Raw genomic sequence first — 121,489 nt, forward strand, 5'->3', positions numbered from 1 at the left:
CTTGCAGTAATTTACAGTTAATGTAGAGATGTAATATTTCATAAAATTAGTATCTGTGTTACATTATAAAATTTGAACGCTGCTGCAGCTACACTTCTCTTGACGTAGAACAGTCACCGTTTGACTCACTCAGTCAAGACACAGTTGTTATTCTCAGCTTCAGTGTTCCTGAACTGTAACCCATATGTGAGAGTTTTCTTTCTGAGTTAATCATCTCCAAGTTAGCTGTTCAGAGACTTGGAAATCTTGTTTAAATTCAGCTTTTTTTGTCACTGCCCACATCAGTCCTAGCTGTAGGAGGAAAGTTACATTCGAATTTATGTGTTGTTCTTAGTAGAATTCTGCTGAGAGCCTCACATATGCAGTTACGGTATTTTACCTTTGCCAGTTCTTCAATATTTCGTCTTCCCAAATAATAGACTATGTGCAATGCTGCCAGAATCCTGTCATATAGAAGGGGCTTTGATCATGTTACACTATTTTTGTCAGGCTTGCTCACAGTCAGTCAAGGAATCTATTGACTGCACAGCCTTAGCCTTCATATGCAAAGAGCATCAAAACTAAGCTCCCGTTTGCAGTCAGGGGTTGCCCTGCAAAGTTAGACCCATCTGGGAACTACCTGATAAAGTCTTGTTGAGTTTTTAACTTCCAAAACAGGTAGGAGGACTTTTCTGAATAGACTGACTAACTTTAAATTCAGCTCAGTTGAACAGTTTCACCGTTCCGTGATGAAACACAGATCTGCTCCATTTCTATTAAGCAACTTCATTCACATTGACCTCAGCTTTTGGATTCTTCTCTTAAATACAACAAATTAATTACCTAGTTTTCCAGTGTTGCATTTCAGTATTGCAGGACTATAAACAACATGTTCCCGGATCTAATCAAAACATGACTTTCAATGCAATGACTTTCACAAAACAAAACCCTCTAATAGTGAAATAGACACAAATTCAAAAGGGAATGATACTGAAATAAAAGCGTGCTGCACATTCAAATAAAAACCTAGATGCAACTGCATCAGGTTATCCATAGACAGTAGTGTTGTAAATAAGTATTGCTCTTTGGCAATATTTATTAATATAAATTATTAATTTAACCATAAGACTTTACAGTCAGTGCAAATAAACATAAAATTAGACAGTTCTGTTAAATAAAAGCAAAAGAAGTACCGAAGATGAATTATAAGAGATATTGATTTTTAAGCACTGTGATTTGTTCCTGAGGTTTATTTAGTGTTCTGGCAAAAATATCTCTATATCATGACACCAAGAAAAATGGCTTGCCTCATCACCAATCAAAATTCCTCAGTGTTCTATTAAATGAAATAAAAGCACTTCACAATCTTAAGGAAACACAAGCAACTGACTGTCAGGGAAATGCTTTATTATAAAAAGTAAAAGACTGATTATTTATCAAGTAAACTGCAACATTAATGTAGTTTAATTTGTATTTTAAGTCTTTCTGCCTGAAAGTGTCCAGGAACTCATTTAAATGCAACCTAAATTACAATGAGAATAGAAGTACCACCAAAATTACATTTGTCTTGGCTAACTATAATCCAAAAGCTCATTTGGAAGCACCTGCAGGCAGCATTTGTTGCCAAATAGAGAAGGCAAGATTATGTTTCATTTGACACAATAAATTTTCTAAAGTACAGAATTTAAAACGTTTGCAGAACAAAGAACTTCTTGTAACCATGGCTGATTATAATTACGAGTAGTTCGGCACTGCTGAGGTACCTTGGAATGCTCATTGTTTAACCTGGAAACAATCTGAACTAAAACATAGTGTTAGTATTGCCTGTGAATACGCACAAAATAAAGAGTCTCACTGGCTTAATCACTAGAATTTCACCTTTAGGAATAAGTAAAAGTATTATGATCCAAAAGTTGCCATGCTAAAACAGTTTGAAGAAAAATAAATAAATAAGCAAATCAAAATAAAAACCCAACAAGAAAAAAAATAGTAAATCATATCCAGTAAACCAAACCAAAACACTGAAAAATACTCACTTTCTCTCAGAAATAACATGGACTGGCTATCTTTTGTGAATAAATAACTCATGAATCATGAATTGTAGACTTAAAGTAAATAGGCGCAAGGTGGCAATACCTTCCCTTCTTTTATATGCTGATTACTGGACTTTTCTTTTTTTTTTTTTTTTAAAGAAAAAAAAACTTCAAGTAAAATATAAGACACAGAAAAAGTAGTGTCATTGTACCAAAATACTAAAGAATATTCAAAGTTTCAAAATAGACTTATTTTTCCAAGGTTATATGTCTGTAACTAACCCTGGCAGTCTTTATTAGCATCACCTGTTCTCTCTGAAAAACACAAACAAAAAGCTTATGTGTGTTTCTGCAAAAATTTTATATCCAGAAACTTCTATGCCCGTCTTTCAACATCACAATTCTTGTATCCACAGCAAAATCTAGACAAATACAACAGCTAATTTTAATGCCGCCATCAAAATTTGAAAAAACTATCTGCGGAACAATTTAGTTAATTCACTAGGAAATAATGCCAGTAAGTTTGCACCGATCACAATCCTTTGCAGACTTGACTTTGTGAGGGCAGATATGGTCTGCTCTTCCTTATAACCTTGTAATACTACCTGCAAGAAGGTGTTCATGTTGCCAGATCGATTTCCTCACCGTATGAAGTTTGCTGTATCTATGTATTCTGAAAAGTGAGGGGAGTCTGGGTTCTACACTGTAGTCACAGTCCAGAAGAATCGCTACTGTAGAGTGAGTCATTTTTGACTCTTCACATGTGTGCCAGTTTGGATCCCATCAAATCTGAATGGCAAGTAGCATTCCCTCAGATTGAGGTTTTCTGCTGAATCAGTCACAACTGAAAGCACTCTTCTTCCAGATCTGGCCTCTGATTCAGCAGGTGATTGTGTATCCATGAATTATGCCCTGGATGGTGACAGAGTTGTGACTGCCGTCTTTTTCCTGACCATATTAAAGCCACCAGCTCAATACTGGGAGAATATGATACCAGTTAGATGCAGAAGCCTCCTGCTTATCTAATGCTTAGCAGAGTCAGAACTGTGAGGGATTTTAAGCAGTGTCATCCAGAGATATAGGCCTCATCAAATAAATCCAGCCAAGAACAGTACTATCTTACTCAGTAACAATCAAAGTCAAAGGAATCTGTCCTCACTGCTTGTTGCTATCATGGCATCTATCTTGATCACCTCTGGTTACTAGAGAAAACACAAAGATTAATTGAGGTTTACGAAGAAGCCTGATTGACACTTCTTAGGACTGTCCTGTTATGATCAGCCAATTGTCTATATATGAATTGACAGACAAGATTTTAGTTAAGATCTCCGCGGGCAGTTCTGTGTATTAGTAAGATCAGCTCAGCTGTGAATCTCAGGTACACTGATCATAGCTCAGATGGATAGCAATATGATGTAAGCAACCTCTAATTCAAAAACATCACTCTGAAATGGTAGAAATTAGTATTGCCATTCAGAAGCCGTGGTAACATAGAGTGTTCAGTTTCCTCTGATCTAGGATATTATGAAGTTTCCTCTTCTTCAGAAAAAGGAAATAAGAATTTTGTCTTACACTTCTGCTTGATCTCTTCTACAACTCCAAAGTAAATCAAAGCAACCACTTCTTTTTGTAAGAGTTGCTGAAGAGCAAGGTGCAAAACTTGCCGTATGAGCATAAAATGAGATGTCTGACATTGCTGACAATGTCTACTGTTCAAGTATCAACTGTAGTCTCTGACCATGTCCAGTGGAACTTGGGTTTCTGAAAGTCAGCTCCCGGATGGTTTTAATGTGATTCATGCTCGTGTCATGAAACTGCAGACTAGACAATCAATTCTTTTAAGAACAGACAGATAAGATACTGGCGTCCGCTGGAATCCCAGACACCTTTAAATAGGTGTCTGGATTGTGACTCCTGCGGGCATGGATCAAGCATGCTAAAAACTCTTTCATTACACAGATGATCTGTATGAACACTAAAGAGCAGATGATAAAGATACGAAAAACCTGGGTACATTCTCTTGGATCGTGGTCGCCTTAACTTTAAGCTCTAAATTATTTTCAAGAGCTGTTTTTAGAAGATCTGTGGGTTATCAGCAACCTGACACACTAATTTTCCTGAAAAGATGGGAAGCAATGAATTTTCTCCTGAGCCACACTTCTCTCCAGCAAGAGATTCCTCTAAATACAATAAAAACTATCTGAATAAACATCATCGGTAGGTGGTGGGAAACGTGTATTTTTTTTCCTAGATATATGTTAGAGCTTCAGTTCAGGACTTCAGAAAGCAAAATCTCAAGGATGTTCACAGTTACAGTAACCCACAAGAGGTCTGTTTGTCATCACTCATGTGTTGGACCTCACTATAGGATGCTTTCTGGATTTTAGTTTTGTGATTACTACTGCCATATCTGGTATGTCAAGATAAGCAGTGTATTCAAAGGCATATTTTGGTACTAGGAAGGACTTGCTTGTCTAGGCGGGTATACTTGGTTTCTGCAGTGAACCCTTTTTTGTTATTATCCCTGCCTTTTGTTATTGTTCCACAATGTTTTCATGAATTGGCTTTGCTTGACTTGTTATAAGCTGGATGCATTTGTACTAATTTGTAAATATGGCACTAAGCATGTGAAACTGAGAATGTAAGGTCTTGGTCACAGAGCTGATGCTGCTGAAATTAATGTCAAAGTCACAGGCTCCAAGTGCAGCTAATTATAAACATGCTGGTATCAATGGTCATAATGCTTTTTGTATTTCTTTCCTTCACAGCCAAAACCAGCATAAGATGCCTTCTTTGGAAGTAAGGGTAACTGTCAAAGCTTCTTAAACTTTGGCTGAAGGACAGTAATAGATAAGAATAGCTTAAGTGCTGTATCTTGGTATTCAGGTGTGGGATGAAAGCAAGCAAGAGCAAAATCTGTAGAATTTGTCAGGGATGTGTGCATGTGTGCTCTTCTTTTTGGGCAGATTTACCCGATACGTTTGTTGATTAACAATGTGACACAATTAAGACAGACTAATTTCAGTCATTATCAATAGCTGAAATTCAGGGTGGAAATATCTATGTGTCTGCCTGAGTGGTCTCTAACTTACTTGGGGGAGCAAGGGTCTAACACACTCAGAAAAAAAAATGTTTATGAAAGAAACAGTACTTTTTTTAAAAAAAAGACAGGATTTCAACTTACACTGATCTAGACTGTGACTTCTTGCGAAGAGCAGTAACAGGGAAAGTTTCAATGCCAACCGGACCTTTCCCTTGCACTAACATATGAGGTGTATATATAGCTCTAAGAAAAAGCTATTCAAGAGTTTATGAACTTGCATAGTTAAGGTACAAAGGTATGTACAGCAGAATCTACACTGAACCACATGCAAAACAGAAATTTCTTCCATGAAGTGGGACGGCATACTCAAGTGATAGATTTAATACTCAGTGTTAGATTTAAACCCACTGTACAGGTGTGCCCCTTTCTCCTAAGATTTCTCATCACCAGGACAATTTACCCTAAGTAGCAGGAAATGAGAAAGCAAGCCTGGGGAACACCAAGTAGGGAGGAGTTGGGTACATAGCCTCTGCTACCAGCAGTGTAACGCAGGAACAAAGGGGTATCAAAAAGCACCCTAAAGCACTTCTGCTATGTAGATCCCTATACTGCTCATTGCTCAGGGTAATTCATCTACGTGAAAATGTGTCCTAACAGATATGTCTATTGATATTATCCAGGGCAGGTCAGTATCATGTTTGGTAAACAACTGGATCTTCTATTTCCTTAATATATTCTATTTCCTTAATATCTACATCATAGGTATTTAAACTGTGAACCTATTTGTCTCAGGACATTCTGGGTATTAAAAAAAGTACATGGATTCAAATCATGATTACACAGATGCATAGGAATCTCAGCTAAGGACTTCACATGGGTGACTGTGAAGACTAGGTGCTCTTCCTGGCCCATGCAGCTGATGAAATGGTACACACAGGCTCAGTTTGAAAACTCAGCACCACACTGGATGCTAAGCACCTGTTAAGCTGTTCTAGTGCCATAGCTTTACCATGGGTAGGAAGCTCATCTCTCTTCTGTGATCCTTTGTGGCTTTTCACAATTCTGTGTTTCATAATTGTGTATTAATTTATACACTAGCAAATTTACTTGATGTACTTATCTAAAGAAAGTAAATGCAGGTTGCTCGTTGGTCCCTTGACTGGGACCATTCACAAAATTATTATTGTGAGACAGCGGGGTCCAGCTAACTGAACCTGTCAGTACCTCTCCTCCAAGAAAATTCCGATCGATGCTCACACTATCTACTAAAATGTTGCAATCAAAGAATGGATCACTGTGGGTTAGACCAAATTTTCATCTTACTCAGACTGGTAGCTCTGAATGTTCATTGAACTTCCTGGATTTTTTTAACATTAACTTTGCAGAGTCAAAAATTGACATTAAGCTAAACGAATCCTTATTTCACAGAACGTACATAGTTAGAGTACCAATATTAGCATTTACGGAAGTGTTAATTCCAGTGAAACAACTGTCACTTAGACATGCACAGAGAAAAAAAACGGAGAAGTTACCCTACTCTGTCTTTAGATGTACTCCCCAACTTTCCTGATTGTTGATATTACTGATGAAAGATCCTATTCCAAGCTTTTCTCGTAAGGAGTATCTGTTCTTCATTACTGCCTTGAAATTCTTTCATTTACTTGCCAGGATTTTTGTAGGAGCTACAGCTTCCAGCTAGCTCTGTTGCATCCTGAACCAGTTTCCCTTAAAAACTGATAACGCATTTTTAGGCCATGAGAAAAAATGGGTTACCTCTTTCTATAGCTTTTCTTTTGCTGTAGTAAGTGACTCAGTGGAATCTAAGGAAAAAGCTCTACACTGAAGTTTTGGGTTCTGAGCCTGTAGCAAGCCTAAGCAGAAAGGCCTTAGGGAATGCAGTAAGATACTGTGGAGCTGCAGAGCTGCAGGAGGGTCTCAAGGAATATCTATGTGTGTCTTTGCAGGGTCCAACAATTAGCAGAACAGGGATTTCTGAAACAGCTGACTAACAGTTTTCTTTAATAACCACTCGTGAATCTAAATTCTATAAACTTGCATTTTTGAAAAATTTGTACTTGACCTTTACAATAGATTTTATGGCAGAGGGTTCCATAATTTAATATAAAGCTTTATATGAAGCACTTTCTTTTAAATCTATTCTGATAATTTACTTGGATAAGATTTGATTTTGTGTTATGAAAAATCATGAATATTGCATCTTCTCTAGAGCTCTCGTTTATAGACTATCTTCTTCTCAGCGGTTTTAGGGTTTTCTCTGGGGGAGTGGTGTGGTTTGTTTTTTTTTATTTTTAAAACTAGAGAAGCTACTTAGTGTTCAACATTTTTTCTTCAACTTATCAATACCACCAGAGAAGCAGGCATCCAGGGTCAATGAAGTATTTGAGCTTTGTAATATTAGTAATAAGGTGAAAGGATAGCAGAATACAAAGTATTTAAAAACAAATGAAGAAAAAAATCTAACGAGACAATGCTAGAAAGAAAAGCCATGAAACTCAGCTATTTGAATAACTAACTAATAATACTATAACATAAATGTGTATAGTCAGACATTAGAGCTAGACTTTGAATTAATGGAGGGCAGTTGAGCAAGCAGTAGGAAACAAAAATGAGTCAATGTTCATGCACAACAGCACGCACCGGGACCTATACTCAAGCCTAATCACCAATTGTGTGGGTAAAATGAACCGTATTCACTCAAAAACACACAAGGTGTAATGATCTTCTTGCTTAACATTTAGTAGGGCTAAAAAAGGCAATTATGCTAGAACTTACATTAGATTGGTCTCCCCTTCCTCCCCCATGCATCTTTATATTATCTGGTAAAGTCGTCATGTGAAATACTCTGTTGAGTCCTGTTCAACACTTTCATAGTAATTTTTAGGAGCTGCAAGACCTAACTGCAAAAAATAGCCTGATTTCAGTCATTGCATTTAGGTTATTTATCTAGGAAGCTGAGGACAATTTCCTAGTTCAGGTGATGGAGAGCCTGGACTTGTTCCCCACAAACACGGATGAACTTAACAGAGAGGTCAAGTTTAGAGGTAGCCTGGGCTGCAGTGAATTCCTGGTGGAATTCTCAGTCTTGAGGGGCACAAGATGGGTAAAAATCAGAGCCAGGACCCTAAAATTCAGAAAAGTAAACTTTTGGCTGTTTACGGTGCTAATGTGTGGGATCCCTTGGGAAACTGCCCTCAGAGGCAAAGGAGTGAATGAGAGCTGGGAGATACTTAAAAATATTTTTCTTAAGGCACAAGAGCTCTCAATCCCAACGTGCAGGAAATTGGGAAGGGGAGGCAGGAGGCCAGCTTGGCTAAATCCAGACCTCTTAGCCAAACTAAAACACAAAACCAAAATGCATAGGCAGTGGAGGCAGGGGTATACATCCTGAGGAGATTATAGGAATGTGGCCCAAGAGTGCAGGAAAGGGAGGAGGAAAGCCAAGACTTAGCTGGAGCTGAATTTAGCTAGGCACATGAAAAATAGCCAGAGTTTCTTCAGGTACATGGCACGATAAAGGAAGATAAAAGAAACCATACCCCCTCAATGAGTAAAATGGCAGAGCTCACTTCAAAAGACATGAGGAAGGCTGAGGTAGTCAACAACTTTTTTGCCTCAGTCTTTGCTGGTAAGCACTCTAGCTGCACTGCCCAATTTGCAGAATCCAAAGGCAGGGACTGGGAGAATGAAGAATTGCTCGCTGCAGGAGAAGATGAGGTTCAAGACCATCTAAGGAACCTGAAGGTGCACAAGTCCGTGGTGATTCTCCCCTTCTACTTCACTCTCATGAGACCCCACCTCAAGGTCTTGCAAGCATTCAGCTCTGAGGCCCCCAGCATAAAGACAAAAGTAGGGCCACGAAGATCATCCAAGGGCTGAAGCACCTCTCCTATGAGGACAGGCTGAGAGAGTTCAGATTACTCAGTCTGAAGAAGAGAAGCCCCCAGGGAGACCTTGTAGCAGTCTTCCAGTACTTAAGGGAGGCCTACAGGAAAGATGTGGAGTGTCTCTAAAACTGTTACTGTATTCCTTGATAAAGTGAAAGAGGGTAGTTTCAGATTAGATACTGGGAAGAAATTATTTATTGCGAGGGTGGTGAGACATTGGAAGAGGTTGCACGGAGAAGTTGTGGACTCCTCTTTTCTGCAAGTGTTCAAGGCCAGGCTCGATGAGGCTTTGAGTAACCTGATCTGTGGCACAGGGGTTGGAACTAGACGATCTTCAAGGTCCCTTCCAACCCAAACCATTCTATGATTCTATACAACCCTTTATTTTTCTATGAACCGAAAAATTATTAAAGTCCCTACCCCACTAAACTGAAATTTGGTTAATAAAAGGCATGTTTCCCAAGGTTATAGTCACTATAGATATGCAAGAGTAGAATTCTGTGCACCCATGGACGACAGTAACAAGGACTACAGAAAAGCAGATTAGGATAATGTAAAATATCAGCATTTATTCAGAAGGTAACTGTCAATAGACATAAGGTAAACTGTGGAAATAAACTGAACAAAGAACTGTTACAAGCCTTGATAAACCAGATCTGAAAGAGCAAAGACCAACACTGTTAGGAAATACAGCATAAAACAATATGGGCCGATTAGGAAGCCTGCAGTAGTAGAGTTGCACACTCAACATCTGCAGCCTTTTCCAGAGAAAGATGTGTCAGCTTTCTTAAGTGTTTATCTTAAAGCCAATAAATTTGTTTGCAAAGGCTCTGGAAAAAAAAAAACAACCAAACAACACATTCTTAATATGATACTTCACTGTTCATTCCAAATGTTTGCCAGGCAACGTACAGGAGGAGCTGAGTTATTTAAAATTTTGCCTCTGCAGATGACAACAAAATATTAAAGAAAATTGAGAAGAGCTAAAACAATCTAAGAAATGAATATACAAGAGAAAAGTAATGTATACAAGTACGATTTTTAAAGTAAAAAAGACTGTTAAACATCTTTACTTTGTCTGTTACCTGAATTTGCATCTTAGAGCAGCTGAAAAAACCCTATACAATGCAAATCTTGGCATAAAACTGAAAGCCAACTTTAACTGTGAGCCGTTAAAGTAGAAATGTTTGTCTTTTTTCATATTTCACACTGACCCAATATATACTTTATTAAATAAAAAAATCAAATAATCCAACAAGAAGTTTCTGATATGAAAAAAGTTTGTAATAAAACACAGGTATATCTTGGCCCCCAGGTAATAGTACTGGTGGGTTTTTTTGTTTGTTTTAGAAGTAAACATGTAGGTCACGCTACATGTGAAATGCTTCCAGGCGCAGTCTGCTTGGATCCTCTGGATGTCTCAGGGCGATTCCGTATCGCAGCAGCAGCTCAATATAAGGTGGCCAAAATGAGTCATTGATTGTCACATAGGGTTCATGTGGTTTGCTCATTAATTTGTTTATAAGTATCTGGAAGACCAAAAGGATAAGATTTCAGAAATGAACAGAACAGCTAGACTTTTATCTCCTTTAACCAAATTTATACTAATCATTGTAATAAGACACTTACATAGGCAATATAAGAAATACAAGATCTGTTCAAGCTTGAAGTGAAATGAGGAATTTCCAATTAATTTCATTATGTCTTTTTTTGATGTAAAAATTAAAACCAGAATTCTCCTTTTATCCAGACTAAGTTTTTCACCGTCAGTCAAAAATTCTTAGTGGATTTTAGACAGTGTAACTGTAAATGCCTAAAAAATCTGAACATGAAGGTGGTAAATCCTTATATAATTAATCTTTAAATCAGTATCTGTTAATGTAAGATTAAAGGTGTTAACTAAGAGGGAAAGCTATATTTTTGGAAATCGCTTGCCTCAAAACCATAACGACGTACTGTCAAATTATATGTCTCCCTCACTCTTCCAGATTTTAGCAGAGAAGAATGTCCATCTTACATTTTTTCTAAAGTTCATCTCACTAATAAGCCAAAAATAAAAAATCTGTCTACTTAGATTGGGAAGAATTTTTTTCCTGTATTTTGTATCCTTCTGTAGGTAGTGTTAGAAATAAACAAGTTCGCATGTGTGAAAAGTTAAACATCATAATTCTACTTTAACTTCACTACTTTTGCACATGAGATCTTTTTGCTCATCTTATAAATGGATGATCCAAATTCTTAGTACCACTTCTTGTTCAGGCATGACAAGCACTTTAGAACAATTCACCTCCTCTTGATACTTCCTTACTTCTCCTTTGCTCCTTATCTAAATATAGAATTAGTCAATGGAATTAAAAACAAACATCAGTTTTGACATCCTTTTTCTGTTCTTGGCGACCATATTTATGCCCTCATAATATTGCTCATGAGGAATATTGCACGTGTTACAGATTAAATAATTTTACCCACCCCATAGTGCTCTCTCTATTCATCCCAGATATTTCATCTTTCTACTCAGAGCTTCTAAATGTTATCGCTTTCTCAGTTTCACAAGTAAAAAAAATATTGTGTCTGCATCTTTATTGCTAAAGAAAAACTCAAAATCCTCACTACCAGACTTAACTCTTTTTTCATCCATTACTATTTAAGAAAAAAAATAAATATTGCTCTTCTTTTTCAGAACATTCTGAAGAATTGTTCCAGTTTATGTCTTTTGTACTTATCTGCCCCAATTCTGAGTATTTACTCCAAATGCATTATTTTAGATGAATTGTTACTTAGTCTTTGCTGACATCTGATATACTAAATTAACCTTTATGGCTGTAACTTTACATACATTTGTATTGTAAACAGTCTTTCAAATCTTAAAGTAGTTCACGAAATTCTCAGTCAGAAAGCAATAATCCTCAAACTGTTTAAAACAAAAAGAATTACTGCATTTGTGAAAAATTACAGGTCATTACTGGAATAATAAGTAGTGTAACAAAAATTCTGAGGTTTGCATGAGAAAAGAGCTTACTGCTTGCTTATTACTTATGCTAATTTAATGAAGTAGGCACTGATATACCTAAATAATACAAATGCATACACCTAGTTTGTGAAAATAGATTTATTAAAAACGTATGCTTTCGTTACTTAACAAACAGATAAGAGATTGAAGAGACATGGTTGGGAACACATGCACTGAATGTAATTCTGTGAATGAATTACATTTGTACAACAGCAAATCCTAAATCTGTAATTATGATACAAAGATGACTTTGCATTTGTCTCTGAGAAACTATTATCTGTATCTAAGAAAACACTTTTGAAATTTAACAGACACTTGAAGCTAAAACCAAGTTGCTCAACAGCAACAACAAAAAGTCCCATAAAACAAAGATAAGGGGCATTGACAGTTTACGCCAAGATAGTTAAAATAAAAAATAAATCTGAAGTTTTGGAAGTAGTATGTTCTTCCAAATGGAAATCAGACATTACTTGGATGTGTTCACATTTTGAGGAGATTAACAATATCAGAAAAATATGAAGGACAATTTTAAAGCATTAGAAGAGCTTTAGAATTTTAATTCTACAGGGAACATAGCTATTTTAAATTCTGATCTGTTTTCAAGCTCTGCCTAATTTGGCATTGAAAGCTCTGCCTAATTTGGCTGAGATGCTTCAAGCAGCTAAAGTTATTTTGATGATGTAAGCCCAAAGTCTGGGCTTTAAACTAAAGTACAACAATGTCATAGTGACCAGATCATAGCATCTTAATATCAGAAAGTTGTTATTCATCAAGTATTCCCTCAGGAAAAATACTTGTCCCTCAGGGAGGTCTTACATATAAATGCTTACAACTGTCTGAAGAGTGAGGATGGAAGGGGAATAGGAAATTTCACTTCAAATGCTACACTTAAGACAAGAAGGAACAATGCTAGTGAAAAGATTTTTAAATGCTCCTTCTAAATTATGCTTTGCAATTTGAATCAATGAATTGCAGTGTTCTTAAAAATACATGCTAAGTAACACTGGCACACTTACAAAATTGATTAGAAATGCACAAATCAGATTCATTGATTTCCTCATATGAGAAGATAAGCCAGTTCATACACGAGACTACACTTTAAATGGTCCTTCTGTAACTGTTACTGTATTGTATTTCAGAAATACTGTTATCGAAGCAGTACAAAATATAGCATGAAATGGAACAATTCATTTTTTTGTTAGGCATAGCATTTGTCTCCCCTAACATGAGCCACTAAGGCTTATAACACTTTTTAAAATAATCATTATAACATTAAGAAATAAGAGATAATCATTCTCCAGCTTATACTGAAGCTTTATTTATCTAAATTATTGCCATATCTCCTGTAAGAAATTGAGATTTTAATTTGATAAGAATTAAAATAGAAAACTGATATAACATTCTTAAACATTCTACTTGCAATTAACTATCTTAACTGTATGCCATACACTGTTATTTATCTTCTTAATATATTATGATCAGATCTGAGCATTGGAAAATCCCCCAAATCTCTCCGTAACAAAACCATCTTACCTCTAAAATTTCATGAAGCGTTATCAGTTCCACAGCTGGCTCTTTAGAAGAATTCTGCAAAGATAACCACCACAGCCAAATTAACAAAACCCAAAACTAAACAGACAGGAAAAATGTTAACGGTGAAAGAGAAATAATCACACAATTATTTGATCACGCAGTACACAACAGATGAAGACTTTTACTTAGATTTAGCATGACAAATACAAGGTAGTATTTAAATCTACCAGTTCAATATCATATAATTTAAATGCAATATTTTTTAATGAATTATTAAAAAAGATTCATCTGAAGTGATCATAGTATATTTACCTGTGTTTACATTTAAATAAAATCAAGTACATCATACTTATAGTGTAGTACAGTGCAAAACATTTTATGAATATGATCTGTTTGGAAAAAATAATGGTTTTTGTGAACTTCAGAAAAGTGTTTACAATGCAAATTTGACTACTCAAGACTCCAGTTCATACTGCCTTGATATTTTTTCATGATTTGCTGATGATTTGTTTACTCTTACTCTGAATTAAATTTAAAACAATTGGCCAAGCTTAAGAAATAGAATCATTAAAAATTTGAAAAAAAGCACAAGTCCTTGATAAAATATCATTAGAAAATTACTTATTTTCATTTGCAACAAGCAGATCAAGCCATTTGCCTATAAACTGATATGGATTCCTTAGGCAGAAATGCCAACAAAACTGCTTGTGCTGATGCAAGGTGAACCTGATTCTTTAATCTTTCCGTTTTATCCTTTTCCCCCTCCACTTCTAATTCAACAAAATAAAGGAGATAATGCAGACTGGCGGCTGCTTACTCAGCACTGCTCTTGAATATGTCAACTTAAGTCCTAAGATATTAACAGCTGTGTAGCCCCTTACAGAAGAAGAATATAAGCAATAAAGAAGAATTCATGAAAGGCAAGTTCTGGCTCCTTTCTTCCAGTCAGTCACAGTTGTTCATATTCTGACCTTCAGAAAGCCACAAGGGGGACATACTGCCTGCTCCATGGAACTTAGCAAACCATGGAGCTAGGGCTCAATAATGCCTGCCTTTGCACCTTTACCTTGAAACTAGGCTGAGAAGATAGAATCTAAGCTAAGAAGCTGCAAAAGGATCCTTAGTGTGACTGTGAAGATAATTCGTAGCCTCAGCTGTTGTATTTCCCCCGCCAAAAATATTACTTTGTAACTTAGGTATTAGGTTCGATATTGGTGTTTCAAAGATGAAATTAGGTTCAGACTTCAGTAATTACTAAAACTGATATACAGGGAATAAAATATTAGAGGTTTGCACTCTCACAGAACTAGCAAATTTATTTTGCTAGTTTTATAATATACATTGCTTATATTGTTTTGTAGAATTATATTACTACATATTTTAAGTGTCACTAATATAACAAGTACTTCTAATTAATTAATGCTTATAAAGTCACTTTCAAGCAGGATGCTCAGCATTTATTTATTTAACCTGAAAGGCACCTTCTTCTCCCTTCCATGAGACAGACTGGCATAAAGAATACTCCTCAATATATGACTTTTCATATTTCTTATCTTGAAAAAATGGTGTCTTTTTTTATCCAAGATTTAAAGGACAAGTTAATTCTTACCTCAATCACTACCTATAGCAAAGGTGCTGGGCCACGGCAACAGAAGCTAACCTGGGCTGCTCTGATTCTTATTTCTTAATTTGCTGATCTGCATCACGCTCTGAGCTATGTAGTAGGAGCCAAGTCAAAACACTCTTCTTCAACAACTTTTGTTGGAATTTCTAACATTGTGTTTCTTTCTTACAAAAGGGAAGAGTAAGTAAAGTTGTTTGTGTTTTGTTTGCTACAAAGTGTCACAGCAAGCTGATGCATTCAGGAGAGGAAACAATGCTAAAAATGTATTCCAAGGTAAGACAGTGGTTTACTTTTTCTCTTCTTCACAAAATATTTAGTTCTCTGTAAAGATATGGTGTGTTTCCAAAAGAAGGAAACTAAATTATCTTCACTTACTCTCTAGAACTGACAGCTTTACTCTTACTAACTTTCAAGCTGCATTCTTATTGAAGCACAAGGGCAGCCCTGAAGCTCCCGGGCAGCCTTGGCTGCAGTGACAATGAAATGGTGGAGTTCAAGATCCTCAAGGGGGTTGAGGAGGGCGCTCAGCAAGCTCACTACCCTGGTCTTCAGGAGAGCAGATTTTGGCCTCTTCAGGGATAGGCTTGGTAGAGTAGGATGGGATGATGCCCTGAGGGGAAGAAAGGTCCAAGAAAGCTGGATAATATTCAAGGATCAACTCCTCCAAGTTAAGGAGCGGCACATCCCAACAAAAAGGAAGTGAGGCAGAAATGCCAGAAGGCCTGCATGGATAAACAAGGAGCTACTGGATCAACTCAAACACAAAAAGCAAGCCTACAGACGGTGGAAGCAAGGACAGGTGGTCTGGGAGGAATACAGAGAAATTGGCTGAAGATCAGGTTAGGAAAGCTAAAGCCCTGATAGAATTATAAGCATTAATTAATTAGAAGTTTTAACCTTTTTCTAGTACTAAAGTACTAGAACAAACCCCAATAGAAATAGTAGTAACAAAAATAATTAGTTTTAAAATGGAGCTCAATGGTAACCAAAAGAAATCATATCATGTGGTTGTCTGAAATAACAGGGAATTGGATTAAAGAAACCCTTTCTATTTCTGTATTCTTAACAGTGTCTGAAATTAAAAAAAAAATCAATTTCCACCTTTTTTGTAGCTTTTTGTAACTATTCTTTCAAATTGTAATGGTAAAAGCTTTATTTTTACTGCAGACTTTGAATTTATTATGCAAAATACTCCCTGACTGCCTATTTTCTGTAAAGTTTTAAGATAATTTTTGGCCCAGTTTGCCTGAACAGAAACTGATGTTTAACATTCCAAACTACACTGTAATTATAAACACTTGTCCTTATTATTGTTCCAAAAACATTGTTAGGCAATTAAAATTTGCTTTGCCAACGAAAATATGATCCCACTTGCCTAGTCCAGTAAAAAGAAAATGGAACAATTTAGAGTGAACCCCTCACCATTTCCAAATTTGGCACAGCTTGCAGTTCAGTAAGAAATACAATACATTGCTGTGCATCTCATTGGGTAAAGGATATATGCACTAAAAAAGAAAATATGCAGCTGGGAACAGCCTTAAATAACATAAACCAACTAAACCTAGACGATCATCTGTAACAACTAGACTTTTTTCAAAATACAACTGAAGATTCTGTGCTAATGACTGTAAAAAGATATTGCATCTAATTAGACAGAAACTGAACATTCCAAATTTAATAGTTAAGAAAATCTTACCTTCTTTTTAGCACTTCCACCTTCCTCTGGAAGGGCAAAATGTTCTTCTAGGAATTCACCCAGAGCGTTCAAGAGTTCTTCCTTATATACCTTTATTTTCGACATTTTATTGTTCAGTTCATGCAGTTCTCTAGTATTCGCACGAATAATAAAAACATATCAACAGAATATGAAATTCAATAAAATAATTAAAAGTTCTTCTTAATTAAAAAATCTCTTATTTTCTATTGTTCAACATCTTGAATCACAGGATATAAGCAAATAGTAGCAATATTTTCCATATTTCAAATACAAATTACTGTGTTTATTTGATCCACTTAACAAAACAAGGAGTATGTTTTAAGAGTTTGTTTGCTCATTTGCTCTTGTCAATATTTAAATTATTCAATATAAGAACTCAACACTGTAGAAATACCTTTTTCTGAAACATTGTTCAACTTGGGTTTTTGTCTCTTCTTCAACTCTATTAAGAACATGTAGTATCTGCTCCTGTTCGTCACACCACTGCTGTTCTCTTTGAAACATGAAAAGTAGGAAATGGCACAACAAGTAAGTAGGTTTCCTGGACAGTTAAAAAAAACAAAGCGTGGTAAAAAAGCTTACAGCGTTCATAAGTCTGAATTACTGTATTACCTCTTCAGATCTTCTTCCAGTTGTTTATCCCTTGACTGAATTGTTGACAGCACCATGTCAAGATCATTTGCTACATTCTGCAACTATAAAAAAGTAAAAGTAAACCTACATTTTGCAGATAACCCAGTCCATAGTATTTGTTCTGTGTAAGGTTACATCTGTAAATCTGGTAAAGGCGGCCAAAATTATCTGTAATTTCTTTAGAAATATGGCTATAGAGTAGCAGCCTATCTTAAAATCCAGTTGGAGCTATTTAAAATGTTACTGTCACCAGTTGCTTGTGTCTTATTTCAGCTCTGAAAAACAACATAGTTGATTTTACCTGAAGCAGAATATGGATCACACACATGAACTGCTCATCTGATGAAAGACTGAGGAGAAAACATCTAGAGCACCAGGGCTGTGTTGTCTAAATCATTTCAGCTGCTTGCAAGAATGAACTCATGCTAATTGCACCAACATGAAATGTATAGCATTCAGAAAACAAAGATGCTGCAAAGAAAGACTAATTACATCCATAAATAAAATGGTCCTCAGTGATATGGACATATTTGGGAGAGGAAAGAGGGAGAAATAAAACTGCTGCAGCCAGAAGCTGTATGTGCTGCTGAAGACGGGGAACAGTGAACTCTCAGTGGATTCAGTCTTTCATTAGTGCATTATGTTCTACAAAGTAGTATTTATAATAGTTTATGTATTTTTTTAATATAAACTTATGATTTGGATGTATTTTGTCTCTTTCCATACAAACTATGAAAACTTATATCTAGCTTAAAGAAATAAAAATTTTGAAAATATTCTACAGAAGCAAATATGGTCTATATATGCAACATCTGAAAAAAAATTTTGAATCCTCAACAAAATAGGCCACAAAATGGGATAGCAGATCAAACATGCCATAGCAACACAATCAAATGAAAGTGTGTAACCAAATAACAAGTTAATAGTGACTCTTAACAGCAGCTGGTTTCCCTGTTGTGACTGATACTAGAGGGAGGAAAGCTGCTAGGAAGAAAACAAGAATTATTTTTTTTTTTTAAAAAAGCCATAGCCACAGGAATATTCTCAAGCCATGTTGCATACCAAAGCCCAGTCAATATAATGTAACGCTGAGATAGTCTTGATTTGACTATGTGTAAATTATTGCCACAGAACTCCAGATCTAAGAATACCAACTTTTCTATGTAACATAAATTTATATTATTTTATAGCAAGTATGAAATGCAATATATAAAATCTTTTTGTTTGAAAGATCATTCACTACAACTAGGAAATCTTAGCAGTTGTAATAGATGGGAAGAAAACCACTAGAACAACAACAATGCCTGGAGAAATATACAGTTATCTTAGCAGTAATCCACCACGGGAGTAGTCATAGGAAAATGCTGCAATTGTATGGGTTTTTTTTCAAAAAAAATTTTTATCTCTTAACAAACAAAAAGACTTACCTCTTCTTTTCCTAATGCTAACAGTACATCTGGATTGGCAGAAATTACTGAAAAATAAAATGAATTGGTTTTTTTTTTTGCATCCCATGATATAGACTTTTTTATACTGAAAAGCAGCCTGGCTGGAGAGAAACTTGTGGAGCCTCTAGAAATCTAGCTTGGCTGTCAGCAGCAGTTCAACCCCATTTTGTGGTGTCCTGCTGGGCTAACCTACTGTCACCTTTCAGCAAGTTGATATAGGCTGAAAAAAGTATAGTGTTAATGCTTCTGTGTTATTTTTTATACCTGAACTAGCTCTGGTACATAATACGGAAATGTGAAGTACAGTCCTATTTCAAGATAAGCAAGCTTGACTTTTTTCAGTTGAAGGGATTCCATCAACATTACCCATGTGGGCAAATTCTTCCAGTCTTCCACTTCCTTGTTAAACAGCCTCCCAAATGCTTGATCAGGAATGTAAAACCTACCAGATTTAAAGGACTTAAGAAGCACGTCACCATCCTTACTGCTCACAAGAATAGCTTCATGTAAGGAGATGAAAGGCCCAACAAGGCCAATATCCCAACTCCAACCCTGAGCAACAGCAGTACTTAAGGGAATGTATAGTACTATTTAGGGATGTGGTAAAGCTTCCCCAGAATTCTCCTGCAAAACACAGCGATTTATGACTCATAGATTTTTCTGAATAAGAAGTGAATTGTTGTGTTTGCTAGCCTTCAATGGATTCAAATAAATTCCCAGTTCCACGTCAGCTTGCAGGATCTGCATAAATATATGACTTTTTCAAAAGCAAAGTATTTGTGTAATTGCAGATGACACTAAATTGGGAGGTAGTGTTGATCTGCCTGAGGGTCAGGAGGCTCTACAGAGGGACCTGGACAGACTGGGCCAATGGGCTGAGGCCAACTGTATGAAATTCAACAAGACCAAGTGCCGGGTCCTGCACTTGGGCCACAACAACCCCCTCCAGCCTTACAGGCTTGGGGAAGTGTGGCTGGAAAGCTGCACAGCAGAGAAGGACCTAGGGGCGCTGGTCGACAGACGATTGAACATGAGCCAGCAGTGTGCCCAAGCAGCCAAGAAAGCCAACAGAATCCTGGCATGTATCGGAAACAGTGTGGCCAGCAGGAGCAGGGAAGTGATTGTCCCCCTATACTCTTCTTTACAGAGAGGGTTGTGAAGTATTGGAACAGGCTGCCCAGGGAGGTGGTGGAGTCCCCATCCCTGGAGGTGTTTAAAAACCGTGTAGATATGGTGTTGAGCAATATGGTTTAGGGACCCTGACAGTGCAGGGCAAATGGTTGGACTTGATGATCTTGAAGGTCTCTTCCAACCAGACGATTCTATGATTCTATTATGAAGTTGCTAAGCCACTATCCATCATATTTCACAAGTTGTGGCAGTTCAGTGAAGTTCCCACTGACTGGAAAAGGGGAAACAGCCCCCATCTTTAAAAACGGAAAAAAAGTAAGACCCAGGGAACTACAGGCCAGTCAGTCTCACCTCTGTGCCCAGTAAGATCATGGAGCAGAGCCTCCTGGCAACTATGCTAACGCACATAGAAAATAAGGAGGTGATTGGTGACAGCCAACATGGTTTCACTAGGGGCAAATCCTGCCTGACTAATTTGGTGGTCTTCTATGATGAGGTTACAGTATTGATGGATAGGGGAAGAGCAACTGACATCATCTACCTGGACTTGTCCAAAGCATTTGATACTGTCCCACATGACATCCTTGTCTCTAAACTGGAAAGACATGATTTTGATGGATGGACCACTCGGTGGATAAGGAATTGGCTGGATGGTCACACTCAAAGAGTTGTGGTCAATGGTTCAATGTCCAAGTGGAGGCCAGTGACAAGTGGTGTTCCTCAGGGGTCAGTACTGGGGCCAGTGCTATTTAACATCTTTATTTGAGACATGGACAGTGGGATCGAGTGCACCCTCAGCAAGTTTGCAGATGACACCAAGTTGTGTGGTGTTGTGGACACGCTGGAGGGAAGGGATGCCATCCAGAGGGACCTTGACAGGCTGGAGAGGTGGGCCTGTGAGAACCTCGTGAAGTTCAACAAGGTCAAGTGCAAGGTCCTGCATGTGGGCTGGGGTAAGCTCAAGCACAAGTACAGGCTGGACGGAGAATGGATTGAGAGCAGCCCTGAGGAAAAGGACTTGGGAGTGCTGGTGGATGAGAAGCTCAACATGAGCCGGCAATGTGCACTGGCAGCCCAGAAAGCCAACTGCATCCTGGTCTGCATCCAAAGAAGCGTGGCCAGCAGGTCGAGGGAGGTGATTCTGCCCCTCTACTCAGCTCTCATGAGACCCCACCTGGAATACTGCATTCAGCTCTGGAGTCCCCAACACAAGAAGCACATGAAGCTGCTGGAGTGGGTCCAGAGGAGGGCCACGAAGATGATCCGAGGGCTGGAACACCTCTGCTATGAAGACAGGCTGAGAGAGTTGGGCTGTTCAGCCTGGAGAAGAGAAGGCTCTGGGGTGATCTTATTGCAGCCTTACAGTACTTCAAGGGGGCCTACAGGAAAGCTGGAGAGGGACTTTTTCCAAGGGCATGTAGTGAGAGGACAAGGGGCAATGGCTTTAAACTGAAAGAGGGGAGATTTAGATTAGATATAAGGAAGAAATTTTTCACTCAGAGGGTGGTGAGGCACTGGAACAGGTTGCCCAGAGAAGTTGTAGATGCCCCATCCCTGGAAGTGTTCAAGGCCAGGCTGGATGAGGCTTTGGGCAATGTGGTGTAGTGGAGGGTTTCCCTGCCCATGGCAGGTGGGTTGGAACTAGATGATCTTTCAGGTCCCTTCCAACCCGAACCATTCTATGATTCTCTGATAAAAATACTAAATATCTCCTAAATACAGTACACTTTATTTCATAAATTTGTAAGCACACTTTTTTTGTAATGTAATTTTATAGCTTTTTATCTCCACAAATTGTGAGACGCCTTAGATTAGCAGTTTTAAAAGCAGTGTTTATTCTGAAGTGAAAAATCAGCAAAACTACTGAGTTTGAAATGCATTAAATTACATATCCCAGTAAAATCCCTTTTATCTAGAGAATTACTGTCTCTAAACCTTGACAAAAAATTTGAGTAGAGTGCTCCCAAATTAAGCTTATGCTTAAGAGCTGTGGGAGGTAGTGGTCTGTGCTATTACTAGAGCAAGATTTCTTTAATGACATGAATATCCTACATGCCTATGATAAAATTCATTGGGGTGCTTTTATTCATGTTCACTGACGTATTTCAAGAAACCCAAACAACTCTTCCCCTGCCACACACTCCCCGCGGCCCCCCTAATAGCTAATCCTGAGTATGTGCTTCCCATTCAATATCTATATTGTGTGAGTATTAGAATAGAAGGCCACATCTTCCTAGGGAAGAAATCCATAACCCTAATTCAGTGAAGGAACAGTGTAGATCTAAGACACTGGGACAACACATTCATGGCGGCTACTGCTGTAAAGAACACAGGTTGCTCTACCTTCTAGCAGTTAAAGCTTTTTCCATTATGAATCACTACACTTGCAAAAAATCAAACGTCAAACAGAATCACCTAGTGATACATAGTACAATTACTAAGCAAAGTACTGCCAGATGCCAGGAATGTAAAAGCAACTACTATGCACATGTTTATACAGAGAATCCTATTAAAATAAGAGAATTTGGTAGAATATTGATATTTTGCAAAGAAAAACAGAAATTAGGCAGAGACCGCAACAGTTTTATATGGTTTAAAATATGGTTGCTTCCACTTCCTCATTTTGCAAAGGTAAAAGTTAAATTCTACTTTTATGAGCCAAATGCTTGTTAAAAAGCTTTAATTCAGCTGATTTAGCAGCTCTAGAGCTACATAAATAGCATCAGAAATTGTGAAAGAACAAGAGACTAAAGTAAAAGCTTTGCAAAAAATAAAATTTGCATTGTGGATTCAAGTCTGTTTGCCAACATTGTGCCCAAAGAAATGAAGAACTGCCAAGTTATAATCTCTGAAAATAAGGCTTAAAACTGAAATGCTGACAGGCCCTCATTTACAAGAAATGAACTGGGCATTACTAAAAGCAGAAACCAAAGTAACAAGACAGCCTGACATTCATGATCCATCAGTAAATTGTTTGAAATTAGTATTTCTGCTGTTCCTACTTACATAAATTCAGACAATGTTTTCAATTAAGTAATTCCTCCTTCAAAACAAACAGTAGGTAGAAAGGAGCCAAGATGGACAGAGATGTAAGCACAGTAGACTTCCCATTTTCATACAAGCACTATAATTGTATTCAAATCCTTAGCAGTGACTTTTTTCTTCCCTCAGAAAGGTAGCCAAAAGGCAAAGCTTTGGCTGCAAAATATTATTTGCATTATAATAGGCACAGATCATTTCTTTAGTACAAAATCAAGATTTCTAATAATAAATATTATCACCTGGGAACAAGAATGGTTGAGCAAAGCAAGTCAGCAAGCCAATAAAAACAAGTCAATCCCCAAGAATATTTTTAAGCAAATAGCTTGAAGTTTAAAATAATTACATATTTTAGTAAGGAAATCTGACATTTCGATTTACCCAGATAAAGACTGTAAGTGTTTTCAATTCATTTGCTTTAAGCCATCAGCTTATTCATGAGCAGCAGGTAAGAACCACTATTTCCCAAATTCACTCAGGGTCATACTTTTGGTCTACATACCTCTAAAAAGCATTTGAGGCTCACCATTCTTGGAGACATGCTTACAAAACATACGGACTATGAATTTATTCTAATAGAGCAACAAGATCTATTTTTAAGAAAGAAGAAATATTTTTTTCCAGCTCCTATTATTTGATCATGATACACAGCAAGTACATGAACTTTGAAAGAAGCTGGAGAAGTGACTGTAATGTTCATCTGAATACACACTCCAATTCAGCCAAATGACAAAGTATTGGAAATCACCATTTGCTGCCTAAAGCACATTCCTATCACTTTGTAAACACTAAATAGACTAAGCCTCTTCTGGCATAGAAATATTCACGTGAGTCAATGTATCCATCTAAAGATTAATTAAAAACTTCTACTGGGTTGAAAGGTGCTAATGGATCCTTGACAGAACAATAACCAGAGTACTAACCATAGTGTAGTGTGAACTGTTTTAGGAGTCTTCAAATCAGAGGTGAAAAACTGATTGCTTTACTCACACTTAAGATTCTGAATGGTTTTATTTTCAGTGACTGGCCACATCAGCCTAGCAACAGAGTGAAATCAGTCAGCACCAATGCTTATGTACAAAAAGAATTTTGAAGAACGGAGGAGTTTGTTATGAGTCTTGATTGATAATGCCTAACAAACAGGAGTGGTTTGTGCTTCTCAGGATCAATAAGTGATATGGATTCCTGTGTTGTTAAAAATAAACTGGAGTGCCTTTTACCACCTTTTCTTGACCTGAAGTCTCTGACCTCTATTCAGTTCAAACTAGGTATTTTATTACTGTGTAATGGGCTTACCGCTAAAGGTTTACTCCAGTTTCAGCAAGTACATCATAATACAACATGCTTTTGTCAAGTATTAATAAAAAAAACAACCAAAGGAAGTATAGTTACAAATATGTCTGGGTAAATTATTATTAGCTTATTAGCAATACTTGAAAAGATAAAAAAAAAATCAGCTTCTTTAAAGACAAAACTAGGACAAAATTATTTGCCAAAGTCCTTACAAATGAAAGATGGAGAAGAAACAAATCACATAACAGAGAAACCTGAAGGAAAGTAACAGCATAATGAACTTCTGTTGTTTTGTTAGAAGATGTGCTAACAGTTACTTTTCCATTTAACTTACTGATGAACGGTGATATGAATCATGGATTTATTTGTCCAGAACCATAAGATTAAGTTATAGCAGAATTCACTTTGAGTCTAGGTTTACTTAGCACTGAAGTGCAAAAAGAATACAGAAATGAAACACAGGCTACTTTGAGAAGTATTCAATTTAAGTAGTTATAGTATGAAAATACAATCAGCAGACATTTGATACATACACAGTTTAAGACGACCAGATGAGAGAGACTTTGCAGAAGTTTATATGAGTTTACATATGCTTACATGGAAGCACCTACTTACTTTCAGGACTTCTTTTTTGCCATTGACTACACTCTGCTGCTAAAGCTCGCACTTGCATCGTTAACATGGAAAGCTGCATAACAAGAAAAGAAGCATCTCTTTAAGTGTGTGAAAAGAAGCATCTCTAAGCGTGTTGAGTTGCATTGGAGTAAAATGAGAGAGAACAGGATAGAAATTCAATTATTAAGTTTATATAGCAGAAAGCAAAAGAGCATCTCTCCCAATAGACTACTTCTTCCTTCAAAAGATTAAACAACCCTACTCGTAGGTATCAAGAAACTTTTTTATTCTTTTTTCAAAAGGGGGAAATCAGAAGTAGTCAGAGTTGGTATTTTCCCCTAATTTCCGCTGTAACATCAGACAATGACCACAATTAAAGATAAGCCACTAGAAACAAATGATAATACTTCACATCTCCACTCCTCCTTAGATGCGTGGTTGGTATGCATTTAGGTTAAACGGACTGTTGATGTGTGATAACTAAACCAAAGACTGGCTTCCAGAAATCCAGTAATCGAATAAATCTTCTATGAAAATCCTGACTGTGGACTCAACAAGAAATGCTTTAGAACTAGTGCTCTAGCTCACTGCAATCACAGGAAGTATAGGAGCAATAAGAAAAAATACCAGTTCAGAAAAGTTTACTAAAAATCTCAGACTAAACAACCATATATGTTTTTAAAAATCACTTGTTTTAATATCTTATTGTGTTCTGGGGAAAAAATACATTATTACTATTCCGCTTTCTGAAACTGAGGACTACATCTGTATTTTTTCTTCAAATACATTGTAAATTACATATAAATAGCATATTACAAATAATCTGATAAGAAATAAAGTATACATTTAAATACAAAAGGTACTGCTGATACAGTCAAGCATTCCATAAAAAGCACTTCCACAGTGCATTTGGCTGTTCATCAACTGAAAAAGGAAAAATATGCTAAGAATTATCAGCCAAGTTCTTCTAATAAAAATAGGAAGAATCTACAACTAAACCTTAGCTTTTCACTACTAAAAATAACTTTGTAAAGTGTATCTTCAAAAGACAACCTTTTAGAATAAAGGAAAAGAAAACCCAAACCAAAAGAAATAATCAGCCCATAAACCCCACACTGGAGCAGAGTTGCCTGTGCCTAAGGGAGTTTGTAGAGAATTGTCTCCATGGGAAGGACGCCCCACACTGCTGGAGACTGAAAACAAAGCAGAGATGCATCTGAAGTCTGTGGAGGACCATAGCCTGGAGTGGGTGGCTGCATCCTAAGAAGCTGTGACTCTGTGTGAAAAGCCCACGCTGGAGCAATCCGAGGGGTAAGGATTGCATCTTGTGGGAAGGACTCATGTTGGAGAAGTCTGTGGGCTATTTTCGCATAAGGAAAATATAAGGAAGAAATTTTTTACAATGAGGGTGGTGAAACACTGTAACGGGTTGCCCAGAGGAGCTGTGGATGCTCCACTCCTGGAAGTGTTCAAGGTCAGGCTGGATGAGGCTTTAAGCAACCTGGTGTAGTGGCAGATGTCCCTGCCCATGGTTGGAGGGTTAGAACTAGATGATCTTTGAGGTCTCTTCCAACCCAAACCATTCTATGAGGAGAGGCCCGATGGAGCAGGGAAAGGGTGTGAGAAGTACTCCCATTTTAAGAAAGGAGTGGCAGAAACAATGTGGGAAGAAAGGACCTGCAACCCCCCCCATTCCACATCCCCCTGGGCTGCTGGGAGAAGGGGATAGAACCAGGAAGAAGGGAGGAGTGGTGTTTTTATGATCTGGCTTTGTTTGTCATTATTTTTTGTTTCTCTCTGAAGTAACTGATAACAAATTAAACTGATTTGTCCCCAAGCTGAGACCGTTTTGCCCGGGGCCATGGTTGGTGGGTGATCCCTCCCTGTTCTTATCTTGACCCTCAGGCCTTTTGTTACATTTTTCTCTTCTCCACCCCACCGAGGGGGAGGAGAAAGTGAGCAGCTGCATGTTTAGCTGCCAGCTGGGCTACACCACACCACGTATATACATTCCTAGCAAAATACACTGCCCAGTAAATAATTCATTACATCATAGACCAGAATCAGTCCCCAAACTTCATGGATAAAACCCCAGAAAGTACATTGCAAGATTAGAGTCTTGAGGTGATTAAGGAATGAACATTAGTGACAAAGTCAATGGCAAGGAAGAAAACTATAGCTTCTTTGCCAGCAACAATGAAAATAGAATTATTCCAGTTGGAATAGACCCACAATAATCATCTAGCCCAACTGCCTGAGCAATTTAAGGCTGAGCAAAATTTAAAACATATTGAGGGCATTGTTCAAACACCTCTTGAACACTGACAGGCTGGGGCATTGACTACCTCTCTAGAAAGCCTGTTCCAGTGTTTGATCACCCTCTTGGTAAACAAATGCTTCCTAGTATCAAGCCTGAATCTCCCTTGACGCAGCGTTGAACCATTCCCATGTGTCCTGTGACTGGGTCGCAAGTGAGAAGAAATCAGCACCTCCCTCTCCACTTCCCGTCCTCAGGAAGCCGTTGAGGTTGCCTTTCAACCTCCTTCTCTCCAAATTAGATAAGCCCAAACTCCTCAGCCACTCCTCATGCAAAATGCCTTCTAGCCCTTTCACCAGCTTTGTTGCTTCCTCTGGACGCATTCGAGTACCTCCACATCCTTCTTAAATTGTGCTTCAATAAGAATGCAGCTTGAAAGTAGTAAGAGTAAAGCTGTCAGTTCGAGAGAGTAAGTGAAGATAATTTAGTTTCCTTCTTTTGGAAACACACCATATCTTTACAGAGAACTAAATATTTTGTGAAGAACAGAAAAAGTAAAATGCTGTCTTACCTTGGAATCCGTTTTTAGCATTGTTTCCTCTCCTGAATGCATCAGCTTGCTGTGACACTTTGTAGAAAACAAAACACAATGTTACTTACTCTTCCCTTTTGTAAGGAAGAAACACAGCGTTAGAAATTCCAACAAAAGTTGTTGAAGAACAGTGTTTTGCCTTGGCTCCTACCATGTACCTCAGAGCATGACACAGAACAGCAAATCAACAAATATTTTTGAAATCATACCACAGCAAAAAAGTAGAACTTCAATGAATGGAAAAGTAGAAAAGTAGCAGATAACAAAAGATGTATGATATGAGGAAAAAGGCAAGTTATGAGGGGAAAGCTGATATGAGTAAGATACTGAACAGATGAATAACATAAGAAATTTGGAAGAGTGAGTCATGGACAAGGCTGAATAAAGTAGCTTCTGAGAAGTTAACACACTTGCTGCTACTATTCTGGCTCTCTGAACAGAGCAATCACATTATAACACACGTCTTTAGTTTTAACTCATTTAGGGCAATATGCTGTACTTTTCAGAAATGGTCTGATTTGAAGAAGTGCCCTACGTCAGCTCCCACGACTGCAATGGGATGTTTATCAAGTCTGAAATTCAGGCCACCACAGATACCCAAGGCTTCGTCAGGAGACACCTACTAAATTCCTTCTTGTTTTATAACTGCCAGCAATTTAACCTGCCCCACGACAGGGCAGGAAGTATTTTACTAAGCAGTAAAACTACTAACAAGTACTTTGGAAACCTTACTGTTAATGTTTTGGAACCAAAACACAATATAGGATTTCTCCAGTAAAAACTGCTAATGCTGACACACAATCATTAGAACATTACATCATAAACCATATAATCTAGGAGTTAATTCAATGACTATAAGTTAGTTTAAACTTTTTGCTGAAACATGCATGCATCCAGGATGCAACAATCACCAAGTAATAAAAATCGTACTGTTCTTATCAACCTCCAAAAATAACACACATTATCGCTTCCTGTATTGTTTTGGGGATGCTGGGAATGAGATACAAGATATCAAAGATTTTCAGTTAAATTCAAAATAATAAACATTCTAACTTCCATTCTAATCTGAATATTTCAAAGCTCACATCCTGTTAAGTGATGCCAAACAGAACTTCTTTTAATAACTTATTACAATCTTTCAGAAACCTAGACACAGAATTCCCTGCCACTTGTTCAATATTAAGATAAGTTTACATGTAACAGCAGAAAAAAAAAAAAAAAAAAAAAATCACACTAGTCTTAAAAATCTAATTCTGTAAAATTATTACACTGTGGGTTGTCTATACTTTGTTGTACTTGAAGTTTGGAAGTATTTTTACTTCTGTTTCTGACTCTCAATGATTTGAATCTACAACTCAGAACTCAAGCAAATAGCATACAAATACCACATGAAATTGAGTGAAGTAATTAAGACTTAAAAAATATAATTCAGAATACAAGTTTTCACACTTAGCAGAGTCTTACAGGATGCACAGCATTCCCTCAGAGCTGTTAAAAGCTCATCTTTCCGAGGATTTCCTGTAAACAAAAATAACTCACTCTAAAATGTTATTATTAGCATATTGGATCATACAGAGAGATGAATTTTATTCTTAAGGATGTAACTGTCAGTTTGCATGAGCATATGCTAACATCATTATCCTTCTAAGCCTCTTTCTCCTTCCGTTCTCTCTCTCTTTTAAGATCCAAAGTACTTGTGAACAGTGGTTGAATCCCATCTTGCAAGAGGCTAAAGAGAGAAGGATCTCAAGCCTACGTGTGCTGGTACTACCAGAACAGAAGTATATTGTTTAATTTTCCCTAGTTTTAACATACACTACCATTCTATTTAACGTAAATCATAACATCAGCACACTGAAAACAAAGTTTGACACTGCAAGGCATTCTTCACCCCTGCCAGCAATTCTACCTTTGGCCATTATGAAGATCTTTTCTTCCCTTTTCTTTTTCTTGCTTTCTTGCAGTGGTTTCTTTGGAAAGGGTGAGGTAAGCATGCAGTGAAGGATGAGGAGATGAACAAAACAAAAACGCTGAGGAAAGTTTACAACAAAGCTAGTTTATCACTTGCATACCTCTTCCATCTGCTTCCAAATACTCTCACATTCATCCAGGAGTTCTTCCTTGGCATCTACATGGTGACCTGCATCATTGTTGCTTTCTGATAAATATTCAGCCTAATAACAAGGAAACAGAACAGTTATCATGTTTATCTACAATAATTTTTAACAGGTTACTAAATCATACCTGCTACTTCAGGTCAAGTATGTAATAGAGCAATTCCTCTGAATCCAAAGCTTTCAGTTAACTCCACTGTGTTTCTAGATACCACCCAATCGTTCAGTAAAATCAGCTAACCATATTACTGTAGTAAAATCTGAAGATACTAATCATGTTTTTTAAAACTGAATAACAGTTTTAAGTTTTCAAAGTTGCTTTGATTACCTGCAATGGTGTGTTGTTGGTTTTTTTTTTTATTTTTATTTTTCTGACAACTTTAATACAGAAACAACAAGAAAATCTCACATCCACAAAGTCACGCCTTTCTTCCATATGTCTGCAAAGTTCTTAGGCATAGTTACTTCTGCTCTGCCTTCCAAAAAAAGTCCTAATCTATTTCTTCTTATGACAACTTGAATTCGGAATCTTTTTGATTAACAAATTAAGTGTCCTAGAGGTTACTAGAAAAACAAACAGAAGAACCTGAAAGATAGGCAGGTAACCAGGGAAAGAGGGCACTAGGACAGCCAAGAGAAAAATCAACCCAAGAAAGATTTTAAAGTTTCAGAAACTGTTGGGTCAGACAGAAACACATACAAATTCAGAAATTTAATCCTAGTTAAATCTGTAAAGAGATACACAAAAACCAACAGCAATTAAGAGGGAAAAAACAAGAAGGGTCAAAATGGCACTCAAAGGGAAATCTTTTTTTTAAGGTAAAACAACCAACAGGAATTTCCTGGATGTACAAGATGCAGGAAGCCTTTAAAAACACCTAAATGGATCACTAAACCCAGCAAATACTTTGGGATTAAAGAGAGGCATTAAAAAAGATAAAGATCTAAATAAGAAATAAACACCTTTGCCTTCTTAACGATGCACAAACTCCTAACTCAACCTTTTGTTCATTTTCAGAGCAAAAATTCAGTATCAGAGAAAATCATGCTGAAACCCTGAATAATTTAGAATGCGTGAAATATTCAATCAGTACTTCCAAAGTTCAAGCATGTCATAGCCGAGTGGCTAAGAAAAAAAATCAGAATGTGTCGCCGAACACTGGAAGTATTCTAGCAAACTGAAAGGTAGAGACACTTCTACTAGGCCTTCCTGGCAAATTTGTTGCATCAATAATTGAAAACAGAACACTAGGAAATCTGGATTGCCATGATCTGATAAGGTCTAACGAGCACGGTTTTCACAAACGAAATTCATTATCTTCTTAAGAGCCTTGGAACGTCTTCGTAACATAAAAGAACTAGTTCACATAATTCATTAAGACTTCTGAGATGCCTAGAGTGAAGTCCCCCACCGAAGGCTAATGAAGAAACTATGCAGTCTTCAGATGCAATATACTTTTTTTCCTCAGACCAAAAACTGTCAAGGAGACAAACAAACAACAACAAAAAAGCCTGAACAGATGATTTTCGTCATGGCAAACAGGCTCAGCAACAGAGCTAAGACAGCCTGAATAAAAAAAAAAAAAAAAAAGAAGAGACAAAAAGAGAAGATGTAACCTTTGGAAATTTGAAAGGGGTCTTGGGTCGGAACAAAAAGTCCTATCCCCGTGTGTCCCCCTGCAACAATTCAATCCGTCCACACGAAAACACGATATGAAAGAAATCTTTGAGTACATAGCTAAAACATCCTCCCAAAACGTTTAAATTATTATAATGACTTTATTATTGTCGACTTCCAAAACTTCCATTACTGATGTTGCACAACGTTCCACAATGTACGTTACTGTGAGGAGCGACTACAGGCCTCCGCAGCGCGAGCCAAACCGACCCGTGGTCCGTCACACTGCGCTGTTCATTACCTCATAAATTATATGCGTCAGAGCGTCACGTTCAGGCGTTTTTCTTTGTAACGTGCAGTTTTCCGTATTTCTGCATGGTACAGCTAGGTGCGTGTCTGCACGCCACGCCTGAAAACCGAAGGCTCTTTTTGCCTGCCGTTAGCACCAGTGCATTCCAGCTCCAGGAAGTTACTCTTTCCTGCCTCGTTTTTGAGCGGCATAACTAGGCAGCGCGGGCAAGCGCGCGTTGCAGGCTCTACGCCGGCCCAGCTTTACGGGAAACGTTTCACCTCCACAAATACAAAACGAGCGGCTACTGCTAGAAATTCAGAGATGAGAAAGGAAAGTAGGAGCAGCTCTGGGAAAGCTGATCGGCAAAAATAAAAATAATAATAATAAAAAAAAAAAGCAAGCAAGGCAGGAGTTCCCCTTAAGAAGGAGAATAATAAAACCAGGATGCAACTAACACCACACAGGAGAACAGACGGGGAGCCCGTCGGTTTTTCCCGACACAAAGCCCAGAACCACACCCCCGACAGACGGACGGACGCGGGGCAGGCGGCTGCTCCGCGCAGCCCCGCAGCGGGCGCGCAGTGGCCCCGCCGAGGCGCCGCGGCTGCCCCGGCTGGACAGCCGAGGGGCCGCCCCGTTCGCTCGCCAAACCCGCTCGCCCCCCTCGGCGCCCGGGATAGCCCCCGGGGCAGAAGCGAGCGGGCGGCCGCGCCCGCCCCGCCCCCGCCCGTTACCATGGCGGCTCCGCTCCGCTCCGCGCGGCTCCCTCCGATCCCGCCGGGTTCCGCGCGCGCTCCGCGCTCACTGGCTGCGCCCCGTGGCGTCACTTCTAGAGCGCCCCGCAGGGGGTGTGGCCAGGACCGGAAGCGTCGCGGAGAAGTGACATCGGTCAGCATGGCGTTGCTGGAGTCGGAGCGCAAGCGAAAACAGCTCGAGGCGACGGGCGGCAGCGAGGAGGAGAAGGAGGTAGCGGTGGCATCGGCGGCGGCAGACGAGGAGGATGAGGAGGAGCGCTGGGTCGGGCCGCTCCCGGGGGAGGCTGCGCAGGCGAAAAAACGGAGAGGTAACGGGAGGGTGAGGGCAGGGTTCGCCCGCTGCTCCTTCAGCGGGGAGCGCGTCGGGAAGCGTCCGCCGCGCTGTCCCGGGACGGGTCCGCAGCGGTGGGTCGGCTCCGGGCCGTGGGCCCTAGCGGGAGCGGGAGCGAGAGCATCCCCGGCGCCGGTGCGGGCGCCCCGCAACTGGGCCGCCCTCGGGCTGTTCCCCCGCGCACCGGGGGCGGGCGGGAAGCCCGCTGCTTGAAGCGGTGTCTCGTCGGTAAAATGGCCGGGTTGTGCAGGGGCCCCTGGAACGCAGGGTTACAGGCCGGGGACACCGTGTTTCTGCTCCCTGCGGAGGACACCCGGAGGCTGAGAGGTGGCGGGTTTGCCGCGGCGGCGTTGCCGACGCCTCGCTGCTTGTCGCTGCGGGGTGGCGCGTCCTCTGGATCGCCGCCCCAAGGCGACGGAGCAGGAGAAGCCGCCTTTGGGCCGTATTTTGACATGCGGTGTTTCCGCGTCCGGCAGCGCGCAGCTGTCCGGGCGTTGTTGTGATGTGCGTGTCAGTTTAACGGTGTTCAGCAGATGCAAACCTGCTGAACACCGTCGCACGGGTGTTAGCGGTCTGGGTGTAAAAATCAGAGACAAAAGTAGGAAATCAGATACCGGTGTGGGGACCTTGAATCGCTTAACAACAGGGATACGTTTGGTTTTGGAAGAAAATGAGGTGCAAATGATCTTCTGTTTTCTGGCGGTAACTGAAAAATTCTTGTGTTGCGTGTTTTTTGTTGTTGTTGTTGTTTGTTTGGGGTTTTTTTTTGTATACGTTCAGACAGCCAAGGTCATAGTCGCTTTAAAAGGGGGCATCTGTATGGGTTAAAGCAGCGTTCGAGTGGCATTAGTCTACCAAGAATCTGTAGGTCTGAGCACAAAGCCACAGTGGAAACATCTTTTGTTACGTTTGTACAAAATCCTAGCATAGTCGTGACTAAAATGGGACAAACCTATTCAGGCATAAGTAAGGGAGAAGAGAAGCTAGATGTACCTTTAAATATATATAAAAAATAATCTTGATTTTTCTTCTTTATTCTGTTCAGTTCTTGAATTTGAACACGTTTATCTGGAAAATCTACCATGTGCTTCGATGTATGAACGCAGTTACATGCACAGAGATGTCATTACACATGTAGCATGTACTAAGTAAGTGTCTTTTTTTTCTACTGTATCTCATTGTCAGAGATGTGTTTTTGTATATGGTAGGAAGTGTTCATTGTAGAACTTTAATAGTGGAAAGTTACTGTGTCCAGAGGTGGTATTTTAAACTTTTTTTGAAACCTAAGCGTAAAGGAAAGGACTTACTGAGAAGCAAGCTAAAAATTGTTTAAATAGACTAAAAGAGGATCTTAAAATCCTCATTGCAATGTGCAATATGTACAAGAATAAGAGCCACTGGCTGCATCTGGACAAAATGTGATTCAGCAGAACTGCACAGCTTGAGGAGATAGCGCACGCGTGTGTGTGTGTGTATATACGCACGCACTGCACCTCCTCAGTAAATAGTTACTACTGTGAAACCAGACCTGAAATAGGAGTAGAATTTACACTGTCAAAAGGGATAGTATTATATAATTCTTCAATTCAGGAAGCTGTGCATTCAAATACTTGTTTGCATTCAGACAGATTGTCACAGTCAGGAGTTTAAAGTTCGTTCTCTACACAGCGTTAATTAGAGTGCAGATTACTTCCCAGTGTGAAAGTGCATAATGCGTGTATCTTTCTTTTTCTTTTGTAATTGTAGGACAGATTTTATTATAACAGCCAGTCACGATGGACATGTAAAATTCTGGAAAAAAATAGAAGAAGGAATTGAGTTTGTTAAACACTTCCGGAGTCACCTAGGTAAGAAGTTGCTTTTTGTTCTGTAAAGGACCTCACTTTTTCCTCCTCCTTGCTCTTAGTCATTTGAAGAGGGGGTGCAAATAAAGAGGAGAAGGGTTCTGGGATTCATTTACTGCAGTCAGGGATTAAATGATATTTACCTATCTGTCTTCATCATTTTCCTGTCGTATTTCATTTTGATCCTAAACTGCAGGAAGCATAGGGTGAGAATAAAAGGTACGTAACAGGGTGCATAGAATCCAGAGAAGTTTAAAAACCAGTTTGATATGCAGACTGTTACAGTAAGAAAAATATGTAATAATAGAAGTACTGTTTCTTTTTACATTTTAGAGTTAGAAAAAAATGTTATGGGGAGTTCTTTATTTTAACTACGAGCTTCTCATTATATACAGAAACAAAATGTGAGAACAAAGCCTGCCAAGCAAAAATAAATATTGTCAAAAATTTATGGAAGGCCCAATTGCAGAGCAATTTTGAGTATTATTTGTGTAAATAGCAGGACTATAATAGTCTGTAGAGTTCTGCTGCTTTGAGAGATGCAAGCTGAAGAACACCTGATTTTTTTAGCGTATCAGTGTTGTTGTCAATTTTTTTAAATGAACAATTTAAATGAAAATAATTGGAATTACAATATTTCATTTATATGTATGGTAAGTAGTTCATCATCATATTCCTGATTCTACACAGTGATAGGACACAAAGTGTTGTTTTGTGTTTTTTTGTTTGTTTGTTTTGGTGTTTTTTTATTAAATTTAGGTAGTTTTATAAGTGAAAAAGGTGGAGAAACAGCTGAGAAACAGGTTTGGACCCTTGTGAGTTTTTTCCTGTGGAATATTGAAATGAAGAATGTCCCTTTCCTGTATCTTAATCGCATATTAACTTTCAAAACAGGTGTTATTGAGAGTATTGCTGTTAGTTCGGAGGGGGCGTTGTTCTGTTCAGTTGGAGATGACAAAGCAATGAAGGTGTTTGATGTAGTCAACTTCGATATGATCAACATGCTGAAACTTGGGTAAGTTACCTAGTTCTTGAGAACTTTTATTTGAGATTATAATTGGGGGTTATTTTGCTAAGAGGTAAGTCAATAATTTGTTTGGTTTTTTTTTTTCTGGGATTTTTTTCCCGTAGTCAGATGAAGCTGAGTAAATTGCATTATCTGAAGGGCATCCAGTGGCTGGAGACTGCCTGACTGAGTAGAAAAATTTATGACTCTGTATGCACAGTACATGAGTGGAGTAGGTCTGTGCCTTTCCTCAGTTTCAAATATTAGGTACAAAGATGTGGTGTTTCTCAAAATACTTAGCTAAGTGTTATTTTTTTCTGTTGTTTGGCACTGAATTTAAAAATTATAGCCAATTAGTAGTTCTAGTAGAGAAGGAATTTGGCCTGTATATATTGTCTTATTTGTTGTCGTAGAGACAGAAATTTCCTTTTTCTGTTAGAAAGAATGTTGCTATTTTCCTTAGTCTTGCTGTTGTAGGATTTCTGTAGTTATACAGCTAAAGAATCTGGGAGAAATAGGAATGAATGTTATTGGAATTATAACAGTACCAGAGGAAAAACAAGCCCCACGCTGTTACAAGTGTGGATTTGGAGGGCTGGAGCATGATTGAATGCTGTACCAAGAATGGTAGAAATACTGATGTTTCCACAAGCCTTTTAAAATTGGAAGACTTATTCCTCATAGTCTACTCTTTGTTGATTAGTTGTGAAACTGAATAGAGGTAAAAACTCAAAACCAAGACAGCTTTTCAGAATGCCTATATAAGAGCTTACGTTATCTGCTTTGCTGGTTATAGTTTTAGTATCATTCTTTGGATAACGTACTTAGCGTATTGACGTTGATTCCCTCTTGGCCATCTGCTGTGGAAAAATTCCAGTTAACCTTAGCCTTAGTCTTTTGGTTTTTGCTGGTCTTTTCTACTTAGCAGCCCTGTATTGTCATTACAAAATTGGTAAAATTCTAGGATGAAAAAAATGAATTTAATATCAAGAAAAACATAATCAGATGTTACAGTAGAAGGTTCTTTTTTTTCTGTTTGAGAATTCAGGGAAAACTGAGGTAGAATTGAAATTCATTTTCCTTCAGAGAAACCCTGGAAATGCTACCTGTAACATTTTCCTGTACTACGTTCCCTGTTTATCTTTGAATAGATTTTTTTCAGCCTCAGTAATCAAGACCCTCCTCTCCCTATGTATTTTTTTCGGAGATAGTTGGGTTTTACCTGAAGCAAACTGTTTAATGAGAAGAGAACAGTATACAGCTGTAATAATAAGCATTGTTCCAAATAGCCTTTTAAAACTCCATGGTTTTTGCTCTGTCTTCTGCATGACTGTTTATTGAGCAGGTTTCTGTTGACGTGCCTGAGGACTTTTTCATGGCTGTTTGCTCAGGTTTGCAATGCTTAGTGTAGAATCCTAAGTTCTGTATGGTCTTTTCAGCTCACATTACTTTACAGTGCCTTCTTTGAGGGATGCAAGCCAGTATATAGCAGGGTGCAAGCCAGTATATAGCAGGGTGGATTAGCTTTGTCTCATATTCTTCAGGTCCGTTCAGTTCTAACTAATCTATACAGTGTGGCTGGCTGAAAATCCCCATGCTTTATGCTTCCATCAATGGTCTGGAGAAGAGTGGCTGTTTCTGCAGAAAATTTGGATAATAATGTAGAGATCAGTGGGACATCATGTTTATTTATTTATGTGCTTATTTGATCCTTTTCTTTTTACTATACTAAACCTGAGACAAATTTCTGGCTGTTTCTCTTTATGACAGTCTTTACCAGACAGGCATTGAAAATCCAAATTACCAGTGTCTGTCATTTGTCAGTCCTTCAGTATCTGTTAGTTTGATTTGCGAAAGGATACTAAATACAAGTTCCTATGGAGACTGTATCATTTCTTTGTGGTCTGTCATTTAGTTTCTGAGTTCTGGTTCTCAAAATCTTTGCTTACAGACTTTTTTTTAAAAAAAACAGACGTAACTTTTATATTATCGACCATATCTCTGGCTTGTTTTATTTGTAGAATGTGTTTTTGGTAGTAGCAAATGGGTTCCTTCTTATAATGCATTCAGAACGCCTATTGAATTTTACTTACATTTTTTGGGGGTTTTTTTTTTTGGTTGGTTGTTTTTTTTGGCAAGACCTAGCTGAACTTTTCTGTAAGTATATGGCAAAGATGCAGTTGTCTTCATTTCCACTGAAGCATTAATCACTTGCAGTCAATCGCCAAAGGCAGCTGCTCCGGGGCTGGCCTGACCTGCTACAGAGGGGCAGATTATGGTGCACAGGGGCCTTTCCTGAAGCAGGGAAACACCAGGGGAGGAAAGAGATCCCCCCCCAGGAGCTGGCAGCTCTTGCAGGAGACACTGACGTGGCCTGGGTGTTGCGAGAGCAGCAGCAGCCACCTCCACACCTACAAAAATTGACCTAGGGAGTGCTGTTGACCAGGAGCACCAGCGACCAGAGCAGGCAAACAGCGTGGCGTGTCAGTCAGGGCATGGCACAGCAGTTTGCATGGCAGTTTGCACAGAAGGGCGCACTGGAAGGCCGCCGTCACCCTGCCAGCTCAAGAAGCGAGATTAGTTGGCGGCCATCACCCTCTCAGAAGGAGCTCAGCTGTGGTATCCACCCAGCAGAAGGCTATGCGCTCTGCACTCGGCAGAAGGGATGTGGCAGCACAGACAGAGCTCCCACGAAAACACACAGCTGCCCAGGTCTCAGGCTGCAGGGATTGACAGAGCCATTCACTGGTAGGGGACGGCAGTGGTGAGAACAGCTGTGTGAGGTGTGACCAGGTGAAAGATCTGCTCAGCATTGTGACTGAGCTGTGAGAGGAAGTAGAAAGGTTAAGAAGCATCAGGGAGTCTGAGAAAGAGCTAGACTGGTGGTGTCATGCTCTGCCCAACCTGAGACAGGAACAGCCATCAGAAAAAAGCCAAGATCAAGGGGATCCTGTTTCCTGTCTGCACCATATCCCGTCCACACCAGGCAGAAGGCAGTAGCTTGTGGGCAGCGATGAAGCCACAGCACATAGTCCAAGGGCAATCAAGAGAGACTTCATGGCCTTGGGATGGTTGGTAAAGGAGTCTGGAGCACAGGTTATCTTTTCTTTTCTCCTGCCAGTTGTGGGCAGTAACATTGGAAGAAACAGATGCAGACAGTCTATTAATATTATGACTCCATGGCTGGTGTCACCTCCACAGTTTTGGGTTTTGGGAAGGACAGGCAGGAGGGACAAGGAGGAGGTGTTGCCCTCTGTGTCAATGACCAGCTGGAGTGCATGGAGCTCTGCCTGGTGATGGATGAGGAGACAAGTGCAAGGTCCTGCATATGAGTTGGGGCAATCTCAAGCACAAGTACAGGCTTGGCAGAGAATGGATCAAGAACAACCTTGAGGTGAAGGACTTCGGGTGTTGGTTGATGAGCAACATGAGCCGGCAATGTGCGCTTGCAGCCCAGAAAGCCAACCACATCCTGCGCTGCATCAAAAGAAGCGTGGCCAGCAGGTTGAGGGAGGTGATTCTGCCCTTCTACTCTGCTCTCCTGAGACCCCACCTGGAGTACTATGTTCAGCTCTGGGACTCCCAACACAAGAAGGACATGGAGCTGCTGGAGCAGGTCCAGAGGAGGGCCACAAAGATGATCCGAGGGCTGGAGCCCCTTTCCTGTGAAAACAGGCTGAGAGAGCTGGAGTTGTTCAGCCTGGAGAAAAGGCGGCTCCCGGGGGGATCTTATAGCAGTCTTCCAGTACCTGAAGGGGGCCTATAAGAAAGCTGGAAAGGGATTTTTTAGAAGGGTGTGTAGTGATAGGACAAGGGGCAATGGCTTTAAACAGAAAGAGGGGAGATTTCGGTTAGATATGAGGAAGAAATTTTTACAATGAGGGTGGTGAGGCACTGGAACAGGTTGTCCAGAGGAGTTGTGGATGCCCCATCCCTGGAAGTGTTTAAGGCCAGGTTGGATGAGGTTTTGAGCAACCTGCTCTAGTGGAAGGTGTCCCTGCCAGTGGCAGAGGGGTTGAAACTAGATGATCTTTAAGGTCCTTTCCAACCCAAACCATTCTATGATTCTGTAACAGAAGTAAGAGAAATGCTATTGAGTCATAGAAGGTGAGTAGTAGTCATTAATGCCACTGGTGCTATTAAACTGGATTTCCGTCCTTATTCTTCTTACCCTCCTCCTACCTTTGCTTTTTATCACAGCCTCTTTATAAAACAATATGAAAGCAACAGAAATTGGCTGAGCCATCCACTGAATTGCGTTGCTTGGAAAAGCTTGGTTATAACACTGTTGAATATTAGCAAGACTAATAAAGTAAATAAAGTTCAAAATTTAGTTCTGATGTTTGATTTCAAGTTTATAGTATAACTTGATTCTTATCTAAGGAACACCAGTCTTTATTTCATTTTTTTTCTCCTTCTACTCTTTGTTGCAGCTACTACCCTGGCCAATGTGAATGGGTATATTGCCCTGGAGATGCCATATCTTCTGTTGCAACATCTGAGAAGAGCACAGGAAAAATATTCATATATGATGGACGAGGAAACAACCAGCCACTTCATGTTTTTGATAAACTCCATACATCCTCTCTTACTCAAATACGGTTGAACCCTGTCTACAAAGTAGTAGTGTCTTCAGACAAATCTGGAATGATCGAATACTGGACTGGTACTCCTCATGAGTATAAATTTCCCAGGAATGTGAACTGGGAGTATAAAACAGATACTGATCTATATGAATTTGCTAAATGCAAGGCTTACCCATCCAGTATAAGTTTTTCACCTGATGGCAAGAAAATGGCCACTCTTGGGTCTGACAGAAAAGTTAGAATTTTCCGTTTTCTGACGGGGAAGCTCATGAGAGTCTTCGATGAATCTCTGAGTGTAAGTTTGGTCTTGCTTCTGTACTTACTTGGATTTATTTACCAGCACATTCACCTAAGTTACCACCTGTTTCTAAAGCTGAGCTTCACTGCTCTGTTTTTCTTGCAGAAAAGGTTTTCCATGTTCTCTTCCTTGCCTCTTGTATTTCTTTGCTCCAGAATTGATTCTTACTGATTTATGTTAGGCAGTGAAACTGAGTTGTTGATTTTCATCTATGTTTTCATACAGCTAGATTTCTTTTTACTAGAAAGCAATCATGGAAAATGCCCGTTGCAAGTACATCAAAATAATGAATTAAATTTGTCATCTTCCAAGAACTTTGTTAGACAGCTGCACACTTCCCTTTCTTTTCTTAAGCCTAATACTACAACGTGCCTATTGGGTCATTAAAATAAAGAGAGTATTACTTGTATTTATTTTAGTTCTTCAGTTAAGTTCGAGTGGAGTAGTCTCACTTGAATTCTGTGTTTTCAAAGCACATAGATCAGTGTTTTGCTGGACCAAAATTTAAAATATGTTCATATAGTAGTTATTTTTTTTATTTTTTTTTCTGCAGATGTTTACTGAACTTCAGCAGATGAGACAGCAACTACCAGACATGGAGTTTGGCAGACGCATGGCAGTTGAGCGTGAGCTGGAGAAAGTGGATGCCGTAAGATTAATTAATATAATTTTCGATGAAACGGGACACTTCGTTCTCTATGGAACAATGTTGGGCATTAAGGTCATAAATGTAGAGACTAACAGGTAAGTTCCAGTGACACATATTGAGATAAATATGTTTGTTTCGAAGTCTATTTTCAGTCAAATTTATAGTATATTTAAAACTTAGTATGACTGTGGAGGTCTGTAACCTTTTTGTTGTTCTTGTTTGGGAGCCTTACTTTAGATACTCCCATGCTTAGTAATGAGTCATTGCAGTTAAAGCTTAGTAAAATGAGGAGAAAATATGGCAATCATATTTGTGTTTAAAATGGGTAAACAATTAATCTCTGGCTAACTGGATGTGATGACATAAAGTAATTGTGGATCATGCAGTTGGGATTTTATCACCTAGGAAGGCTGTCTACTAAACTACGTAGCAAGTTTTAATAGAGAAGTGGTATTAAAACAATGAGTAAATTATTTTGAGACGGTTTCGGAATTTTGCTTTTGAGTCTTGCAGTCAGAAAGGTGATATTCTCTGACTATGAGCAGCTAACAGTAATTAAAACCTTTTTACATCTGGTACTTCAGGTGTATTCGTATCTTGGGAAAACAAGAGAACATCAGAGTGATGCAACTAGCTTTGTTCCAAGGAGTAGCAAAGAAACATCGTGCTGCAATCACTATAGAGATGAAGGCATCTGAAAATCCTGTTCTCCAGAATATCCAGGCAGATCCGACAGTAATCTGCACGGCTTTTAAAAAAAATAGATTTTACATGGTGTGTACCTTTTTTATTTAAATAACTCAATTCTTGTATTGATCTTTTCTCTGCATTATTTTTTATTTTTCGTTTTTCTCTTCCACCTTTCCAGTGCTTTTTCTCTTCAGTATTTGCAAACACAACTCTTCCAGAGGAGTGTCTTTATATTGCAAGTATATCCTAGAACTTCTAGCTTGAGCTAGCTGTATAAGTTGACTAGAAACAGGTTTTTAGTCTTTAATTTTTCCGTTAGTGCTTAAGCAGTTAAATAAACTTGGATAGCATTGGCTGTCTAAATTATAGTTCTCCGAGAAGGGTATATACTTTTGTTCTAGTTGAAAAAAAACCCTTAAATGAGAACATATAAAAAACCTAACCAGATCTTATACTGATAAAGAAACAATAATTAACTATATAAAATATGTAATAAAAAATAATTAAATTCAGCGCAGCATCGGGACTTGGTAGCACCAAGTAACATTATGGGCAACTAATGAAGACAGGAGTCATCCTCCTGTTCACAATTTAGATTTTAGGTGAGATGCAGTGAATAAGCCCCCATATCCAAGTCTAAACAACAGCCCGCTGTTCTCTTGCCCAATGATCCCTCCCTACTCAAGAACGGGATTTGGGAAAAGGAAGGAAGACCCACGGATTGAGATAATAATTGAAACAAAATAAAACAAAAAATAATAATGATGATAACAATAATAATACATAGACATGAGTGATGTACGGTGCAGTTGCTCACCACTCCTTGACCAATGTCCAGCCTGTTCCCAGCTAGCAATCCTAGAGCAGGACAATCCCAAAACCGCAATCCCGGAAGAGAGAGAGAGAGTAGGCGTCGGGAGTAGAAGGATGGGCGAGAGCCTCCAGGGACAGTGACCATTGAGAAAGAGAGGCTGTTCCCAAGAAACTTTCCAATGTATAGTGAGCATGACGTTACATGGTATGGAATACCCATTTGTCAATTTAGGTGTCAGTCACCCTGGCCACGCTCCCCCCAAGTTCTTGGACATCTGGGTCATTCGCAAAAACAAGTTGAAAAGTCCTTGAGCACTATCCATATCCATAGTCCTTGATCACTATGAATACCATGGCTGGCTACAAACTAAAACAAGGCATCTTACCAGCTTTGTTCTCACTGAATTGGGTGCTGCAGTGTGCTTGAAAATACAACTTACTTTAGAAACGTAGCTTCTCTGAACAAAAAAATTGATTCTACAATTCTATTCCAGTGAAACCAGGACAAAGCCAAACAGACAGTTCCAGAGTAGTTAGTTGTTTGTCTGGGATGTGATCACCATAGAGGTTAGCGATCGGTCTGTCTGTTGTTACTTGTGCTTGAATTTGATCATATTTTCTCTTTGAGCAAGATAATACACTTTTGAAAGCTTTTTGTGGTGAGTGTCTAGTTTATAATGGAATGTACTACTCTGAAGGAGTCAACAAGTGAGGAGGAAAAGTTAGACAAAATCCGGAAACATTATTCGTTGTTAGAGAAAACATGACTATACGCATGCAGAAAGATTAGTGATGATCATTTGATATGTATGTGTATTACTCACTTAAGCAGATGCTCATGTGCTCGTGTATTTATTCCATGTTTTCCTATAAGTACTTTAAAAATTAAATTTCTGAGATTTCTCTTTGTTTGAGTTAAATTTGCTGGTTTCCTATAGTTTTGTATTAATGCAGTATTGTAATAAGAGGAGTTACTTTGACTTTGTAGTGAAACTAAGAGTTTTGTGACGAAACCTGCCAGTTTTGTCTGAATATAACAGAACACATTGATATTCTCCACTCTATTTTAAAAGAAGAGATGCTGAACTACATGGGCTTTCTTTTGAAAAAGGGAAGAAGTTTAAAGATAACAGACTACAAAAAGTTACTTGGATTTGCATGTAGTTGTACTGGAGTGGAAATGCTGGTAATGCACAACACCGAAATGCCAGGATAGATGGTCTGTGAATTCTCTTTCTGCATTTCAAATCTAGTTGGGTGTTTAGCAGGTTGAATAGTCGCGTTGATGTCTTGGGTAGCAGTATGTAAGATAAGGGGAAAAAAGTAAAATCAAACAGTTAACCTTCTGTTCTTTTGTTTTTCAGTTTACTAAACGTGAACCAGAAGATACGAAGAGTGCGGATTCTGACAGAGATGTGTTTAATGAAAAACCTTCTAAAGAAGAGGTCATGGCAGCCACTCAGGCAGAAGGTCCCAAAAGAGTTTCAGACAGTGCCATCATCCACACAAGCATGGGAGATATTCATATCAAGCTTTTTCCTGTTGAGTACGTATTTGTTAGCTTTTCTGTTATTTGGCTTTTCCTTTCTTCTGTGCTTTTTGGTGTCAGTATCCAACACTTACATTTCAAGCTAGGAATAATTCTTTTCTTCCCCTTTTTCTACTGTCCTTGTTTCCGGACAGTTTCTTAATACATCAAACTAGGAATGTGACTCTTGAAAAACACAAATAATGTAGAGTGAAAATAGGTCTAAATAACATTTGGAGGCACAGGTGGGGTTTTTTTTAATCATTTTTGCTTTTATTTAATTGTTGTTTCAGGGGTTTATTCATTTCCTAGCTTTTGTTCTTTCTCTAAACTACAGATGTGGATAGGTCACGATGCTCTTCTGTGTAAGCTACATATTGTTGTCAGGCGGTGTTGTTTGCTTCAGTCTTGAAAAAGAATGATGATGTTGGCAGCAGCAGTAGATTTGGCAGTAGGTCTGTGGAAGCCAGAGGAACAGGACAGTCTGCAACTTCCAAATGTGGCAATTGTACTACATTTTATGTTACTGCATCTCCTTCAAGAGCTACACAGAATTTACACCGGTAGATAGTATTAGCACCGTGTATGTCCAAAACCAGGCATATAATTGAAATAGAGTGTTATGCGTGACAATTGCTAAAGTTACTGTGTCAGCATCTCTCTTTTGCGATGCTCATACATTCCAAGATTTTCTTACGAAACAGTAAATTTATACAATGTGTTATATTGCTAGACATTGCAACTTAAACCATTTAAGTGTAGTCCATGCTTTTCCAAAAACAAGTTCATGTTTTGTCATAAGCACAGACGAGGCAACACAACCTCAGTTCTACCCTGTAGAGCTGCTAGTCTTTTATTGCTCTCTTCACCAGTGTCTCCTTCCATCAGGCTCTAGTTTCTGGAATTCATAATTGTAGCATATAGGTTGCAGTAATGGTTCAGCCCTTACCAGTGAGTGACAGGCTAAGCTACATTATTTCTGACTAGTATTACCAGGCTTGGGTGTTGTTAGGTTTGTCCTTTCTTGTTACAGTATTTCCTCCCAGCTGAGCTTTGAATTTAAAGTCTCTTTAAGATGAACGTGGTTCAAAAATTAAAGAACAACATATAGGATGTGGGTTTGTATGCTCTTTAAAATAATAAAGTAGAATAAAGTTATGAATGACTACATATGGTACAGCAGAAACTGGGACTAGAATCTTGTCTGTTCCATTAGTTATGCCACTGGCGCTCTGTTTCACGAGATGGTTTAGAATATCAGTAAGCCCAAGCTAATGTTCCTTGTCACAGCTAAAGTAACTCTACCGCTGTGGACTTGTCTGTTTTCTTATTTGCTGGGAAAATGTGTGTGACTGCATAAACCTGTCAATGTAGATGTACTCTGGCTACTAATCCATTTTATAAAACTAGTGGAAGAGCTATAGCAAAAAATTTTCACTCGTAGCAAATCTCTCCTAAGTAAAAAAATCAAGTCAGAAACGTGAAGGGGTTATTTCATTGTTTTTTTTCCCTTTTTTTGCATCAACAGTAATATTCCACCTCTTCACCCTGCTTCCAAACAATGTTTCTGAGTAGTTTTAAGGGAGAATAACTGACTGCTAACTGCATGTTCTATAATATTAAAACATTGTATTTTTAGATTTTTACTTCTTGTGTGCAACACTGGACACCTTACATATATAGCTTAACAGACTAATAGAGGTAAAAGAGTGAACAGCTTTCTGCTCATGAAGCATACACTTATTAATTGTTTTTTTCAAATAAAAAATATATAAGTAGAAAGCTAGGGAAGGAGCGTCTAGTCAGAGATGCCTTGAACTAGGCTTTGAGGAAATAGATCTGGTTCCTGACTGTCGTGGCTTAACCCCAGCAGGCAACTAAGCCCCACACAGCTGCTCCCTCACTCTTCTAAGATGGGATGGGAGAGAGAACCGGAAAGGTAAAAGTGAAAAACACTCGTGGGTTGAGGTACAAGCAGTTTAACAGGGAAAGCAAAAGCCGTGTGTGCAAGCAAAGCAAAGCAAGGAGTTCATTCACTATGTCCCATCAGTAGGCAGGTGTACAGTCACTTCCAGGGCTCCATCACGTGTCACTGTTACTTGAGAAGACAAATGCCATCACTGCGAACATCCCTCTCCTTCCTTTTTCTTCCATCAGCTTTGTATGTTGAGCATGATGTCACATGGTACAGAATATCCCTTTGGTCAGTTGGGGTCAGCTGTCCCAGCCGTGTCCCCTCTCAACTTCTGTGCACCCCCAGCCTGCTGGCTGGTGGGGTGAGAAGCAGAAAAGGCCATGAGCACTGCTCAGCAATAACGAAAACATCCCTGTGCTGTCAAGGCTGCTCTTGCCTTCCTGTGTAATCACGCAACTTCATACTCCTCAAGGTTTTTTGCTTCCAGCTCCAGGTTTGAGGAGGTGGGGATTTGTTTTGTTCCTTATTTGATGAAAGCACTTTCTACAGTGTGCTGAAACACTGCTCAGTACAACAGGACTTACTCTCAGCTGAAATCTTTATGGCCTTGCCACCGTACAATTGAATATTTATTGTTGCCTGTATTTTCTGTTGCATGATTCTAGGTGCCCCAAAACAGTGGAAAACTTCTGTGTGCACAGCAGAAATGGTTATTACAATGGACACATATTTCACCGTATCATCAAGGTAACTTGTAAAAAGTTAATTTTTTATAAGTTTAGATAATGTACCTTTGTGGCCAGGCCTCTGTTAAGCTTTTCGTTTCTCTTTTGCACAAAGGATTTCTGGAATGGCTTCAGAGTTCCCTGTAAAGTCTGAACAACTCTGAGGTTCTAAACAGCTTTATCACTGTTGCCCAATAGTTGTTCCGCAGCTGGCAAGGTGCAAGAAATCTGAAAATTGAGAGCAAGATCAATTCAGCAACCCTGCTTGAATTAAGACTTTGTTTCATGTCAGAAGGCATTTCTCATAAGGCTTCTTATTTCTGTTGCACCAGAATCAAGCTGATGCAGCCTAAGTGTTCACAGAAGGTACAGATAGTCAGGTTTCTGTCCTTCACTAGCAGGAACAGTGAGTAAGCTGCTTTTTTCACAAGTAGTCAATTATCACTTAAAGAAGCCTTGAATGCTTTGTCCCTTACCCACAGCATTGTAACACCTTTTATTGAAAGGTTTGAAGTAAGTTGAGAAAAAAACGTCACCTGGCATAAACCATTTTTGCTTATTTGTTCTATGTGGTGATGTAATAACATTTAATTTCTGTGCAGGGTTTCATGATTCAGACCGGTGACCCAACTGGTACAGGCATGGGAGGTGAAAGTATTTGGGGAGGAGAATTTGAAGATGAGTTTCATTCAACTTTACGACACGACAGACCATACACGCTCAGCATGGCTAACGCAGGACCAAATACCAATGGATCCCAGTTTTTTATAACAGTAGTGCCAACTGTAAGTCATAGTAAAAGCTCAATTTAAGGCCTGAGATGCTAACTACATAGTAAAAATATATTGTTTTTCTGATGGAAGAAGGAGCACAGTACTATCTGAATAGTCTTGTTATTTTGCAAGTAAATGTGGCACACAATGGTGTATACTGTGTAGGCTTCACTGAAACAGTCCTTTAAGAAACAGAGAAGTATTTTTGTCAGGTGTGATCAAGAGGCCTGTGGCCTTTAACTGGAGTAAAGCCGATACCAAATTCTTAGTAAATCAGATGTGTGCAACTGTGTATTACTAGAGTATTTTTTATTAATACACTGGTTTAAACTTGATGGAAATCTAGCTATTACTTAGATTTTGTGAAGGTTTTGGATGTGGTGCCAGGATGACTCCTTAATATTGCCTAATTATAGCTATACAAATAAGCCAGTATTCAGGTTTGAAGATTTCCTTTGATCAGTGTAAAATTTCAGAGCCAAAGAAAGCAATTTTGGTATGTGAATCTAACAGAAAACAAAATTCTTCAAGGTAATGCTTAGAGAAACTGCATTCTTACAGCACTTATTTCAAAATCATGCATCTTTTTTTAAAAAGCACCCATCTACCATAATTTTGAAGCTTATTAAGTTGCATCAGTGCCTATATTCAGATTGCTAATTCAGCATACTGTATGAATACGACTTTGAATCAAGTAGTATTCTGGACTGGCACTTAACAGTACAGCTGTGAAAATACCATGGAATAAGGAGACTGAAACAGCATTTCTGTTAACTGAGAATACACTTCAAAATAAACTGTGCAGTGCTACTGCATTGCTAGAACTTGACCTCGGTGGTACTTTAAGAAAACAATTGAAAAGGGAGTTTAAATGCATATGAGAATGTATTAGCCATGCTCTAATATTTACTTACATGCCAGTATTGACATGGTGTTATGTTTCATAGTCTGAACATATAAAATGTATCCATGTTCAGTTATTCCAGGTCAGCCTCTTTCTGGTTTGTTACCTAATCTACATGCTGCTCTTTATTTTAATATGCATTTTTTTCCTCCTCCTGTGCCCTCAAACAGCCGTGGCTAGACAACAAGCACAGCGTGTTTGGACGGGTGACTAAAGGAATGGAAGTTGTTCAAAGAATCTCAAATGTAAAAGTCAATCCCAAAACGGACAAACCCTATGAGGATATCAGCATCATTAATATCACTGTGAAGTAAGAGGAGTTGAAGGTTCCGGCTTAAGCAGAAAAAACGGAGCACGGTGGGACCCAAAAACAAGACCTGGAAAGAACAGAAAAATTTTTTATAATTCCTAGATGTAAGAAGTGCCAGGACAGAGCATTCATCATTTCTACATTTTTAATGTACATAAAGTGCCCTAAGTCTGTATTCCTGGTAACTTTGTATTTTAAAGTAAAAACGTGGGCATGTTTTTTACAAAGTCTACTGTTTTTCTTGCATCTCTTCTATCCAAAACTGAAGATAAAAACCCACACCATGTCTCCTGGATGGTGTTTATGAAATAGGATCAGTTTGTAACATTTCCATGTTTATTTGCATCTTTCATATCTAATTAATCCTTTTCACATTATTGAAATCTTTGACAGAGGTGTCGTGGTTTAGCCCAGCCAACTGCTAAGATACCACTCAGCTGCTCGCTCACTCCTCTCCTTTGGTGGGGTGGAGAGGAGAAAAATGGTATCAAAAGTGCTTGAGGGTCGAGACAAGAACAGGGAGGGACCCACCGACCATGGCCCCGGGCAAAACAGACTTAGCTTGGGGACAAATCAGTTTAATTGATTATCAGTTACTTGGGAAGATGACAAGAAACAAAGTCAGATCTTAAAAACACCTCCCCCCACTCCTGCCTTCTTCTGCGCTTTACCTCCTCCCACAGCAGTGCAGGGGGACAGGGAATGGGGGGGTTGCAGGTCAGTTTGTCACATGTTTCTGGCGCTTCTTCCTTAAAGGAGGAGGACTCTTTACACTCTTTTACCCTGCTCCAATGGATCCCCTCCTCATGGTACAGTCCACAGTCATCTCCATCGTAAGTCCTTCCCACAGGATGCAATCCTTACCCATCAGATTGCTCTGGTGTGGGATTTTTACACAAAGTCACTGCTTCTTAGGGAGATGCCACCTGCTCTGGCATGGGGTTTTCCACGACTTCAAATGCATATCTACTTCACTGTCAGTATCCAGCAGTCTACTAAGACAATTATTTATGGCCTACTTCAGGCACAGGCATCTCTGTTCCAGCATGGGGTTCTCCATGGGCTGCGGGTGGGTCTCTCTGCTCCACCATTAATCTCCACAGGCTGCAGGGGGGCTGTGGCCCTCTCTCATAGAATCATAGAATGGTTAGGGCTGGAAGGGACCTTCAAAGGTCATCTAGTCCAACCCCCCTGCAAGGAACAGGGATATCTCCAACTAGATCAGGTTGCTCAGGGCCTCGTCCAACCTGGCCTTGAATGTCTTCAGGGATGGAGCATCCACCACCTCTCTGGGCAACCTGTTCCAGTGTTCTACAACTCTCATGGTAAAAAATTTTTTTCCTAATATCCAACCTGAATCTACCTCCCTCTATTTTAAAACCATTACCCCTTGTCCTATCACAACAGGCCCTCCTGAACAGCCTCTCCCCATCTTTCCTGTAGGCCCCCTTGAGGTACTGGAAGACCGCTATAAGGTCACGCCGGAGCCTCCTCTTCTCCAGGCTGAAGAGCCCCAACTCTTTCAGCCTGTCCTCATAGGAAAGGTGCTCCAGCCCTCTTATCATCTTCGTGGCCCTCCTCTGGACCCTCTCCAACTGGTCCATGTCCTTCTTATGTTGGGGGCTCCAGAACTGGACGCAGTACTCCAGGTGAGGTCTCACGAGGGCAGAGTAGAGGGGGAGAATCACCTCCCTCGACCTGCTGGCCACGCTCCTCTTGATGCAGCCCAGGACGCGGTTGGCCTTCTGGGCCGCAAGCGCACATTGCCGGCTCATATTGAGCTTCTCGTCCACCAGTACTCCCAAGTCGTTCTCCTCAGGGCTGCTCTCGATCCATTCACCACCCAGTCTGTATTTGTGCCTGGGATTGCCATGACACAGATGTAGGACCTTGCACTTGGCCTGGTTGAACTTCATGAAGTTGGCACGGGCCCACCTCTGCAGCCTGTCGAGGTCCCTCTGGATGGCATCCCTCCCTTCCAGCGTGTCGATGGCACCACACAGCTTGGTGTCATTGGCGAACTTGCTGAGGGTGCACTCCATGCCACTGTCCACGTCACCGAAAGATGTTGAAGAGGGCCGGGCCCAACATGGACCCCTGAGGAACGCCACTTGTGACCGGTCTCCACTTGGACATCGAGCTGTTGACCACTACTCTCTGAGTGCAGCCATTGAGCCAATTCCTTATCCACCGAGTGGTCCATCCATCAAACCCATGCCTCTCTAGTTTAGAGAGAAGAATGTCGTGTGGGACAGTGTCAAAAGCTTCGCACAAGTCCAGGTAGATGATATCTGCTGGTCGACCCTTGTCCACCGATGCTGTCACCCCATCATAAAAGGCTACCAAGTTGGTCAAGCACGATCTGCCTTTGGTGAAGCCATGTTGGCTGTCACCCACGACCTCCTTGCTCTCCATGTGCCTTAGCATGGTTCGCAGGAGAATCTGCTCCATGACCTTGCCAGGCACAGAGGTGAGGCTGACCGGCCCGTAGTTGCCCGGGTCCTCCTTGTTCCCCTTTTTAAATATGGGGGTTATGTTCCCTCTCTTCAGTCATCGGGGACCTCGCCAGACCGCCACGACTTCTCAAATACAATGGCCAGTGGCTTGGCAACTTCATCTGCCAGTTCCTTCGGGACCCGCGGATAGATCTCATCAGGTCCCATGGACTTGTGCACCTTCAAGTTCCTCAGATGTTCCCAAACCTGCTCTTCAAGTACAGTGGGCGGTGGTTCATCCTCACAGTCCCTGCTAGTTCTTTCCACAGCTTGGGTGGTAAGACAAGAGGCTTTATCAGTGAAGACTGAGGCAAAAAAGTCATTGAGTAACTCAGCCTTCTCTATGTCCCGGGTGACCAGAGCACAAGTATCCTTCCGGAGGGGGCCTACATTCTCCTTGGACTTCCTTTTGTCCCCTACATACCTATAGAAGCTTTTCTTATTGCTTTTTATATCCCTTGCCAAATTTAATTCCTTCAGGGCTTTAGCCTTCCTCACCTGATCCCTGGTCACTCGTACAGCTTCTCTGTATTCCTCCCAGGCTATCTGTCTTCGCTTCCACCCTCTATAGGCTATCCTCTTCATTTTCAGTTGGTCCAGGAGCTCCTTGCTCATCCACGCGGGCTTCCTGGTCTTTTTGCCGAACTTGTTCTTCATCGAGATGCACCTCTGCTGAGCTTGGAGGAGGTGCTCCTTGAATGTGGACCAACTTTCCTGGGCCCCTCGTCCCTCCAGGGCTGCCTCCCACAGCACTTTGCCCATCAGGTCCTTGAAGAGGCCGAAGCCTGCCTTCTTGAAGTCTAGGGCACAGAGCTTGCTGTATAGTTTCCTTGCTGCCCCGTGGATCTTGAACTCCACCGTGTCGTGGTCACTGCAGCCAAGGCTGTCCTTAAGTTTCACATCGCCCACCAGTCCCTCCCTGTTGGTGAGCACAAGGTCGAGCATGGCACCCCTCCTTGTCGGCTCCTCTATCACCTGCAGGAGGAAGTTGTCATCCACGCATTCCAGGAACTTCCTGGACTGCCTGTGCCCTGCCATATTGTCTCTCCAACAGATGTCAGGGTGCGGGAGATGAGTGAGGACACCTGACACGATCAATGTGATCAAACAAGTGAACCTTTATTTGCATACACTCAGCGTGCTTTATAGCTTTCTAAACAAGACTTGGCAATCTATGATTGGTTACAATACAAACAATAGCCCACCCCTGAGTATGATTGGTTGCATCCCGGAAGCAACGTCATCATGGTGTCGAATTCCCTTTCTGCATCCAGGCACGTGCTCCCAGGAAAGGCTGGATTGTTCACATGTCTCAGGTATCCTTCCACACATCCCCCTTCTTGTTTTTGAACAATCCAGACTTGTTTTACAACCCGTTCAATCATTTTCGTGAGCAAGTTTAACAGACAAATTATTAAGCATACAAGCAACCCCCACACCTTCAATACACCAAACAACAAGAAACATAAAACCAGTTTACATATTAACATGAAATCTTATTATGAGTCTTTTGAACCATTTCTTGTCAGTAACCAGTATGTATCTGTGGGAAGAAGCCACATTCTAGTTTGCTTCGGGTATATATGGTTTTACCCACTTCGCCGGAACCCACAGTGGTCCGTTTCCTGTAAGTAAACACATATATCCTCTGCCTGTTACTTTTAATTCTACTGGTCCTTCCCACTTCCCTGTTTTTAAATCTTTATAGAGTACTAGGTCTTGCATTTTTTCTTTCCAGAACGAGCCCATTCCTTTACTGTGTACTATCATAGGCGGCTCTTCACTGTTTCCTGCCAGCCGTAAAAAGTTCAGGACATACAACGTTTTCATTAATCGATCACTGGGCAGCCAACCCTGAGTTCCCCCTTTTTGTTTTAACAACATGTTTTTTAACGTGTGGTGGGAGTGCTCAATGATGGCTTGACCAGTGGGAGAATGCGGTATCCCAGTGCGGTGAGTGATACCCCAAAGATTGCAAAAACGAGCAAAGCGAAGCGAAGCATAAGCGGGTCCATTATCTGTCTTAATTTCACGTGGAACCCCTAAAACTGCAAAGCAAGCATATAAATGTCGTTCAACATGTCGTGTGGTCTCTCCAGTTTGTGCAGTAGCCCAAATTGCCATAGAATAAGTGTCTATACAGACATGCACATATTTCCAACGTCCAAACTCTGTTACATGAGTAACATCCATTTGCCACAGTTGGAGTGCGTGTAGTCCTCGTGGATTGACACCTTGACCGAGACCAAAGCCTAGTTTCTGACAGGAAGCACAGGACTTTACTATGCCTTGTGCGTCTGCTAAGGGGATATGAAATTGTCTCTGGAGCACCTTGGCTGATTGGTGAAAAAAGTCATGAGACATACGAGCTTGTTGGAAAGCATCTATAGGTGGTCCCGTCCACACAGGTGCTACTAATTGGTCAGCACGGTTATTGCCAACTGCTAAGCCTTGTTGAATTAAATGACTACGTATATGCGTAATAAAGTAAGGAACAGCGCGCATATTTAGTAAATGTAACAGCTGACTTAATAACTTGCCTAAAACTGGATTAGATATTACCTTTAACATAGCCCGTTCTAACCGACGTACTATACCTACCACATATAACGAATCTGAAACAATATTGATAGGTTGCTGAGTCCAGTTTGAAAATGTCCATACCACTGCTTGCAGTTCAAGAGTTTGTAACGAGTCCTTCGGGCCTCCTTTGATGACATGTTCCTCCCAGGTACCTGTTGAAGATTGCCACGTACTCACAGCCTTTTTTGATTTCCGTCCTGCATCAGTGAATATTGTAAGTCCTTCCACCCTCTTCCTCGCCAAGTCTTGCAACTTTGCTGTGAGGATTCTGAGGGTCCCTGTTCGGGCGCCAATTGCGGGAGATGAGTGAGGACACCTGACACGATCAATGTGATCAAACAAGTGAACCTTTATTTGCATACACTCAGCGTGCTTTATAGCTTTCTAAACAAGACTTGGCAATCTATGATTGGTTACAATACAAACAATAGCCCACCCCTGAGTATGATTGGTTGCATCCCGGAAGCAACGTCATCATGGTGTCGAATTCCCTTTCTGCATCCAGGCACGTGCTCCCAGGAAAGGCTAGATTGTTCACATGTCTCAGGTATCCTTCCACATCAGGGTGGTTGAAGTCCCCCATGAGGACCAGGGCTTGCGACCGCAAGGCTCCTCCTATCTGGCTATAAAGCACCTCATCTGCTCTGTCCTCCTGGCCAGATGGCCTGTAACAGACCCCTACCGTAACATCCCCTATCCGTCTCCGTCCTCTAATCTTGACCCATAAGCTCTCTGTCAGCTCCTCCTCCGACCCCAGGCGAAGCTCCACGCACTCCAGCCGGTTGCTGACGTAGAGAGCGACACCCCCTCCTCGTCTCCCCTTCCTGTCCTTTTTAAAAAGCTTATACCCCTCCATGTTGACACTCCAGTCATAGGAGTCGTCCCACCACGTCTCCGTCATGCCAATAAGGTCGTAGCCCTGCTCATGTGCACGCATCTCCAGCTCATCCTGTTTATTTCCCATGCTGCGTGCGTTGGTGTACATACACTTCAGCTGGGCCTCCGACAAAGCCGACTCGCTGGCTGGAGCGACAGGGGTTCTCTTGGACGGCAGTGTAAGTTCGTTTGAACATACCTGCGATCCTTCCTCAGCCTCTGGACCCTCGGTGCTGGCACTGGTGCCATGCTGACAGCGGTATGAATCTGACTTCTTGGCTGGAGCGGCTGGAATTCCCTTCTTCTGTTCTACAGGTACTTCCAGCATATCTTTATCATTCTTGATATTCCCTCCCTCCCCCTTCAAATCTAGTTTAAAGCCCTGCCAATGAGCCCTGCTAGCTTTTGAGCTAAGACCCTGGTTCCCCTCTGAGAAAGGCATGTCCCATCTGGTGCCATCAGACCTGGTTCTGCGAAAGCCTCCCCATGATCAAAGAAACCAATTCCCGTCGGTGGCACCTATGGATTCCTCTCCATAGGCTGCAGCGGAATCCCAGCTCCAGCACTCCTCCTCCCGCTCCATCTTCACTGACCTGGTGTGTGCATGACTGTTTCTCTCAGATCTCAGCCCTCTCTCCACTGCAGCAGTGCCAGGCCCGAGCGGCCCGACAAACCTCGACCGTCCCGGCAGGATGAACTCCACTCACCAGCTGCCCCAGGAGCGCGGCACTTCAGAGCTCTCCAAGCCATGCCGCTGTGGCCATCTCCAGTGGAGTGGTGGTGGCCCAGCACAGGCAGCTGCCCACTCAGGAGGTTGGGGGTGTGTCTAGCCCCCCTCGCTTTACTGCAGATCTGAGCCTGGTTCAGGCTCCTTTGTCCCCATCTTAAATAGGGGATTCACGGAGGAGCTGATTGGCTCAGCCCTCGCCTGAGGGGATGGGGGGTCCGACCTGGCCAGTCCAACCAGTTTTGGAGCCCAGGAAGTTTTTTCGCAGCTACTTACAGAGGCTGTATCTGCAGCCCCTCCCCTGCTACAAAAAGCCCATCACATAAATCCAGCACAAGAAGAAAAGGTCAGAAATCCTAAGACAAGTAAACTCTTCAGTCATATGTACATGCATCAAAAATTAAGTTATGATACTGTTTTCTATGACAAGATATGTAACCTACTTCTGTCCTTTAAAAATGATTGTCTCTTGGAATGCCAGTGTATGAAGTCCTGTGCAACTTGGTCGGCATTGCCAGTAATGTTTTTTTCTTTCAATGTTTGCTTTCTCATTATTTTAGCCTGTTTGGATAGTGAAGTCTACTCTAAATACAGTAACATTAACTTTGACTGTTTATGTGCACACAGCACCACTGCACTCATGGACTGACTCAGGAGTTTACAGTCCTGGTAACTTCACTCATGCGATGAGACGTGATGCATGCTAATCATGTTCAGTACGTCAAAAACTGCTACCACTAGGAAGCTTATCTTCAGTGAGATAAAAGGATATCTTCAGGGATCAGTAAGAAAAATTCTACTGCAAGTTAAATGTAGGACACCTCTATTCTGAGATGACCTTAAAAAAAAAAAAAGGCAAGTTTATTAAAATTCATTCTCAAAGTTTTAGCCACTTTTATTGAAAAGAATTCATTTTCTGGGCAACTCAAATTGCAGCAGCTCACGAATTGTTTCCACAAAAAGAGCCCTTTCTTTCAAGAAATCTTTACGTAACATCCACACCTACTCCAACAGTCAAGAATAGGAACTGTCTCAGAATAAAACCCTCATGTACCACATAGTCCACAATAAATCTGAAAGTAGCATCATACAGTAAGACCATACAAAGTGATAAAACACTGTTTTTCAGTTAGCCTAGACATACTATTTTTGAGCTGAGATTCTTTAAAGAAAGCCACAACACAGTCACTGGATGTTGTATTTACTCAATTTCAATTAAGTCAAAAATCCTATGAAAAGTTTTTCAGTCTTTTCAAATAATCCTCATAGTTAGTAATGCTTGAGTGAGTTCTAGTTGAGAAAATATTCCAACTACATATTGCATAAGTCAGTACACTAAAAACTAAAGTTCAGTAAAACTGGTGAAACAAGCTTAAATTTGTAACTGAAGCAGTTTATATGTAGTATTAATTTATAATACAAATAAACCTCTTAGTGTACCTTTTTACACTGAAGAGTTCACAGACGAATGCAACACTTTCACAGTTACTTCAAACAATTTTAAATAAATTTCATTTAAAAACACTTTTATGGTAGCATTCCATGTGTCACAAGCAATCCTTTGTACTCAAATATATGCATGAGTGAGAATTTCTCCTCTGCCCTCAAATGTAAGGTTACAAAAACATCCAAACTCGTCACCCTGAACGTTTTAAAGTAGAACTATGCTGAGAGGCATGTATAACTGAAGCATAAGCCAGCTAAAATAAAATTACAGAGTCAGGCTATTTCTAAAGAATGCATGTCTTCTCTGTTAAAAATATTCCAGGAAAAGGTATCTACCATGCTTAGCAGAACTTGTTCGCATTTTAAAAAGAGCTATGAAGGGACAGTCAGCCCTAAGTAGTTCCGGGACTGCTCTGCAGTACAGGCTAAGCAGATGCTCAAGTCAGAGCAGCCAACTGTCTACTGTGCAAGTAGTTACAGGCTGGGAATGATGAACAATTTTTAGTTCAGCAGGTGCAAGAAAACACCCTTCACTCTGTTGTAAACTATTTCCAAACTTCTCAAGTTGTCTGGAGAAAGAGTAAACCCCTTCTCAGTACCTATGTACATACGTGGGCACTGAAGCCCGTTTCACAAACATTTAACTACTTTAAAGCTTAGTGTTCTTTCAGCTACTATTCAAGCCATTAGACCTGCTGAAACTGACACTGCATTTCACACCATTTATGTGAAATTTAAGTAACAAGGGAAAACTGCAAATAAGTGTCATTATGAGGAAGTAGTTACCTTAACTGCTTCCTCTTGAAGAAAAGTGCAAATGTACTAAATTATTTGTTTTTATGTTCTTAGCTTTACCTAAGGTATGTAGTGGGAAAACATAAAATTAAAAATATCACAATAAAAGCCATAGCCACAGATAATGGGATACATCTTCTTTGCCAGGTGAGGTTCAGAGCTCTCGCAGGTAAACACACACTTTTCAGTGTGGCAAAAATATCTACCCATCTGTGAAACAACACTGCTCACTTCTACTGTTTCATTCTCCCTATTCACCTCTAATCCAGTAGGAAAAGTGATAATATGCAGTTTTGATCTATTGGCCCCGCTCTTCCTAGCTCTTCTACCAACATGAAGAGGTCCATGGCATGGCTTCTTCAATTGGCAATGGCTGTGCACTTACGGAAGAGGTCAGGAGATTCTGGTGTGCATACCAGACAGATAAAATTGTTATCAGAGTTGCGTGTGCAGCAGAAAAAGAGACATCACAAAGTCGTAGCAACCTTCGCCAAACTTACAAAATACAACAGCGCCATGCCCATATTTCATGGGTTTGTGAGTGAGTAATCTTTTAAAAATAGAGGCATTGGTGACAATTCCATGTAGAAAACAGAGCAAGAATTGAAAATCTAATTATGGAAGGTTTATATCACATTTTACCATCTGCTCTTCTAAGGAAGAGTTATGATAAGTGTACACTGCTTTTACATTGTGTCATTCAGTATTTTAAGGCCTCTACCTTAATCTGGAAGCATGATTTGTACAGAAGAGTACATAGCTGGAGTGACACTACACCACACTACTTCTTTGAGAAGTTTTGGGGGGTTTTTTAGCTTTATTTGACTTGTTGAGGAGTAAGCTTAATCTTTAAAGGCAGATTATGTCCTTAAGCACACACAGAACACTTTCACCACAGTATCACTATAGTCTATCCATAAATAAGTCAGCATGTGCACAATTAACAAAAAAAAACCAACTGACCCCTCCTCCCACAACTAGAAAACGACTAGCTAAACAATGCCATGGCCCCCTCAGCCCTGCAACACTGTTCCCCATTCTCTGTTTTCTCTGCCCAGTTATGCTGCCTTCTGTTAACAAACAGGGAAGCTAATAAGTAAGGAGGGAATCATTTTCTTTTTGTGGTGTATTTGCACACAATTTTCAATGCCACCTTTATATAAATGCATTCTTTAGATATTAAAGAGCAGCACCATTTATTTCTGACTAATAAAGCTGGCTATTCTAATAACTCCAGATGAATTTTGGAATAGTTTCCTGTGAAAGTATTTCTAAACCACACAAGGTTTTTCTGACCTCGATTACCTACTGTAACCTTGTTACAATTATTAGATTAACTCCAATGCATATTTTATCAGGGAAGAATTCTAAATCATAACAACCTAATTTCACCAAAAACAACTTCAAGGCACCCTTTTAACAAGCCCATTCCATTACTTGGAAATGTATCAAATTTCAGAAACACTATAACTGCACAAGTTTACTGAACCAATTACCCAGTCTAGGATAAAGGCTATTTATTTTTCTGTAACCACCAAGTGAAATAAAATCCCCTCTTTAGACAGCAGACTTGGCTACAATATCCTAAATCGTGCAAACAAAACAGTAAACTACAATCTTAAACTGCAGCTGCTGTAAAATTAAGCCACATCCAGGACACCAGCAGCCACTAACTGCCTCGAAAGCCAGTCCAATCCTTCATAAAGTCCTGTACCACTTCGGGCATCACAACCCTGAATATACCAGCTACGGCCACAGCACAGTTTGTGGAGACTGAGCAGTTCCGTGATTTCTTCCACTGAAAGTGCACCTGCTACATCCTGCAACAGAATCAGATACAAAGACTCAGTTATTCTTCTGTACTACGTTTGAAGCATTTTATTTTTAACTGATGGCTTTGACTGAAGCAACAGATCATACAAAAGCTTTCCAAACACAAAGGCCAAATAAAAGTTATGCATTTAATCCTTGTTACCATAAAGCAAAAACTGGTTTTTGAATCTACTAAGCACTCTAGCATCACTTATTTTACCAGCATTAAGGAAATAACATAAGGAAAATATCTATATTTTATTTTATTCTTTCCACTTTACCATTCCCTACCCATAGTAGAGAGTTCAGAAAGTTGGAATTTGATACACAAACTGAGGAAAAGAGTAACAAAATGAAAAAAAAAATCACAATTACCTGTTTATTAGCAAAGATCAAGAGTAAGGCATCCCGCAGTTCCTTCTCTGTTAATAATTTTGCGAGTTCACTGTGTGCTTCACTGACTCTGTCTCTGTGACTGCTATCAACAACAAACACCACCGCTATGAAAGAAAGAGAAATGTTTTACATACATTCAAATACAAATTCTTCAAAATTAGCTTTCAACTTACACAATTATTTTTTTCTAGCAGTCTTCTATGTGAAGTTCTCAGCAATGCGAAACTTCAATTTCAAATCTAGGAGGACTGAGAAATGCCTTAGGTACCTCTAAACTTTTGACAAAAATCTAGAATTCATCCTAAAACAGGGAAAAAAAGTCTCAAGTTTTTTGCCTAGTCTAACATAAAGGCTGTGATATTTTACCTAATTAGGTCAAAAACCAGATTTAGTACATGTGGATTAAGTACGTCGGTTTAAACCATTTCCTGATCCATTTATACTCAATCAGCTCCCACATAACTGTTCCAGTTTCCCTTAACCGGCTGTAAATTCCATAGGTTCAGCCAAATCAGCACAGCTTCCTTCAGCTACGGACTACACAAACCAGAGAAGACTGCCACGGACCTGACACAGCAGCAATAGATTTTACTGTCCACTAAGAGAGTAAACAGGGAAGCTGGAGAATCAGGGAGGCAGAGTTAAAGGATAGAATTTAAACTCATGGGTTTGCAATGAAGAAACCCCCAACACCAGAACAAAACAAAACTTATTGCAGGTATGCACTCAGTTAACTGCTTAGACTTTCTCTCCAACTCACAATTCTTCAAGGCAGACATGATTCCATAGGTGTTAACCTAGTGAGTTTGAAGAAGACAACAGAAATCCCAAAACACCATTGTTAAAAGTTTGAAAAGATGAACAATTTAAAAGGTTAAAGCTTGTGATGAAGGCGGAAATAACACACAAAGGGGAGCACGTAAACTGATGTTTTAATTTCGAAGAATTTCAGATAATTCGGAATGACTTAATGAAGAGGAATCCCTTTCTAAACTGGAAAACAGTTATGGAGGATTTACAGAGGGACAGGATGAATTTCTAAGTCAGCATCATTTAGATCAATGTTTCAGAATCAGTAATCTAGTCTATGACCAGATGTCACACTGCAGTACCAAGATACAGTGCAGAATCTTTTGTACTTGCCAACTAAAGTCTTAAGGCTGAGTATTTTCATTTCAAGTGCTATTTAAATGTCATACCTGGCAAGTACTAGTTCTCACTATGCAAATTTTGGAACGCTGCACCTTGCCTGTTCTCAGCTAGAACCAGTTTAACAGAGATTCTAATTTTGTTTGGCTCCATGAACTGTCTGATGGATTTATGGAGAATGCACCTTTATCACGCAGCAGACACTACGACCAACTGAATTAAAATTTCTTAGCTCATGAATCTATCAGCTGTACTTTGCATTAGATGAACAACTTTCTACAGTTGTAAATTATTTCTATTAATAATCTTTTTGGCTCTGAATACAAGCTAGAAGACAAAACAACAGCTTCAAAGTTGTCTCAGTCTCACCTTGTGTATTGAGATAATAATGCTTCCACAAGGGCCTCAATTTGTGTTTTCCTCCTACATCCCAAATAGTAAACTTCAGATTCTTGTATTCTACTGTTTCAACATTGAAACCTAGAACAAAAACATTAAAGTTTTATAGTCTTGTTCTGTACAAATATAAAATAATTAAATTCTACAGATCAGATAAACATTCAGAAAAATCATTACATTAAGTTGTTGCTACTAACCTATCGTTGGAATTGGCTGCATGAATTCATCTTGCTTTAACTTAAACAAAATAGTTGTTTTGCCGGCTCCATCTAATCCTAGTGTGACAACCCGAATTTCCATTTTTGGTCCAATATGTACCCTGTTGTCCTGGAAGAAGCAGCATACACAAAACAAGAGCGACTTTAGGAAATTCAAACCAGAACCCCCTTATGTTTAAGATACTTATCTTGCCACTATTTGTAAAGTGATTAAAGGGATGGACTCCAAAAATACAAGGCACACTCACCAATGACTTCCAGTAATAATATAAATCAAAATATCCAATAATCTCTGTAGTGAACCTGTAACTTCTGACCAAATTATCACACGCTTTTTAGAAAGACAGCCTAATCTCATGCTAGTATGTCTGTACTTGAAAAAATTTCAAATTCTTTCATCATTCTTGGCTCAAACTGGATGAGGAGTTGTTCATAGCAATTAGTTAGAATTCTCTGACCAGAGAACTCTCTGTCGGTTTTGCATCTTTTCCACGGCTTTTTGTCACATTATTAATGCCCCCACCTACAGAACTACTTCCCTGCTGGAGGCTTCATAGCTACACCTCTTCACCTCAAGCCACATCCCAATCCTTTACCACATTAGAACAGCAACATTATTAGCATTAACCAGTAGGCTGAAACGGTGAAGAAAAACAAGCAAACGAAAAAAACAAGTCTTGCTTGGAGGCAAGGAAAGAATCAACTCCTCATTTGTAGTTTAGACCAAGCTACCATGAGCATTGTATGAGCTCATGCTAACAATGTGATCAAGTGGTATCAATAACATAACACAACAAACTGTAAATCGTAAACCAAACAAGACTGGCTAAGATTACTATGTATCCCTGAAATTTATTTTGAAGTACTTAGAAATGCTACCTTGATGAAATAACCAGAGCTCCAATCATCAGAACCATGTGGCAATGTATTTGTTTTCTTGCAAAATCCAGACAGCACGATGCTGGGCAAGCAATACACAAAAATTTGTATCTACCCCACATGGATTTATTTCTGCTTGGATTAGAAATGCTATTTACTGAGTACAAAAATGCTATAACCTCTCCTGGTACAAGACCAACATGCATCAGTGTGACCAGACATGTATATAGATAGCTGGATATATGTCACCAGAACACGCAACTCTATCCTCCCCTCTGTCACAGACCAAATAGCATACTGCCAGAATAATCAATACAGGTTAATTTAATGACCTTATGCTATTGCAATTGCCAAAGAGAGAAAAAACATCTCGAGAAACTGCTTTTGAAAAAAAAAAAAAAAATAAAAATTATGCAAATACCACAATGCAAAAATCAGCAACATCAAAACTGTAAACATAAGAGTCAGATCAAAGGTACACCTAATCTAGCATGTTGTCTGAAGGTAGGTAAAGATGGATACATGTGAAAATAAGGAAGAGGGAAAGCACATAGCAATAACGCCTCTAAATACCTTCCCTGTGCCTAACAGCTTGTAACTCATGGACTTTTGAGCCAACAGTGCAGTTTCTGCAACTAACAGATCTTGATGTATTCTTCATCTATGAATCTGTCTGTTCCTTGAAACCACAGACATTTAGGGCCAAGAAGATCCTTGGCATAGAACTCCACAGGCTAACTATTTGCTCTGAAAGAACGACTTTATTTGCTTTGAATCTGTGAAATAAATTTCTACAAGCTGAGCAGTTTCAGTGCTACAGCTTTGATACTGCACAAGGCAGATGCTCCAAAACCAAAAGACCAACTGAATATTTGAGATTTGGAAAATAAAACATTGAGACTTATTTTATTTTTAATAATTTCCTCTAAATCATATTTTTTTTTTGATTCGGAGCTGAAGTTGCCAAATCCAGCGACAACATTGCAACACATGTTATCAGAAAGGCTTATTTCCTTCTGGAGAAGAAAAACCTGTGGGCAGAATCTTGACAAGCATGTCAGCAGGAAAGGTGTGGGTGGGGAGAAAGAGCACAAAGAAGTATGCAAAGGGCACTGAAGAGTCTAAAAAAATGCTGTGCCTCCAGCACTCTTCTCACACTCAAGCCTCAGTTCTAATTTTGTCTAAATTCCTGGGGATGAATCTCCCCAGTTCTTCTCTTTGCCTGAAAGGGAGGAGGAAGGAAAAGATACCATTCTGGATAGAGCTGCTAAGTTTACAGGTTTCTTGCTGGAGGCAGCACGCTGGCTATGGCCAGAGCTTGCTGGCAGTGAGCTAGCCTGGCCATCCTCTCTGGGCTCCATCAGAAGAAGCACCAGTCACCTTCACAGCTCCCATGGCTGGAGGGCAGAGGCAGCGCTGGTCTATGCAGCTTAAAGCATCGGGGAACTGGAGTTGATGAATAATTCTGTCAGATTTAGCCATACTGTTCCTGTTTGCTTTCTGTAAGGTTTAGATTGAAAAGAGGTTTATCTCAGTCTGCTTATACTTTTCAGAAGGAATCAAAATGCAGTCTGTGACAGACATCAGATTTCCACTTTCTATGTGAATAGTTCAGAAAGAACTTTGCAAGAAAATTTCCTACTCAGAAACCAAAGTATAGCACCTGTAATATGAGTCAGAAATAACTGACTATTGATGATCACAGCTAGAAATTGACAAATGAAAAAAATCTCTCTGCATCAACTATATCAGCACCTTTAATCAAAAACGTTATTTAAAAAAATCTGGCCAGCAAAACCCCTTCATGTCTGCATTTCTGGCAGGTGTGTAACTTGACAGCATACTTAAAAATAGGTAACCTGTGACTTCTGTTCAAGTAAAACTTGGTTTTTTCTTAAATCTCAGTACAGAAAGGGCAGAAGAAAAATCCACGCAACAACTTCCATCTCTTGTTTTTTGTCCTTTGTCTTTGTTAAGACATTTGTTGACATGACAAAAGCTGTACATGGGTTTACTTAAAGATACTATTAAGTGCTTTCCCTCTGACAGATTACTGTATTCTTGGGTACTCTCGGTTTTGGTAAGGGGTAGCGGTTTCCCATACTTGCTTCAACATTGACAGATAAGTGCTTTTTACTATAATTTCTTAATGAAAAAAAGGTTTTCTTAATCATTTCCCCTCTCCCCAATATGTACACACAAATATTTTAGGATGACCAATTGCTCTTCCTGTATGTAACACTGCAAAGCCACTGCTCTCGTTTGACCAGGAAAAAAGAGCAATCTCTTTCTTCAGACAAGCATCACACCCCTGGATGAGGAGCCATTTCCTTGCCTACAAGCTAAGTACATGAAGACATCTCAATCTTATTTGGCCAAAGCCCTCATAAATACATAGGTAAAAAAGGATCTATTGGAAACAATAACTATTAACAACATTTGGGAAAAAAATACTATACACTAACATATTTCTTGAAAGACTTTCAGCGTCTTGTCTGGAATTCTCCAAATCTTCCCTTCAGAGTTTTATATGTGGCATTTCTTTTCATGGTTTAGAAGGAGGAAACAGCACTATCCATGTTTCTTGTGTCATCAGAGAAACAAAAAACACGGACAAAACCTACTCACTTTTCCCCCTCCCCTCCTTATATCTCTGAGTCCAAAACCTTCACTGGATATGGAATGTTCCTCTGATGTGGTATGGTTCGCAATGCTTCTCTAATTTTTTAACGGATACAGCCTTCGGTGCATGAGAGTTCTTGAGAAAGATTCTTAGGGAGGCAAGGAGGGTGATCAGCAAACTCACCACCCTGGATTTCAGGAGAGCAGTTGTGGATGCCCAATCCCTGGAGGTGTTCAAGGCCAGGCTGGATGAGGCTTTGAGCAACCTGGTGTAGTAGTGGGTGTTCCTGCCCATGGCAGGGGGGTTGGAACTAGACAATCTTTGAGGTCCCTTCCAACTCTAACCATTCTATGATTCTATGAAAGACCTTTTCAGTGATATAGTAACAGTTTACAATTTGTGATCTGAAAACTTTATTTCTGTCTGAAATCTGTTGCCAGGCAGAGACCCTTCAGATACAATAAGTCACAACAGTGGCCATCAGCATGACAGTATTCTAAAAAACATTGGGTAGAAAGAGAGCTTTAAACTTTGACAGAAATGAGGAAAAATAAAAAGTAGCAGACTGAAGTTATTATTTTCACCTTACTTTTTCTTGGCTGCTGCTGTTTTTGTGGAAAATGAAATTTGCTTTGCCACCTTTGACATTCAGAATCTAAGCTTCAGCAGATTTCATTAAAACACAAATTTGTCACAGCAGAAAAACAAGAGACGCCTCATTTCTTTCTAAAGAAATCTGAGGTGTACAGAGATACTGGAAGATTTCTGGGTCCCTCAAGCTGAGACCTATTTTAGGTCTCCTCTTACAGCTTAGCTGGCTGCAGACATTTTCCTTCCAAACGCTCACAAATTCGCCATCAAAATTTTCTGAGTCAGATTAACAGCGCCTAAAGGCAAAACCAGACATCCAAAATGCCTCCCTGACTCAGCCCTGTGAGATGGCAGCATCAGTCAACTCCGAATACACAGAATGCAATTCACCATCTGTGAAATGTGAATGTGGCTTCACTCGTGTAACAATGGGGGTTTGCAGAAGAGGTCTCCCAAACTCTTCTAACTCTGGTCTCTGCTAAATAGGGAAGGAAGGGGCAGAGGGGAAAATGTTGCATTTATTGATCAGAAAAAGCAGTTATTACATGGAAATTCAAATACACTGAAGCTACGAAATAAATTATTTGGAAGAAATTGAATTTCAAGTCCAACAAGGACTTGGACAGAATCCCCATGGAAGCACCCATTTCCTTATAGTAAAAACTCCAATGGCAAGAGTTAAATCCACAGTTTCATCTCAGCAACAGTAGATCCTGTTCCTCTTTCACCCATTCAGAATCAAAAAACCCACAAATCAAAGTACTACTTTTTCTAATTTATTTATAAATATGAGTAAATATGAGTTTCAAACTTATTTACTCTCCTACATGAAAAGTATCATCATTATCAAACTCAAAAAAATTTCAACTCTTTCAAAGCACACGTGGTATTGAAAAGATATTAAAGCAATAAAAAAAAAATAATTAGAAGACAAACTGTGTCTAAACTATCAGTGAATACAAAGCAACTCTAAGACAAATAATCATTTAACAAATTTAAAGAAATATATTATTTGTAATACTATAAACCCAACTTTATAATAGCATTATTGCATTTAAAAATATATGTGCAATTTCCAAGAAATAAAATACTAAACGTTCTGCGGAAGTTATGCTGTCCTCATGAAAAGGTCAAAAAGACATGGGTAGGATTTCTGGTCTAACGCACAATAAATCAGGGACGTTTCCAAAGAAAGGTATTTCTAGAATTGATAAATACTATCTTACACATTTAAAAGAAAGCAGTTAATGTTCAAACAAAGCTACTGATGTAGTCAGATGAATGTTTGTCACACTAATTATAACAGCACAGTGGGTTTGTTGCTCAAATACCAGATGGCACCCATCATATGATAAGACACTGTGGCTCTAAATGATACTGACCTGCCTAAATTTGCTGAAACAAATACAGCATCATAACGAACACATATTATTCTTGCTTTCTTTTACATTACATTTGGGATTTCATAAAGTGGATAGCTGTATCCTCATGAGATTAAGAATACCTTTGTAAAGGTGACAGGTATGCTAGCATCCAGCTGTACATGATCTGCAAGTTCTGTAAACTGCTGCTGCTGTTTCTGTAATGTCTCTAGCAATCTTGTAATTTCCTGTTTGGCCAACACCACTCTGCAGTCATCCTAAACAGACAAAGAAAACAAAAAGCATGCCTTTACTTTAGTAACTTACTTAAAATAGCCGGACACAATGTAATTATGACGGCTTTTTAAATAGAAATACTCTAGTTAAAGAAACTCACATTTACAAAACAGATCTATATAAAATTGTAATACAAATGCGAAGCCCTTGTCATTCTTCCTTAATACTAATAGATAGTAAATAGTTCTGCAGTTCTAAAAAACTTTTTCTTTGACCTCTCTTAGTCCTGTAGGAGTAGGAACATAAATTGTAAGAGACAGCAATGCAATATGTAAAGAATATTTGTACCATTCATATATCATTCCAGCAGCTGCAATGAAGCAGCTGCTTTGCAGCATACAGTAACACAACATAACACAAAAAGATTAATAGCCACCCATTAATGATGGGAATATTTGCATAGTTAAAAGCATATCTGACTAATATATACTATAATACTATAGTATAATAATACTATAATATATACCAGAGACAATAGCTCTAAATAAATTAAAAAAAAAATTAAAAATTACAAAAACACATTAATGAAGTAATTTCTCACACAGTTTATTGTTTGCTACATACACTATTTACTTTTTGCTATCATTAAATTAAGTGAATAATGGATCAATCAGATACTCTTATATAGCCACTTTCTTCACACATTTAATATGTTGAATTATCCATATTTATTGCAAGTGTTACAGAAAAGTTATTTAGTCCAAAAACATTTTCTCCCACCAGCCTTATATGACAAGTATCTTCAAACACTTATACTGGCAATTGCAACTGTAAAACCTTTCCCATAAATCTTGTAGGTTTTTTGCTTCAGTTTCATCTCTCCTTCCCACTAATCTGGCAAATAACCAGAAATTACTCCAGACGAGAGAATCAAGCCACAGGATCTCCAGCAACTGGAGGACTTGATGCTTTTGTACTGATTATCCTTGTCTAACATCTGCTTGTAATGTACACTTCAATCTCACGTTACATCATCATTGTTTTAACATTGTAAAGGAAATAAAAATGCAGAGTACCATCTAACCTTTTCGTTTGTAGCTTAAACTTAATTTGCATTTCCACATATCTTGCCATACGCTGCAGCTCACTTGCGAACGTACCTGTTGTAAAGTCTTCTCACAATGAAGGCAAGCTGTTGAAACCTGTGACAAGAGGATGGTCATGTCTTCTTGCTGTTGCCTAAGCCAGATCAACTTCTCTCTCACGTGAGCATCAACAACACTAAGAGCCATTTCCTCCTGACGACAAAGGGTTTCATGAAGATCAGAAAAATAGGCTCGGACACATGAGCGAGCGTTCTCGGCAGTCCCTGGTACCTGCAGTGTTGCAGTCAGGAGATCCAGAGTTGACACCAGTTGATTCCAGAAGTATATTTCTCATTTAACTTCAGTTTCTAACGTATGTTCACATCTGCTTGGCTACATCACAGTTCAAGTCCCAGGTCCCAGTTATATAGAAAGTCTGGTCAGCCCTAAGACCAAGATCCTCCAAGCAGTTACTCCAATAATGAAGTAGCTTATTTGTATGTATAAATATCTTACTAAAATCGACCAGGGAAAAAAGCCTGAACAGTATCACAGTACTAGAGAACAGATACAACCTGTCACAGTACTTCAATGCTGTCCTAGCAGTTACACAGCTTTCCCTACTGCCTCTCTATCTTCATATACCCTAAAAACATCGTAACCGACTACAGGTTCCCCTCTATCTGCTGGCTTAAGCCTCAATACTGACTTGGTAGAGGTAAGAACTTAAAAGTCTTCTCTTATAAAACCTATGCATAATTTTCAAAGAAATTACTTGGTTATTACAAAAAGCAAATATTCTGTGCATGTGGGAGGGAAAAAAAAAAAAGCATACATGTTCAGTATGGGCCATTCCAACTCCATCTTCAACTATTTGTTCTCCTCCTTCTATATGCTGAACAATTCCAACTAATTTTCTGGAATAATCTGAGATTTCTTCTGTGAAAGTTCTTATACAGTGGGCCATGTCTAAAATGGATGCACGAATCTGGTTTGCTTCTGGTTCCAAGACGGAATGCTATTAATCAAAAGCGACATATCAAAGATCAATCATAAGTATCTTCCTTAATAATCTTTTCTATTTTACTACATATTAAAGATATGTGTGTGTGTATATACATATATATAGGAAAGGCAAGTAAGAATTTAAAACCATCCTGCAATTTAAAATGCAATCAGGAGTTACGGATTATGCTGAGACTAAGACAGGCATCTAGCAACTACACAAGTAAACATACAAATTTGCCTGTTTACCATAACCAATTATAAAAAACAAAGGGTGGTTAGACTGCACCAGGTTGGGTGAAACTAGTGTTTGCATGATGAAAACAACTTTCAGAACTGGTGGCTCAATGCCGTGAGAAGTTCAGAAAAGCATCAGATAAAGTGACTGTCAATCTTAACAAACAAATAAATTATTGTGGTCTTAGAAATAATGTTTCTTCTCTTGTAATTTTACCATGGCAGTTATCTGAAATGAAGGGAAAATGAAGGAACAGTATGAAGTTACTTCTGTGAAACACGGAAGTCCAGCGCAGGGCCACAAAGATGATTAAGGGAGTGGAGCATCTCCCTTATGAGGAAAGGCTGAGGGAGCTGGGTCTCTTTAGGTCAGAGAAGAGGACACTGAGGGGTGACCTCATTAATGTTTATAAATATGGAAAGGGTGACTGTCGTGAGGATGGAGCCAGGCTCTTATCACTGACATCCAATGATAGGACAAGGGGAAATGGATATAAGCTGGAACATAGGAGGTTCCGCTTAAACATGAGGAAGAACTTCTTCCCAGTAAGGGTAACAGAACACTGGAACAGGCTGCCCAGAGAGGTTGTGGAGTCTCCTTCTCTGGAGATGTTCAAAACCTGCCTGGACGCATTCTTGTGTGATTTGATCTAGGTGGTCCTGCTCTGGCAGGGGGATTGGACTAGATGATCCTTTGAGGTCCCTTCCAATCCCTAACATTCTGTGATTCTCTAACATATAAAGAATCTACCCTCCTTTCTTGATAATCTTTTGTACTTTAATTGGATAATTATGCAAGCTACCCCATGACACAACTAGAAACAGATTATTAGCAGTACCTTATGACCTTGATGCTTCCCGTATTCTTTGCAGACACAACACATAAGAGGACTCGCCTGACAGCCCTCTTCTAAACAAACAAACTCAATAGCGTGCACTTGGTGTTGGGAGCACATGGTCTTCTCATGAGGTTTATCAGCAAGAGGTACACGCCTGTGTTTCGCCAGCGTCTTTGTAGAATGAGTAAGCTGGGAACAGTCTGCACACAGGTGAGTGGCACAAACAGTGCAATAGACAGATGCAATGTGGGCTTCATCTTCATCGCAACGAATGATGCTCTAACAACACGAAAAAAAAAGACAAAACTGAAGTTTTGGGATTAAAACTGAAGTTTTTACTGGGATTAAGTGTTAATCCAATAACTAAGAAAAATCGGAAGACCTGACACCAATATAAGTCTGAAAACAGACTTTCCTTAACAGTTACACAGTAATAAATATTTGGAATACTTTGAAAACTTGATTTTAAGGTCTCAATAAATTTTAAAAAATAAAAGTCCATTTCCTTTAAAGTGAACTCCAAAAAATCATTCTAGAGGTGTTCAGTGATTCCACAAGTTCAAGCTTCAGAGGAAGTTGTAAAGGTTTGAAAGTTAAAATAATTCAGGCTCCAGTAACTTCCTCCAAAGCAGTCATTACAGAAAAAAGAATTATGAAGTTACAGACAAAACAGGACTGGACAAATAGGCACTTAGGACAGTTGTCTATTCCTACAACGGCACTGCATGATACTCCTAGCATACCAGTTGTTAATACTGAAATGATTAAAGCATCTAGTTTTGATAAAGTACTATCATATGATGTAGTGATATCAAATTGCTATAAAAGGTAACTACTCAAGAAGAAGAGTCGAAGTCTTTAGGAAGTGCTTCTAAGAAGTTTTAGAAAACTGTCCTTAAATCACTATAACTAAAATATCCAAATGAGTAACCTTTTCTAGAAACCTTAAAAGCCTAAAAAGGGGGAAAAGAGTATGCATGCTTGGCAATATCTTTTTACTTTCTGCTTTAGTAAGTACATCTTAGCATTTAATTATGAAGCATTTAATTAACTGAAGACAATTACTAGATACTGAAAGAAAACGAGGGCATTATTAGTGAAATTACCTTTGGCAAAGAATGGACTTTCATTTTTTTTCTATCTATACATAACTTTAAGCAAATATAACACGGTTTTGTTTTTTCAAAACTCAGTACCTCTCCAGATAGACCAATGGCTTCTTCTGCCGTCCCACACTGCCCAGCAGGTCCATTCTGCAGCCGTTCCAAGAGTTCCAACAAAGCAAAATTCTTTTTCAAGCCCCAGACACCAGAATCTCCTGGTTTTGAGAAGAGTTAAATGAAAAGAAGAGGAAGAAAAACCTCAAGCAAATACCACTATAAGAAGTTCCACAAACCACAGTTGAGATTCTGACAAATATTAAGAGCACATTAACTACAGTGATATTAACTAGAGTGAGATACAATTACCACTTTTTCTACGTAAGCTCACGCTACCTTTCCATCTTCTTTCCTTCCATCACGGAGCTATTTAATATTTATGCTGATTTTCCCCACTTAAAAGATGACAAGATGATTAAAAAACTACAAAAACTCAGTAAAAACACTTTTAAAATAATCTGCAATAGCTAACATCTAGAGACTACAAGGAACACACAAACTCTAATGTGTATCACAAAAATTAATAGTTTGCATAACTGCATACAGTAAACATTTCTACTGTACTAACAGGAGCTGTGAAGAATTCACATTGACAAGCTGCATATTCCCTGAATCACAAGATGCAACACCTATTGCAGATCTCAATCCAGTAAAAACCTGAATAAGAGTTAAAACAACATTCAGAAAGAAAGACCCACATACATCACTATTTGATATTGCAAAAAAGAAGACATCTCATAGTCCCTAGAGCAAAGCAGAAGTCCGTGTCTACTACTGTACCTCCTGTAGAGGTTAACATGAAGCAACTTGATAAGAAGCAAAACCAGAATTGCATCCCAATGACTGCTGCTAAATGCCACCTGCCCAGGACATGCAGCTTATGATATCCCTAGTGATTGCTTCTCCAAGAAAGTATCATCCCTTGACTTTTTCAGCATCATTGTCATAAATTTAAAGACATTTTTTCTGTTGCAAGGTAAAGGTGCCTCAAGAGATGAAGCATCATCTTTGAGCACTGGATGATTACTTTTTAGTCGCTACAGAATCACAGAATGGTTGAGTTTGGAAGGAATCTCTGGACATCGCCTTGCTCAGTCTCCCTGCTCAAGCAGGATCACCTAGAGCTGGTTGCCCAAGACCACTCCCAGGCAGCTTTTGAAGGTCTCCAAGGAGGCAGATTCCACTACCTCTCTGGGAAACCTATGCCAGAGATTGGTTATCCTCACAGTGAAATTTTGTTTCCTCATGTGCAGACAGAACTTTTTGTGTTTCAGTTTGTGCACTTTGCCTCTAGTTCTGTCACTAGACATACTGAAAAAAGCCTGACTCTGTCTTCTCTACTCTCTCTCTTCAAATATTCGTAAATGATCTCTCCACCTTTCCTCATATGAGAGATGCTTCAGTCCCTTCATTATCTTACTGGCCTTTTGCTCCAGTAGCTCCACAACTCTCTTGTACTGGGGAGCCCAAAACTGGACACAGTACTCGAGGTGTGGTCTCATCAGTGCTGAGGGTAGGGGAAGGATCACCACCCTGGACATGCTAGCAACAGTCTTCCTAATGTAGACGACGATACTATCAGCCTCCTTTGCCACATTATCACACCAGGTAAATCAAGATCCTCAGGTCCTTTTCTGCAAAGCCACCCTCCAGCTGGTAGGCCCATTCTCTTCTCAAGTGAGAGAATAAGAATCATAGACTATCTCAAGTTGGAAGGGACCTATAAGAATCATTGAGTCCAACTCCCTGCTCCTTGCAGGACTACCTAAAACTAAAACATGACTAAGATCGTTGTCCGGACATTCCTTGAACTCTGACAAGCTTGGTTCTGAGATCACTTCCCTGGGGTCCCTGTTCCAGTGACTGGCCACCCTCTCAATGAAGAAACTTTTCCTAACATCCAACCTGAACTTTTCCTGATGCAGCTTCCTTCCATCTCCTCGTGTTCTATCCATGGTCACCAGAGAGAGATCAGCACCTCTCCCTCCGCTGCCTCCTTTGACGTCGTAGACTGCTGTGAGGTCACCCCTCAGCCTTCTTTTCTCCAAGGTGAATAAACCAAGTGACCTCAGCCCCTTCTCCTAGGTCTTGCCTTCAAGACCTTTCACCATCTTGGTTGCCCTCCTCCGGACACACTCTTAACAGTTTCGTGTCTGCCTTATACTGAGAAGCCCAAAACTTTACACAGTACTCAAGATGGGGCCACATCAGTGCAGTGCAGAGTGGGAGAATCACCCCCCTTGACTGGCTGTCTATGCTGCCCTTGAGGCACCCCAAGACACAGTTCACCCCTTTGGCTGCCAGGGCACACTGTTGACTCATACTCAACTTGCCATCAACCCAGACCCACAGATCTCTTTCCACAGGGCAGCTCTCCAGCCTCTTCTCCCCCAATTTGTACATATAACCAGGATTACACGTCTCCACTTTGTCTACATCCCTATTTGTGAGGTGACCAACTACATCAAGCAACAGACCAATGTTGTCTCCGATCCTCCTTTTTCTATTAACATATTTTAAAAAGCCCTTTTTGTTGTCCTTCACAGTGTCGGCCAGTTTGAACTCTAATCGAGCTTTGGCTGCACAAATTTTCTCCCTACAGCGGTGACAGCATCTCTGTAGTTCTCCCGTGTTGCCTGTCCTTGATTTCAATGTCCACACACTCTCCTTTTCCACCTAAGTGCTAGAAGAAGATCCCTGCTCAGCCAAGCCAGCCTTCTGCCCAATTGCTTGACTTCTGACACTTTGGAATTGCCTGCTCCTGTGCTCTTAAGAGATGGCTCTTAAAAAGTGATTTACATCTAAAAGCACATAGAAAAAAAAAAGTCAGCACATAGCAAACTCCTCTGAGCAAAGCTTTATATATAAAAGAAAAAAAAAGTACTTTAGTAGAATGCTATCAGACATTCCTCAAATGGGATGTTTGCCCTTTTCATGGACTGAGTACCCAGAAGCTGAAGTTTTCCTCAGTATACAACATCTATAAAGTTATATTTGATTAACTGCAATAGGCTAACTACCATTGTTGAATCACAACTATACACTTTTGGAAATCGGGAACAACCAGTTAAAGACGGACGATTTGAATAGAGAGGTGTTTTTAATGAAGCTTAGTGTCGAATTCATTACGAATTTTCTGAATGACTGTCACTTCTGTGGGCAGGTTTGAGGTTTTTTTCTTTTCTCCTTTAAAATCGGGGGCAGATCAACTTTTGAAGTTGTTTACTGTACAAACTAAACCCTTATTACTTTATGGATTACAATGCGTTTAACTTCTCATTGACACTAGTAAACACCAATCAGTGTAATTACTTGCTAAACAATTCTTAATTCGGAAGTGCATGTAAATAAATGTATGTGCTCTTCCTCCAGCCTCAATGCTATGATGACCTCTTACGCTGTTGTCACAGGGATTTTATTACAATCAGTTCACCAAAATTGGTAGAACAGAGATATATATAAACCAATCCTCACTACACTTCCAAACATCCTGTTTCCCTAACCAACATGACAGAGTTAACCTATGAATGCCTGTGATCGTGTAACATTTTTACCAGCTCTTGAAACAACATATCTGAGAACAAAGATGAGCTCAAGAAATGACTGAATTATATCCAACATGACTGCTGAATACTAACACAGCACTTCTTCCCTGCACTGAATGGAAGGCATGATGTGGATATTCGTTTTGTCACACAACATTGCCCTTACCTCTTTGTTAGATGCTTGCCTAAGCATACAGAAGCTACTAACTTGAGGAAAAGAAATAGGGGCAATTGCTAGCTTTGAGTAGAATGACAGAAGGCACAACATTACCAGTGCCGAGGGCAATGACAAATGTACATTTACTTAGCTAAGAAGGTGCCTGGAAATGTCACCTTGCATTTAAACAGAAGCTGTAGGACGTGAAATTGGCTCATCTAATTTATGATGGAACTTTTCAACTGAGCTTGTAAGACAAGAAAACGTTGCTGCAGTTAATTTTTAGAGTGTGAGACACCACTACCTGTACAAAAGTGCATACGTATGCTGCTTTTGTAATTCAAATATTTGCTTCATAGTTCATGCAAACATACCCATATAATAATGCAAGCTGAACTTTCAGTGAACTTCTGCTCTTCACTGTAAAAAATAATACAGACTGCAGTTCTTTATTAAATTCAAGTAACTGCTTTGTTCAATTTACGCTTTGCTGCAAACCCTGAGGAGAAGGACTTGAGGGTGTTGGTTGATGAGAAGCTCAACACGAGCCAGCAATGTGCACTGGCAACCCAGAAAGCCAACCATATCCTGGGCTGCATCAGAAGAAGTGTGGCCAGCAGGTCAGGGGAGGGGAAACTGTCCCTCTACTCTGCTCTCGTGAGACCTCACCTGCAGTACTGCGTTCAGCTCTGGGGCCCCCAGCACAAGGAGGACATGAAGCTGTTGGAGCAGGCCTAGAGGACGGCCACAAAGATGATCCAACGGCTGGAGCACCTCTGCTATGAAGACAGGCTGAGAGAGTTGGGGCTGTTCAGCCTGGAGAAGAGAAGGCTCTGAGAAGACCTTCTAGCAGCCTTCCAGTACTTCAAGGGGGCCTACAAGAAAGCTGGAGAGTCCACTTATCCGGTGTCTGATTTTGCAATGGCATGTAGTTACAGGACAAGGGGCAACAGATTCAAACTGAAAGAGGCGAGATTTAGATCAGATGTAAGGAAGAAATTCTTCACTCTGAGGGTGGAGAGACACTGGAACAGGTTGCCCAGAGAAGCTGCAGATGACCCATCCCTTGGCGGTGTTCAAGGCTGGGTTGGATGAGACTTTGAGCAACCTGACCTAGTGGAAGGTGTCCCTGGTCCTGGCAGGGGGGATGGAAGTAGATGATTTTTAAGGGCCCTTCCAACCCAAATCTTTCTAGCGTTCTACGATTCTGTGATCTGATATGAACTCACAGAAACTGTATCCCATGCAATTTCCCAAAGAGAAAGACCAGGCTACTTGAGTTGTCTGGTTCTCCTGACTGTCGTTTCATATCTCCTAAATCATGTTGCCCTGTGGTGGTCTGGTAGGTGTGTGCCCTTTGCATCCTTCTGGAATTCAGATGTCATCTCACTGATCCTGTATAGGCTGCAAGTCTTCTTTCTTCAATATTGTGATATATCAAACACTCCATATATTTTGATCTATGAGTATCATTAGAGTGACAGTGGTGTTCCAAATGAACAGAAAAACACCAACTACTATGAGTAGCGGGCTGTTATGACAACCAGCAAAACAAAGCACCCATCCCAAATACTCATGTTTCACGGATCCTCAGCTTGGTATACATAGCCAGAAAATAATCAGTATTTTCATGGTTCTAAGAATATGGGTCTTTAGCTCCCACAGGTGTCTGGATTTGTAGCACACAGAGCATACACTGCCATAAAAGCTGCCTGCAGAATTACATAAACGTTTTTCAAATATATTCACTACATAAAAGGCAATGCTTTTAAGAGGAAGAAGGTATTGTATGTTACAATACTGTTGGTAAGGAAGTGTAAACAAAAGTAAAAAAACAAACCAAGAACATCAAAAACAGATCTGCAAGTCCTCCTATCTTCAGCTTGTTAAGACTTACTCTCTGTAGTGGTTTTGGCAGAGATTGAGTTAATTTTCTTCACAGTAGCTGGTATGGGGCTATGTCTTGGACTTGTGACCAAACCAGAGATGACAACACACCTGTATTTTAGCTACGGCTGAGCAGTGCTTACATAGCATCAAGGTCTTTTTCTGTTTCTCATGTTGCCCCACGAGCGAGCAGGCTGGAGGTGCACGAGAAGCTGGATGGGACACAGCTGGGACAGCTGACCCCAACTGACCAGAGGGATATTCCATACCATATGACATCATGCTCAGCAATAAAAGCCAAAGCGAAGGAGGAAGGAGTGGATATTCAGAGTTATGGACGGCTGAACACCTGCCTGCCAGCGGGAAGCAGTGAATTAATTCCTCATTTGCCACACTTGCGCACGCAGCTTTTGTTTTTACCTATTAAACGGTCATTATATCAACCCACTTTTGCCCTTCCAATTCCTTCCCCTGTCCCACTGTGGGGGAGAGAGTGAGCAGCTGTTTGGTGCTGAGCTGCCCCCCGGGGTTAAACCACAACATTCCCTATTACTTCAAGAGCTATGAAACCAGAAAAATGAGACTGGCTTTCAATATTAAGACTTCAAATCTTTTTTGAAATACATGCAAGTGCTTTTACTACCTGACAACGTTTTTCCTGCACTACTGTTTCAAAGAGCAGAGCTGCATTACAGGGCTAGGCAACAATTACACAGAAGACTGGAATGCTCACATGCCAACTGTTTTCCCATCAAGGGGAGCAGAACAAGAAGTTTCATGAGATGCATGCCACATTTGGCCGAAGTGAGAGCAACGATGTTATGGAATCTCTGAAGAGAGATGTGAACAGGAACCAACACATCCACGCTGTATACCTTATCATTTTGCAGAGCTTCCAGTTTTGCTGTAAGACACTTTCCTTCCTAGGCATTTTTCCCCCCTAGTTTAAATCATTAACCATAATACTCTCAGTGGCCAAACTCAAAAGAGAAGTTATGTGCCTCACTAATAAAAGGCAGAGTTCAGAGAACAGATAAATGGATTAATACTGTTTTCCTATAGCTATAAATGGGAGCACATACAAGCTATTCTCCCTTTCAACACCCTCAACTGGTACAAAACAACACAGACTATGCGTTTAAAAAAATAAATGCTTACCAGTAGAAGACCATTCATTTTAGGAAATCTGCTGTTCCTGGAAATGGGCCTATTAAGGTATAGGTTAATAACTTGGAAGTTAGGTATAGAGCCAGGGCATGTCAGTGCTCTCTGCAGTTACCAGTTCCACAGTGGAAGCCTTCTTTGGTACAGGTAGCACTACCAATACCCAATCTGAGCTCAGAGCACTCCACAAAATAAATTGCGAACAAAAAAGAAGTATTTTAACTATTTTTTTTTTTCCACAGATCTTGAAGGAGTTTACAGAGGTTATGTTCTGGTTCTCCACAATCACAGTTAGCATCAGCACAGTCATCTGCCTTGATATATTCTGACTTCAAAGCTTAGTCATTTTTAGCTCTAGCACTCCTAGCGGGATCTCAGTGTTTTTCAGAACACAGAGCAAGGAAGAGTCACTTCTTATTACAAGTTGCAGAAATACAGAGTGCAATATCCACTGCTAGGATTTAAATTATATTAAACTAGTCTGTAAACAGAGCCTGGATTTGCTGACACTGTATCTAAACAGATTTCTAGACACTAACTCCCAGAAAGCAAAGTACAGAAAAGTGGCAAGATGGTTCTCTTCCACAGTGTTTAGAACAGCACTATCCCATAGCAAATGGACTGTGCACAACCTTCAGTTACTACAGTATATAAAACACATTAAAACACACCAACATAACGACCGCTGATAGTAATGTGCACCTCGCATCTCCAGATTACCCACTAATCCAGACATTCATCAACAGCAGAGTATATATGGATGCACACGCAAACCCACTTATGAAACAGAAAATAGTAAATTAGCCTTTAAGCAAACATTGGATAAGGCTGAGAGAAGAAGAAGCTGTTCAATCACTATAGAGTTTCTTAAAAAGGTATTTTCTTTCACAGGTTTTAATACGTTTATTAAAAAAATGACACACAAACAAATAAACCCCAACAACTACAGCTTCAACAAGTCAAAATGCAAGGTCCTTCACCTGGGTCGGGCCAATCCTAGGCACAAATACAAACTGGGCACACAGTGGGTTGAGAGTAGCCCTGAAGAGAAGCATTTGGGGGTGTTCATAGATGAGAAGCTCAACATGAGCCGGCAGTGCGCTCATGCGGCCCAAAAGGCCAACCGCGTCCTGGGATGTATCAAGAGAAGCGTGGTCAGCAGGTCAAGAGAGGTGATTCTCCCCCTCTACTCTGCTCTTGTGAGAACCCACCTCGAATACTGCGTCCAGTTCTGGTGTCCCCACCATAAGAGAGACATAGATCTGTTGGAGCGTGCTCAGAGGAGGGCCACAAAGATGATCCAGGGGCTTGAGCACCTCTGCTACGAGGACAGGTTGCGGGAGCTGGGATTGTTCAGCCGTGAAAAAAGAAGACTTTGGGGGGACCTAATAGCTGCCTTCCAATGCCTGAAGGGAACCTACAGGAAGACTGAGGAGGGACTTTTTACAAGAGTGTCCACTGACAGGACAAGGGGAAATGGGTTTAAGTTGAAGGAGAACAGATTTAGAATAGATCTTAGGAAGAAATTCCTCAGTACGAGGGTGGTAAGACTTTGGAATAAATTGTCCAGAGAAGTTGTGGATGTCCCCTCCCTGGAGGCGTTCAAGGCTAAGTTGGACAGAGCAGACACTAACAGAACTAACAGAAAAGATCGTAAAAGATACATCTGTAGCTATTTTATGTTTATTTTAAGTTTATTTTCTAGTTCATAACTTACAGCTGTCTGGAGAAACAAAGCTACACTGATTTTACATTCTTTCTTTAACTTTTTCTTACATATCTGGAGATTTGCTAATACATGTTGTACATTCTCAGCGCACTATCGATCTTGGACACAGACAAAAAAACAGGCAAAGCTTACATATCAACTATTAATCTACTAAAACAGAATTTATAACCAGTAAGGACCCTATAAAACATGCATCGTCATACAGACAGTCATGTCTCATTTCACTGGTATCTACCCTAAAGCACGTGTATTTCAGAAAAAAAGCCACTTTGCTTCTTTTTACACTAAATCTACTATAAAATTACTACGTGCTCAACTACACATTTTCAAGACACCTGATCAAGTGTTTATTTTTTATTTAAAAACACTAAGAGTCATGCAAATACATCTATTTAATCTCTCGGACTTTAGCTCAAATTCTGCTTCAGTCACAAATGCAAGAGAGTCTAGTGATCTCATCCTTGCGCCTACAAGGGACGTTTGTGCCCATTACAAAACCACTGCACAATCTTACCATCACTTCTCAAAAGACGAATAAGACATGAATAGCAGGAAGCGTGTGAGCCAGGAATGAGACAGTGACACAGTGAAGATATTAAGACCAACCCCAGCCAACAATACCAATGCTATTTTCCAAAGCGTGAAGCTTGTCTGCAAAGGATTATAAATAATGCAAGGAATAAAAAGCAACTTTTGTCTAAATGTCTGAACAAAGCTGAGAGAATGTTGTGCTATAGCCATATTTTCTTACACAACATTTCAATGTTTTATCTTAGCACTCAAATACTAGCAAAAGAATATATAAATGTAAACAATACCAATGGGATGGATTCCATGAAGGATGCCAACACTTGCATACTCCAGTTCAGCAAGATCCAATGATAGACAATAGTTTCAGCCCTGTAACGTGACGATGCTAAGGAGAGTTCACCTGAGCCATAAACTACTAAAGGCTTCCTTAGCAGGAAAATGTGGCTCAGCTGAAGTCAAAAGCCAGAGCCTCCAAAGCTGTTATACAAGCACATCCTTCCCAAAACCTCCCTGGTCCATATACCTAAAACAAACAACAACAAAACACTAATCCAAAGCAGAAAGAAGAGAGAAAGCAGTTTGAAAGAAATGATTCACCTCTTCTCCCAAATCAAGATACTTCAAGGAAAAAGCTTTAAGATGAGTCTCTTCTAGAAAGACCATTTTACAGATTTTTCCCTTAATATATTGCCTGAGTCAACATAATCTACAGAACATATGGCTTCAAAACTTTGCAAACTGAAAAAGCTTTTTGATGACAGCTGTTTGGTTAAAGAATGTTAATCCACTCGAAGATCACCGCTAGGCAGCTCACATACCTTCAACATGCACACACTCATTTAAAATTCTCCACTAGAAAATTATTCACAGGCAACTTCATTAAAGAGCTCTCAAAAAAAAAACCCATCAAAAATCTACGTTTAGTCTACCCTGCAAAGTAATATGCTTTGAGTAGGCTTTGGTCCTATCAGTTCATTACTAAATATTTTCTCTCATTCCAAGATTTTATGAAATATTAGACTATTTTCTAAGCATGTAAATGATGCGTTGTCAATTTTCACTTGCAGACTCCATACTTCCAGAAATCCTGATTGACAAACTACTTCTAACCCTGCCTTCCCATAGAGTTATATTGATACAGAAGAGATGCCAGTAAATTTAAACCACGTGTCCACTTCAGAAGGGACAAAATACAGCTATATCTATAATTATATAGATCCCCAAGTATTTCTTTCAAAAAGTTGCCAAGATTCCTTGGGAAAACTTGGGACAAATACAGGATTAAGTGATTAAGTAATAAGAGCAAAGGAAAACAAACAAATCTATCTGCTGAACCGTACAGGTTAAATGACCAACTGAAAGCATCCATAAAATCCACAGTAACTGATTAAGGAACTTTGTTCAACACCGGTGGCTTTACGCTATGATTATACAGCTTTTTTTTCCAACAGAACTTTCTCTTGGCAGCGACCCTATAAGCTAGATTTCGGTACTAAACAGGGCAGAACGGCAATTCCAGAAACAGGTGAAAATGGAGCTTGACTTCTCACATGCCCTCAAATGGAGGGGAGGGAAGGATGAGAAGTTCCTTGGGCCCAGAGATGCCGTTCTTCCCTCCCAGCTCCACTCCTGAGGTCTCAGAAGGAAACAGAAATACAAGTGCAGCAGATTTAACCAACAGCTGTAACCACTAGGTGATTAGAGCAAGGCAACAAATGCACAGGCACCTCAAAGAGGGGTCATGACAAGTTGCACTCCACAAAACACCCTATTTTTTCACGCTGGCAGCAATAATATTTCTTAAGACAGTTCTTATAGACCTGGTAAGGCTAAAAGTGGCTATGACCCTCTTCTGCCCCAAATCACCAGGCATAACATTGTTAGTCACAGAAGTATTTACACTTTTAAGCTGTTTTACTAAAATTTTCTACCTGTCAGTTTTTTGAGCAACTGCTGCTCACAGTGTATCATCCTTTTTTCTAGTCCTAGTCAGCAGGACTCAAGTCCACTATCCTAGACACAAACGCTGAAGCTTTTCTTCCCTTTTCCTTTCTGTAGGAGACTTACAAGTTTAATAACATTTCACTGTGCTTCATCAGAAGTTCCTCAGAATTACGTAAGATGAAAAAGCTTTAAATATTTTTATAAAGCTTCATTTTCGTTAACCCCAAAACCCTCAAAAAATTCTGGTAGAATACTTTCAGATGCCTGGGGGGAAAAAAAAAAAAGCACAATAAAAACTAAAAAGTTACACTTTCCCTATCATAATAAAAATTTATTTATATATATCTTGTGACTTTCAGTTTACAAGATATAAGCAGTGGTCTCGGACAGAAATGTTTTACAACAGCAGGACTGAGTCTTGTGCTATAATGTTCTCCCCTTTAAAAGCATACTTTAAGAAACCTCATGCAGCTATACAGTCATAGATAAGAAATAAACCAAATCATGACTCTTTTAAACACATCTTCTAGACTGGCAATCATTCATGATGTTCATTCCTACCACCTCCCTCCCTGAAGAAAACAAACTCTTCTTTCATATGAGACTGATATTTGTTTTTCTGACTCCTGTTTCATGAAAGCACCCACAGAGAGCCTTAATATTCCTCGGTTTGGTCTACACTTTAGCAGTTTCTCTTACTGCAAAGTGAATTCTTATTCCAGTGAATTTGACATTTAAACGTTTCTTTCATGAATTACTAGATTAGAGACCTTCTTCTCTGAGCATATTCCTCCTTTCAACAGCTTTTTTCCCCTGTGCAATTCAAAACTGCTAAAACCAATTCTATTAACAAATTCTTCTCCGTACAAATTCTTCTGACAACTCATCTTCTCTGTAACCCCACGCTGAACAGGCAATTCCTATTCTGACATAATTATAAGCATGTGTCATCTTTTGCCTAATATAAACTCCCACTGTTGGATGAAAGCTGTATCCTATCCTTTTAAATACTATCTGCAGAGACTTCTACAGCAGGGGAATTCCTGTTGATAGCCTGTCACTATCAGTCATTTTACATGGAGAATTACTTTACACTTTAAAAACCAGGTTTGTTATGTGTGCTACTTCCCTCTATATCACTTCATCACAAATCCAGACAAATCTGATTGTCAAAGAAACTACCTATTTAATTGCATGGTTTATTTAGTATTTAGGACAACAGGAAACCCGTAACCATTCAGGAACCTTTAAACACTAATTTAAAATAGGGTAGTCCTTTTTTAAAAATAGGTGTACAAAAAGACTTTAAAGTATAAATCTTACAAGCCCAGCTTCCAGAAGATAAAGGTAAAATCTTTACTTTCTTCTTCTTAAATATCTATTTTACTAGTGCTTAACAGTGCTATGAGCTTCTCTGAATGAAAAGGATCACTGCACATTCATTACTTGGAAATATTATCAGTAAGTGGAGCGTTAAGAAACTGTATCTAGCATTATCTTCTAGATTTCCTTGGCTGTCAGGTTTTAAGAACTTACATTTTCTTACCTAGTTCAGTAACTTGTCGATCAAAAGGACAACGAACCGCTCTGCCATGAAGGGGAAGCCGGGTAAGACAGTCATGGCAGACAGTATGGCCACACAAAAGCAGTCGGGGAACTTTGTCACCTTGCAAAGAAAATACATCTTCACAGACTCCACACTCAAGAACCTACGATTTAAAAAGAGACCATATTTGGTTTCGAGTTGATAAAAGCCCAGAACTTCATAAAGTAAGTCACATGACAATTTATTTTACAGAAATTACTGCAATCACAGCAGATCAGCTGAGTCATTGATTTTGCTTTGTACGCACAAGCAATGATCATACTAATATTTAAAAAATAAATAGACGTGAACGGAACATTTTAGCTCTCCTGTGTCCCACTTGATCACCACTAGCTCTTGCCACTTCATTTAACGCACTACTGCCACACAAAAAGCTCACGAGTCAAGCAGCGCAGCTAAGTAAGCAGAAACATCCTCACAAGAGAAGGAAACGGAGGGCAAGACCCTGCCGAAGCAGACTACCAGCCGGTGGAGAACGTTTCCATTCATCGCTGATGCACGTTAAAAAGTCAGTCATACCAAGTTAGCCATTTACGAAGCTACAAACGCAGCATCGAGGGAGCAGGAACAAACAGCAGGGGACCGGGACGTCTTAAACCACTAATAAAAAGCAAAATTGATCGTCGTTTAGGAAAAAAAAAAAAAAAAGCAAAACAAAACAAAACAAAACCCAACACATCTGACACTCCGTAAGGCAACGGCGTCAGCTAACCACCTCAGGGAGCCCAGGCGTTACGTGCTCTCCGAGACGGCTCCCCGCTTTCAGGCAGCCACCCTTCCCTTCGCACGGAGGCCTCCCAGCTCGCGGCCCGCTCCCACGGATCCCAAGGCCGAGGCGGCAAAACGGCCTGGGAAGCGGGCTCAGGGCACGCCCCCTACCCCGGAGACCCCTCGCTCCTTCCCCCAGCAGGGGCAGCGACGGCGCAGGGCCGAGCCGGACGCCGCGAAGGGCCGACAACCCGCCTCACCTTCACTGTGGCACCAGCCGGGCCGCGGCCACCGCCGCCGCCGGGTCCCCGACTGCTGTCCGGCCCGGCACCAGCCCCGACCTTGTTCACCCCGAGCGCCGCCATCTCGAGGAGGGCGGAGCGCAGCGGCCGCCGGCCGGAAGCAGCCCGCCGCCGGCAGCCGCCCCGCTCCCGCGACTCGGGCACCGCCCCGGTAAGCGCACGCGCCCTCCCGCGGCCGCGCAGGCGCGGTGTGCGCCGGAGAACTACGGTTCCCGCCGTGCCGCGCGGCACAGCGCCCGCGGCGGCGGGACCACACATCCCAGCGTGCCAAGGAGGCGGCGACGGGAGGACTACGCATCCCAGCGCGCCAACGAGGCGGTGGTAGCCCTCGGAACGCTCGCCCTGCGCCGCGCCGCGCCGCCCGCCGGCGGGTGAGCGGGAGGCGGTGCGCTCTGGGGGCTGTAGTTTCGCCCGCCCCGCCGTGCCGTGCCGTGACGGCGGCGAGTTGCATCCTGGGACAGCCGTTTCCGGGCTCGGTGGTATTTAGCGCGCCCGGGCTTTGCGAGCGGATCCGTCTCGTCTCTCCCGACCGAGCGCTTTCCGCTACCGGCAGCGTTTTGTCCCATCCGCCCTCCCGTGGGGGGAAGGCTGGCGCCATGGACGTTAACCAGCCCAAGCAGGAGCACCTGCTGGCTCTGAAAGGTACCAGCAGCGGGGCGCCGCCAGGCCCTCCATGACCGCACGCCCGCCCTTCCCGGTCGCTCGTGCCGCGGCAGGAGTGCCTCCGCTGTCCCTCTCCGTGCCCGAGGGCTGACCCGGAGGGGCCGGGCCCGGGGGAGAGGGCGGCTGCTGCGGCGGGGTGGGATTCCACGGCCCGGGGGGAAACGGGGCGGCGCGAGTCCGGGTTGTGAACCGGTCGGGAAACACCGTGTCCGTGCTGGCGGTGAGGCCGTTTCTTCCCTCCGAGGGAAGAGTAGGGATCGGCCCGCAGGAGCCCGAGGGTACGGGGAGGCTGGGGAGGAGGGGCTGTCTTAAGGGAGCGAGGGTCCCGCGGGCGGCTGTGCGCCCTGCTGGATTAAGGCCACGCTCCGTGGATTTGCATTTTGCACAAGGCTTTCAGTAGCTGCAAGGAATTTTTTTTTTTTTTTTTAAATTTCCTTTTGAGTTCCTTGTTGTCTTTTTTGTTCGGTTGGGTTTTTTTCCCTTTGAAATAGGTTTGCCCCTTTAATCTTATGCTTAATGCACAGCTACTGGGCTTGCGTCCTTGATTCAGGAGTCACGAATTAGTGATAATAAAAATGTTTGTGTCTCTTGCATACCTTGCTGGATTAATGCAGAAACCAAGAGAGCCCCCTGTAAAGAATTTGATCGTTTCTGCTGGCTGTTGGGTACCAATAAATCAGCAGTTGAAACACTGAAAAGCCTGACTCTGCTTTCACAGTATCTCAGTCAACAGACATAATATTTACTTTCTTTTTTTATAATTGTGCTTGTTTATAAAATAAATGCTGCTGGTTCAGTAAGAGTAATAAGTAGTCTGTTACAATGTCGATTCTGCAAGTGTTCTACATCAGTGAGACTGCTCAGACGGATAAAGTAGTGCAGGTGGGTAGATGATTCCACAGCCCATCCTCTGCCCACTTACTAGTTTTGCAAGACTGCTGGAGAGAGTATGTAGCAGTAAAATCTGTTAACCATAATTCAAAGATGAAATAAGCCCTTTTTCATGTATGTAGACACTCATGCACAAAATGAAGCCAAAAACCTGGGAACACAAAACATGATTTTCTGATATTACAAATACGTTTTGATAGTAATTAATTCAGGGCAGAAAGTTTTGTGATAGATCATTTTGCTCTTCTAAGAAACCAATATAACTGTTGGGCTTATATTGAATTTGGTGAAGTGTCTAGGCTGTAGGTACTGCAAAAGAAGAGAGAAAGGTATCAGAGTTTCTTTGCGTTGTGACTGTTTTAAAGAAAATCTTGACAGTGTAATGATTAAACAATCCTAGATTTTATTGATTTTGATATTGTCTATTGCTGATCTCTGGCAGTGAACCTGAAGTGATTGCAGTCTTGTTAAGGGGGAAAAACAGGAGATAAAGAGTGCGTGCTATGTTATGTTTCATAGTAATGTTTCTAATTCTCCTCTTCCCCACCCCCTGAATTTAATATAATCTTTGTATAAAAGAGGGCATCAATGTATGAAAGTGTAAAGTCTTTAAAGACATAATAAATCTTTTAGTTACTCTAAAAGTCTAGTAAATAAAGGAATCACCAGATCCTTAAGTTAAAGACCGAAAGGATGGCTGCATGTATTGCTCAGAAGCTCTGAGACTAAAACTAAATGTGTGGTTCTGATATGAAATGGAAGCATACAACTTTAATTTGCCTCTAGCACTTGCCTTCTAACCTGTGACTTTAAAAATGCTGTATTGGTCAGGATTATTTGAGGACAGGCTTTTGTAACGCACGTGTTGTCTGGTTGCTTTATATGCCTTCGCTTAAAAGGCTGAAGTGTAGGAAGAAACTTTTTTTTAAAAAATAGAATTGTCTGGTAAATTTGAGAAAATAGGCAGTAGTAATTGTATGTCTTTTAATATGCATCACAAAAATATAGCAAGAATAATGACGGATGGCAATTATGAGATGATGACAGTAAAAGAATACTCGTGGGAGGGACAACGTAGAGTAAACTGCGTGCATGTGGGTAACGTTCAGCATAGTGAAGTTACGCTGGTTATCATGGAATACAGTTGCTAATGTTCAGCCTGGAAAAAGTATAATGTTCTGATATTTATCTTGCTTATTTTTCCTACATGTTGATTTTTTTGTGAAATATCTTAGCAATGTTTTTCTTAATATGGTAGTATCTTATTTTTTTATAATACTTCTGCTTTAGGTCCTGTTTTCCACTGATCTTTGCAGCGTGGGGCAAGGAAATTCTTGTAAATAAGATGTTTCAGTCTAGATTTGAGAATCCTAATCAAGAGACTGTTCCTTTTCCTAAGAATAACTGGATTCCTACTGTACAAGCATGGAAGTGGTCTTACATTATCGACCACATCAAAGAGATCTAATAAAACTGCAGAAATTTGCAGAAGCAGCAGTGAAGGAGTTTCCCGTTCGTCAGTTACCAAGATTTACACCCTGGTTTCCAAATGATTTATACAGACTTCCTCTCAAACCAAAAAAGCAGCCACCTGTTGTTTCTTGTGAGGAAGCAGAAGAATTGCAACAACTTTCTACACCTTCAGAATATGTTACAGGATCTCCTGATTATGACTGCACAAAAAATCTCCTTGAGTTTCAGTCTAACGTGAAACACAGGCAGACTTTAATCCAAGCACAGACTGTTCACAGACCCATTAACTCGGAGAATCAAGCAGAACCACCGCCTAACGGAAAACAAAAATTGGAAAGGTCTTGGAGTGTCTCTCTCCCTAGCCCTAAGCTTAAAGAAAAGATTCTTCCTTTATCTCAAGAACTGCAAAATAATTTGGAAAGACTAAAACTGCATGCTTTTTATAGAGCAAAGTGGACAATCGAGCAGTCTGTTTGTAGTAATCAGAATTTGGAGGACATCTGGATAAAATTGAATAGACTCATCAAGCAGAATGAATTGCCGTCTTGTAATGCTACTATCCAAAGATCTGTGGGACAGATATGGGTTTTCTGTGATATATTATACTGTGAATATGTTAGAAATATTCTTAGGGAAAAGCTAAGCCTTACTGATAAAATGAATCTGCTTGTACATAAATTTGGAATTATATTTAGTTTATAATTGTAAGATAGAGTTTCATAATAAAATTGCTGTCTGAAGTACTAGAATTTTTAAGCAGCCTAGAATATACAAACTTTAGAACAACTGAGAATAAAAGAGCAGAAAGCTACTTAATATTACTTTGCTACAGTTATAACTGTAAGAATGTATTTATTTAACTTTGTTTTGCCAGGAGACTTACCAATGATCCTATTAAGATGAGTAAATTTCTCTTTGGCTTAGTACTGCATTTTGTAGCTTTTCTCTACCTTGGTGGTCTAAAGAAAAAAAATTAAAATAGAAATTCCAGACTATTATGGCAAGCTGTGTCATATAATAAAATTTATGCTTTCAGTCAAGCAAAGTACATCCTCGCTGTGCTGTTTTGAAATTAGGAGAAGGAAAAATATTTTCAAGTCAATTGTTATAATCATGTAAGGATCTGTAATTATTTTTGATGCTGAGACTTTAAAGATCTGATTATTTCCTGAAACTAGCGTGTATGTTTTTTTTGAATGAAGACATAACCCTTGCATGAAATACAAACTTATTTTCTAGTGCATGTGTATGCTGTCAGAGTAACCTTATCTCAGAAATACTAATGAAAGTTTCAGTGGAAGTTCTGTGCTGAAAAATAATTAACAACTTAGCGTTTGCTGGTTTGTGACTTTAGTAAAAAGATTATTTTTCTCCTGGTGTTTTTGGTCTTGTGTCTCTAATTATATAGGGGAACAAGAAAGCATTAGCTTCCAGGTGCAGATCAGGAAATTAAGAAATCAGACTTCTGTCTCTGTTTGCTGTCAATATGGAAGGTAGAGGTCTCTGAGGATTTAGATGTGTTTTATGGTGATAAAAGGCTGAGTTCAACATAACTTCTTGTCACCTGAAAGAAAAAAATGTTTCAAGGTCATGCTGTTCCTGCTCAATTCAGTCTTTGGATGGTCAGTAGAACAGTTAAACTGGGATCTATATGACTGCAAGGATATGCACTTCTCTTGGGCACCCCTGCTAACTCCAGATAATTGTGCAGTAGCTGGAGGTCAAGGTCTGTGACATGTGGAAAAGGGAGAAAATAAGTGAATAGTGTTTGTAGATTGTTAGATAAATAACATTGATCAAATAAAAGTGCATATAAGCATAACGGAGATCCGTCTTTGTGAAAACTAAATACAATCCCCTTGGACTTCTACTTGGTGTTTTTCTTTTGATGACATGCTTATGTTGGAATAATTACATTTTATTATTATATCTTTATGTGGTTTAAAATTAAGGATATCCTTTAATCCTCAGTTAGGATCATTGACATATATTTCTAAACTCTGACTGAATGTGGGGGGGGTGGTTGTCTTATATTGATATGTGGGATGTTTGTGATGTTTAGTATTACCACTTAGCAAAATTGATGTAAAATGCTGTCTAAAGCAACTGAGGGTCCTTGTTAGTTTTAAAGCTTGTGTAGCCAAGTTATTTCACTGAAATTATTTTTCTGAGCTGACATTAATAGTAACAAAGTTTCAGCAATATGTCAACATTTTTAAAGATGCAATGGAGTAGAATCCAGTGTGATTTGAGCTTTATTTAATGTTGTATTTTGTGTCTAGAATTGTAGAAGAGGTGAGAAGCTATCTTGCAAAGATACATGATTTTCCAATATTAATTTAGTAGTCTTATTAAATATGATAATCTACATATGTTCTTTGTGTTTTGACTTCATTCAGTGATCTATTTATTTATTGGTTGTCTTAAATGTGACTAAACTTTATCTGTAACTGTTCCTTTAGAAACAGTCAGCAACTACTGGTTAATATGGTCTTACTGTAGATTTGAATAAAATTAGGTTACTGCCAATAATACAGTCCCACTGTATTTAATATGCAAAAAAAAAAGAGATAAACAATATCTTTCTAAACAGGAGAGATTGGTGTCACTGTTCAGTGGTAGCTGTCAGCTTTCTGCCGCTTTGGGTTGGCTTGTATGTGAATAATGTTACGTGTGCTGCTAGCTGTGAGCACCTCAGCAGAGCAACTGTCACATAGTAAAACGTGAACACCACATTCAGTTTCTCTACAGAATAGTTACAGTCTTGGGTAGCACCAATTTACAAGCTGAAATCCAGACTTTCATTTTGTCGTTGTACTCTGCTGAGTAGATGATGACCATAAATGGGAACGGTTACTTGAATGACTGCATATGAAGTGAGGGCACTTGGGATGAGCTGATCTATGTCAAGAAAGCATACCTTGAGGATGGCCCGTATCAACAAGATTGCGTGAGCAAGTAGTAACTGCATGCTCACAATGTCACAATCCAGACTTTTCATCATCTGCTTGGTAGAGTAGGATGGAATAAAGCCCTGGAGGGAAAAGGGGCCCAAGAGAGCTGGCTAGTATTCGAGGATCACTTCCTCTAAGCTTGGGAGCAATGCATCCCAACAAAGAGGAAGTCAGGCAGGAACACCAGGAGGCCTGCATGGATGAACAAGGAGCTCCTGGACCAACTCAAACACAAAAAGGAAGCCTACAGAGAGTGGAAGCGAGCACAGGTAGCCTGGGAAGAATACAGAGAAATTGTTTGAGCAGCCAGGGATCAGGTTAGGAAAGCTAAAGCCCTGATAGAGTTAAGTCTGGCCAGGGACATCAAGGGCAACAAGAAAAGCTTCTATAGGTATGTCAGTGATAAAAGGAGGACTAGGAAAAATGTGGGCCCTCCCTGAAAGGAAACAGGAGACCTGGCTACCTGGGATATGGAGAAGTCTGAGGCACTCAATGAGTGTTTTTGCCTTGCTAGCATGAGCTCCAGCTGCACAGCTGTTGTGGTTTAGGCCAGCTGAAAAGTCTGAGGCCTCAGTGCCAACTATAAACATCTGTTGGCTATCATCATTCTTCTCTGAACAAGTCTCAGACTAAAACCAAAGCACAGAGCTCTTCTAGCTGCTAAAAAGAAGGAGCTAACTCTGTCCCAGCTGAAACCAAGTCGCAGAAGGCAAAGAGGCAGGGATGGGGTCAATGAAGAACTGCCTACTGTAGGAGAAGATCAGGCCCAAGACCATCTAAGGGACCTGAAGGTGCAGAAGTCCATGAGACCTGATAAGGTGCATCTGTGAGTCCTGAGGGAACTGGCAGATTCAGTTGCTAAACCATTATCCGTCATGTTTGAGAAGTCGTGGCAGTCTGGTGAAGTTCCCGCTGGCTGGAAAAGGGGAAACATAGCCCCCATCTTTAAAAAGGGGAAAAAAGGAGACCCAGGGACCTACAGGCCAGTCAGTTTCACCTCTGTGCCTGGCAAGATGATGGATCAGATCCTCCTGGAAACTATGCTAAGGCACATGAAAAACCAGGAGGTGATTGGTGACAGCCAACATGGTTTCACGAGGGACAACTGTGTCTGACAAATTTGGTGACCTTCTGCAATGGGATTGCAACACTGGTGGATAAGGGAAGAGCAACTGACATCATCTACCTGGACTTGTCCAAAGCATTCGATACTGTCCCACATGACATCCTTGTCTCTAAACTGGAGAGACATGAATTTGATGGATGGACCACTATGTGGATAAGGAATTGGCTGGATGGTCACACTCAAAGAGTTGCGGTCAAAGGCTCCATGTCCAAGTGGAGACCAGTGACGAGTGGTGTTCCTCAGGGGTCAGTATTGGTACCAGTATTATTTAATGTCTTTGTCTGTGACCTGGACAATGGGATTGCGTGCACCCTCAGCAAGTTTGCAGATGACATCAAGCTGTGTGGTGTGGTGGACATGCTGGAGGGAAGGGATGTCATCCAGAGGGACCTTGACAGGCTCGAGGGGTGGGCCTGTGCAAACCTTAAGAAGTTCAGCAAGGCCTAGTGCAAGATCCTCTAGTCTCTAGCACAAGTGCAGGCTGGGCAGAGAATGGATTGAGAGCAGCATGGAGGAGGAGGACTTGCTTGGTGAGAAGCTTAACATGAGCCGGCAATCTGCAGTGGCAGCCCAGAAAGCCAATTGTATCCTGGGCTGCATCCAAAGAACTGTGGCCAGCAGGTTGAGGGAGGGGATTCTGTCCCTCTGCTCTGCTCTTGTGAGACCCCACCTGGAATACTGCATTCAGCTCTGGGGCTCCCAACATAAGAAGTACACAGAGCTATTGGAGCGAGTCCAGAGGAGGGCCACGAAGATGATCCAAGGGCTGGAGCACCTCTGCTATGAAGACAGGCTGAGAGATTTGGGGCTGTTCAGCCTGGAGAAGAAAAGACTCTGGGGAAACCTTCTGGCAGCCTTCCAGCACTTCAGGGGGGCCTACGGAAAAGCTGGAGAGGGACTTTTTACAAGGGCATGTAGTGATAGGACAAGGGACAATGGCTTTAAACTGAAAGAGGGGAGATTTAGATTAGATATAAGGAAGAAATTTTTCACTCAGAGGGTGGTGAGGCACTGGAACAGGTTGCCTAGAGAAGTTGTGGGTGCCCCATCCCTGGAAGTGTCTAAGGCCAGGCTGGATGAGTCTTTGAGCAACCTGATCTAGTGGCAGGTGTCGCTGCCCATGTCAGGGGGAGTGGAACTTCATGATCTTTATGGTCTCTTGTAACCTGAATCATTCATTCATTCTATGTATAATGCAGTGTTTATTTTTTTGATTTTCAAAGTTGAATCTGTTTCTTCATTTACTGTTTTGTATATTTTTTGGGTTTTTATTTACCTTGTGGTTGCAAGCCTTCAGAGACCATGTTTTTCAACTTTTCAGCATAATAAAGAGAATGTGTCACCTTTTTTATGTGAAAATAGAGATTTGTTTGGGTCAATGGTAACTTGCATAGGTCTGCTGTATGGTAATGTAAGCTCTTGTGAACCAGTACTGCCCACTACACCCAAAGAAAGACTTGAATATTTTATACAACTGGAAATAATGAATGCTGACCAGACATATAAGATGCACAAAAGTACAATAAAGAGAATAGCACAATACATGTGTCAGTGCATGGATATTGATTAACTTATTACAGTCCAGAGTAATTATTTTATTTTTTAGTTCTCAGAAATTATATGCTTTTGTTTGTTAGGTTTTGAAGAAGAATGAATCAGTGATTTTTACGTATTCATGTCAACATTTAAGGTTACAAATGCTCAACTTTGTTTCATGTGAATCCTTTCATGAGAAGCTATATACAAGATCAGAGCCATTGGTTTATATTAATAGGAAGGAATTCTTTTAAGAAGCAACATCTTAAGTCTAAAGTACAAATAAAAATCATGTATTTTTGAGTATTCTGAGTGAAAATAGCCTTTGAGAATACCACTTTCTCGAAGTGGAGGTTTTTTAATAGCAAGATCTCAGTGGTTTTGATTTTGTCAGTATCAACAAAATAGGCTTTTTATGTGTTTCTGAGGTTTTTGTGATGGTTTTGCTGGTTTGAGTTTTAAGTCTGTGACTAAAAGGAAAAGTGGTTGTATGAATAATTTGGCTTTTAGACTTGTAACTCTATCTTGCTTGTGTTTTTGAGATTAGGGTGTAAACGCAGTTCCTTATGGCTTGGAGTTTGACAGGAAGGGTCCATACTAGTCATCATTCTAGAACAACCAGGATCACAGAACAGGCTCTTAGCCTAGAACAGTCCACAAAAACATGAAACTAGTACTTGTCTCCTGTAGTCCACAAGGCTCTTAACACTCTAACAGGTATAAGACCTTTAGCACATACGGTTGAAAGCAGTAGATATTAGTGCACCAGGGTAATAAAGCAAGAGAGAGCAATGGCATCACCAGTGCTCTTGCAGCTCAGACCAGCAGGGAGATTGTTATATTGAAAAAGGCCAGGTGATTAAAAAAGGTGTTACCCTTTTTCGGGCTAAGATTTGGTGGTTGTGGGTTGTTTTGGTCGAAGGAGAGCACAATAAATTTATACTGTTAAAAATATAAAATACTTGTTTCATTGATCTATGGTTTCTTTTCTGATTTTTGCAGTGATGAGGCTAACCAAACCTACTTTATTCACTAATATTCCAGTGACTTGTGAAGAAAGAGATTTGCCAGGTATGTCTTTTCTACTGACTGATTGTGGTGTATGTATTAGCAAGTTTAAGCAATGTGAGCACCTGAGACTTAGATGTCAGAGGAGTCTTATCACCTCCCATAGATGGTAGTCTGAAACAGCAATATATTTTATGTGTAGTAATGACTGTAGGAAAATACCAAGGTGCACTCTACAGCTCTTGACCTACAGCTTTGAAAGCTTGGTGATGATATTGCAAACACATGACCTCAAAGTCTTGAGTAATTAACACACAAGATGGAAGGCAGTTGTGAGAGAGAAATGTGTAATTGTAGAAAGTTACTACCTTCTTTATCTGGAAAAGATGCCCCAGTAATTAGAACTAAGACATGAATGTTCTGTGCAACATGATTTTGGAAGAATCACTGCCTTTGAATTGTGTTATTCTTAGTGTGATATTCTTAGAAATCCCTAAGTTATTCCCCAGTAATAGTTGCAGTCTAGAAGTTAAGTAAAAGAAAGAGGCAAAGGAAAGATTCGAGGAAAGAGGATTGTGTGGAAATACGAAGCAAGCAGGGTAAGAAAGTAAATCGGGTTGATTATGTAATGTGCTTTACTAAGGCAGAATTTCTCCTGAAGTTTAATGTTAATTTAAGCAATGCCTTTGGAATGGCACCCTTCAGCATGTATAGTGTATGATTTATTGGACACAAGTGCCTGGAAGTAAGTTATAATTTATAGGCAGGCCTTTAGATACATGTTTCATGCCTAAACAAATTGATTGTAAAATGTCTAAAATAAATTACATCTAAATAACTGATTGTCATGACTTAAATGTAGACAAAGCTTTAGACTTAGAAAATATTTAGATACTAGCAATTTGGTATTTCTACAGGTAATCTATTTAACCAGCTCATGAAGGATGATCCTTCTACTGTAAAGGGAGCAGAAACTTTGATGCTAGGAGAAATGCTGACTTTACCTCAGAATTTTGGGTAAGAATGAATTATGGTAACTGTAGCACGCAAGGTTTAGAATTCATTTAATGATAATGTGTTTATTACTTTTCTTTCTTTTTGAACATCATTGTTATGCAATGAGATGTTCAATTGTTTTAAAAATAATCTGTGGCTTGATTTATAATATGATGTAATATATAAATGCGTGCTGCCTGATGTTCCTTGTCTGTAGCCTGACTCTGAGTTCAATAAGGATGGAAAGTTGAAAGAAATTTGCAAGTGTAGGTGAATTTCTAATGTAATGCACTGTTGTAAACCACATCTTATACTAACAGTTTACTACAGGGATTTTTGTGAGTGCTGTAAACTGTCTTATTCTTCTCAGATTTTTATCTAGAAAAAAATCTGATTTCTTTGTTCTCTTTTGAAGTTGTTTGTCTTAGAAGGATAATATTTAGAAGTACGGGTGTGAAAATGCCAACGTACTTTTAGGATTTGTTCTGGCGAACACGTGTGTGTGTATGTGTGTATATATGCATATTTTAATTAGAATTTAAAGAAGTTTCAGTGAAATGTTACTTGTTTTTTATTAACTGTTACTAAACATATGTTATTTTTATTTTTTAAACACAGAAATATATTTCTGGGAGAAACGTTTTCCAGTTACATTAGTGTACACAATGATAGTAATCAAGTTGTCAAGGACATACTGGTGAAGGTATGTGAAGATAAATCTACTTACTAGATTTATAAAAAAATAAAATATGTTGAGTATGTTTTCTGACAATATCTTGTATGCTTAATGCTAATATATAGACTTTAGGAAATACCTGTCGCTTTTTTGAATCCTGAAAATATACCTGGAAATTGGAAAGAATAAGACATAAAAATGGAAATCTTTAAAATAAAAAACTAAGATTGTATCCAAAAAATGAGTGTGTAATAAAGCTTCTCTGGAGAATTAGTGTAGCAAAACTTCCACAGTTAAAAAATTAGAGTTATATTCGCTTAATTGCACTTTTAGTGATGTCAAAGCAAGTGTCTGAAAAGCATGCATTGACTTGTGTTTGCTTGTATTTCAAATTAGTTTTTTTTCTAGTGGTATTTTTTTTTTTCATTTTCTGCTGAACAAATAGTAAATTCAGAATAGAAATTCCAGAAGTCATTGTGGAACTCAATGTAAAAAGTAAATAGATTTTATGTTATTGCATGTTAAACGATTGGACTGTTTATATACATTTTAGAACTTGTCTTTAGCTTTGACAAGTATTTTGTCATCTTAACATAACTTAGTTATATGTATGAAAGCATGTAGGGTACAAAATGCTCAGTGAAAGCTAGTACCTTGTAAGTTATTTTTCTTTAGATTGCTTTAAGCAACTGCAGTTCTAACCAGTGCTTTGTTTTTCTGTCCCTAGGCTGATCTTCAGACAAGTTCTCAGCGCTTGAACCTTTCAGCTTCTAGTGCTGCAGTAGCAGAGCTTAAACCTGACTGTTGCATTGATGATGTGATCCATCATGAAGTAAAGGAGATAGGAACACACATGTAAGATTTTAAATTTTTCTGTGACTGAATGAGCTTAAATGAAACTGCAGCACATGCATGCTGTTCTGTTGCTGCTTTGATACAGGCACAAAATTTAAAGTAATTCAAAATTATTTTTTAAAAAATTGTTTCTTTCAGCTTAGTTTGTGCAGTAAGTTACACTACGCAGACAGGAGAGAAGATGTACTTCAGAAAGTTCTTCAAATTTCAGGTATTGCATGAAGTATTCTACTCTACCTTTAATAAGTGGGTGAATCTGGAAAACCCGTTTTTAAATATTTGATACTGCAACAGCACTTTTACATACTAAAAATCTGTTTTGACTTTTAAAATAAACAGATAAAAACCGTCGCTTCAAACTTCACAGGAACTGTTGGTTTCTAAATACCATGCAATTAAACATTCCAGAAATAAAAAATATTACACCTTATAATTATTTTCATTTCTTGAGAAAGAAAAATCTACTCTTTAAAAAAAATGCTTTTTATAGCAGCCAGCTTTATGTTTATTTTTAAACAGAGCAAGTATTTTTCGTTCTGACTTTGACAGATCTAACCTTCGAGTTTAGATTGTAAAATTCCCATTTTTCTTTTGGTGTGTGTAACCTTTTTTAAATTGCAACTTGGTGGTTTGTTTTTTAAGGGAAAATAAGCAAAGAAGTCTAATGTGTTATATCTGACTAATATCCGCAGAAGCAATTGATAGATTTGAAACCTTTTGTTCCACTGCACAAGTTTCAAGACTTGAGATTAGAGTAACTCAGAAAAGCGGGAAATTACTGCGGAATGACTGTCAGGCAAGAGTTTTAGCTGTGTATTTAATCGATGTTTATTTTTTAGAGAAATATGCTGAGACTTCGATGATTGTGAGCTCTTTCCCATAGAATGGAAGACTGGGCAACGTGCTTTACTGAATACATTTTTAGATACTCTCACAGAGTGTCTAGCAGTACAGTAGGAGCGTTATATAATTGAGACCTCTGTCTTTTGCAAGTTGCAGGTGACTTCATTGTGCTCTTTTCTAGTATTCTACCTAGATACTTCAGAAAAAAGCATTTCAGTCTTTAGAAGACTGATTTGCCATCTGCTGCAGACGAAGAACAGCCGAGTGCTGTTAGTACTTGTGGGCCTTGAAATGGCAGGTATTGCTTAGTCAAAGGTGTTTCCAGGCAAACCTAGGGAAAATCATTCCATATCAATTTTCCTGTTACACTCTCCTCCGAACCCAGAAACTCTGCAGTATTTCTTCAGCTTTGTTGAAGCTGATTTTCATCTTTGTGTCTTTTGTCTTGCTCTCCTTGTGAAACTGTTTACCTTTCAATTTCTCCATTCTTTGTCCCCAGAAGTTCAGTACTCTGTCCTGCTGTCCCCTCTAGACTTCCTCTGATCACTAATGTACGCATCTGCAAGCTTCCAGTTCTCATCTTCTCTCCCTTCCCTATACTTGTTCTTGCCACAGCGTTGTTCAAGATGTTGATTTGTCTTCTTTAGATTTGATATGGAAACTTATTTATGCACATTTTTCAGAGGTCTACATGCATATTGTAATTTCTGTGTTTTTTAACTGAATCCAACATAGGCAACTTTAATGTTAAAATAACTAGGACGAGCTGTCTGTTAGATTTGAAGTTCTTCCTTCAAAGAAGGAAGCACAAGAGCTTCTCAGAAAGTATATATACACTTTAACACAATTCTATAAATACCCCCTGATTCATTATGAGAAAAACAGTTCACTCAGCAATGTAAGATGTTGTTTTTTAAATTTGACATGGACATATCAGCTAGAAAATCTGAGAACAAACAAAAAGAAATGTTATAGAAAATTAAACAATGTCTTTACAATGGGAATTGTTGGCTGCTAGTGATTGAGGTGCCACCAGTTATTTTTTAACAAAAAACCATTTTGTCTTTGTCAGATTCTCAACTTTTTCAGTTATGTTTTCTAGGATCTTTTAAGTTCAACTGGTGTTAGACTTGGTTTTGAACAGCTTCTTTTTTAACCATCAAATGTAGTTTAATACTGATCAACAGTGCTTTTTTTTTTTTCCAAAGCTCTCTGAGTAATAAACACCATTATGTTTATATGGAGAAGGAATGATTCTTTCGAGGGTTTGGTTGTTGTTTGGTTTGGGGAGGGGGTTTGTGAACCTCACAATAATTATTTGATTTTTTTACTGGAATGCCACTTGAAATTTGCTGGCACGAATGGAAAGACTATATTTATCAGACAGAGAGAGAAAACATCAGCATCTAGGAAAATTAATAAGAAGCTCACTGAAGCAAAATGTTTGGCAGAAAAAAAACACTCAACTAACAAACACCTTAATTAAAATTTTGACTTTTTTCTTACGAGAGAGAAAGATAGTTACAGTTACTTGAAATATTTGAGCATTATGCCGGTTATAATGCAAAAATCTCTGTGAAGACTGCTTTTTAATCTTGAATTCTTGAGGACTGTTTCACAACTTGGAATTTTAGGGTTGTCTCATGATGCAGTACACTTATGTGTAAACAAAAATGTCTCTACATAAAGGGAAATAAATGTCTTCAGCAGGATAATTTAAATTTGTTTCCTTACAAGCATAATAGAAGATTATTTCTTTCGGTTACATCAGTGTATATCCATTTTGTACTGAATGTGTTAATTGTAGTGGCTTTACGCAAAAAATTCAAACACTTAAGAACCGACACTTTATTATCACCTTTTATATCGTCAAATTGTTTTCTCTTGCTGATTTAAGCTCATACAATTAAGATTATGTATTGGCTTTTTTATTTCTTGTAAAAGTTGCATTTTCAAGAAGGAAGTGAAGCCTTGTAATGATTTGTTGCTTAAGCTAATCACATGAATAGTTCTCTGTTTCATTTATTTTTAGTGAGTAGATAGTCAGCAACTTGTGTTTGCTGCAGAGCACTGAAGGACTTATAAATAATACATGGTTCTTGCTCACTCTTGAAAGCAAGTGCAGACCACTTCAGGATACAAGATGAGTGTAATGTCATTCTAAAGATGTAGATCTACTTAGTGCACTGGATTTGTCTGGTTTCGAAAGAGGCCAGTGCTCAAGTGGAGAAGTATTTGTTTTCAATCTGAGAAAACGGCGTAGTAGCAAAGCAGTCAAATGTGCAAATAAGAAGCAGCGAGTATGTGCTCTGAATTTTGAGGTTTTAGCTGAGTTGACTGTATCATATATTCCATTATGCACCTGTTCTGTGTAAGATCAGAAAAGAAAAATAGAACTTCAGTAAAGATCCTAGCACTTACAAACAGTTTATGCTGAAGTTGTCTGAGAAACCAATTGTCAATCTGTCTTTTTTCCATTTCATTCAGGTTCTTAAACCACTAGATGTGAAAACTAAGTTCTACAATGCTGAGGTAAGTGTGAGCTGTGTGTATTTGGTTTTGTTTTGGTGTGCTGGCTTTACTACTTCACATTGGGTGTTAGATTAAATTAAAAGAGCTTCTTAAATACACGTTTCTGAGAAAGATGATCAGTTCTAAAGGGAAAAAAATTAAGTGGTGGGTTTATATGATTTAGTTTAACAATAGATAACTTTTGATGAAAGGAGGAAAGAAATTATACCTAAGGCAGACATGTCAGGACCTTAATGCAATTGCTTGAACATTTTGCATGTTTTCTGCTTTCCCATGTACTTTCAATTATTGCTTGTATATTTAGGCAGACAGTGCTTAATGTAAGGGAGATTAATTGTTCACAAAGCAGACAACAGTTTACCAGATTGGGGAAATGTAAATTTCCCCAATGTAAATATGAATCCTCTGTTCAATAGTTTAGTTTTTAGGTTTGTGACAGTTATACACAGTGCTCTAAAACTAAATGACCTTATATATGCCTTGTGTATTTATTTGGACATACTTAGGCATCTGTCTTTGGCTATTTATGGGAAGAATTTTAACTGAAGGTGACACAGTGGAAACTCTTACAAATTATATACAGCATTCTTTTCATTTGTAGACATTCCATGTGGATATATGTATTATATATGCCTGTTGTAGGGTATAAATTTCTGCAATATCTCATTACATAGGAAGTTAGGACATTTGTTTCCATCATTATCACTTAGCTGCTTTGTGGCAGTGACTAAGTAAGCTTAATTTTGATTCTGTATTTTTTGTAGGAAGTTCAGATTGATACTTTGAGAACTTTCATTATGAGTGTTAAACTTTTTCCATAACCCCTGAAATATGGTCAGCTACTACACTGCTAGTCGTTTGATCGGAAACTTTCAGTAGTATTCTTAAACAGTTTGTCTGAAATAGTTTAAAAGATAGAATGAAGTTAGAGGTGTTTTATGTTGCAGTGAATAGAAGATGGGAGAAAAAAGACCAAAGTGTCAGTGAGAGAAGAATAAAATCTATAGAATTTTGGCAATTTGAAAAATAGCTTGTGTTAAGCTAAGTTGAAAATATTTTACTCTCCTGCTTGTTGTTAACTAAGCAGATATATGTGCTATGAATTTGCATGTAGAAAAGCAGAGAGTCTCCAAATCTATTGTTCTAATGATTTATCTCCATCATAGTCACACCTGAGTTTCATCATGCAACATTATGGCTATAGAGGTGTGAAAGATATGTTTCTTTCCCTTCCTAACATTCTCAATAGAGGAAAAAAGGGAGAAATAACAGATAAGAATTTCTGCTCTACAAATTAGGATTCCAGATATAAAGATCTGTCTTGTTCAGAGTTGTGCAGAAAACTTTCCATAAAGATTTTCACTTGGCTGTGAATAATTAGCAATGTAAATTATGAGACATGTAATATATAGCGTGTAATTTATTTAGAGGATAAATCAAGGCATAGGTCACAAGTGATTTAAATATGATAATACAGAGGAAAAGAAAAATATTTTCCTAAAAATGTCTTGGTACATGTATCTAGACCACAGCCTTCAATCCTTAGGTTGATTAGGTGTGAGATACCTGAGTAGTGTTGAAACGTAAGCACATACACTGGTTGAGTGCTTTATTGAACTGGTGTTATCTGTAAATGGGAATGTCTGAGAATGTCCTGCTGTGACATAAGAACAAAAATAATCCTAAGAAACTAGGTAATTGCTCTGGGAACAAAATAAACCTTCATTTTGTGTGTGAATTATATTATTGTTTCAGATAGAAAATATGTGGTAAAGGAAAGAAGGACAGATAAATGAAATGTTGCTGTCTCTCTGTACTTCATGTGTAAATTTTGTTTTGTGCTGAAACACTTCATAACAAATGGAAATAAAAACCTCTTTAAGGTAAATTCAGAGCAAACTTTTGACATAGGTCAAAAATACTCTTTTCTTACAAAATTGTTTTACTGACTGGCCTCGATAAGAAGGGACTTGATAAACTCCATTCCTCAATGAGCCACCAGTTCCTCATGATAAAGATCTATGAGAAGCTTTGGTGTGTGAGCTGGTATTTGTGGGTCTTTGGTTTTGTTGTTAGGGTTTTTTTTCCCCTGTAAAGCTTTTAAAAGGCTGTTTGATGCCTTTTGTTCTTCCTGTTCAGGAATTTATGCAAGTCTCATTACTGTAGTATCCATATGATTGATTGAAAATAAAGTTTTTAAGATTTTTGGATGCAATTAACTGAGCATTTTTAATTTGCCTAGCAAACTGATATAGTATCATTCATATTTCATTTCGGAAAGTGTATAAACTGCTACTGTGTCTTGTGACGGCAGAAGTCAAATAAGATTAAAAAACCTAGAAGTAAGTCTTTAGGTAGATGTTGTATGTGATACTACATTGCTATTAAAGCACCACGACCTTCATCCTGAATGTTAGAGAAAGACCATTATCCTTGGGAGCCGGGGAGGGAAAAAAAAAAATTGTGTCAGTCCTATAGTTAACTAAAGGTCTTTAAAGGTTGACTAACCAGTTAAACTGTTACCATTAATATTACAAATGTGATGCTATCTATTCATAAAGTTTGTCACTAAAATTATTTTCTACTAGAAATTATAATCCATAATTTCATTTTTTCTAAGACAAGAAATGACGCTGAACCTTAATTTTCTTGCTTGTTGCTCATATTGCCGTAGCATCCAAATCAAGTTGATCATTCAAATTTGTGCACAGAACGCATGCCCTGTCGCCCTAACCTGCTGCAATCCTGAGACTGAATTACCTGCCCTGATCTCTAGAAAGTCTCTTACATAGTTTGTTTGGTGTGCCTTGGAAAAGACTCTGTCAAAGGTTCTGCTCCTGCAAACATATACAGGGAGACAAATACGCAGACACTTAAGAAAACAAAGTTTGCTGTTAAAGTTAGGTTTTTGGAATGACGGATATTCAAAAAAGAGTTTTTCCTGATTCTGTTATGCCAAATTTTGTTATAAACTGCAGTATTGTAGCTTTGCTAGAACACATTACCATGTTATTTTTATTTTGAGACCTTATGTATGTGGATACTTCAAATCATCTGTAAAATAATATGGACTGTTTTTCCATTTCATACACAACCCATTGCATGGATTTAAATTCAGGACAAGCTTTAAACTTGCTCAAAAACTAACATTTTTTTTGGATCAGTTTGTTCTACCTTGTCTTATCTGTGACTTGTGTGCCTTAGGCTCTACTTTGGATTGGTTCTGAAGCAAAGCTAGTAAACCATGTAACCGACCAGCTATAACTTATTAGAAATGTAGTTTCATCTTTGTTTGCATCCATTTTTATTTACGTTTCTGTCTTACTAATGCTATCTTGTTTAGATGGTGCAAAAAAAATGCAGAAATGCATTTTATTTGAAAGTTAGCCTCCTTTTTCTTTAACATTTAACCCTAATTTCTCTAATGTGTTTTTTTTTTATTTTCCCATTAGAGTGACCTCAGTTCTGTGGTAATTTTTATTTATTTTTTTATGAATATATATGCTTTTTTAATTGCCTATCTGTCTCTGTGCTTGTTGACATTCTTTTAAAAACATAATGGAAAAGCAATGTTTGTTCTGCATTTCATGAACTGATGTTTTCTCATCCTTATCTGTGCGGCTAATCATTTAAATGGTTAGCTCTTTCTTTGACACCCATTGTTGAACCTAAAAGTTGATTATTACAGAATCTTGCCTGTGGGGATCCTCCTGTAAAATACCTGACCAAAATTTTACTAGATTCATTATTTGAAAACAGGAGTTAATCCCTTCTAAAATTTCCCTTCTTCTGACCCATAGAAATGTAGGTTTTACTACAGCACTGCTTGTTTAAGCTGTGACAGAACTTTTCTCATCTGGTTGGTGGAGACAGTGGGTTTGAGGAGAGAGCGGTGGTTGGATGTTCTTCCTTCCTTTCGCTAGCTGGAGCTGCACTTTCCAACTTTTAACTGCATGTAACAGTCAATGAGTTAGTATGATACTTAGGCAGTCTGATTTCACTTTAAGGTGTGCCTTGTATTAAAATAAACTGCATTTTTCTGAAGCACTTGAGGATTTTTATTTTTTTTAAACTGTGTGATATTAAACCAATGTAGGAATAACAAAACTAACTTGCTTTTTCATTATCCTGCTTGTTTCTTCATTCCCTTTCAAATGAGCTTTTTCTAAATTTCTGCCTATGGTTGCTGCATTGAAAATAACTAAAGTTTGGGTAAATAGACACTTTGAGCAATGGATTTATGGGATATAAACAGTATCAATTTAAGTGACAGTCAGCTGGTGGTAGTAATGATTACTGAGAGCCATGTTTTAGTTGGGTTATTTCCAGCTCCTGCAAGCGTGAGGTCTGTCCATAACCCGTGGAGCTTGCACAGTTTTCATTACTATATATATGCTATCATCCAGTTTGTGTTTAACATGTTTATAAAGCACAACAAATATTTCCAGTACCATTTGGTATTTCTCCTTCTAACACAATGCCTTTTGAGACTAAAAATATTTTTAGGATTTTGTCCCACTTTTATTTTGTAATTTACAAGCAAGACTGCATTTGTATAATGAAGTAATTTGTTTACACTGGTTAAAAAGAAACTGTAAGCTTCCTTCCACCTCCCCATAAAAATACTTTTTTTTTTTCTATTTATCATAACAAAATACCTAAGCAGCTTCATATTGAATGTATAGAATAGAATGCTTCAGTTGGAAGGGACCTACAACATCATCTAGTCCAACTGCCTGAATCAATGACTTTCTTGTAAATGCAGATTTGATACCTCCCTCTGTTTTCCAATTGGCAATTCTTTGGTTTTATTTTTGACTTCTCCAGGGGCTCGTATCTCTGATAGTCTGAGCCTTCTGTAATTATTCTGTTGTGAGATTTTAGAGCTGCAAAGTGGCTTCACTGATACTCAACTCCACAGAAGCAGTGAGGCAAAACCACCTCTAGTTCCATGTTTTTTCAGCTTCTGAAATTTTACAATTTGTTGCTTTCATTCCTATATTAGAATTGGTCCTTATATACCATCTTAAGGCATTAGCTTCATTTAATGGATATGTCTTATAGGATGTTTTGAAAGTAGAACACCAGTTAAATTGTTGGATGCATGTGATATTGGTAACCATTGGCATGATGCAGCTGAGTGAAAGAGGAGGCTGGTCTTTGATTTTTAGCCAGTACATCAATATTTGATAATAATAAGAAAAAAATCTCAGAGCATGTACCTGAACTATTTTACTTCAGTTGAAGAAAATGCACACACTTATTTTAATTTTTTTTGTACAGCTTGATGCGCTAGTAATTTGGCATGGCATGTTGTTGTGCACTGCAATTCCTTACCATTTATTCTATTTTTCATTTCTTAACAATTTGGGTTAAAAACAGAGTTGATGAAAGTCTTGGGAAGTGGATCTGATGCATTACAAACAAGCAATAGCTAGAACATAGCGAAATTATCCCACATCCATTGTTTGGCAAGATACCTCTTGACTAACACTTTTGCTCCTGTTGTTACTGGGATTAAGGTTTTTTCTTGCATTAATTAATTTGATTTGCAGGCATGAACTAAACATGTGACTTTTTTTTTTAACAGTAGGATTGTTTACTCTTGTTAGTAACATTAATCACGTTTTCATGAGTTTGCACTTTTTTTTTTTTCAGACAGATGAAGTGTTTCTGGAAGCTCAGATTCAGAATATCACTACTTCTCCAATGTTTATGGAGAAGGTTTCTTTAGAGCCATCTATGATGTACAACGTTGCAGAGCTGAACACAGTTGACAGAGGAGGGGAAGGGTATGTTCAGATTTGGGATAGTTGACTTTGAAACTCTTTGTATTGTGATTTTATGTGATATAAGCATTACAGTTAGAAAATAGTCTGTAATGGAAGGATTATGCTTCATTGCTTGATTAAAAAGAATTGAATTCCTCTTATGTTTTCAGCTGGAAAAGCTGTTAGTTTTCAATTTATAGAAACTGTTCTTAAAACTTTGTAATTCTACTTAGTAGAGAAAACTCTAGCTTAATCCTCAAATAATTGGTAACATGGATGACATGGCAATATAGAATCCAAAATGGTTTGGGTTGGAAGGGACCTTAAAGATCATCTAGTTACAACCCTCCCTGCCGTGCACAGAGACACCTTCCACTAGATCAGGTTGCTCAAAGCCTCATCCAACCTGACCTTGAACACTTCCAGGGATGGGATGTCCACAGCTTCTCTGGGCAACCTGTTCCAGTATCTCCTATATAAAATTTAGCCCACATCTTGTTCTGACTTGATCTGTGTATACATGCTTAGCCTTACAGGACCGATCTGACTTGTCCTTGCTTCCTTCTAGTAGACTGGTAACTGTTTTCAATTGTTCTAATCGAGATCTAGCAAGGCAGCAGTCAAGGTGAATTGGTGTGTTGTGGTTTAGCCCAGCTGGCAGCTAAGCACCACGCAGCCATTTCCTTACTCCTCCCTGCTGAAATAGGGAGGAGAAAATATAACAAAAGGCTGGAGGGTCAAGACAGGGACAGGGAGTGATCACTCACCAATTAGGGTCATGGGCAAAACAGACTCAGAGGAAAAAAAAAATCAATTTAATTTGTTGCCAATCACATCAGAAAGGATAACAAGAAACAAAGCCACATCTTAAAAACACCTTCTACCCACTCCTCCCTTCTTCTTGGGCTCAACTTTACTCCCAGTTTCTCTGCCTCCTCCCCTCAAGCAGCATAGGGTGACAGCGAATGGCGGTTATGGTCAGTTTGATACACATTGTTTCTGTGGCCCCTTCCTCAGGGGGAGGGATCCTCACACTTTTCCCCTGCTCCAGTGTGGGGTCCCTCCCACAGGAGACAGTCCTCTGTGGACTTCAATGGGAATCCTTCCCACGGGCTGCAGTTCTTCATGAACTGCTCCAGTGTGGGTCCCTCCCACAGGGTGCAGTCCTTCAGGAACAGACTGCTCCAGTGCAAGCTTCCCATGAAGTCACGGCCTTCTTCCGGCACAGCCACCTGCTCTGGTGCGGGACCCTCCATGGGCTGTGGGTGGGTCTCTGCTCCACCATTAACCTCCACGGGCGACTGGGGGGCCGCTCCTCTCTCACCATGGGCTGCAGGGGAGCCTCAGCTCTGGCATACCAACTCCCGCTCCATCTTGGCTGACGTTGGTGTCTGCAGAGTTGTTTCTCTCGGATCTCACTCCTCTCTCCTCACTGCCATGCTGGGTCCACGCAGCCCGATGAGCCCTGGTGGCCCTGGCAGGATGAGTTCCACCCAGCAGGCACCCTGGGAGCAGGGAGCTTTGGAGTGCTCCAAGCTGCACTGCCACAGCTGTGTCTTCCCCCTCTCTACTCTGTAGGTCCTGCATGGTGCAGGTTTGTTTTCCTTCTTAAATATGTTTATTTACAGAGGTGCTGATGGGCTCGGCCCTGGCCAGAGTCAGGTCTGACTTGGAGCTTGGGAAGCCTCTAGCAGCTTCTTACAGGATCCATCCCGTAGCCCCTCCTCTGCTACCAAACCCCCTCCACACAAATGCAACTCAGGGTGGAATGCCATTATAGGATCTTAGGATATAAAAATTTGTCACGCTGAAGTGAATGAATAATTAATTTTTTAATTAATTAATCATAAATGCTTCTGCATTATGGCCTGAGGTGAAAATTCTGTCTTCTCCCTGCCTGTCGAAGGGTTCACCTGCAGCACAGTGGAGCATTGTTCTTACAAAGTGTTTGCATCCGCTGTGATGGTTCTTCTGCTGAATGGGAATCTTAGGCTTATGACACTGAGATTTACTGGGAGGGAACCAAATAACAGAAGTAAAATTACCAGCATTGTCCTTTAAATGCTAAGATGGCAGATAATAAATTATAATGTATCAAAGTGGATTTCCACCTCAGTTCTCTGGCTCAACTGAATCTTCATTTTTTGACCCCTTGGTACTTGATGCTACATCATTCTAGAATTGTCTTCTATTGTGAAAACACAAAAATATTCTATGTGCTTTGCCATGAATAAAATACACACACAGTAAGACTGGTAAGGGATGGGAAAAAAGGTTGGGTTCTTAAGTCTTCTTAAAAATAACTGTTTAAATTAATATGTAATGTTTTTTTCTTTTAGGGAGTCTACTTTTGGCTCAAGGACTTATTTACAACCTATGGATACACGTCAATACTTATACTGCCTAAAACCAAAGCAAGAATTTGCAGAGAAAGCTGGAGTAATAAAAGGTGTAACTGTGATTGGTAAATTAGACATTGTATGGAAAACTAATCTGGGTGAACGAGGAAGGCTGCAAACTAGCCAGCTCCAAAGAATGGTAAGTTTAACTTAAGCATCAATTTAACTTAGCATCCATTTTTAAGGCAACTCAATGAACAATTTAATAATGACTTAAGGAAAAGTTCATGCTGCTTGCTTTCTGGACATCACTCTGGATTCACATGTTTCTATACATTTTTGAGAAAGTTATTTAATATGTTTGGTAAGTGAAATATGAAGAAAACATTATTCTGAGGGACTGTAGCTGAATAAAAGCATTTTTGTTCCTTTTGGCCATGTAAACAGCAACATATTTTGTTTCCTTGAATCATAGAATCCTAGAATGGTTTGGGTTGGAAGGGACCTTAAAAGATCATCTAGTTCCAACCCCCCTGCCATGGGCAGGGACACCTTCCCTAGGTCAGGTTGCTCAAAGCCTCATCCAACCTGACCTTGAACACTTCTAGGGATGGGGCATCCACAGCTTCTCTGGGCAACCTGTTCCAGTGCCTCACCACCCTCAGAGTTGTCCTAGTTTCATCTGGGACAGAGTTAGTTCTTCTTTTTAACTAGCTAGAAGAGCTCGGAGTGCACTCGGCTCTGAGTGCTGTCTCTCTCATCCTCTCTTTTCGAGACTCTCACTCATCTGGGATAGCAGTGTCGGGACTTATCTGTTTTGAGATCATTAGTCCAGGACAGGACGGGTCTTGGTCACTGGGTGGTGAGCAATTATACACTGCATCACTTATTTGTATATTGTTTTCATTGTACATATATATATATTCATACTAGTATTAAATTGTTCTTATCTTAACCCATGGGTCTCTTTCCCTTTTCCACTTTAATTCTCCTCCCCATCCCCTGAGGGTGGAGGAGGGTGAGTGAGTGGCTACGTGACATTTAGTTGCTATCTGGCCTAAACCACAACAAGAGTGAAGGTTTTCTTTCTTATATCTCATCTAAATCTGCCCTCTTTCAGTTTAAAGCCATTACCCCTTGTCCTATCACTACATGCCCTTCTAAAAAGTCCCTCTCCAGCTTTCTTGTAGGCCCCCTTGAAGTACTGGAAGGCTGCTAGAAGGTCTCCTTGTGTTGCAGAACCTCACAAAACCAAGCCAGACTGACTAACTAACTAGAAATGGGATTTATTTTTTTTACAAGGTGGTAACAAAATCAAACTAAGCTTTTTCCTAACCAAAACAACTTAGAAGCTCCAACAAACATTAACAATCCACAGGTTCAGAATGCTGTCGAAAGTTAATACTACACAACTGACTTCAGAATTCTTAAGTTTATGCCTGATGACCCAAATTGCACACTCACTCACTTAAAAAAAGGGAGAGTTGTCAACCTTGAGGAGTTTCCTTGAGCAATATCCTGACCCAAGGGGAGAGTTCCTGACTGCAGACTCATTGCAGCAAGAGGGACCAACTCAAAACAGCTCTCTGGCAAGGCTCCTTTTATACCCTAGTTGAATTTGATCTGTGGTCAAATATTATTATGTGGCACAGCTGTTGGCTGAGGATCCCAACTTCCTCACCTTTTGACCAGAATGCGTAAGTGCTGACTACTATTGTCTGAGTGTGACAAGAGCTATGGTGGGAAGTTTTTGTGGGCTTTTGTCTGGTCTTTGTCAAGGTGAGTGCATCTGCCACACCCTGGAGCCTTCTCTTCTCCAGGCTGAACAACCCCAACTCTCTCAGCCTGTCTTCAGAGGAGAGGTGCTCCAGCCCTTGGATCATCTTTGTGGCCCTCCTCTGGACCGGCTCCAGCAGCTCTGTGTCCTTCTTGTGTTGTGGGCTCCAGAACTGAATGCAGTACTTCAGGTCAGGTCTCACAAGAGGAGAGTGGCAGAATCACCTCCCTCAACCTGCTGGCCACACTTCTTTGGATGCAGCCCAGGACACGGTTGGCTTTCTGGGATGCCAGCGCACATTACCGGCTCACGTTGAACTTCTCATCAACCAACACCCCTAAGTCCTTCTCCTCAGGGCTGCTCTCAATCCATTCTCTGCCCAGCCTGTACTTGTGCTTGGGATTGCCCCAACCCACGTGCAGGACCTTGCACTTGGCCTTGTTGAACTTCATTAGGTTTGCACAGGCCCATCTCTCCAGCCTGTCAAGGTCCCTCTAAATGGCATCCCTTCCCTCCAGCATGTCCACCACACCACACAGCTTGATGTCAGCAAGCAAACTTGATGAGGATGCACTGGATCCCACTGTCCATGTTACTGACCAAGATATTAAACAGCACCAGCCCCAATACCGATCCCTGAGGAACGCCACTCGTCACTGGTCTCCACTTGGACATCAAGCCATTGACCACAACTCTTTGAGTGCAACCATCCAGACAATTCCTTATCCACCGTGTGGTCCATTAATCAAATCCATGTCTCTCCAATTTAGAGAAAAGGATGTTATGCGGGACAGTGTCAAATGGTTTAGACAAGTCCAGGTGGATTTCATTACTTGCTTTTCCCTTACACTCCAACGCTGTAACCCTATCGTAGAAGGCCACCAAACTTGTCAGGCATAAGTTGCCCTTAGTGAAGCCGTGTTCACTGTTACCAATCACGTCCTTGTTTTCTATGTGCATTAGCATAGTTTCCAGGAGGATCTGCTCCATCATCTTGCTGGGCACAGAAGTGAAACTGACTAGCCTGTAGTTCCCTGGGTCTTCCTTTTTTCTCTTTAAAAATGGGGGCTATGTTTCCCCTTTTCCAGCCAGTGGGAACTTCACCAGACTGCCACAACTTCTCAAATATGATGGATAATGGCTTAGCAACTTAATCTGCCAGTTCCCTCAGGACCCACGGATGCACCTCATCAGGTCCCATGAACTTCTGCACCTGGGTAACCAGGTCCCCCATTTCCTTCTGGAGAGGGCCCACGTTTTCCCTAGTCCTCCTTTTATCACTGACATACCTATAGAAGCTTTTCTTGTTGCCCTTGATGTCCCTGGCCAGACTTAACTCTATCAGGGCTTTAGCTTTCCTAACCTGATCCCTGGCTGCTCAAACAATTTCTCTGTATTCTTCCCAGGCTGCCTGTCCTTGCTTCCACCCTCTGTAGGCCTTCTTTTTGCATTTGAGTTGGTCCAGGAGCAACTTGTTCATCCATGCAGGCCTCCTGGTGTTCCTGCCTGACTTCCTCTTTGTTGGGATTCACTGCTCCTGAGCTTGGAGGAGGTGATCCTTGAATATTAACCAGCTTTCTTGAGCCCCTCTTTGCCCTAGGGCTTTATCCCATCGTACTCGACCAAGTAGATTCCTGAGGAGGCCGAAGTCTGCTCTCTTCCACCATTGCATAGTCACTATAGCCGAGGCTGCGCTTGAGCTTCACGTTCCCCACCAGCCCCTCCTTGTTGGTGAGAACAAGGTCCAGCAAAGCACCTCTCCTCGTGGGTTGCTCTATCATTTGGAGAAAGAAGTTATCATCGGTACATGCCAAGAACCTCCTGGATTGCCTATGCCCTGCTGTGTTGTGCCTCCAACAGATACCAGGGTGGTTGAAGTCCCCCATGAGGAGCAGGGCTCTTGAATGTCAGGCTGCTCCTATCTGTCTGTAGAGAGCCTTATCCTCTCTATCTTCCTGGTCAGGTGGCCCGTAGCAGAGCCCCACTATAATGTCACTGGTACCTGTCCTCCCTCTAATCCTGCTTTAATCCCGAGTTTTCAGTCAGCTCATCCATCACCAGGTGGAGCTTCATGCACTCCAGCTGCTCCTTGACATAGAGCGTGACACCTCCTCCTTGTCTCCCCTGCCTGTCCTTCCTTAAGAGCCTGTATCCTTCCTTTTCAACACTCCAGTCATAGGAGCCATCCCACCGCATCTCTTGATTAAGTCTATTCTGTTCTGGTTGATTTATAAATATTCATTAATTTTAAGTTGTAATTACTAGCCTGCTTAAGTCAGCCTTACAGCCTGTCTAGTCTAACGCTTAAGCCTGACTCGCATCTTTTGTATTGAGGATGGTGTGACATGGGAGCCAAGTAAAAAACCTTTGACAATCAAATCTTAGTCTGAGTTTACAAAGCTTGTAATTGGGATTCTGCCTCTGTCTGCCCCCTGCCCCCTCTGCCCCCAGCTTCTAGTAAATCAAGCAGTTCTGTAGGGAAATCACGTTGACTTGGAACTAGGAAGCAAATTTGGATCTTGGAAGTTCACAGCTAAGTCACTGAAATTTCTTTGTTTTTAATTGAACTGTTATCTGTATAACCCCATCAAATTAGAAACTGCCTTTTTTTTCTAAACTTCGTTACTCCGGTTACTTTCAGACTTGTTGCTTGTTTTTTAACTTATAAATTGTCTCATTTTCAACTTACCTTTTGTATCATGACTCTTCAAAGACAGATATTTTTTCCCTCTATAAATCAGTATTCTCTCACTCTGCATCCCGTCTTTGGACCTTGGAGAATGGCACTTCAAACACATTGGTGATTAACAGACCTCCACACTCCAGGATTTGTTTTCTTTGTTGTTGTTTTGTGGTAGTGATTAACAGAGAAACATGAGCTGTTTTGTGTACTTTGACCAACATCTGCCTTTGGATAAGCAGCAAACAGGTGGGTTTTGTTTGCCTTTTTTTTTTTCCACTTTGAGTTGCACTGCAACTCCTTGTCTTCTCAGCTTTTCAGTGCTATCAGATTATTTCATTTCTAGACTCCTTTCACCTTCCATCATTTTCCTCCTAATCCATTTACTACCACTTATAACTATTGTTTCCCCCACAGGCCCAGAATTTAACCTGTACTGTGCCCCCTGTCATACTTTTTGTTCAGATCAGGAATACGCTTTTGAAACAAGTATCCTGGATCACCCCACATAGCATAATTTGTTTGGGGTTTTTTTGTGGAGTGGTCTTAGAATCACAACTATGTTCTTTTGGGTGACATTAAACCAGACAGATGCATGTCCACAGTATGCCAAGGATGCTCCACCTGCTCATGGGCATTCAGTCCAAGACTAGACTAGAACCAGTCGAAGTTAAAGAAAAACTATTCTTGAGTTGCGCAAGCAAGCAATTGTCTAGTTGATTCCGTAGTCTGAGCAATTATCTCATTTTTAGATGAAGACTATGTTCCTCCTTTTGCTGTTACTGTAAGGCCTTTACCTTTAGCCATCAGTTCTTGCAGATATCTCATTGTTAAGGCCAACAGGTATGTCCTGGTTTAGGACTTGTCATCTGCTCTGGTCCTGTCTTGATTTGGTCAATTGCAGGTTAAGTGTATTCTATAAAATACTGGTTTTGTTATTTTTTTCCTAATATATCTCTATTAAAAGAAGAGTCTAATGTTATGGCAAACTACCCATTGTTTAGGGAATGGGCTTTATTTTTTCCAGTAGATTCTTTCCTGTCACCTGATGCAGCTGAAAATGTGTGCCTTTTTCCAGTGCTGGATAATTACTTCCCTTTCTTGATAGGTTCCAAACTTACATTGCTCGAGTGGTCTGAAATCTCCATCGATTTGACATTCCTTTGCTCACTGTAATGTCCAATTTAATACGCTTTCTGAAATGTCATCTGCCATCCATCATGAATTGTATATGACTAAAACTTGTTCCCAACCTGTTGGTTACTGACTTTCTAGACCTCTTTGGGAATATCTTTTAAATAAGCCCTAAATGTAACTTTTACTACAGCATCCTTCAGTCAGGAGAGTTGGAACATGTGTCACAACTAAGCTTTGTCAGGCAGGACAACTTTTCCCTTATTTTTTCCTTGCGATCTATCATTTGTGGGCATTGAAAATCTAAAGGTTTTTATCTGCAGGTTACCATCTTGAATCAGCCCTGTTGGTAGTAACTAGGAATTTATCGTAGGTTTGTTAGTAGACCATACGAGATGTGTTCGGCTCTTGACGGAATTGGGTAGTTGACAAGTGTTCATATCATGTGCCTTTCTAACTGGTGGCAATTAATTATTTTGGCAGAGGCTTGGAGGACTTGAAATGGCAAGAAGAATGAACAATCTCTTATTTCCTAGGATGTGGAGTAGTGTTGGGTTTATGCAGGAAAACTATGCTTACATTGTCCGTAGTGTTACCTGTTATCTGTTTGACAGAGAGCTTAAAATAAAGCTGGTCTTCTCAGGAACTGTATATGGGTATTCAAACTTCATGGATGTGAACTATTGGAAAAACTTAGTAATAAAGTGCATGTCATTTCCTATAAATAAGCTGCACAGACCATCCTTGTCTAAGGAATTGTTAAACCTGTCAAGAAGGTGGTCATCAGTAGTGGGTGGAGCACTGCTGTGATTTGGGTCCAAATCAAAGACACAAAGCGTCAGTCGTCTTTCTTCAAATTCTTCTTGTTCTAAGCTTGTTGCAGTAAATGAGAACCTGAGTAGTAAAAACTTCAGCTTTACTGTCTGAGAACATGCATTCTTGTACCTTCTCAGGCTCCTGGTTATGGCGATGTAAGGCTTTCTTTGGAGACCATACCAGACACCGTAAATTTGGAAGAACCTTTTGACATTACATGTAAAATAACAAATTGCAGGTAATGATGTCATGCAATTCTTGTGCTTTTTCCCAGGTGGGTAAGTTGTGGCTGACTTTGTTTCACTTCTCAATACTTTCTCCTGAAACAGCACAAACCTGGTCTTTACTGTGAGTTGTAGCAACATGAAACTATTAGTCTATTACTACTGTTTGAACTAGGAGATTGCCAAAAATCTGTAGTGGAATTCCATAGAACTGGCTGCAATATCATTTAAGATTCCACCCCATTACTTAAATCACAAATCATCTTAGTTCATCTTACAACAAAATGAGTGTGTATGTAGGATTTTTTTAAACTACAAGTAATTTTATCAGAATAGACGATGCTATTCGTTATCTAGTCTGCTTTTACCGCTAGCTCCGCACCACTGCTGGAATGCCTGCTAAACATTGTCACCATAGTTCTCTGTACATCTCTATCCATGTTTTGACTTGATTTATGTTTACACTGGGATCTACAGTAGCCCTTTTTAAAAGGGTTCCAAGAGTGACATTTAAATTAATTCTAAATAGAAGCTGAAGCCAGGGACTAAAGCATGTACCTGATTTGCAGATACTTCTCATTAAAATCTTGTGCTCCATGCAAAATGCAAGCAGGATAATGCCATCCACTAGTGCTAAATCCATGACAGGATGCTGGTGTTGGACAAAGCTATATGCAACTGAATTACTGTGCACCACAGTAATTCTTGCTTGCCACCTTATAATTATTTATAAATGCTTGATTTATAGTAACCTGAATAATAAAGTAATCAAGCTTTTACGTGTCTGCAGTCCGTCAATGCTTAAAAAAACCCCACAGGTTTATTCTTGTTTTTTAATTTCATCTAGCAGTGAAAGGACTATGGATCTGGTTTTAGAAATGTGCAATACCAGTTCCATCCACTGGTGTGGAGTTTCGGGAAGGCAACTTGGAAAGCTGCACCCAAGTTCATCCCTCCATCTTGCACTTACATTGTTGTCTTCAGTGCAGGGATTGCAAGTAAGTCTTTATAGCATATTTTTTTAATAAAATATCTGTTTTATAAACTTATTAATTCGTTCTAATAACATCTATAAATATTTTTCCTTTCTAGAGTGTGTCTGGCCTAAGACTTACAGACACGTTTTTGAAGAGAACGTACGAGTACGATGATATTGCACAAGTCTGTGTAGTTTCTTCAGAAGTCAAACAAAACTGAAGAAAAAATTCTGTATTTCTGCTGGGCTTTTTGTTTTATTTTGGACCAACTTCTTAATGTTTTTGCAGCCGAATCATGTTAAAATGTGTACAAACAAAACCAAATCCCTATGTATCTATAAATGTAACTATGCTTATTTAATTTCGCTGCACATTTTTTGAATGTTCTAAAATCTTTTGAAAACATGCATATGAATTTCAGCTACTGAAAATAAAACCTTTGAAAAAAGTGTAGCTCTAGCAGATTACATTGCATTAACATCACTTCGGGGCAGGGGGGTGAAACAGTAGCACTTTGAACTTATTTTTCTTATTTTCATTATCTTTAATAAAAACATATAAACAGTTTTTAAATTGTGGTTCTGACAAACCTGATTCAGTTTGAAGGAACTGGCCTTTTACAGACAAGTTCCTGGAATCCAAACCCCTAGAAGAAACACTCCGAGGTACCTGGCGTGGCAGTGTACATGCAAGGTGCATGCGTAGCCAAAAGAATCACTCCAGAGCCTGATAAGGCAGGAGATGAGAGAGCACAGCTGGCAGCGTTGAGATGCCAGCAGCTAGAAGGCAGATCATCAGCCAAAGAATGTGCTGGTTGTGGCTCCATCTTTGGAACGGAGTAATACAGCAAATCGGTCCCAAATAACTGCTGTTGCGTGCAGAGTTGTGCGTCCCTGCAATACAGGGCTTGCTGTGAACAGGCACATTACTGCCCAATTAGTTGGGAACTGACAAGTAAAATAGCGGAACTCGGGCATTTATTATCGTTAACTGAGGTGGTGCAAATTATTCTTCCCATGCCAGAGGCATTTAAGTAGATCTTTAGGAAAATGAAGAGAAAAGCCCTGCATGGCTGCCCTAGATCAAGTTCTCCAAAGCATATACAGGAAGGAGTTCAGGACTTGGTTAAGCACTAAAATGTACTTTGTTTGACAAAAGATGGAAATCTTTTTGGCTGAAATATCTCAGGTCACCCAAAGGTTGCCATTTAATACAGAAAATGGTGACTGGTTTTCCTAGTTTAACACTAGCTAACCAGCGTTCCAGATTCTGCTCAGCTGCTTGTCATGTTTCTCAGCTGCCATATTGGCATTTAGCAACCTTAGTTATTTTTGACAGTATTTTACTTAAGCTTTCCTGTGTGTAAAATCTTTTAAGTGGAGAATTCAATTTTAAAATACTGGATAAATTTACGACCAGCTCACTAAATTAAAGAATGAATCCATACAGGGGAGAAAAAAAAATCAAAATTATATTCTGCACATCTAATAAAATGCAGAGCAATCAATAAAACCAGGTATTTTAAAGAATGCAATTTGCCTGTTACTCTAGATGCATCAACAAACTAAAACCACAACTATCCACACAAAAAAATGTAAATAACTTTATTCATAGTCTATTTCCAAGCTAAATTGACACAAGTCAAACGAGATCTAACCATATGGTAATAGGAGGTAGGAGAGATACAGAAATGGTAGACAAGTTGCATTTTGCCAATATGACCTTCTGCAGCCCTGAAACAGTGTTGAGAATCCAAAGCTGCAGACTTAGTTCTTTCTCAGTATGCATGAGTGATTTTACTTTGCACTTGTTACAAAACCAAAAGTGCAACTGAAACAATTCCTAAGCTGAATATTTCCTTAGGTGTTTTGATGATCAGGCATAGTTAGAACAATATATTTTCATGCAAGCAGGTTACAGAAGTTTACAAATTGAGTGCAAAACATTTTCTTCTCTAACAATTATCACACTTATATGCTGATGGAACAGTAATGATACAAAACCAATTAGGTATTAAATGTGTATTTGCTCAGTTGAATGATAAACTGCAGTTGACCTTAAATTAAAGCAGTATTTACGGGCATTGTGGTTTACCACTTGGATCTAGCAGGATGAAAAATTTTAGTGCAGAATAAAGTGCAGTTATCACACAGGAAAAGACTCCTTCCTCACCCTGTGATTAAGACATATGGCATGACTCTGAAACAATCTAGCCTATTCAAGGCAAAATAGATTTTAGTATAAATGATCCCCATTCTGGCTTCAGTGGAAAAGCATGTAACGACAGCTCCTGCTATTCGTTTTGTTGGTTTTTTTATTTAGGCTATAAAGCCCTTTCTATTAATATACAAGAAACAAAGAACGTTTACAAGTTAAGTATCGTGCCAGTTGTAGCACGTTCCTGAAGCATTAGCTAATGCCATCAATGTTTTAATAAATACTCTGGTTACATATTATCTGTACTGGAGTAAAACCTAAACATGACAATATTGTAGTACGTGAAACACAAGTTACAGCTCTGTAAAGATGATTTCAAGAGTGCTTCATTCCATTTAACCCTGGAGACAGTTCTCCCATAAACTACGTAAGCTACAGGGCTTGTACTTGACAGTACGAATTCTATAGCCAGTGTTTGAATATTATTGTGTTTTGTGGTTCTTAAGGAACTCTCAAGAGGTTCTTGACTCTCTTTCTGTCTTAAAGTAGAAAGGTAACCAACTGCAAAGTAAGGATAAATTGTGAGAGAGATTGCAGTGCTGTCCAGTCCACTCTGGATTTATTGGTTCCCTTTATCAAAGTTACAAAAACTCACTTTGAACAGCTGAAAATATGAAAGAGAGAACTAAGAGGAACCATAGATTTTAACAGGAGATAGGCCAGGAGAAATGCTCCTTACACAACACGCTACTCCATGCAATGCTTGTACAGTAGTTGTAGCCCATCTGCGTCCTCCACAACCCTTCTGGTAAACGGTGTCCTGTCCTATTAAACAAAACTGAACTTAAGTAACCAGTTTTGTTGAATGGATCAGATTCAGGATCTGAACTACCTCTGAAAAAATATCCTGTTAGGGATTTTCTCCTCTGTCATCAGTTGTTAAGTAATCTGAATTTAATTAAGTCAATTATTAAGTCAAGGTATTTAATGTAACAATCTCTACAGCCTCAAAAAGGCAGCTACAGCAACTTTATAGAGAATTTTAAAAAGTATTTTAATGCTGTGTAGAGGCAAGCTCTATTGAATACAGTAGGAAATGCGTTTAGCTCTATTAAGCTCTACCTCTTTATTCAACAGATGGTAATACAGATTTCCTATTTTTGTGTCTTCTCCAATTCATTATTCCTTGGATCCAGCTGCACTTCCCCACAACCCTCCCATTTTATTAGGGGAATACTCATACAATAGATGGACAACTAACATTTTGTCATGGTTTAATCCCAGCCAGCAAGGAAGCACCACACAGCTGCTCACTGGAGACTGGAGCAAGGGAAAACAACCACAAATGGGATTTTTTTCCGTTTTTTCCAAGAAAGCTGTTGCTCCAGTCTCCAGTGAGCAGTTTCCCCAACCAAGCAGGAGAGCTAATCCTCCACTTAATCCAGGACACATTTTTTAGAGTCAAGTGCATTACTTAGCCCTAGATTTTGCATTTGTTTCTACGTGAGGTGCTCTTTTTTGACCACAAGATGAATCACATACAATGTCTGAGGTCAGGAGTTCCTGTGTATTTCTCCATTTGGGAGTCTATTGTTACTCCTCCACATACCTTCTCCGGTCTAACCGGCCAGCAGAGATCATTTGGACTTAAGACTCAAAGCAGGCTCCTCAAATTAGTTTTCATATATGAAGAGGAAAGTGTGAGTGTTGAGAACCTCCCTGGAGTAAAAACAAGTGTACCTGGTACCAGTAAGTAATGTGAACAGTAGTAGAATAAAAAAAGGTAACATAATAAAAATACAGAAAAGCAGTGGTCTCAGAAAGAGTAAGATTAACTGAGCAAGAAAAGCCAGGGTAGGAACAGAAATACTATAGAGTGGAAAAAATCTTTAACTTGGCCATATAACAATCACTTCAGATAGATATGTGTAATGAAACCTAAAAAAAAATAATCCTTAATTGTTTGAGCCGGTGATTTACCACACAAGAACAGAAAGAGAATCTTTCTTTCTAAGGCAGTTATTTTTTGATACATTTTCAGTACTAGTTATTTGTACAGTCACAGGATCAATTTTAGTTTATTACAGTTAAGAATTTTAAGCTTATGTTAAGTACTGCATACATATGGAATGTTGTACAGTTTGCCATGCCTAGGAAAATAGTGCCGTAATGCTGACCTCCAGGGCTACCATCATGATTTGAGGGTATATACGGCAGCAGAAAAGCCTAAAACTTGTTAATACTCTTTCTTTTCCCAAGCCAAGTTCCATTTTGGTTTCTGTGTATTATCCTACTCAGGATTAGCATCTTTTCCTTCTCTACAATTTGTGGTACCCCTTCATATGCAATCATCTCCTTGCGTCCTGCGCAATGAAGTTGAAAAGTACTTCATGTTACTAATGGCAGCCCCTCCACAGACTTAAAGAAACAGACTTTTCAAGCAGTAGTTTTAAGTATACTCTGTACTCCACCACTGGTTTATGCTCATTTATAAAAGGGCACATCAGATGTTTCAGGATTTGTTTCAGGATTTGACAGGGAGTACAGCCAACATGATTTTCACCATAAGAAT

At 39.7% G+C, this 121,489-nt stretch overlaps 5 protein-coding genes across 10 annotated transcripts; 3 read left to right on the forward strand and 2 right to left on the reverse strand.

The window, feature by feature from the left end:
• Positions 1 to 10,152: 10,152 nt before the first annotated feature.
• Positions 10,153 to 32,650, reverse strand: CENPK (centromere protein K). Its single transcript, XM_086629445.1, has 10 exons — positions 32,611 to 32,650; positions 29,925 to 30,026; positions 27,832 to 27,888; positions 25,004 to 25,076; positions 18,905 to 18,951; positions 17,457 to 17,539; positions 17,239 to 17,337; positions 16,824 to 16,953; positions 13,504 to 13,557; positions 10,153 to 10,489 (listed from the first exon to the last, which is right to left on the reverse strand). The coding sequence occupies exons 1-10, from the start codon at positions 32,611 to 32,613 to the stop codon at positions 10,331 to 10,333; spliced, it is 807 nt and encodes a 268-aa protein (XP_086485571.1). The 5' UTR covers positions 32,614 to 32,650; the 3' UTR covers positions 10,153 to 10,330.
• A 120-nt stretch (positions 32,651 to 32,770) lies between these two features.
• Positions 32,771 to 49,207, forward strand: PPWD1 (peptidylprolyl isomerase domain and WD repeat containing 1). 2 transcript variants are annotated; one of them, XM_086628807.1, is made up of 11 exons: positions 32,771 to 32,939; positions 34,008 to 34,110; positions 34,709 to 34,809; positions 35,701 to 35,821; positions 40,246 to 40,693; positions 41,250 to 41,440; positions 41,930 to 42,119; positions 44,213 to 44,394; positions 46,957 to 47,038; positions 47,619 to 47,801; positions 48,864 to 49,207. In XM_086628807.1, exons 1-11 carry the CDS (start codon positions 32,771 to 32,773, stop codon positions 49,005 to 49,007), a joined length of 1,914 nt encoding a protein of 637 aa, XP_086484933.1. In that variant the 3' UTR covers positions 49,008 to 49,207. The 2 variants fall into 2 exon arrangements, with proteins under 2 accessions (XP_086484933.1, XP_086484934.1); XM_086628808.1 differs by lacking the exon at positions 32,771 to 32,939 and adding an exon at positions 33,644 to 33,664.
• A 7,371-nt stretch (positions 49,208 to 56,578) lies between these two features.
• Positions 56,579 to 85,552, reverse strand: TRIM23 (tripartite motif containing 23). Of its 2 annotated transcripts, XM_086628907.1 has the most exons (12): positions 85,448 to 85,484; positions 84,999 to 85,079; positions 84,420 to 84,582; positions 71,953 to 72,074; positions 70,757 to 71,035; positions 69,511 to 69,693; positions 68,751 to 68,966; positions 67,497 to 67,631; positions 61,879 to 62,008; positions 61,652 to 61,762; positions 60,113 to 60,237; positions 56,579 to 59,745 (listed from the first exon to the last, which is right to left on the reverse strand). In XM_086628907.1, the coding sequence occupies exons 2-12, from the start codon at positions 85,008 to 85,010 to the stop codon at positions 59,566 to 59,568; spliced, it is 1,656 nt and encodes a 551-aa protein (XP_086485033.1). In that variant the 5' UTR covers positions 85,011 to 85,079; positions 85,448 to 85,484; the 3' UTR covers positions 56,579 to 59,565. The 2 variants fall into 2 exon arrangements, with proteins under 2 accessions (XP_086485033.1, XP_086485032.1); XM_086628906.1 differs by lacking the exon at positions 84,999 to 85,079 and having other exon boundaries at positions 85,448 to 85,552.
• Positions 85,553 to 85,958: 406 nt separating this feature from the next.
• TRAPPC13 (trafficking protein particle complex subunit 13) lies at positions 85,959 to 117,175 on the forward strand. 4 transcript variants are annotated; one of them, XM_009989515.2, is made up of 13 exons: positions 85,959 to 86,131; positions 95,135 to 95,203; positions 96,058 to 96,157; positions 96,755 to 96,839; positions 97,540 to 97,667; positions 97,806 to 97,878; positions 100,998 to 101,042; positions 104,495 to 104,512; positions 106,701 to 106,834; positions 109,153 to 109,351; positions 115,697 to 115,797; positions 116,631 to 116,781; positions 116,876 to 117,175. In XM_009989515.2, exons 1-13 carry the CDS (start codon positions 86,086 to 86,088, stop codon positions 116,978 to 116,980), a joined length of 1,254 nt encoding a protein of 417 aa, XP_009987817.1. In that variant the 5' UTR covers positions 85,959 to 86,085; the 3' UTR covers positions 116,981 to 117,175. The 4 variants fall into 4 exon arrangements, with proteins under 4 accessions (XP_009987817.1, XP_009987819.1, XP_009987821.1 ...); XM_009989517.2 differs by having other exon boundaries at positions 116,634 to 116,781; XM_009989519.2 differs by lacking the exon at positions 104,495 to 104,512.
• Positions 86,095 to 91,089, forward strand: SHLD3 (shieldin complex subunit 3). The gene is made up of 2 exons (XM_086628817.1): positions 86,095 to 86,131; positions 88,334 to 91,089. Exon 2 carries the CDS (start codon positions 88,469 to 88,471, stop codon positions 89,216 to 89,218), a length of 750 nt encoding a protein of 249 aa, XP_086484943.1. The 5' UTR covers positions 86,095 to 86,131; positions 88,334 to 88,468; the 3' UTR covers positions 89,219 to 91,089.
• Positions 117,176 to 121,489: the final 4,314 nt, after the last annotated feature.

This window comes from Tauraco erythrolophus, chromosome Z, assembly GCF_009769465.1.
Source record: "Tauraco erythrolophus isolate bTauEry1 chromosome Z, bTauEry1.pri, whole genome shotgun sequence".
NCBI lineage: Eukaryota > Metazoa > Chordata > Aves > Musophagiformes > Musophagidae > Tauraco > Tauraco erythrolophus.

Coding starts and splice junctions, on each gene's coding strand:
- SHLD3 (XM_086628817.1), top strand. CDS start 88,469: ATGGAAGTGGTCTTACATTATCGACCACATCAAAGAGATCTAATAAAA.
- PPWD1 (XM_086628807.1), top strand. CDS start 32,771: ATGGCGTTGCTGGAGTCGGAGCGCAAGCGAAAACAGCTCGAGGCGACG. Junction 41,441..41,929: donor ATAAATGTAGAGACTAACAG/GTAAGTTCCAGT, acceptor CTGGTACTTCAG/GTGTATTCGTATCTTGGGAA. Junction 42,120..44,212: donor AAAAAAATAGATTTTACATG/GTGTGTACCTTT, acceptor TTTGTTTTTCAG/TTTACTAAACGTGAACCAGA.
- TRAPPC13 (XM_009989515.2), top strand. CDS start 86,086: ATGGACGTTAACCAGCCCAAGCAGGAGCACCTGCTGGCTCTGAAAG. Junction 96,840..97,539: donor TCAAGGACATACTGGTGAAG/GTATGTGAAGAT, acceptor TTCTGTCCCTAG/GCTGATCTTCAGACAAGTTC. Junction 97,879..100,997: donor GAAAGTTCTTCAAATTTCAG/GTATTGCATGAA, acceptor CATTTCATTCAG/GTTCTTAAACCACTAGATGT.
- TRIM23 (XM_086628906.1), bottom strand. CDS start 85,552: ATGGCGGCGCTCGGGGTGAACAAGGTCGGGGCTGGTGCCGGGCCGGAC. Junction 62,009..67,496: donor TACCTGTCACCTTTACAAAG/GTATTCTTAATC, acceptor TGCTTCTTCCAG/GACAACAGGGTACATATTGG. Junction 59,746..60,112: donor TGATCTTTGCTAATAAACAG/GTAATTGTGATT, acceptor ATTCTGTTGCAG/GATGTAGCAGGTGCACTTTC.
- CENPK (XM_086629445.1), bottom strand. Junction 27,889..29,924: donor TTTGGAAGCAGATGGAAGAG/GTATGCAAGTGA, acceptor TTTTCTACAAAG/TGTCACAGCAAGCTGATGCA. Junction 17,540..18,904: donor TAGCATTAGGAAAAGAAGAG/GTAAGTCTTTTT, acceptor ACTTTTTTATAG/TTGCAGAATGTAGCAAATGA.